At 47.6% G+C, this 144,179-nt stretch overlaps 1 protein-coding gene across 2 annotated transcripts; it reads left to right on the top strand.

The window, feature by feature from the left end:
* Window positions 1–36,682: 36,682 nt before the first annotated feature.
* Window positions 36,683–97,436, top strand: E2F7 (E2F transcription factor 7). 2 transcript variants are annotated; one of them, XM_069629272.1, is made up of 13 exons: window positions 36,683–36,784; window positions 38,420–38,512; window positions 50,712–50,984; window positions 53,401–53,566; window positions 54,363–54,647; window positions 57,162–57,320; window positions 58,394–58,531; window positions 70,340–70,534; window positions 73,925–74,009; window positions 81,244–81,754; window positions 83,965–84,175; window positions 89,690–90,096; window positions 92,999–97,436. In XM_069629272.1, the coding sequence occupies exons 2-13, from the start codon at window positions 38,420–38,422 to the stop codon at window positions 93,170–93,172; spliced, it is 2,697 nt and encodes an 898-aa protein (XP_069485373.1). In that variant the 5' UTR covers window positions 36,683–36,784; the 3' UTR covers window positions 93,173–97,436. The 2 variants fall into 2 exon arrangements, with proteins under 2 accessions (XP_069485373.1, XP_069485374.1); XM_069629273.1 differs by having other exon boundaries at window positions 36,693–36,863.
* Window positions 97,437–144,179: the final 46,743 nt, after the last annotated feature.

The following is a 144,179-nucleotide window of genomic DNA, read 5'->3' as shown; positions in this document are numbered from 1 at the left end:
GCACCCCCACCCCCCTGCATCCAGGGGCACCCTCCACCAGGCCCCCACTCCTGTCCCCCTGCACCCCCACCCCCCTGCATCCAGGGGCACCCTCCACAAGGCCCCCACTCCTGTCCCCCTGCACCCCCACCGCCCTGCATCCAGGGGCACCCTCCACCAAGCCCCCACTCATGTCTCCCAGCAGCCCCACCCCCCTGCACTGTAGGGCACCCTCCACCAGGCCCCCACTCCTGTCCCCCTGCACCTCCACCCCCCTGCATCCATGGGCACCCTCCACCAGGCCCCCACTCATGTCTCCCAGCGCCCCCACCCCCACCAGTCAGGGGCACCCTCCACCAGGCCCCCACTCATGTCTCCCAGCACCCCCACCCCCCAGCAATGTAGGGCACCCTCCACCAGGCCCCCACTCATGTCCCCCTGCACCCCCACCCCCCAGCACTGTGGGGCACCCTCCACCAGGCCCCCACTCATGTCCAACTCATGTCTCCCAGCACCCCCACCCCCCAGCACTGTGGGGCACCCTCCACCAGGCCCCCACTCATGTCTCCCAGCACCCCCACCCCCCACCAGTCAGGGGCACCCTCCACCAGGCCCCCACTCATGTCCCCCTGCACCCCCACCCCCCAGCACTGTGGGGCACCCTCCACCAGGCCCCCACTCATGTCCAACTCATGTGTCCGAGCACCCCCACCCCCCAGCACTGTGGGCCACCCTCCACCAGGCCCCCATTCATGTCTCCCAGCACCCCCAGCCCCCTGCATCCAGGGGCACCCTCCACCAGGCCCCCACTCCTGTCCCGCTGCACCCCCACCCCCCTGCATCCAGGGGCACCCTCCACCAGGCCCCCACTCCTGTCCCCCTGCCCCCCCACCCCCCTGCATCCAGGGGCACCCTCCACAAGGCCCCTACTCATGTCTCCCAGCACCCCCACCCCCCACCAGTCAGGGGCACCCTCCACCAGGCCCCCACTCATGTCCAACTCATGTCTCCCAGCCCCCCCACCCCCCAGCACTGTGGGGCACCCTCCACCAGGCCCCCACTCATGTCTCCCAGCACCCCCACCCCCTGCATCCAGGGACACCGTCCACCAGGCCCCCACTCATGTCCAACTCATGTCTCCCAGCATCCCCATCCCCATCACTGTGGGTCACCCTCCACCAGGCCCCCACTCATGTCTCCCAGCACCCCCACCGCCCTGCATCCAGGAGCACCCTCCACCAGGCCCCCACTCCTGTCCCCCTGCACCCCCACCCCCCTGCATCCAGGGGCACCCTCCACCAGGCCCCCACTCCTGTCCCCCTGCACCCCCACCCCCCTGCATCCAGGGGCACCCTCCACCAGGCCCCCACTCATGTCTCCCAGCACCCCCACCCCCCACCAGTCAGGGGCACTCTCCACCAGGCCCCCACTCATGTCCCCCTGCACCCCCACCCCCCAGCACTGTGGGGCACCCTCCACCAGGCCCCCACTCATGTCCAACTCATGTGTCCGAGCACCCCCACCCCCCAGCACTGTGGGCCACCCTCCACCAGGCCCCCATTCATGTCTCCCAGCACCCCCAGCCCCCTGCATCCAGGGGCACCCTCCACCAGGCCCCCACTCCTGTCCCGCAGCACCCCCACCCCCCTGCATCCAGGGGCACCCTCCACCAGGCCCCCACTCCTGTCCCCCTGCCCCCCACCCCCCTGCATCCAGGGGCACCCTCCACAAGGCCCCCACTCATGTCTCCCAGCACCCCCACCCCCCACCAGTCAGGGGCACCCTCCACCAGGCCCCCACTCATGTCCAACTCATGTCTCCCAGCCCCCCCACCCCCCAGCACTGTGGGGCACCCTCCACCAGGCCCCCATTCATGTCCCCCTGCACCCCCACCGCCCTGCATCCAGGGGCACCCTCCACCAAGCCCCCATTCATGTCTCCCAGCACCCCCACCCCCCAGCACTGTAGGGCACCCTCCACCAGGCCCCCACTCCTGTCCCCCTGCACCCCCACCCTCCTGCATCCAGGGGCACCCTCCACCAGGCCCCCACTCCTGTCCCCCTGCACCCCCACCCCCCTGCATCCAGGGGCACCCTCCACAAGGCCCCCACTCCTGTCCCCCTGCACCCCCACCGCCCTGCATCCAGGGGCACCCTCCACCAAGCCCCCACTCATGTCTCCCAGCAGCCCCACCCCCCTGCACTGTAGGGCACCCTCCACCAGGCCCCCACTCCTGTCCCCCTGCACCCCCACCCCCCTGCATCCATGGGCACCCTCCACCAGGCCCCCACTCATGTCTCCCAGCGCCCCCACCCCCACCAGTCAGGGGCACCCTCCACCAGGCCCCCACTCATGTCTCCCAGCACCCCCACCCCCCAGCAATGTAGGGCACCCTCCACCAGGCCCCCACTCATGTCCCCCTGCACCCCCACCCCCCAGCACTGTGGGGCACCCTCCACCAGGCCCCCACTCATGTCCAACTCATGTCTCCCAGCACCCCCACCCCCCAGCACTGTGGGGCACCCTCCACCAGGCCCCCACTCATGTCTCCCAGCACCCCCACCCCCCACCAGTCAGGGGCACCCTCCACCAGGCCCCCACTCATGTCCCCCTGCACCCCCACCCCCCAGCACTGTGGGGCACCCTCCACCAGGCCCCCACTCATGTCCAACTCATGTGTCCGAGCACCCCCACCCCCAGCACTGTGGGCCACCCTCCACCAGGCCCCCATTCATGTCTCCCAGCACCCCCAGCCCCCTGCATCCAGGGGCACCCTCCACCAGGCCCCCACTCCTGTCCCGCTGCACCCCCACCCCCCTGCATCCAGGGGCACCCTCCACCAGGCCCCCACTCCTGTCCCCCTGCCCCCCCACCCCCCTGCATCCAGGGGCACCCTCCACAAGGCCCCCACTCATGTCTCCCAGCACCCCCACCCCCCACCAGTCAGGGGCACCCTCCACCAGGCCCCCACTCATGTCCAACTCATGTCTCCCAGCCCCCCCACCCCCCCGCACTGTGGGGCACCCTCCACCAGGCCCCCATTCATGTCCCCCTGCACCCCCACCACCCTGCATCCAGGGGCACCCTCCACCAAGCCCCCATTCATGTCTCCCAGCACCCCCACCCCCCAGCACTGTAGGGCACCCTCCACCAGGCCCCCACTCCTGTCCCCCTGCACCCCCACCCCCCTGCATCCAGGGGCACCCTCCACCAGGCCCCCACTCCTGTCCCCCTGCACCCCCACCCCCCTGCATCCAGGGGCACCCTCCACAAGGCCCCCACTCCTGTCCCCCTGCACCCCCACCGCCCTGCATCCAGGGGCACCCTCCACCAAGCCCCCACTCATGTCTCCCAGCAGCCCCACCCCCCTGCACTGTAGGGCACCCTCCACCAGGCCCCCACTCCTGTCCCCCTGCACCCCCACCCCCCTGCATCCAGGGGCACCCTCCACCAGGCCCCCACTCATGTCTCCCAGCACCCCCACCCCCCGCCAGTCAGGGGCACCCTCCACCAGGCCTCCACTCATGTCTCCCAGCACCCCCACCCCCCAGCACTGTGGGCCACCCTCCACCAGGCCCCCACTCATGTCTCCCAGCACATCCACCCCCAGCACTGTAGGGCACCCACCACCAGGCCCCCACTCCTGTCCCCCTGCAAGCCCACCCCCCTGCATCTAGGGGCACCCCACCCCCCTGCATCCAGGGGCACCCTCTACCAGGCCCCCACTCATGTCTCCCAGCACATCCACCCCCAGCACTGTAGGGCACCCACCACCAGGCCCCCACTCCTGTCCCCCTGCAAGCCCACCCCCCTGCATCTAGGGGCACCCTCCACCAGGCCCCCACTCCTGTTCCCCCTGCACCCCCACCCCCTGCATCCAGGGGTACCCTCCACCAGGCCCCCACTCCTGTCCCCCTGCACCCCCACCCCCCTGCATCCAGGGGCACCCTCCACCAGGCCCCCACTCATGTCTCCCAGCACCCCCACCCCCCGCCAGTCAGGGGCACCCTCCACCAGGCCCCCACTCATGTCCCCCTGCACCCCCACCCTCCAGCGCTGTGGGGCACCCTCCACCAGGCCCCCATGCATGTCCAACTCATGTCTCCCAGCACCCCCACCCCCCAGCACTGTGGGCCACCCTCCACCAGGCCCCCACTCATGTCTCCCAGCACCCCCACCCCCTGCACCCAGGGGTACCCTCCACCAGGCCCCCACTCCTGTTCCCTTGCACCCCCACCCCCCTGCATCCAGGGGCACCCTCCACCAGGCCCCCACTCATGTCTCCCAGCACCCCCAACCCCCACCAGTCAGGGGCACCCTCCACCAGGCCCCCACTCATGTCCCCCTGCACCCCCACCCTCCAGCGCTGTGGGGCACCCTCCACCAGGCCCCCATGCATGTCCAACTCATGTCTCCCAGCACCCCCACCCCCCAGCACTGTGGGCCACCCTCCACCAGGCCCCCACTCATGTCTCCCAGCACCCCCACCCCCTGCACCCAGGGGTACCCTCCACCAGGCCCCCACTCCTGTTCCCTTGCACCCCCACCCCCCTGCATCCAGGGGCACCCTCCACCAGGCCCCCACTCATGTCCCCCTGCACCCCCACCCCCCTGCATCCAGGGGCACCCTCCACCAGGCCCCCACTCCTGTCCCCCTGCACCCCCACCCCCCTGCATCCAGGGGCACCCTCCACCAGGCCCCCACTCATGTCTCCCAGCACCCCCACCCCCCACCAGTCAGGGGCACCCTCCACCAGGCCCCCACTCATGTCCCCCTGCACCCCCACCCCCCAGCACTGTGGGGCACCCTCCACCAGGCCCCCACTCATGTCCAACTCATGTGTCCGAGCACCCCCACCCCCCAGCACTGTGGGCCACCCTCCACCAGGCCCCCATTCATGTCTCCCAGCACCCCCAGCCCCCTGCATCCAGGGGCACCCTCCACCAGGCCCCCACTCCTGTCCCGCTGCACCCCCACCCCCCTGCATCCAGGGGCACCCTCCACCAGGCCCCCACTCCTGTCCCCCTGCCCCCCACCCCCCTGCATCCAGGGGCACCCTCCACAAGGCCCCCACTCATGTCTCCCAGCACCCCCACCCCCCACCAGTCAGGGGCACCCTCCACCAGGCCCCCACTCATGTCCAACTCATGTCTCCCAGCCCCCCCACCCCCCAGCACTGTGGGGCACCCTCCACCAGGCCCCCATTCATGTCCCCCTGCACCCCCACCGCCCTGCATCCAGGGGCACCCTCCACCAAGCCCCCATTCATGTCTCCCAGCACCCCCACCCCCCAGCACTGTAGGGCACCCTCCACCAGGCCCCCACTCCTGTCCCCCTGCACCCCCACCCTCCTGCATCCAGGGGCACCCTCCACCAGGCCCCCACTCCTGTCCCCCTGCACCCCCACCCCCCTGCATCCAGGGGCACCCTCCACAAGGCCCCCACTCCTGTCCCCCTGCACCCCCACCGCCCTGCATCCAGGGGCACCCTCCACCAAGCCCCCACTCATGTCTCCCAGCAGCCCCACCCCCCTGCACTGTAGGGCACCCTCCACCAGGCCCCCACTCCTGTCCCCCTGCACCCCCACCCCCCTGCATCCATGGGCACCCTCCACCAGGCCCCCACTCATGTCTCCCAGCGCCCCCACCCCCACCAGTCAGGGGCACCCTCCACCAGGCCCCCACTCATGTCTCCCAGCACCCCCACCCCCCAGCAATGTAGGGCACCCTCCACCAGGCCCCCACTCATGTCCCCCTGCACCCCCACCCCCCAGCACTGTGGGGCACCCTCCACCAGGCCCCCACTCATGTCCAACTCATGTCTCCCAGCACCCCCACCCCCCAGCACTGTGGGGCACCCTCCACCAGGCCCCCACTCATGTCTCCCAGCACCCCCACCCCCCACCAGTCAGGGGCACCCTCCACCAGGCCCCCACTCATGTCCCCCTGCACCCCCACCCCCCAGCACTGTGGGGCACCCTCCACCAGGCCCCCACTCATGTCCAACTCATGTGTCCGAGCACCCCCACCCCCCAGCACTGTGGGCCACCCTCCACCAGGCCCCCATTCATGTCTCCCAGCACCCCCAGCCCCCTGCATCCAGGGGCACCCTCCACCAGGCCCCCACTCCTGTCCCGCTGCACCCCCACCCCCCTGCATCCAGGGGCACCCTCCACCAGGCCCCCACTCCTGTCCCCCTGCCCCCCCACCCCCCTGCATCCAGGGGCACCCTCCACAAGGCCCCCACTCATGTCTCCCAGCACCCCCACCCCCCACCAGTCAGGGGCACCCTCCACCAGGCCCCCACTCATGTCCAACTCATGTCTCCCAGCCCCCCCACCCCCCCGCACTGTGGGGCACCCTCCACCAGGCCCCCATTCATGTCCCCCTGCACCCCCACCACCCTGCATCCAGGGGCACCCTCCACCAAGCCCCCATTCATGTCTCCCAGCACCCCCACCCCCCAGCACTGTAGGGCACCCTCCACCAGGCCCCCACTCCTGTCCCCCTGCACCCCCACCCCCCTGCATCCAGGGGCACCCTCCACCAGGCCCCCACTCCTGTCCCCCTGCACCCCCACCCCCCTGCATCCAGGGGCACCCTCCACAAGGCCCCCACTCCTGTCCCCCTGCACCCCCACCGCCCTGCATCCAGGGGCACCCTCCACCAAGCCCCCACTCATGTCTCCCAGCAGCCCCACCCCCCTGCACTGTAGGGCACCCTCCACCAGGCCCCCACTCCTGTCCCCCTGCACCCCCACCCCCCTGCATCCAGGGGCACCCTCCACCAGGCCCCCACTCATGTCTCCCAGCACCCCCACCCCCCGCCAGTCAGGGGCACCCTCCACCAGGCCTCCACTCATGTCTCCCAGCACCCCCACCCCCCAGCACTGTGGGCCACCCTCCACCAGGCCCCCACTCATGTCTCCCAGCACATCCACCCCCAGCACTGTAGGGCACCCACCACCAGGCCCCCACTCCTGTCCCCCTGCAAGCCCACCCCCCTGCATCTAGGGGCACCCCACCCCCCTGCATCCAGGGGCACCCTCTACCAGGCCCCCACTCATGTCTCCCAGCACATCCACCCCCAGCACTGTAGGGCACCCACCACCAGGCCCCCACTCCTGTCCCCCTGCAAGCCCACCCCCCTGCATCTAGGGGCACCCTCCACCAGGCCCCCACTCCTGTTCCCCCTGCACCCCCACCCCCTGCATCCAGGGGTACCCTCCACCAGGCCCCCACTCCTGTCCCCCTGCACCCCCACCCCCCTGCATCCAGGGGCACCCTCCACCAGGCCCCCACTCATGTCTCCCAGCACCCCCACCCCCCGCCAGTCAGGGGCACCCTCCACCAGGCCCCCACTCATGTCCCCCTGCACCCCCACCCTCCAGCGCTGTGGGGCACCCTCCACCAGGCCCCCATGCATGTCCAACTCATGTCTCCCAGCACCCCCACCCCCCAGCACTGTGGGCCACCCTCCACCAGGCCCCCACTCATGTCTCCCAGCACCCCCACCCCCTGCACCCAGGGGTACCCTCCACCAGGCCCCCACTCCTGTTCCCTTGCACCCCCACCCCCCTGCATCCAGGGGCACCCTCCACCAGGCCCCCACTCATGTCTCCCAGCACCCCCAACCCCCACCAGTCAGGGGCACCCTCCACCAGGCCCCCACTCATGTCCCCCTGCACCCCCACGCCCGGCACTGTGGGGCACCCTCCACCAGGCCCCCACTCATGTCCAACTCATGTCTCCCAGCACCCCGACTCCCCAGCACTGTGGGGCACCCTCCACCAGGCCCCCACTCATGTCCCCCTGCACCCCACCCCCCTGCATCCAGGGGCACCCTCTACCAGGCCCCCACTCATGTCTCCCAGCACATCCACCCCCAGCACTGTAGGGCACCCACCACCAGGCCCCCACTCCTGTCCCCCTGCAAGCCCACCCCCCTGCATCTAGGGGCACCCTCCACCAGGCCCCCACTCCTGTTCCCCTGCACCCCCATCCCCATGCATCCAGGGGCACCCTCCACCAGGCCCCCACTCCTGTCCCCCTGCACCCCCGCCCCCCTGCATTCAGGGGCACCCTCCGCCAGGCGCCCACTCATGTCTCCCAGCACCCCCACCCCCCACCAGTCAGGGGCACCCTCCACCAGGCCCCCACTCCTGTCCCCCTGCACCCCTACCCCCTGCATCCAGGGGCACCCTCCACCAGGCCTCCTCTCATGTCCAACTCATGTCTCCCAGCACCCCCACCCCCCTGCATCCAGGGGCACACTCCACCAGGCCCCCACTCCTGTCCCCCTGCACGCTCACCCCACTGCATCCAGGGGCACCCTCCACCAGTCCCCCACTCATGTCCAACTCATGTCTCCCAGCACCCCCACCCCCCAGCACTGTGGGGCACCCTCCACCAGGCCCCGACTCATGTCTCCCTGCACCCCCAGCCCCCTGCATCCAGGGGCACCCTCCACCAGGCCCCCACTCATGTCCAACTCATGTCTCCCAGTAACCCCACCCCCCAGCACTGTAGGGCACCCTCCACCAGGCCCCCACTCCTGTCCCCCTGCACCCCCACCCCCCTGCATCCAGGGGCACCCTCCACCAGGCCCCCACTCCTGTCTCGCTGCACCCCCACCCCCCTGCATCCAGGGGCACCCTCCACCAGGCCCCCACTCATGTCTCCCAGCACCCCCACCCCCCACCAGTCAGGGGCACCCTCCACCAGGCCCCACTCCTGTCCCCCTGCACCCCCACCCCCCTGCATCCAGGGGCACCCTCCACCAGGCCCCCACTCATGTCCAACTCATGTCTCCCAGCACCCCCACCCCCCTGCATCCAGGGGCACACTCCACCAGGCCCCCACTCCTGTCCCCCTGCACCCTCACCCCACTGCATCCAGGGGCACCCTCCACCAGTCCCCCACTCATGTCCAACTCATGTCTCCCAGCACCCCCACCCCCCAGCACTGTGGGGCACCCTCCACCAGGCCCCGACTCATGTATCCCTGCACCCCCAGCCCCCTGCATCCAGGGGCACCCTCCACCAGGCCCCCACTCATGTCCAACTCATGTCTCCCAGTAACCCCACCCCCCAGCACTGTAGGGCACCCTCCACCAGGCCCCCACTCCTGTCCCCCTGCACCCCCACCCCCCTGCATCCAGGGGCACCCTCCACCAGGCCCCCACTCCTGTCTCGCTGCACCCCCACCCCCCTGCATCCAGGGGCACCCTCCACCAGGCCCCCACTCATGTCTCCCAGCACCCCCACCCCCCACCAGTCAGGGGCACCCTCCACCAGGCCCCACTCCTGTCCCCCTGCACCCCCACCCCCCTGCATCCAGGGGCACCCTCCACCAGGCCCCCACTCATGTCCAACTCATGTCTCCCAGCACCCCCACCCCCCAGCACTGTAGGGCACCCTCCACCAGGCCCCCACTCATGGCCCCCTGCACCCCCACCCCCTGCATTCAGGGACACCCTCCACCAGGCCCCCACTCATGTCCAATTCATGTCTCCCAGCACCCCCACCCCCCCAGCACTGTAGGGCACCCTCCACCAGACCCCCACTCATGTCTCCCAGCACCCCCACACCCCTGCATCCAGGGGCACCCACCACCAGGCCCCCACTCATGTCCAACTCATGTCTCCCAGCACCCCCACCCCCAGCACTGTGGGCCACCCTCCACCAGGCCCCCACTCATGTCCCCCTGCACCCCCACCCCCCTGCATCCAGGGGCACCCTCCACCAGGCCCCCACTCCTGTCCCCCTGCACCCCCACCCCCCTGCATCCAGGGGCACCCTCCACTAGGCCCCCACTCCTGTCCCCCTGCACCCCCACCCCCCTGCATCCAGGGGCACCCTCCACCAGGCCCCCACTCATGTCTCCCAGCATCCCCACCCCCCACCAGTCAGGGGCACCCTCCACCAGGCCCCCACTCATGTCCCCCTGCACCCCCACCCCCCAGCACTGTGGGGCACCCTCCACCAGGCCCCCACTCATGTCCAACTCATGTCTCCCAGCACCCCCACCCCCCAGCACTGTGGGCCACCCTCCACCAGGCCCCCATTCATGTCTCCCAGCACCCCCACCCCCTGCATCAGGGGCACCCTCCACCAGGCCCCCACTCCTGTCCCCCTGCCCCCCCACCGCCATGCATCCAGGGGCACCCTCCACCAGGCCCCCACTCATGTCTCCCAGCACCCCAAACCCCCACCAGTCAGGGGCACCCTCCACCAGGCCCCCACTCATGTCCCCCTGCGCCCCCACCCCCCAGCACTGTGGGGCACCCTCCACCAGGCCCCCACTCATGTCCAACTCATGTCTCCCAGCACCCCCACCCACCAGCACTGTGGGGCACCCTCCAGCAGGCCCCCATTCATGTCCCCCTGCACCCCCACCTCCCTGCATCCAGGGGCACCCTCCACCAAGCCCCCACTCATGTCTCCCAGCACCACCACCCCCCAGCACTGTAGGGCACCCTCCACCAGGCCCGCACTCCTGTCCCCCTGCACACCCGCCCCCCTGCATCCAGGGGCACCCTCCAACAGGCCCCCACTCCTGTCCCCCTGCACCCCACCCCCCTGCATCCAGGGGCACCCTCCACAAGGCCCCCACTCCTGTCCCCCTGGACCCCCACCCCCCTGCATTCAGGGGCACCCTCCACCAGGCCCTCACTCATGTCTCCCAGCACCCCCACCCCCCACCAGTCAGGGGCACCCTCCACCAGGCCCCCACTCCTGTCCCCCTGCACCCCCTGCATCCAGGGGCACCCTCCACCAGGCCCCCACTCATGCCCAACTCATGTCTCCCAGCACCCCCACCCCCCAGCACTGTAGGGCACCCTCCACCAGGCCCCCACTCATGTCCCCCTGCACCCCCACCCCCCGGCATCCAGGGGCACCCTCCACCAGGCCCCCACTCCTGTCCCACTGCACCCCCATCCCCTGCATCCAGGGGCACCCTCCACCAGGCCCCCACTCATGTCTCCCAGCACCCCCACCCCCACCAGTCAGCGGCACCCTCCACCAGGCCCCCACTCCTGTCCCCCTGCGCCCCCACCCCCTGCATCCAGGGGAACCCTCCACCAGGCCCCCACTCATGTCCAACTCATGTCTCCCAGCACCCCCACCCCCCAGCACTGTAGGGCACCCTCCACCAGGCCCCCACTCATGTCCCCCTGCACCCCACCCCCCTGCATCCAGGGGCACCCTCCACCAGGCCCCCACTCATGTCCAACTCATGTCTCCCAGCACCCCCACCCCCCTGCATCCAGGGGCACCCTCCACCAGGCCCCCACTCCTGTCCCCCTGCACCCCCACCCCCCTGCATCCAGGGGCACCCTCCACCAGGCCCCCACTCATGTCCAACTCATGTCTCCCAGCACCCCCACCCCCCGGCACTGTGGGGCACCCTCCACCAGGCCCCCACTCATGTCCCCCTGCACTCCCACCCCCCTGCATCCAGGGGCACCCTCCACCAGGCCCCCACTCATGTCCAACTCATGTCTCCCAGCGCCCCCACCCCCCAGCACTGTGGGCCACCCTCCACCAGGCCCCCACTCATGTCCCCCTGCATCCCCACCCCCCTGCATCCAGGGGCACCCTCCACCAGGCCCCCACTCATGTCCAACTCATGTCTCCCAGCACCCTCACCCCCCAGCACTGTGGGGCACCCTCCACCAGGCCCCCACTCATGTCCCCCTGCACCCGCACCCCACTGCACCCAGGGGCACCCTCCACCAGGGCCTCACTCCTATCCCCCTGCACCCCCACCCTCCTGCATCCAGGGGCACCCTCCACCAGGCCCCCACTCATGTCTCCCAGCACCCCCACCCCCCAGCACTGTAGGGCACCCTCCACCAGGCCCCCACTCATGTCCCCCTGCACCCCCCCTACATCCAGGGGCACCCTCCACCAGGCCCCCACTCATGTCCAACTCATGTCTCCCAGCACTCCCACCCCCCTGCATCCAGGGGCACCCTCCACCAGGCCCCCACTCATGTCCAACTCATGTCTCCCAGCACCCCCACACCCTGGCACTGTGGGGCACCCTCCACCAGGCCCCCACTCATGTCCCCCTGCACTCCCACCCCCCTGCATCCAGGGGCACCCTCCATCAGGCCCCCACCCATGTCCAACTCATGTCTCCCAGCAACCCCACCCCCCAGTACTGTGGGCCACCCTCCACCAGGCCCCCACTCATGTCCCCCTGCATCCCCACCCCCCTGCATCCAGGGGCACCCTCCACCAGGCCCCCACTCATGTCCAACTCATGTCTCCCAGCACCCCACCCCCCAGCACTGTGGGGCACCCTCCACCAGGCCCCCACTCATGTCCCCCTGCACCCCCACCCCACTGCACCCAGGGGCACCCTCCACCAGGCCCCCACTCCTATCCCCCTGCACCCCCAGCCCCCTGCATCCAGGGGCACCCTCCACCAGGCCCCCACTCATGTCTCCCAGAACCCCCACCCCCACCAGTCAGCGGCACCCTCCACCAGGCCCCCACTCCTGTCCCCCTGCACCCCCACCCCCCTGCATCCAGGGGAACCCTCCACCAGGCCCCCACTCATGTCCAACTCATGTCTCCCAGCACCCCCACCCCCAGCACTGTAGGGCACCCTCCACCAGGCCCCCACTCAGGTCCCCCTGCACCCCCACCCCCCTGCATCCATGGGCACCCTCCACCAGGCCCCCACTCATGTCCAACTCATGTCTCCCAGCACCCCCACCCCCCAGCACTGTAGGGCACCCTCCACCAGGCCCCCACTCCTGTCTCCCAGCACCCCTACTCCTCCAGCCGTGCGATTTGTCTGGGTACGTGTATTCCAGGGGTGCGCGGGTAGTCTCACACGCGATTCCATCAGGGTACATGTATCATGGGTCCGCGTGAACTTCTACACGCGATACCAGCAGGGTACGTGTATTACGGGGTTCGCGGGAAGTTCCACACGCGATTGCCCTGGGTACATGTATTTCAGGGTGCGCGGGACGTTTCACACGCAAATTTGCAGGGTACGTGTATTTCGGTGTGAGCGCGTGAAGTTCCACACGCGACTGGGCCTGTAAGAGTGGGGTACGTGTATTCCAGGGGTGGGCAGGAATATGTACTCGCGACTGGGCCTGGGAGAGCATGTTACGTGTATTCCTGGGGTGGGCGGGAAGATTTACATGGTCGCCTACAACGCGCCAAAAAATAAAAGGACCAATCCTGAAACACGTATGCCAGCATGAAGCAGGCGCACGTCCCGCGCAGCATAAAAGAGTGCGCACACAACAAACAAGCTCAGACGCCAGGATGAATATACCGTTCCTAGCAGCAGTGGCCGTGGGATACCGCAGGAGGAGGAGAAGGATAGTCAGGCCCAGAATCTTCACACCCAGAACCAGCCTATTTGGTATGCCTGATAACCAGGTTTATGGGAGGTACAGGTTTCCACCACACATAATACTCGACCTGGTCAGTGAGTGGGAGGATGACCTCACATCACCCACCCTGTGCTCCCAAGCACTCAGCCCCCTGGAGAAGGTCCTCAATGTACTGCACTTCTTGGCTACCGGATCATTTCAACGGACAAGTGCAATAGTGGGGGGGTGTCACAGGCCATGCAGTCACGGTGCCTAAACCAGGTTTTGGCCATCATCACTGCACGCCCATCAGTCCGCAGGCACATATACCTGCCCAGATCACCTGCAGAAAGGCAGGCTGTCAGCCAGGATTTCTACAGGGTGGCACAATTCCCCAAAGTGCTAGGTGCCATTGATTGCACCCATGTGGCTCTACGTCCCCCCCAGGGCATCTGAGCACATCTATAGAAACCGCAAGCACTGGCATTCCATCAACGTCCAGGTAGTATGTGATGCCAAGGGCATCATCACCTCAGTATATGCCAACTATCCAGGGTCCACCCACGACAGCTTCATTTACAGGATGTCAACCCTAAACCGGGACATGGAAGCTGGGCGGCATGGCGATGCATAGCTGCTTGGTGAGTATAAATTCCACAGCACACGCATGCATGACAGATACAGAGTAATGCCAATACCCCACTAATGATCCCCATCACCACCTCCCCAGGGGACAGTGTCTACCGTCTGAGCACACAAATGATGACGCCAATTCGGAACACCATCACGCCTCCCGAGGTAAGATACAACACAGCCCATATTGCAACCCGGGCATAGTGGAGCGCACATTCAGAGTGCTCAAGTCACGCTTTCGCTCCTTTGACCGTTCTGGCGGGCAGCTGTTATATGCTCCCCCAGTATTGTGCAGGATCATAGTGGCAGCATGTGTCCTGCACAATGTTGCAACACGCCGGGGCCTGGCTGTGGACATGGTGGTGCCCCCACATCCCCAACCACATGCACCCCCGCTGCGCATGGAAGGGGAAAGGGCATGGGGTGAGGCAGCCTGTACGCAGCTGGTGGCTAATTACTTCACATAGAAAGCACACCCCTGTGGCGTGCACACAGCCCTGGCACATACCATCTGACAATCAATGATGACTCAATCTGACAATTATGATGAACAAAGGGACAGTCAACTGTCAGAACCATAGCAGCCTGAGATTGTTCATCTGGAAGTGTCACAATGTGTGCATCCCTACCTACACAAACACCACCAATGCAGTGTCATCAAAAGACACACTCCCATGCAGCAAAAATGAATACCCACTTGCAAAATACAACATGAGAACAGTGCCATGTCACCCAACCCCTCCCCGGCACCGCCACACAACACACCATGGCATGTCATGCAATGTGAGAGCAAACAAATTAATACCCACAACATGCCCCAAGTGTCACCAACTACAGTGTCCCTAATGGAAACTGGCCACACATGAAATGCTCACAGTAATGCAGGACCAACAACACACATTACCAAATACTTACCAATAATACCAATCACCTACACAACCTCCAACCTACCATAAACATGACAGTACGGACTTAAGAAATTGGTAGCCTCACTACCTGATAATGGCAGCACTTCGAACACTTCCAAGTATACAGTGTTAGCGCCACGCAAGAGTGTAGGTGCACTGCTTACAACATGGACTCCAGTAGACCGCCTTGTGAAGACATGAGAAATGGACCTGCAAATTAGGAGGACGAGATGGATGCAGAGCCACATATCAATACACCATGTAGTGTACAATACAACAACAATATGCACTAGGAATGTATACACAGTATTGACTACAGACTGCCCACACATCAAATGGGAGTCCAACGTCACCGTGTAAGTCAATGTCACTTGGGCACACCCTTTGCAAGCCCATGGAAACGGGAAGCAGGAGGGGTGTGTGTCACACAAACCCAAGCATCTGACCCAAATTCAGGACAAGCCTGCATGTGCCCAGCCACAATACAGCGTATGCCCACGGGAGCCACACAAGGCAACACACTGTCCAAAAATTCAAAAATCAAAAATTAAAAAAAAAAAATCAAAAATGGCCATTAATGGGACCGGGGGGTGGGGGAGGCCACCCAGGAGGTCCGAGGACAGGGTGCACACCAAAACCCACCTGTGTGGATCTTACGAGAAAAAAAACACCTCCATGGGCTCATGGCCTGCACGGCTACACTATTGTGGGAGAATCGCTGCTGTCGCTCTCCTCACCCTCTGCAGCTGCATCAGGAGGTGGTGGCACTATGGGAGGCAGCCCACTCAAAGCCCTAGTCTGGTTCTCCATGGCAGCAAGCATGCGGGTTTGGAAGCTCTGGTTCTGGAGGATAATTGTGCGGAGGTCCCCATGCAACAACTCACGGGATGCCCAGACCTCCGCCCTAGTTGCCTGCATCTCAGCTGAGAGCGTACATGTGAGCCACTCCAGCTGCTGTTCTGTCCTCGTGTTAGCTGAAGCCTCAAGCTCAACCAGAGTTGCCCTGAGCTGACGGAGTTCCACCCTCAGGGCTTCCCTGTGGCCCTGGGACTCAATGGAAATGGCTTCCCACAGAGTCTCCAGTGCCGCCCGCCTGTCCCTGTTGGACGCCAAAATGTCCTCCCTGTGTGACTGGCTAATGGAGTCTGTTGCCTGCTGTAGTTGTTCAATTAGCCTTTCTTGGGGACAATGGAAGTGGCCACCCTATCCATGGCCTGAGCCATCATCTCAGTTGATGCTGCCTGTTGGTTTGCCATACCGTATATGGATTGCTCCCATGCGGTATTGCCAGGTGGCGTTACGGCCACCGCGTCGGCGGGCACCACACCTGTCTGGGGCAAGGTGAACGGCGCCTTGCTGTGCCGGCACTGCCTGAGGCTGCAGGACTGCATTCCCCCTCTGATCTGATGGCCCAGGAACAGGATCAGATGTAGCTGAGTGTGACCCTGCATCCGTAACCACCAAAGGCAGACCTACCAACACTGACATCCCCATTGAGGTTTCTACCCCTGGTGCAGGTGGGTTGGACAGTACAGAACCCCTCCCAGAAACACTTACCTGCGACGCCACTTAGGTCTCATCATCCGAATCGACACCTGAATAGAGCTCGGGGGAGGTGCACCCAGAGACACCCCTTGAGATGACGGCCTGCAGCAAGTGTGGGTTCTCACCCACCACCACACCACGTCCCTCACTGGTGCCCGGTCGGGCCTGAGACCTCTCCTGGGTCTGCACCATCTCCACAACCCCAGCAGTATCAAGTGCGTCATCCCCTGCAAAGACATGAAAGAAAAGAAATGGGAACAGGCATTAACAACATGGAACACAATTAGGACTGAGAAGCAACAGAAACAGTACTTCATTGGCACATGTACCACATGACGATAACCCTCCCATGCATGCACTGTCACTGCGTATGAAGGGGAGGCAAATGGCACACATTGATGACACCAAGGTGAAAGACCAACAAATTTGCTGCATGCTGCCTAGCAGTGCCATCACACATTGGCCTGTGATTGGCATGTCCAATACACATACATGACACATGCCATCACACAGATGGCATGTACCGTAGCCATGTCACACATGTGACAATAGGACTGAGAAATGCCTAGTGAAAGTGGTGGAATGCAGACAATCAGCCTGAATGAACACAGAATAACATGCAACTATGTTGTGGCAAGATGACAATTCAAGGGCAACTGGCGTGAGGTTGGGCTGAATGTCTACTGTTGCCAGAAGGGATACTGCAACACCCAAATCCTGGTGCGCAGAATGTATTGGATGAAGCACATGGATGACCCAAACCACTCAGGCACACCCCCCCTCACCTGGCACTCAATCAGAAGCACTCACACACACACCATGCACATGGATGACACACACATGCATGGGCACTCACCGGACAATGCCTCGTAATCTGGCAGGTTTCCCACGCCTTGGATTTGTTCCTCCGTGACGTAGGTCCCAGCAACATACTCACGTGGAGTGAGTTCAATGTCCTCTGCCGGAGACCCACCTCCAGTCACTAGAGTTGCGGCATGACTTGAGGCCAGCTTTTTCTTTGCCCTGCGCTTAAGGTAATTCCAGCGCTTGTAGCAATCATTAGCTGTGCGCCTCACGAATCCAAGGGCACTTATGAGTTCTGCAATGGTCTTCCAGTGTGCCTGACGTTGTGCAGGTGTGGTCTTGCACCCTGCAGTAATCACCATTTCACTGTCATGTGCGGACACATACTCCACAAGTGCATCAAGTTCGACCTGATTGAAGCTGGGCTTCCTTGGTGGGCCGGACTGTGTAGCCGTGTCTGGGGCATCAGCCTATACTGGACGGGCACTCTTCCTCTTCCGCTTGGAAGGTGGTGGTGATACTGAGTGTCCTACGCCGCTCTGGATACTAGGGGCAGGAGCCACCTGTGGACTGTGGACTAGGAGTGTGGGAATGAACACTCACCATGGGACTTTGTGCAGGCATTAGCTGAAGTGTGATGTAGTCAGGGGGAACATCAGCAGAATGGACTAGGACCGATACTGTCCTGGCTGGGACACTCAGAGTTGGGGTGGATGGAGCCGCAGCTGCCCCTGCAGCCTCCCCACCCTGCCTACTCGGGGCAGCAGATGACATAGCTGCCCCTGATCGACGTGGGCTGGTGACACCAACGTGCACCGCCACACGTGGCCTAGACCTGCTGACCTGGAAGTCAGCCATGGAGTCACCCAGTGCCAGGTCTGGTGCCACAATGAGCTGGTCCAACAAGGGTTGAGCAGGGATGGTGTCAGCCACGTTGCCCTCAACCAGGGGGGGCATGGGTGTCCCTGACTGGTCACCCACACATAGGGGGCTAGGGGCACCCTGCAAGTCCTGGCCACGTCCCCTACCATATCCACCATGGCCACATCTTGTGGCTCGCCCACCTTTGCCACCCTTACCATGTGCTCGCCTCCCAACCATGGCACTGATGTTGTTGTGCGTATGGGAGTTGCAGTAAACTATTGTCCTGGGCAATTGGGGGTCAAAGGGGTAGGGTACTAGATGAAATTCATACCCTAGTGCTCTAGCAAGGCTGCATGTGACCCCTGGGGTAAGATGACGGGTCACGCAACGCACAGGCACCCCGAAAAAGGGAGATAATGTGCACGCAACCCCTCCTAGACCAGAAAAAAAAACCTGCACTACGCTGTGGCACCCAGAAGCACAAAAATGAACGTATGCGTGTCACACGCAGCCTAGACTGACCTCTGAAGGGGTAGGCTACACACGGGGCAAGCACAGATGTCAAATACGTGCGCAACTCACCGTCTGCCAGGAAATATCACGTGAAATATACGCGCGTGTGCGCGTTGGCAACACCCCCGCCAAAAGAAGAATTGTACGCTGTCTGAGGAGACAGGACAATAGGAGAAGTGAACGCTGTTTGAGGAAACAGGCCCAGGAAAAAGACAAGAAGAGAAAAAACTGTCAGAGGTAACAGGGAGTACGAACTTGGAACGCCGTGAAGTAAATCGCGTGTGAACCGACAAGAAGTACAGATTTCACCCACTCGCTCTCCACGAAAATCACGTACAAGGAAATGGCGTTCTACACGTACCTTTTAAACATGCCCACACGTCCAGCGTCACTTCCGCGTGTACGCGCTAAGGCCCCATCCTCCATTTACACGAGCTGACACTCTGACATGCAGTCATTGGACGTGTAACATGCACCCGTGTACAGAGAAACGCCCGTGCACGCACGTCACAGACGCGCATACGCGCTGTTGGCCTTTGGGCCAATGAATTTGTGTACGTGTGCTGACGCGCTTACGCGCTAAGGCCCTTTCCTCGAATTACACGCAGACGTGCTGGATTTTCACGTGCCAAATCACTCCGTATCAAGCTGGCCACGCGTAAGCCCACGGAAGACCACGCTCCTGCCCAGAAGGCCGAATTACTGCCCCCCAGAGCCCCGAGCACGCTCCCACCTGCCATCTGCTGCTGCCTGATTGCCTGCTGCCCACGTGCCCTGCCATTTGCTGCCTGCACATCAGCCAGGGGTGGTGTTGCTGTGACCACCCCTGCTGGAACCGAAGACTCCCGACTGGGATTCCATCGCTCCACAGCCCAGCCCCAAGACCCAGTTGCCCACCCACTCCTGCCTCTGGGGTTGTCATGTCGGGCACTGCAACATCTGGCACCACTGACAAGCCCCGAACAGAGAGGCAGAGGGGCACCAGCTTCACTGCCACCGAAGTTGGTGTCCTGGTGGAGCAAGTCCTGGGGCAGTATGATGCCCTCTTCGGAAGTTTGCGCGCCGACAAGGAAGGACGGACTCGCATCTGGACGGACATCGTGACTGCCATCAACGCGGAGGGGGTGGCAGTCCGCGACTTCCAACATGTCAAGAAGCGCTGGGAGGACTTCAGGTCCAGGACCCTCAACAAGGCCCGGCGCCTCTTGAAGGCAGCGGATGCTAAGGGGCGCCGGGGCCACTTGTCGAACGATCAGATGAGGGTCCTGGAACGCATATCCCCAGCGCTCCACGTCCAGGTCCTTGAGAGGCAGACCCGTCTGGAGTCGAGGGGTAAGTGTACATGCATCATGATTGTAAGCTGTGCGTGTGGTGATGTGCCAGTAGTGTGCAGGTTGCACATGTGTTTGTATGGGGCCAAGTATGGGTGGGGGTGTTCAGGGCCGTGAGGCTAACACATGCAAGGGCTGCCATGTGTGATACATGGATGGTGCTTGTGTGTGTAGGCTTGCATGCCAAATGCAGTTGTGTGGGCACACATGTTTGGATGAATGTGTATGTAAGTAGGCATGTTCGTGATGTCACACATGGATGTTGTTTTCAGCTGCATGTATCAACACTGTGTACATGTGCATGTGTGTGTATTTGACAAGGGTGCAACAGTGATGCAACATGGATGCATGTGACAGCGGGATGTGAAAGCCTGACTGGCAGATGTGACATGGATGCCGATCTGAACACTGCGACAGTTGGCAGAGGTGTACACATGCATGCAAGTGTGGTGGTGTGTGTGCATGTGTAGTGCACTCCCTGTGTTGCATGTGATGTCTGGCTCACCTTTGCCTGCTCATGCTGTTGTATGTGTATGGATGGTGCTGGCAGTTGCTATATGGCTGTGGTATGGCTCATGTGTGCAAGTTGAAATGACATGTGTGTTGGCGATTGTGATGCCATGTCTGAGGTTTGCCAATGCCACTCATGTACAACTGTCATGTGTGTATGTGTGCATTGTACAGTGCCCTGATGCCTGTGTTTTATTTCTCCCTGTCTGCAGCGTCAACTGATGAAGAGGGCGGAGAAGGTGCTGTGGAGCACAGCGGCGGGGATCGCACCGCCAGCCAAACACGCAAGGCCCGGCTCCCCTCCCAGGTTGTGATCTCGTCGGGGAGCGAGGAGTCCGGTGCCGCGTCCCAGGCCGCAGCTGCCGGGGGGAGGTCCAAGAGGCGGAGGTCGGAGTTGGACTCCTCGACAGCAGAAGGTGCAGCTGGGACCCCACAGGGCCCAACGGGGGAAGATGGCACGGAGTCATCCAGGTTGGTGGGGGGTTTGGTGGAGGAGGAGGCCGTGCAAGCAACAGAGACGGGGTCTGGAGGTGGGGATTCCACTGGTGCTAGTGGTGCAGTGCAGGACCAGGGACAGGAGGCAGCACAGGCCGCCACGGAAGTGCCTGTGTGCAATCCTGTCCCTGATCCTGTCACTTCATCATCTTGCACCAGCAGGGATGCCTACGTCCAGACCCGTTTTCAGGCAGGGGATGAGCTCACAACAACTGGCCTTCCTCTGCCTGCGGACGTGGCTATCCGGGTGGGTTGAGCCTGTCCTGACTGGTGTGGCGTTGCGTCAACGGGCCATGCGAGGTGACCTGCAGTCCTTTCATGAGGAGACTGCACGTCATTTCGAATGGCTCGTTGACCGCGTCGGCCTACTGGGACAGGTCACCCAGGCCGGATTCCTCCGTTTGATGGGGCTTGCTCAGACCCCCTCCTCAACTGAACCCCCTATGCGCCAGGCGTCCACCGTGCCATCTTCCCACCCATAAGTCACCTGGGTGCCCTGTGGAGCTGCCTCTGACGGTGCGGCCAGGCTGGTGGAGGAGGCATCCCTGCCACAGTCAGGAGTCGGACGTCCAGCAGGGGTGGCCACATCAACGACTGCACCCCAGCCGGTGGAGGATGTGCAGGCAGCAGGAGCCAGGGCAGGGGCAGAGGCACAGCAGCAGCAGCAACGAGGTGGGAGCCATGATGGCTCGGGGCCTTCGACATCGGAGGGGCAGGCATCGGCCGGAGGGCAGGAGGACCCAGGACGGGAAGTGTCTTCCGTGTGGCAGCGGTTGGGCCACGCCATAGATGCGGAGCGGCAGCGGGCGGAAGAGGCACACCTCACGATGGTCAGGGCGGAGAACTCCATGCGGAGGGCCCTGAGGCGGGCCGAGTGCCTCGAGGCAATCCACAGGGAGTTGGAGGTGAACATGTCGACGGCCCTGCGGACCCTCGGGGCCATGGAGGAGGACCGCCTCCGGGACATTGAGCAGGAGTTTGATGATGCCCTGGCCCGGAACATCCCGAAGTGAGCCATCGGACTAGCCCGCTGCCCTTGTAAATAGTTCTGTAGTTAGTGTTAGGTTTCCTTTGGTTTTGCATTTTTTTTTACCTTTTGGACAATGGGCCACATTTTGGTATATAGTTTTTTTTATTAGGTAGTGTTATTAGATAGGTTTCATTTCTTCTGTTGGGATCATGGACCCTGGATTGTTTATCTGTATATAGTTGACTGTTGGATTTTCTATTTTTTTTTTACCCATGGAGCAATGGTTTTCAATTTTAATTTTCCATTGGATTTACTTTTGTGAACTGTGACTTTGGACACCTTTCCTTTGGATTATGATTTGTGGTTTTACATTATTTCATAGACATGCTGCTTTTTTTTAATTCCCATTTTCATTTGTTTATTTTTGATTCAATTTATGTTGCTTTTAATACATATTTTTTCTTCAAACTTCAATGTGTAGTATCATCTCATTGGTTTCATGCATATCATGATATGGGTTTTGACATTCACTGACACCCATTGTGTGTATGTGAGGGACATGTGTTCCTTTACAAACTTTCCATTGGGGTTGTATCATGTAATTGCCATTTCTAAGTGGGTGGATGCAATACTCGGGTGGGTGTTTGGCATTTGGAGGCTGCCCATAAGGGCCAGGGATTTAGATTGTGATGACATGTTGGCTGGGGGACATGTGTGGGGGCCTGCTGGCAGGTGCCCCTGACTGGTGGGGGGTGGGGGTGCTGGGAGACATGAGTGGGGGCCTGGTGGAGGGTGCCCCTGACTGGTGGGGGGTGGGGGTGCTGGAAGACATGAGTGGGGGCCTGGGGGAGGGTGCCCCTGACTGGTGGGGGGTGGGGGTGCTGGGAGACATGAGTGGGGGCCTGTTGGAGGGTGCCCCTGGATGCAGGGGGGTGGGGTGCAGGGGGATAGGAGTGGGGGCCTGGTGGAGGGTGCCCCTGGAGGCAGGGGGTGGGGGTGCAGGGGGACATGAGTGGGGGCCTGGTGGAGGGTGGCCCACAGTGCTGGGGGGTGGGGGTGCAGGGAGACATGAGTGGGGGCCTGGTGGAGGGTGGCCCACAGTGCTGGGGGTTGGGGGTGCTGGGAGACATGAGTTGGACATGAGTGGGGGCCTGGTGGAGGGTGCCCCTGGATGCAGGGGGATGGGGGTAATGGGAGACATGAGTGGGGGCCTGGTGGAGGGTGCCCCTGGATGCAGGGGGGTGGGGGTGCAGGGGGACATGAGTGGGGGGCTGGTGGAGGGTGGCCCACAGTGCTGGGGGGTGGGGGTGCTGGGAGACATGAGTTGGACATGAGTGGGGGCCTGGTGGAGGGTGCCCCTGGATGCAGGGGGGTGGGGGTGCTGGGAGACATGAGTGGGGGCCTGGTGCAGGGTGCCCCTGGATGCAGGGGGGTGGGGGTGCAGGGGGATATGAGTGGGGGCCTGGTGGAGGGTGGCCCACAGTGCTGGGGGGAGGGGGTGCTGGGAGACATGAGTTGGACATGAGTGGGGGCCTGGTGGAGGGTGGCCTACAGTGCTGGGGGGTGGGGGTGCTGGGAGACATGAGTGGGGGCCTGGTGGAGGGTGCACCACAGTGCTGAGGGGTGGGGGTGCTGGGAGACATGAGTGGGGGCCTGGGGGAGGGTGCCCCTGACTAGTGGGGGGTGGGGGTGCTGGGAGACATGAGTGGGGGCATGGGGGAGGGTGCCCCTGACTGGTGGGGGTGGGGGTGCTGGGAGACATGAGTGGGGGCCTGGGGGAGGGTGCCCCTGACTTGTGGGGGGTGGGGGTGCTGGGAGACATGAGTGGGGGCCTGGTGGAGGGTGGCCCACAGTGCTGGGGGGTGGGGGTGCTGGGAGACATGAGTGGGGGCCTGGTGGAGGGTGCCCCTGGATGCAGGGGGTGGGGGTGCAGGGGGATATGAGTGGGGGCCTGCTGGAGGGTGGCTCACAGTGCTGGGGGGTGGGGGTGCCGGGAGACATGAGTTGGACATGAGTGGGGGCCTGGTGGAGGGTGCCCCTGGATGCAGGGGGGTGGAGGTGAAGGGGGACATGAGTGGGGGCCTGGTGGAGGGTGCCCCACAGTGATGGGGGGTGGGGTTGTTGGGAGACATGAGTGGGGGCCTGGTGGAGGGTGCACCACAGTGCTGGGGGGTGGGGGTGCAGGGGGACATGCGTTGGTGGGCAGTAGTGCAAGGTGACATGTGGGTTGGCTGGGGGGCATGGGCATGGTGGATGGGCTGCCTGCAGGACATGTGCAGGGTAGTCCCCTGTGGTGTGGGCCGCCTGCAGGGGCCGTAGAGGGTGTCGAGTGAACAGCTGGGAGGGCCCACACGGCCGATTCACATGTTGGACCGCCCGGCACCCCCGGAATCCACGCAGGCTGCTGGATTCGCATGTGGAATTTCACTTGCACCTTGGAATACACGTACCCTGCTGAAATCGCGTGTGGAACTTCCCGTGCACCCCGAAATACATGCACCACGGACAATTGCGTGTGGAACTTCCCGCGCACCTTGGAATACACGTACCCTGCTGAAATTGCGTGTGGAACTTCCCGCGCACCTTGGAATACACGTACCCTGCTGAATTCGCGTGTGGGACTTCCCGCGCATCTTGTAATACAAGTACCCTGATGAATTTGCATGTGGAACTTCCCGCGCACCCCGAAATACACGTGCCCAGGGCAATCGCGTGTGGTACTTCCCGCGCACTTTGGAATACACGTACCCTGCTGAAATCGCATGTGGAACTTCCCGCACACCCCGAAATACACGTACCCAGGGCAATCGCGTGTGGAACTTCCCGCGAACCCCGTAATACACGTACCCTGCTGATATGCGTGTGGAAGTTCACACGGACCCATAATACACATACCCTGATGAATTTGCGTGTCAGACTACACGCGCAACCCTAATGTACACGTACACAGGCGAATCGCCCTGCTGGGGGGTGGGGAGGTGGTTGGAAGGAGTGGGGGCCTGGTGGAGGGTGCCCCTGGATGCTGGGGGGGGGTGCTGGGAGACATGAGTGTGGGACTGGCGGAGGGTGCCCCACAGTGCTGCGGGGTGGGGGTGCAGGGGCACATGAGTTGGACATGTGTGGGGGCCTGCTGGCAGGTGCCCCACAGTGCTGGGGGGTGAGGGCGCTGGGAGACATGCGTTGTTGATCAGTAGTGCAAGGTGACATGTGGCTTGGCTGGGGGGCATGGCCATGGTGGATGGGCTGCCTGCGGGACATGAGCAGGGGTGCAGGGTGGTCCCCTGTGGTGTGGGCTGGCTGCACGAGCCGTGGAGGATGTAGAGGGAACACCTGGGAGGACCCACACGGCCAATTCACGTGTAGTGCTCCCCGCGCACCCCTGAAATACACGTGCCCTGATGGAATTGCATGTGATACTTCCCGCGCACCCCTGTAATACACGTACCCTGATGGAATCGCGTGTGATACTTCCCACGCACCCCTGAAATACACGTACCCTGCTGATTTTGCGTGTGATACTTCCCGCGCACCCCTGGAATACACGGACCCTGATGGAATCGCGTGTGATACTTCCCGTGCACCCCTGAAATACACGTACCCTGCTGATTTTGCGTGTGATACTTCCCGCGCACCCCTGAAATACACGTGCCCTGATGGAATCGCATGTGTTACTTCACGCGCACCCCTGATGTACACGTACCCAGGACAATCGCGTGTGAAACCTCCCGCGAACCACTGAAATACACGTTTCCCGCTTGGCGTTTGCTGTTTGGCAGCCCTGTGAACTGGTCCAGGGTTAGCGCAGCCCTTTGCGATGAATTGGGAATTTTGAAGGCTTTTCCTTGCGCAAGGGCGTTCTTGGGGGCGTAACTGGCACTGCTGCAGGGTCGCTGCGCCACTCTGCGCCACGGCTGGTTTTGGAGGCTGGAATCCATGAATACGCTGTGCGATGAAAAGGATTTTATATCACACGGCTGGCGCAGTGTATCGCACGGGGACACTGTGCGCCAGCCGCGTGCGCCACTTTTGTGCAAAATTCTATGAATTACCCTGTTAGTGAGGTGCTGAGGAGAAAAACACTGCCTTGACACGAGGTAGTGATACATAACAAGAAGACGAAAAGTGTCCACGGGCTGTGGAACACTCGCGTCCCCTGCACACTCAAGATATTGCCAATGGCAATCAGTAATTCACAAAATGTGGATATTGTTATTGGGGATCTACTTCAGTGGTCCATTTGTCACATGAATTGCTTACAGAGCAAAACGAAACATAAAGTTCAAAACATTAAAATGCTAATTTTGTTTAAAGTAGGTGGCTAGTGTGTCACCCAATTAAGTTCAATCTATAATTCATAATCATTTATATATTTTCTTCATCTATTGAGGTGGTAATAATAAGGTCACTTAGTTAATGATTTCAAAAAGAACAGAAGATTTAAGTTCACTCTATAATTCATAATCATGTATATACTTTCTTCATCTATTGAGGTGGTAATAATAAGGTCACTTAGTTAATGATTTCAAAAAGAACAGAAGATTTATTAGTGTCATATAGACAGGCATGCACTAATAAATCTTCTGTTCTTTTTGAAACCTTGCTGTCAGCTGGTTGGATTTTTAGGGACATGACATCAGCTTTATAATGTGGCTTTACAATGTAAAGATCATCCCACAGTTACTTTAGCTAAAATCATTCTTCACATAAATCACACATTTACGCAATTGTGGCATTTTTACAAATTATCTAGGCAGATTACATATTTCATGCAGAGCATGACAGTCCAACTCTACAGTTTGTAAGACTCTGTTTCATCCGCCTAATAATTTTTCATCATTTTGGGTGAGAGAAATTCGACCTAACATCCCATAACTTTATACATGTGTAGAGATTATCATAAGGCATGTAAGTATTGAATTTCACAGTGGCATCATGTACACTTTTCTCAAAATATCCAATTCTATGCCATTTCTGGCCACAATATATCAGTGAAGGCTTCCACATCTTTTCTAAAAGCCACAAAAATTACATTTAAACTGTAAACTTTTTACATTCCTGTGAAGTCCTGTTGCATAGATAAAAGTCTTCAAAATGTATTAATAAAATAGTATTCTGAGACAAATGGTCAGCATTGTCTCCCAAATAAGGGCCTAGCTTACAAGGCTGCTCTTGAGTTGGCTTTGAAGCTCCCAGTAAAGGTTGCGAGGACGTGTGATTTCCTATTTCACACGCATGTGTCCCAGAATCTCTATTGTAAGAGGCCTCTGCCCAGACAAAAGTCTGATGGGCATGGGATGTTTAGTGCTTTTGGTCCATTCAAAGTTTTCAACGGTAGCAATTAGCATGCATGTGTCCTAGAATCTATTGTAGCTCCCTCTTTCTGCGGTTAGGCCACTTCTGTTGTCAGCCAAATGTCCCTTGAGCCATGGCAGAAAACTTGTTTGGGCTAATTTCCCCAGTGTAGCCACTGCCATTATTTCTTTATTTTATTTTATTTTGTTTTGAATCAGAAGCAAGCCTGTTGAAATAAAACATCCCATATATGTTTCCCAGCAAACCCCGCTTTACATTGCTAGGCAAGGAGACGTTTTTATTCAACATTGTACTTTTAAGGCATTTCTTTTTGGTTTACATAAGGCCATTTTGGCACATGGTAAATGCTGCTGGGATTTCTCTTTTTAAAAGTTTTTCTCTTCTGCCTGACTTCCCAATATTGTTCTGCAGCCCCAGCCAGTTTCTTTTATACAGCAGTATGTTCAAGACACAGGTTCACTGAAATTGACATATGCCCATAAAGCTAGGGTTTCTTTGAAGCATTTATTTTTGACAGTTTGTAACCCAAAAGACAAGCATTTTCCTATGCGCCTGAAAGTAAAGCTTCTGTTAATTTCCCATTTCTGGCCTGACACAACCTGTCATGCAGGGATAATGCTCTCTTCTGATGTAGCACAATCTGGATATGAATGGGCATGGCAGGGTCTCACTGATAAAAGCAGTGTGATGTTGAATATATGTAAATAGCGTCACGGCAGCATCCTTTTCAATGTTAAATATTCCCTTTTAAATGGGACCTTTTTGCAAGCAGCAGAGCAGCTTCTTTTGGTGCACACAAGAACACATACTGGCGGCCTTTCTCTGTGTGCTCTCTGTTCCAACTTGCCCTACAGTTGTTTGGCAAGATGGTGCAGCCATCATTTTTCTTAAGCGTAGCTGCAAAATGCAGTTTTGATGCGGGCAATGGTGCTCCAAGGAACACGCGCAGCCATTTTGCTGTTAACTGCAGACGTGCAGCTTGATCATGAATGGGAATTCTGCTGAATGAGTCAATGTACCCCACAGTCTCTGCTTTCTTTCAACTTCTGCTGCAACTGCAACTTGGAGTTACAGCAATTACTCCACATCCTACTACTGCTCTCTATGCCCTTCACCTGATGGGGTCTTTTATACTCCCCATGCTCCATCAGGTATGGGTAATTAGCACTATTAGACCGCAACTTCCAGTCCAGTGTCTCTGCATCCCTCATCTTTGTCCCAGCACATTGAGTATTGTGGGACTTGAAGTCTTCGATGTCCAAATTACCTTTTTTTTGCACAGTCTCAATTTTGCAGTCAGCCATTAAGATGGTAGGGTCTTTGGGAGGTTATTAAAGGGATTTTCCCATTCCTCCTAACCTGCTTTCTCTCCCCATGTGATCATCCCACAGAACACCACCCCCAGGGTCAGGATCATGGAGTGTTTGCCTTTCCCTGGCCACATGAGATGGGTCCCAGGCCAGGTTTTCTGGGGGAATCATCTCAGATGTATCCCACTGTGCACCTAAAACGGGGATAAAATAGTCTGCCTTATAGGTTTTTCTTTGCATGGTTTATATTCTATAGTTATTGAATTTGGAATTGTACAACCTTGAATTAGAATTAAACTAATGGGATTCCTCATTAGAGGTCATCTTGGGCACTTCCTGGTAACATTGGGTGGAATTGGGGCTCAGTGTCTCCAGAAGAGTCAGCATAGGTAGTAATAGAAGGGTTGAAAGAATTGCCTAAGGAACCAGGTTTATCAGACATTGCCAAAAACTAACTTGCTCACAAATGTTTATAGTTTTGTAAGTAACTCTGGCTGTCAGCCTTACATGGATTGCCTTTCATTGCAAAAACCTAGATGAAGCAATTCTGAGTAATTGCTGTTACAGGTGAAGGACTAATCTACCCAGGGAGTGCAGTTGCTGGGCTTATGATAGCAAAACTATCGAAACACTGGGGTGTATGTTATTTTTATTGCCCCTGTTATAACATGTTCAAATGCAAAATTTGAGCTCAGGAGCAATTTCATTGGAATTATAATTTGTGCCGAAACCTACTATTTACATGATGAGACTGGCGTCTAATATGAATAGAGGCTATCATTAAGTATTTCAGAGAAGTAGGAGTAATACAATTACACCTAGAGGTGATTGTCAAGCGAGCTGGAAAAACAGAGCACCCTCAAAATACCATTGCAAATAGTGTTGCTTGTATTCATGGTTGAAATGTTCAATAATGTTTTTCACTAGTTGTCTAATTGTAATATTGATATGTGATCATTGGATTGGATTATTTTGCAGGTAATTCGGTTTTAATGTGCATTCGGTTATTGATTATATGATGTATTTCATTAGATGAATTGTATGAATATGTGTTTTGGATTGGTAGATTTGTTAACTAAAACATTTGAGTTTCAAATATGGATCTACAAAAGGTATTCAATTGCCAAAACACTATTATTCCCCATGACTAAAATCTTGCGTGTGATGCAAACACTTTTTCAAAGATGCAGGTGTGTCATGAAGGCGTGACTTACTTACGTTTACCATGGCCCATGGCTTTACTGTACATGTCAAGGTTTCAAGGCTGTTGTAAATGGCATCTGGCTTCCACTAAATTAACTATGTTAGCCTCCCATTGAAAGCATTAAATGACGTTCTTTTCTCAACAGATGCACCAACTTAAAATGTTTTTGCAGGACATAACTTGAGGAGAAGTTCATCAATAAATGTCTACAATGTTTCATTTGTGTTATGGCACATGTATTATGCTGACTGTCAAGCCCACCTGGAATCAAGAGAGTGGCACGTGTGTCCTGGAAAGCAGCAACCAAAAATAAGTGACAAAATGAGTTCATCCTTAAACATCATACGTTGTTGTTTATTTTTTGTTACACTGCACTTTCGATTTTGCATTCCATCCGATACTTTGAATAATCCGGCTTGCAACCACTGTGTATTTGTTGATTTGCAACGTTTTGGTTCTATGCTTTTTATCAATTATTATCAACACGTTATCTGATAGGGGATAGGGAAATGTCGGTTACAAAAAACGTTCGCTCTCATGTGTGGTCCTGTGCTAATCGACTGTAACAAACACCTGATCAGCCTTCTCCGCCTAGAACGATGGTTAGAAACATGTATTGCACCTTTTGGTCGCCATGAATTCTGAACACATTATTGGTCTCTCTGAATCAGTCAAACTTCCTCGCATTCCATTGTGTTTTCTGAAAACACGTTTCCTGTGTGCAGTGGCAATGAACGCCCATGGGCCCGATTTACAAAACCGTTTTTTCAATGGAAAAATCCCTTTCAAACCCACATTGTAAATCAGGCCCCTTGGGTTTTAATATCCCGGAGTACCTTGGGGACACACCTAAATGAAGAGGCTCAGGTACTCCCGACTTCACTGAATTTTCCCAGCTTGGAACCTGCCGCAATAGGAACTATGGTTTATCCCTCGCTGAAGTAGGAATACATGGACACATAACCAACTGGGTCTTTTCAGCGTTAGCAGTGGGTATGCAGCTAAAACTCAAATTAGCATTTTTTTCCAGTTGTCGCATTCGTCTATTGGAAAGTGGGCAGCCGAGGGAACGCCTCATGCTTGTCTTCACTGTCAAATACCTTACTTGACCTGTTTTCGGTTCTCGCAGCGTTGTCTGGGATTCCGCCTTTCGAGCATTGCATGGAATTACAATTTGAGACGTGGAAAAAAAAAACAAGTGACCAACAGGTAAGTGATGTTGCACAGCTTTTGAATTTGGAGACAGCAAGGAATATGTTGCTGGATTTTTATACCAAGGAGAATCCCGTTTATGATTCAGGCGCGCGCAAACGTTTATTCATCAAGTTAAGAAACGGCAACTGGTAACTTATCCAAAACTATTTTTATGAATAGTGTGCTTTATGGTACTTAATCTGCTGACATGTGTTTTGCTCACAGGGTGCTTCCTCGTTGCTGGATATGTTAGCTGGTTAGCTTGCGCTACTCTAAGGCACATTGCACAACACCTCTGCCATAGGAATGCAGGTATCCCCCAGATAAAATGTGGTTTAGCTGCACACATACTGGTCCCCCTAATCTCACACACTCTACAGACTACCTTTCAGCACCCTTCCACATGCCAGCTTGACATGGGTGTCTGGCAGGGACTTGGCCACCCCTCCTACCTTCGTATTGGCTGAAATGCACACATGTATTCTATACTTCTTTGACCAATTTCCCATACCTTAACTTCTGTCCCCAAGGGCATTCAACCTGCAGTGCGTTGGGACCAGGGATGTTGGTAGGTCTGGAAAAGACCCGGGGATACGCCGATGTCGGAACTGTCGGGACTGGGGGCTAGCTAGCCTTTTGGTCGTAGCGCCTGAGATTCTATCCGGGGCTAGAACCAAAAGACCACGGGCTATAGCCCACTTAGCCCCTCCCCCCTAGCAACGGCTCTGATTGGGACCATACCAGCAGTGAAAGGCGCTATACAAATGACAGATGATGATGTTGCGCTGTTCAGTGCTACTGTCTAAGAAACACTGCAAGCTAATCAGCTAACATCTCTAGCCAATATGCCAGTTCCTACACAAAATCCACATCTTATAAGATGATCCATTAATGCTTTGAGGCATGAGGAAACGCTATGCACACGAAACACAGAAAGCACACTATGAATAAAAATCACTTTGGATAAGCGGCCATGTTTCAAGTCTTATTTGCATGAATAAACGTATAAGTGCACCTGAATAACAAAAGCTGAATTCTTCTTGCTATACCAATTTGAGTGTAATCTGCGGTTTCATCAACACCATATACTTCATTTGCAAGTAGTTTGACTCTAGGGGTGAGGCATACCATGTGGTTGGGGTCCAGCAGAGGGGGAGAATGGGGACATGGGGAGACCCTTATTAAAATATATAAAAGAAAAGATTATACTAACGAAAAGAGTTGAACTAAATACAGACATGTAATCATTATTGAAACCACATAGATCCAATTTTAGATATGGTTATATCGAGGAACACACCATATTCCTCAAATAAGTGCGTTTGGTGGCATTAACGTTTATATTCAAAATCACAAAGTTCCTGGGTTTATGTGGGGTTATAAATGCGAAGTGTCTCTGTGACAATGGCACTAAGCAAAAAACGAATTTGTATTTAGATCAAAAACTGATCACTTTTTTATTTTTGCATTATTAGTGTACACATATTCTTATAAAAGACTTTATATGGATCACATCAACGTCATACAATGTCATAATTCTCAAGAGACCTACATACAACACTATACATCCATATCCTTTCAAACACGTACACAAAATGTCACCATGTAGTACATCAAATTAAAATCATCTCCACTCACAAACTGTTCCCACAAATCATAGTAATCTTATAATACTGTAACATAAACCGATGTTGCAATCCGTCTAAGCTCGTGCACTCAGCAACAAGATGCTTAACGGATTCAATGCGTATGTCACGACACAACCGGCAGTCACAAGCAAGGCATGGGATGCCCGGTCGTGCTCCTACCGTTTATTGAGTATTCACTGTATTACATTTTATAGCCAAGTACATTCTTACTGTAAATCTGTGAGGATATGCTTTGATATATGTGCCGGGGCACCACATTGTTGAAGATAGGATTCTAAAAACATGCCACTATTGAACATATATGTTATGTTAACAATACTTTGCTCTATCTCTCTCGTGCATGTAGAGTCTGCTTGATAACCGATTTGTGTGTGGTACTGTACGCTGCACTATATCCATATTCAATTGCACGCAACCTTGCCTCTTGCATGCTGTACACTTGCCATATCAAATGCAATAGTGCCCCAGGCTCTGCCCCACAGCTTCTTATATAGCAACAAACTTTCGCTTGACCATCGTCCCACAGCTATATAAATGACACTTAAGATGGATACATTCAATGGGTGTAGTTATTTGTAGTTTCAGAAGTCTTTTAAGCACTTTCAGCTCAAGTACATTCAATGGCTTCTGGTATTTCCAGCCCCAGATTTTCACTGTGTATGTAATAACCGATAGACTTGTTGCAGGGTCAAAAGTATCTGCACAGAATGTCCCCTGTACGGCCCTGCAGGTTTTTTTAATGGCTCCTGATAACACTTTAGAGTTTGAAGATTGTTAAACTTTTGTGTTGTTCCCTTTTCTTTTGTTTAATCAAATGTTGTGATTAACCAAATACACAGTGATCTGGTTTGTGTATTAATGTACAATACTTTTTGGGGAAATTAATGTCTTTTAACTGAGACTTGTTGCACTCATTGTCACCCTTTCAGCCTAATACCTCCCACAGAGTTCAATAGGTCACTCACACAGATAACCATTCACGTCCACCCACCCCCAAAAAAAGTGTTTTTATCAACCAACTTCAATAAGGAGACAGTCTCAAGAAATCTGATTAATGTTCCTTAGTGACTGCCTTTTAAGAAAGGAATGGCCTGGTGGTTTGTTTGGGTGAGCCCTTTGAAGTCGATGGAGATTAACAAACTTTCAGATGGTGAATAATATCTTTTCTAAGGGTGATCTTATTGAAGTCTATCAGAGGCATTTGGTTGGGAGTGAAAACAAGCTTCATGGATGGTGGCACGTCCAAATTAAGGGGGAGCTGAAAGTATGCCATTGGAGAAATCGACTAATTCATGATATAAGAAGTAGAAATCAAATATGTCTGGACTGCCACCCTTCTAGGAGCCTCAAATTCTTGGTTTACAGCTGTACAACGCAATGATATCCATGCAATGATATCCATGTGGGAACTTTTCATCCTATCTGTGTTAATCCCTTCATATCCTAATTCTATTCTTTGGATTTTGATAAGGATGATGATTTGTATGTTGTAATGAAATGTTGTGTTTCACTGATGGTCTCTTATTTATTTATTTATTTATTTTATTCACATTTGTTGAGCGCACAGCAGCACAGAAGCATTGTGGCGCTGGTTACAGAGCATATTTCTTAGTGACAGATCATTTTTCTTATTTACAGTACGTTTACTTTACATTTGATTTATTTACAGTTGCGTTGACATATGCATTATTTACCATACAGAGCCAGAGAGGGGAGAGAGATAGGGATTAGGTGAAGAGGGTGGTTTTTAGTTTTTTCCGGAAAGAGGAGAGGAAGTTTTCAGCTCTGATGTCGGCAGATAAAGAGTTCCATAGCTTGGAGGCTATGTGGGGGGGATCCTAACCCTCCAGCTTTAGCTTTGTTTATGTGGGTGGGTGTATTTTGTTGGCGTAGTGAGCCCTGACTGGTCTTGTGGAGGTGGATTTCGTTATAGCCTCGGATAAGTAAGAAGGTGCTGTGTAGGAGAGGCATTTGTGAGTGAGAGTGAGGATTTTGAATATGATGCATTCTTTAACTGGGAGCCAGTGTGCTTCCTGTCTGGCAGGGGTGATGTGGTCTCTTTTTGCGATGCTGAATGCTGCTCTTAGTGCGTTGTTCTGCATGATTTGGAGCCGGTTGATGTTCTTCGCTGACGTGCCTGCTAAAGAAGACCAACAACATACCTCTAAACATGATAATGTCTTCGAGGAGGGAGAAAGTTAGTTGAATCTGTTGAGTGGTCATGACAAATACACCACCTGGGCTCCTACTAGTTTCGTGCTCCATATCAGTCCTTTTGAACTTCTGTTGTCTCTTTACCCTTCAACCTGTGCATACTCTGACCTGGCATATCTGATGACATGTAGCACATTACAGTAATCTAAAATCAGATAAAGTAAATGGAGATGACCATTTAATTTTGGGGGTGATAAAGATTTGCTGTGAGGGTGATGCTGTTGACGTGTCTTGAAGACATAGGGATTGTTAGGTGAGTGAACATTATTGTAAAAACACTGAGCTTCATCTGTTTCTCAGCGCTTATGCTGTGCAGCTTTGCACTAAAGACCAACACCCACGCAATTCCCAGTACAGTAGCTGGTAATCACATAAAAACAATAATAATATCATCCTCTCAACCCACACGGTTTTGGCGGGTGACACCCGTCACTTAGGCAGCTCTCTCACCCGCCAAGCTCTCTACACGCTCATAGGAATCAATGGGCTTTCACCTGCCAAATACTAAATCGGGTGTTTTCACCCGCCCAAGGGCCATGAAAGGTTGAGAGTTATGTAATGTGGGATGGACGCAGTACACTGATATGAAGATTGTTTTTGATATATGTTACAGTTCACTAAGTTCAGTTATTTTCTTTAATGAGAGCACAGTTCATGGGTCCCTATGACCTATATAAATATATATGTATAAATATATTTTGTTTTTACAAACATGCCAATGCTAGGCCATTTCGCATTGGGTACTTCATCAGGGAAAAGGCTTTGATATGTTATAAAGTGATGATATCTGAAAGTACTGGTCCTTAATACGTAGAAAGAGATATTTTATGAGTCCCTAAAAACAACTAAACATGTGTTTCTAGGGCTGTATCATAATAAGGGTCCATACATTCTGTTCTCATTTAAAAAAAAAAAAGACTGGGTGAAAACAACGATGACTCCCAATAAAAGTAAGTTGAGAAGTGTAACAACTGTCAGAGGACCGGGTATATGCATGCCTCGCGAATCATCTCATGCATACACTGGTAATTTTAATGTAAAGACCTCTTCTGAGGCCATTGCTGGACCTTAATCTGTTTATTGTACATAAGGCATTGGACTGGCGAAATATAAACTATGATGCGACAAAGCAATTACAGTACATTGGTTGTAGTGGGCGCTAACATTGCTACACGTTAGTTGTGCTGTGTGCCACGGTATAGCCGTTTATAATGTTGTCACATGGAACGCATTTAATAACGTCATTTACATTATGGGACACCAAGCGGGAAAATGTGCAGCAAAAAGAGGAACACCGTATTTTATATATAACGTGTACTTTGGTGGAGAATATTTTAGGGCGAAGGTACAAACCGACATCTCTTTTTTTCTCCACAAAAAAGCCACTGGGGGAGTGAAGGTGTAATTGACAATAAAGGCAAGCTTTGGCGGGTGCGAGCAAGGCAGGTCCCTGGTTCCACAGCTGGCGCGGAGTATCAAAGGTCGTTAAACCCCTCAGAAACAGCAGGCTACCCCACCCCCCGATATGCTCAGTGGAGAGGTGGGAGCTGTTGTCCTGCCCCCTCCATCTGCTTAACTTCTCAGAGAGGGCTAGTTAGCGAGGTAACAAAGGCCAGCCCCCTGAGGCAAGCGGCGGCGGCAGCGCGCGCGCTGACCGAAGCCCGCTTTCTGTCGCCGCCGCGTCCCCAGCTCCCAACAGCCGCGTCTCCAGGTAGGAGGTGCGGGGGGAGGGGAGACGGGGGGGGGCAAGAGCGCGCGCATCCGGCGGGGAAAAGAGCGCGCCGAGTGCCGACTACACCGCCGCTGTGGGCGGGGCCCGAGTCACACCAGCCCTCATGCTGATTTGTCAGTCGTTTAGTCCCAACCCACTTCTTATTGGCCGGATCTGAAAATCTCTATTAGGGCGCCAGAAAAGAAGCTTTAGCGGGAAGTTTGGGTGTCCCGAAGCTGTCCGGGATCCTCCAGCGACTGTCACAGCCCAGACAGCCGTTCCGAGCGTGGGAGGTGAGGCTTCATCAGCGGTGCGGGCACAGCACAACTCGGCGCAGGGCGACCAGTCGCTTTACCTTCCGTGGGAGGCTAGGTGAGAGCTCTGCCAGAGCAGGGACTGCGCTGCCAGGGCGCAGGATGGGACTGCGCATGGATTAGACCCTGCCTCCCGTGCCATGGTCCGGTTCTACAGGGACTGAGCCCACTGCGGAGTTTATGGTCCCTACCCGAGCAGGTCGTTGGCAGGGTGAGATTACCTCAAGAGGTCAGCCTTTTTAGGCTTCTGGCGTTGTCAGGCTTAGTCCTGTCATGGGGCTGATGGGGAAGCACCAGTGTGGAACTGTGGCTTCGTCTTTCTAAAACTCGCGCAGGGTTCTTCAAAGCACTAGACCGATTTTCGGGCGGTATCGGGCCATTGCTGTGAGGATATGCCAGTACTTGTGCAGTTCTGAGGGGTTAGGTTTGCATAGGTGCCCAAGCAGTGCCAGGCTTAGCCTCTGTTAAGGCTCGTCAGTGCCAAGGCCAGTGTGTACTCTGCTGTGACTCAGGCACATATAGGGGGGTTGGCTTCGCCGCTGCTGCTAGAGCTGTTACTATGGTGGTCTGGTCTTTGGCATGGCTGGTGCTGTGGGTTACATGCCAGTGGAGGGGGTACGGCTGTGTTAGTGCTAGGTCCGGATGGCTATGCCAGTGTTAGGTCTGGGTTGTGGAGAGGAGGGCTAGCCCTGTTTTGGTGTGGGTGTCAGGGTGGCTTATTTTAGGTCTGGTGTAAGGGGTGCGTCAGGCGTACTCTGTGCCAGTCCTAGAGTGGGGGTCTGCGAGCAGTCTGGGCGTGCCAGGGTCCCCTTTCTGCAGCCAGGCTAGGCTTACATCCACGCCGTGTTTGCGATTTTATTTAAAAATCGCCTCTGGCAGCGACCCGACTGATTCCCTGCTCCCCCCAAGTGCAAACAGGACTCCCCCGGTGTCATCTTACAGCGGCGCCTTGAAAAACCGGCGGATCCAGAAACTTTTCTCTTAGCGCCAAAACTAACTGCCCCCGCCCGGAGGTCACAGGACATGGGCAGCGCCTAGACCTCCTCCAACGCCCACCTCTCCGTCTGCCACCTCCCCCACTGCAGGGCTTCCGCAGGCAGCAGGTCACCCGCCCCAGAGAACCTAACTCAGCAGGGTCATTTAAGGTGGAGACAACTTTTTTTTTCCCCTCATTTTGGGCGCCCTCTTTGAAAATCTAAACAGAGGTTTTGTTCCCTCTGACGTACACCGCGCGAACTTCACAGATGATAAAGTCCGTGCCAGGCTACATTTTGAGGAGGTGGGAGCAAGTCTGGTGATCGTCTCTCAAATTGACCACTGATTTAATAGGTGTGTCTGTTCATTCACAGTGCCATCTCGTGTGCATTATGTTTTCATACGCGCAAAAGATCAGTTTTGAGAAATGTCAGTAGAATCTGCCTATACTACTTTTTCGTGCAAATGGCATCGACACTTTCAAAAACGTTTAACAGTTTCTGCAGGCATTTCAGTGGAAGTGTTACTACTTTTTGAACTGTTAAAACAGAAGTTGTATGTAGTGTGTTTTGTTTAGCTTTCGCCGGGGCATAGGATTTCAAATGAAAATAACATGTTTGTCGATTGTTTTCTTGGCAGATGGAGGTGCTGAGTTGTTTAACCCTGAAAGACCTGGCCAGCTCAAGGAAGTTGAAAACAGACGGTGCCTCAGATGTGAAGCGAGCACAAAAGGCAAGCAAATCATATGCAGTACATATTCCTGTATTCTATAGAATACTTTTCTTTCCACCACAGTTATGCGATTCTTCATTCATTTTTTTGCGAGAAGACACATTTTGCAGCCCTATGCATTTCGGCTAGATTAGCAAAGCTATGCATATTTGTTTAATTATATTTGCTTTTCTATCAACAAGTGCCAGAGATCACAACCTTTCAGTGCTGCAACGAGTGCACAATGACACTAAAACGCTAGCATGTAAGTTTCATTGCGATGTAATAATATTATGGGCTCTGCCAGCAGTAGCCAGTCACTGTTTCGGACAGTGGAACGAAGAGAAACGAATAACACATAAACTGAATCCCATTATTATGAAATTACATCAGTTTTTGTGTTAGGTGGTCTTGCCATGATGTAATGCCAGACCTGATTACAATGGCACTTGACTCCATTGGCTTACTGGTGCAGTTGTATACACTGATATACAGATACTGGTCCATGTTCTGGTCCATGTTCTGACAGTGAATCAAGGCATATAGATTTGTTTGCTTTTTGGGACTGCTTTTTAAGTAATTTATTTACTCAATTCTTTCAGCTCAGTTCTCAACCATTACTGTAACGATAATCTTCCGGGCATTGTTCCCAGCTTCTGGCCAAAGTAAGTCTTTGGCGTGGTAGGCTTTACTTTGACATGGGCTCTTTATAAACCGACCGCCTGAAGCCAGAAGGGTTGGTTCTATTGGATGCCTAGCATGTAAAGGACTTTTTACAACCACCTTTACACCTACCCTTAACCCAGACAAACAGCATGAGTAAAATACTGGATTCCATCTCAGTGTAACGTGATTGAACAGACGTGGTTTGCTAATTACACTGTTCTCTAATAATTTGTATGTTTCAGTGCATAATGCTCTGCCTTTGTCAGTGTCATTTTCCAACTTGGGTTTCGATTTCCTAGGCCATCTGGCCCAGAATATCTCAATCCAAGTTACATTATCGTGCCTGTCTGTTATTGGAGAATGGCATGAAAACTACTAGGGCAATGGTAAAGTCCCATTGTAAACATTTTTGCAAATCAGGCCCCTAGTGTCGGTCAATGATCACGTGACTTTGGCAAGAATGGGCCCCAGCCAAATTAGTTGGCTTATGGTGCAGAAAAAATATCCAGATTTATGAAAAAGTTTGAAAAAGAGGCATCAATTCAGGAGTGTGACATTGCAACATTCTTAAAACTCCCTGTTTGCTGTTCTTATCCAGCTTGTTTGCATTTACTTTGCTTTCTTATTGTTCTCTTTCTGCTCCTGTTAAAACTGAATATCATATTTGTGAGCAAGCTCATCAGGCGTTAGTATCCGTTATTACCCACAGGACACTTCCTAGATATGTTTGCAGCTGTCTTGAGTTGCATCTTGCTTGGCCCTGTTGCGCGGCTAGTTGGTTGTTAACAAATTAGTTGTCTCAAATTGATTGAGCCAATAGATTTTAAGTTGTGCTGCTAGAGTCTCAAAGTCCTGTGAGAAACTTTCACCCGACCTCTTTACATGCTGCTCCTGTAACTGGATTAGCACCTTTGCCAGCTATTTAGCATTTGGCTTTCTCCTTCAGTGGAAAGGCTGGACCAAACACAACTGTTTCCGAAATATGAAATCTCCATTCTTGGGTGGCGTGATAATGCCCATCTCCTGCCACAGGATGATCTTTTAATCTCACAGTTTGACTTAACGTCTCGTATGTTGTTTGCAATTTCTTTCCATTTCGGTTAGCAAAATGACTGCACTTGAAGTCTTCAACCCACTTGCTGCACTTTGACATGGAGTTTTGTATAGCTCTTAGTACCTAAGTGATTCTTTATTGCAAGGTGATACTATTCTCTCCTTGAAGCTTCTAATTAGCATGTGTCTAATGTTAATTTCTAAATTTAATATATTATTGGGGTACATTTGTGCAGTATTTTTTCTACAACATTTCATTTACCCTGGTAAAATGAGGCTCTAGCATACAAAGTTGCTCTCGCCACCCCCAATTCTCCACAAAACAGTGTGAAGGATTGTCATTTGGTGACATAGCCCAAGCTTTGTTGATTTTTAATAAATAAAATTATGCAGGTAATCCATCTCAGACCCCTTTTCTTAAAGCTCAATACCAAAAGAATAGTACACACGTGTGCCCTGCTGCATCGGTCTCCTGACAGCCACAGAACCCGCTCGTCAATGGCACGGGCAGGTTCATAGGTCACATAAGCGTTTTTGACATCCACTGCAGAAAGATGCTGCATGTAACTTATACATCTCTGGTCTGAAAAATCATATTTGTGTCCCTATCAGTCTGGTGACAGTTTAAATTATAAGAGTAAGCTATTACTGCTTTTCGTATGGTGACGGATAGTGCACATAATTATTAGTCATATCAAACTTGTATCATACATATGTCAACCAGGTCGGCTATAGAAAGGCAATGTGGATTCATGGCTTTTCTACCCGTCTCTACCATACTTCAACAAGTCATAAATTAATTTTCAAAAATTGATTAGCAGAATTTTGCTAATTAAAATATTTTTGATTAGCAAATAAACCCATTTGATTAGCAATTTTGTACTCCTATTTTAAAAGTCACCAGAAGTTAATTTTACTCCCAAGACATACAATTAGCAAGAATACAGCATTTCTACGTACCTCTGAAGTAATACATTCGTGCAATGAGTGTAAAATGTAAAGGTTCACTGCATGAATTGACTACATAAATAGATCTGATAAAAAAGCTCTGAAAACATTTTTCAGTTCAAGGCTCTGTGCAGCTGGGTCATGCAGCAGTCAGTGGTGCATAGTGCAGTGTCCATCTCAACAGGACATCAATAAAGACGCAATTGTGCGTGTCCTTTTTATTGATGAAGACAGCAGCTACAATGAGTTTATGACAAATTGGGGACATTAGTTATCTTATTCTGCAGAACCAAATGGCTAGATGCCAGTCTCTTGGTCTGCCCAGGTCATTGAGGCCCAGATGCAGCACCTACCAGTTACTAGGGCCATAAAGTTTCATCTGCAAGACAAATAGGGCCAGCAAGTTAACATGTAATCATCCATTTGAGGTCTGGCGTATAAAAAAGACAGCAAAAACTGAGATGATTTAAAGGATCAAAATAAATTATCTAAAGAGGGAGTGCCGTCCCAGACACCTAAAAGCCAACAGAAAAATCATCAGGGTGCCCAAGAGGTCAGAAATCTTTTCTCTAAACCTATGGCGCACAGGCACCAGCATTTGTGACTTCAGGGCATTGTTTGAAGTACTGAGTGGCAAGTTAGCAGCAAATTTTTCAACGTAATGGCCATCAGGCCACCAGCGCTGCCTAAGGATAAATGATGCACATTTCTGTTCTTGCTAGCACACGGGTGTGGCTGGGTTGGGTCAAATGATTTGCCCAGGATCACACAGTTTGGTTAAGCAGCGAAGCCATAATTTGCCAGCAATTTAAGAAACTTGCCACATACCTTCCAAGCTCTAATTAGTACACATATTTGTTTTGTTTCAAGAACTACAAAATGGTTTCTTATTTGCAAAGAACACCAATCACTTGAAGCAACCACCTTTGGGGGAGTATTTGCAATACCCTGACTACAGCGCGGCCACCTGCACCAATAACACATCCTGCTTGCAGAAAGCCTTTGAATAGTCTACAGTTAAAAAGATATTTCTAGAACAAAAAGTTGGGCTAGGCTTTGCTTACCTCTCAAGCACGTTGTTATCAAGTCACACTGGGGTAGTCCTCTCTGCCTAATCTTCCTCTACACTCAGACCAATTCCTACAAAATAGGCAAAAAGCAACTCATTACCCACAACAATTACCCACAACAATCCACAACAATCCACACTCACTGGGGGGGGGGGGTTAAAGAATCTACAGGGCCCTCAGCACCCACTATGGAGTGAAAATAATATTTCTCCCACCCGAACGGGCGGGAGAAATAAATGCTAGCGCAGCCACTTGCTAACACCCAGCCCAGCAGTCAAGGACAGCGTTGGGGCCTTTTGCCTTTACAAACAAAAGAGCACTCGAGCCTCTGGGGGGAGGGAGTCCAGCAACTTTCCCCATGTCTCCAGTCCACAAAGCACAGCAAAAAATGTCACAATTTTCGTTCTGGGGCTTTTAATAGGCGCTTTGCAATGTTCACATTAAAGTTATGGCCAGTGTAAAGCTTCCTACTGGCTCTGGCTGCCTGCCTTGTGATAAATTTGGCAGATAACATCCATGCACCATTGCAGGCTTGGACTGGCCTATAGGGCAATAGGCCAATGGCTTAGCCAAAAACACAAAGTGCTTGTGTGGGCCCATTTTTTAGGTCAAAGTGGGCCACCTTTTTTGCCAAGGTGGGCCAGTTTGATGCGTTACTGGACTATATTGTGACTAATAGTTTTGACCAGTGTTGTTGAATAAATATTCTCTAAAGTGTACAATTTGCATCACATTTTATCAGAAACCTCCCCCTTGGGTTACTCAAACAGCGTTGCAAAAGGAATGAATTCCCATTTGCAACTGTGGAGCACTTTTTCGTTGGTGCCCGAGACAATTATTGTATGCCCCAGTCTGACCCTGTACCAATTTACACCCTCAACAGTGGGGGGTCAGGGGGGCACACATCTTGAGCCGGGCATGTTGCTGCTCACAGAAGCATTTTTCAAAGGCCTTCTGCAAGCAGGCTGCGTTATTACTGCGAGTGCTGGGTGTTAGAGAATGGCTGGCAATAATATTTCTCCCGCCCGAATGGGTGTGAGAAATATTATTCTCAGTCACTTGCTAACACCAGCACCCGCAGTAATAATGCAGCCTTCTCGCAGAAGACCTTTTGAAAGGCCTTCTGCAAGCTGTGTGGGCCCGTTTTTTGGGTTAAATTAGTGGTCCGCCTTTTTTGCCAATGTGGGCCAGTTTGAAGAGATACTCAACTGGACTATTATAGTTTTGACCAGTGTTGCTGTATAAATATTCTCTAAAATGTAAACAGCGTTGCAAAAGGAATGAATTCCCATTTGCAACTGTGGAGCACTTTTTCATTGGTGCCTGAGTCAATTATTGTATGCCCCAGTCTGACCCTGCACAACTTTCCACCCTCAGCAGTGGGGGGCCGGGTGGCACACATCTTCAGCCGGGCCTGTTGCTGGGTGTTAGAGAGTGGCTGGCAATAATATTTCTCCAGCCCGAACGGGCAGGAGAAATATTATTGCCTGCCACTCTCTAACACCCAGCACTCGCAGTAATAACGCGGCCTGCTCGCAAAAGGCTTTTGAAAAGGTCTTCTGCGAGCAGGCTGCGTTATTACTGCGGGTGCTGGTTTTAGCAAGTGGCTGACAATAATATTTCTCCCGCCCATCCGGGCGGGAGAGATATTGTTGTCTGCCACTCTCTAACACCTAGCACTCGCGGCCTGCTCGCAGAAGGCTTTTGAAAAGGTCTTCTGCGAGCAGGCCGCGTTATTACTGCGAGTGCTGGGTGTTAGAGAGTGGCAGTTCGGGCGGGAGAAATATTATTGTCAGCCACTTGCTAAAACCAGCAACCGCAGTAATAACGCAACCTGCTCGTAGAAGGCTTTAAATATATTTTAAAGCCTTCTACGAGCATGCTGTGTTACTGAGGGGCTGGGTAATAGCAAGTATGGCTGGAATTAATATTTCTTCCCAGGATGGCCACTTGCTAAACATCCAGCCTTCCCTCCCTCATGAAACATTAATGTAAAACGGGCCCAGCTCCCCCACACTATTACTGCGAGTGCTGGGTGTCAGAGAGTGGCAGGCAATAATATTTCTCCAACAATGGGCAAAACTATAATAGTCCAGTTGAGTAACTATTCAAACTGGCCCACATTGGCAAAAAAGGCGGACCACTAATTTGACCCAAAAAACGGGCCCACACAGCTTGCAGAAGGCCTTTCAAAAGGTCTTCTGCGAGAAGGCTGCGTTATTACTGCGGGTGCTGGTGTTAGCAAGTGGCTGAGAATAATATTTCTCACGCCCATTCGGGCGGGAGAAATATTGCCAGCCACTCTCTATTGCCACCCCCAGTTCCTGCAGAACAATGCACTTGATTTGATGCAAGAAGGTAAAGGTCCCTTTTAACAGCGACAGGGATTGGACACCAAACACCAGGCTTGCTGTTGTCCAATCCTCTGTCCTTTTAACTTTATAAAGAAAGGATTCCCCACTCGTTGGATTTGTTTTGTACTTCCCACAAGACAAACATAATGTGTTGAACCCAGTTGGGAATGCAGTCCATTCCAAAGCTTCCTGTCGGAATCAAAGACGGTTGCATCCAAGACAGGAGAGCTATGCCCTCTAACCACCCACAAGGCAAATTGGGGGTGGCTGCTGTTTGGAGCAAGGCATGTTACTCTGGCACCAGGCGCCCCTTTGAAAGTAACTGACCCCTGCAGGTGATAGCAGTGGGAGTGAAGTGTAAAAATGACCCTCATTGCTCTCGAGTACATGGAGTAGAACTTAAAGCACTCTCGGAAACCCAATGCAGCTGGACTCCGGTTTTCTGCTTTTCAGCCTTCAATCCACGAACCGCTGTCTGCATCCAACTAACAGGTTCAACATCACACCAGCTGCACTCATTGCCGTTTGGGCTGGAACATAAGATTACCGCTGTGGAAGCCTTGATACAACTTATACAACCATCCAGATCTTCGCATTGAACCTCAACTCGATTCTTCGCATTGAACCTCAACTCGATCAATTGGAAGCGTTGTCACTTGTCAGTGTTTACCCATTGTTTCGAACCAGCTCGACCGTCAAACCGACCCTGGTGGACTCTTCGAATTGCACTTCTCAAGTGTTGCAGCAAAACTCACATAGCTCTGCTTTGGATCGACATGATTTGGCACACTTAAACCCTGTTTGTCTCTCAAGACAGCACCAAGAATCCCAGTTCAAAGACGTCAAATCATCCAAAAGCAGAATATGGTACTATTGAGATGCCCAGAACCCCTGATCCACCTTTCGGACCATAGTGACTGATAAACCACCCCGTTCCACCTTTTTAAGAAAAAGTATCCTTTTTCAAATGACATTGTTGAGATTTCTTCTCTCTTCACTGCTTTCAGTACCCAGAGTGCTGTCACACGTGATCTGCATTATCAGTGTTCTCCAATGGGGTGTGTTTTTGTTAGTGTTTTTCTAGATAGTTACTTGCATATTGGCTTTTTAAATTAATGTATATACATTTTTATTTTGTATAGAACCTTCACCGGACATTCTTTTATTTTGGATTCTTTGTACGATTGCTGTTTGGGTTGCTACTGTCATCACATTTACATCACACCTCTTAAAAGTTTCACCCGCCGTAGGCACACTTTACCACAAAATCTGAAGCAGGCATGTCTCTTAAAAGGCCTCTTTAACTCTTATGATTGAGATTACTGCTGGTTGCAGTAATGGGAGGCTCAGTGGGCGATTTAGCCACTACTCATCTCTGTACTTCTGTAGAGCAGTAATCATTTCGTCCGTACAGCATGCCATTTGTTACCAGCCAACAGTCAATAAACACTAGCCGATTGCTAGTGGCAAGTGCAAATTGTGAAGCCTGCCTTACTAGCTCTCGAAAAGGCCTCAGACTAGCCCGTTAAGATCTTTGAGAATTATTCAGACTGATATTTTCTCATTATTTTGGGCTCTCTCTCTCTCACTGGGGCATCAAGAGACCTTTTGACGGGACATATTCTCTTGTCTTGTTTCCTCATCCCCATTAGAGTCTGAGTTGCTGGATTTTGAGGAAAGTACCATCTAGAAAATATCTTATCAGAAACGGACATAAAAGATATTTGCAGTAATAAACTAAAAGCTCCACTTAAATTCTGCTCACCAGTCTTTCAACACAAGCCCCCGTGAAGGTGCACGGTGCACTTAGACATTAGATTGTAAAAAAAGATATACTTTTTTGCAACTCAATCCTAATTGCTACATTTGTTTTTTCCAAAACAAGCATTTCAACGCATATAACTGCACAAAAATGTGTTTGCCAGGTATAAACTGTTCATTGATTTGTAGATGTACATGCTGAAAGAAGCCCTTTACCAGCCCTCTTGTTAGTTTTGGCCCAATACGGTTGTCTTCAGCGTCACCTATATGTGTGGCAAAGATGTTTAAAGATGATGGTTAGCATATCAGAAGTGCATCTAGATTCTGGGTTTTGTTTGGCTGCACTGCCTTGTGTCTGGGTTAGCAGCAGCTAGGGCCGGGCCTTTGGTATTATACAGGTATTGTACATATTAGCACACATTGTTTAGGGCCTATTAGAGAGGATGCACCCTATCGTGCTCTATTACTGAACATCACTAAACAGGACACTTCCCACGCCATTTTTGTTTGGGTCTTGGGAAAATACTTAAGCGATCAGCACAGTTCAAAACTTTTGGCTTTGACAATTCTTGTGCTTATTTACATGCATGTTCAGGAAAGGAAGTCTGCTCACTGTAGTTGAAACTGCTGTATTGCATATTCTTTTTATAAGCCATTATCATCTTAGATTAAAGTACACATAGACAATGATATGGTGTGCTTTGTCAGAAATTCCTCTCGGGATATACTTGTCCCTTTAGCTCAGTACTCTCTCCACTGTCCATTGATGGCTACATGCACCCTCATTTTAAATTGATGTACATTGCAATGTATCCAGATGAATCACACGATTTCTTTAATAAGGGTGTTAAAGAGACTCACTTCTCGTCGATGTTATCATTGAAGTTGTATGGACCACTGATAGAGGTGGAATAATCTTGACAGTAACTGTCATGGTAAACTGTGCGACAGTGAAAAACGGTCTTCTGCTCTTATGTATTTGCCCCTTTAATTTAGAGATGGTGAAGATACGTTGGAACCTGATAGTGAAATAGATCAAGCAACAAGTTATCACTCAGAGCACATTCAGAACATTCTAAAAAGGGATGGCCCTTTGGTTTGCCAGGATGGCCTGAGTATTGTAGTAGGGGCCCAAATGTCAGCAGATTCAGATCACTGCAATAAGCTCTTGCTGGTCCCGTGTTTTTGATCCAGTAGCTTCAACTTATTCAAAATTCTGCAACCAGATTGCTGTACATGGGCAGAGCCCAGACTGACATTGCTCTGTGTTGATGACAGCTTGCTCTAGTTACTAGTTCGTCACAGGATACAAATGTAGGTGATTTTTTTTTTCTTTTGTTGCTCTAACAACCCCAGTGGCATCACGCCTAAATTTGTCTGTGATCAATCTCCATTGTGCAGCCGCGACAGACCTTCAAAAACATCATCTGAGCATATTGCTCATCCCGAAATCCCTGTTGTCCTTCTGACTAGGTGTATCTGCTTGTATTCAGACAGTGATGTTTTGGAGTGGCTGCAGCAATATTCCAGGCACTTTGATTCTAGTTCTGCCTCACAGCGTGTCCTTTTCCTGTAGTCTGTTCATCAATAAAGTCTGACTGTCGACTTCAAGAACAGGATTCAATCTAGTAAGAGCAAAATCTTAACACTATTTTAAAGAAAAGGCCTGTAAAGTAATTGCTAAAAGCGACTGGGGGGCCGAGGAGGGGAGTAGGGGGATTGCGTTCCTAACCATAACAATGCAGATTGGGGAATGCTGCTGTTATATTGAATCCTCCACCACAAGCCTCCCAATCGGCTAAAACACAAAAAACAGCCTTAGGTTACAAGAATCTTCACTCAGTTGATGAACACATAGTATAATTGAACATTAAAACGGTTCTATTAACAGCCATGGCCCATGTAAGCATAGTTTTCAATATGCACACACTTTTGATCCAGTGAAGAATTTGTAAATGCCTGCAAGTTTTTTAGCAGTTTTACTAGGCCAATGCCTGTAATTGGAATTTAAATAACCCTACTTATATGGATGTGCCACAAACCTTAAAAGAAGTACGATAAATGAGTGAGTAACAAAAGGCCATGAATGCAGATTTTTTGGCACATGCAGTGTATGCCACCAATGCTGTGCTAAATTGCTTATCAAGGTAAAGGTCTGCTGGCACACTGCCATGGTGATATTTTTACAATGACCATACACTTCATGAATTTGTCTCAACCCATGGATGTGGCCACATTGATAGACATGTGCATTGTGAGGATCTTCCTACAAAAAACAAGATATGGTCGTTAAGTCCACCCATTGCCTCTAGAATTCTGTAAATCCTCAACATTTTCCTAGGCAACATACACCAGACATAGCGCTGATACTGTGTAGTACCCCCTGCTGGAAAAGCAAACCTGGATTTATTAGACATTGGTAACTTAAGGCCAATTTTCAATTAGGCTTTCCCTTGCAATTAATGGAGCGGCTGGTCATCAAACTGCTTCAACCTTTCTTTGAGAAAAAGGAATCTTTTCACTCTACCCGTGGCATGGAATCAGTTCTGTTTACCGCCATGGATGATTTAAGTCAGCTATATAAAACTGTTGCGATAATAGTAGATCTTTCTGGCACCTTCGACAGCGTTAACCAGCAATTTCTTTTGCCCTGCTTTTTCCATTTTAGTATATCACCTGTCAGATCAGCTTCCTTAAAGTACCTTTTCACAGAGTGTGGCAGTGGTTATGATACCCACCCTGCCTCCAGCCACTAATTACAAATTGTGAGGTGCGCAGCCAGCATGTATCCAAATTAGTATTCATGGAGCAGGAGCTGGAAATAGCTCCTTGATGTCAGGATTTTCATCTGACCTGCGGTTGCTCATTGCGACCCAAAAGCTATAAAAGCCAGTCTTGTCAATGAGTTCCCAGGATGGTGTATGGTTAGTGGATGACTTAAATGATCAGCACAAGTAGATTAAAAGTACATTAAGAGTCAAGCAGATGGGGAAGAAGACCTTTGTCTAGTGATTCAGCTTTGAGAGGTAAGTGCATGTCAGAAGGGCCACTCTGAAGTGCAAGAAAGATGATGGAGTTTGATTAACTGCGGGATCCGCCCAAAATAGTACTACAACTGTTACTGTAGCGACCTCTGCTCCTTTGTATTGCCACAACATGGTTGTCTCTGCTGTCACCTCCATTTCTGTGATATTGCCTCGCTCTCTTTAACTACCCCCTTTCTCTTCTGCTGCAGAATGTCATATAGGTATATTTGGGTGGCCCCAGCTGGCTTAGAGAGCCACAAGGAAAAATGCCTGGTAGCTGTGGTACCAGGCAGCAAATAGCTCCCATCAATTTCAGATCCTTCACAGTTTAAAACAGCCTGATCCCTTTTCTTATAAAATTATTTGAGGACCCTTGCCAGCCTTCTCCTTTCATTTGGCTTTGCATTTTTAAGTATGCATTTCACAGGGTTCAACTTTTGCACTAGCCAATAGCTAGTGATATTTGGCGTGTAAGAATTGGTGTGCTATGTGTAGGTTTACGATAATTAATACGGATACATTGTGGTTATATAAAAAGAATTGAGGTGGCAAGTGAATTTTATGGTTGGCTACTGGCATGCAACTTGAACTTTTTCCTCAAAATAAAATCTCATTGTCAGAATCTGTATTTTTTGCATTTGACATTTGGTGATGTTCCCTACCTGACAATTCAGATCTTCTGACTGATAGCATCATGACCATGTCAAACAATCTGGGTGTTTGATGGACAGTTGTCTATGACTCAACCCTCAGATCTCACTCACAGTAAAACAGGAATGTATCAAGTGGAAATATAAAAAGAAAACACTCCCCTTCTTGGCATTCACACACGAGTTTCGAATGACAATTACCAGGTGGATCAGATTTAGTCTATGCCAGTTACCTACTTTTAAGTCTCCCAAAATAGGGAACACAGCGCCTACAGAACGCAGCAGCATGCTTGACAAAAAGCACCACTCAGAGAGCACATCTCCCCATTATTGACTGACATTCGCTAGCTGACTGTGGAGAGAAGTTTACACTTTAAGATTACATATTCAGAATGTTTTGATCCAGGCCCACTATTCCTAATGCCCACTATTCCTAATGTAATATAAGCTCCTCAAATGAACTAATCTTGATGCCTGGTTCGGGCTCCCCAACTCTGTAGTTTACTTTGGCATTTTTGCTCCCACATACTTCATAATCAAAACTTAAGACCTATCCCCTGCCCATAGCCCTGGGAAGTCCGAATGTGGCACATCCGCATGGAATACTTAGTATCTGTGAGTTGTCATGAAGTGTTAGAATCAGTTCCCTTATTTCGTTTTTGTTATGCTTTTTTTTTTCTCTTTTGATTCAGGAAAATATATTTATTGATCGATCCAGATTAACTCCATTGAAAAATGAGCCAATTGATTTATCAAAACAGAAGGGCTACACTCCAGAGAGTAACCCAATTACACCAATTAAGCTTGCTGACAAGCAGCAGTCTGAGCCATGGACCCCCACTGCAAACCTGAAGATGCTCATCAGTGCTGCTAGCCCAGATATAAGGGACCGTGAGAAAAAGAAGGAGCTGTTCCGGCCTATTGAGAACAATGAGATGGACAATGACGCATCTGAGTCGATGCAGGTATTTTCTTTTTTTTTTTATTATTGAATGTTGTAGTTTATTGACAAACTTTTTCACTCAAAGAACATATTTCTTACAAAGTTTACACAGTCAAAAGAAAAAAAGGTAAGTCAACCCTGCTTTTCACTTGAGTTTGTTTTTTGTAGCCAGAATCTTCTAGTTTCACCCAGTGTATGCAAATGATCGCTGATAGTTAATTTAGCAGTCTTGCATATGTGTGTGAGTTTTTGTTAGTAGCTAGGTGATACCAGACCAGTGGGTCGATAAAAGGCTGAATTCTATTGTAGATTCTGATGAGTATTTATTTTATTTTTTAAAGCACAGATCCTGCTTGAGAGCATTGGAGCGCTGTACAGAGTGGGAAGCCAGCATTTGGGCTGGCAACTTTTAACAGTAGTTTAGTACTGTCAGTTGAGGTCTGTGCGTCCGTATTTGCGTTCAATTTGTTACATACTATGTGGATAACATGTCGGGTGGTTTTGCAAGTCTGTATTACGCATGCAGGCACTAAAAAGGGAGCAGAGCACACACTGTTGTTGAGCTTTTGCCTTCGCCTAATGTGCCAATGGGGTTGTGCCAGAATGCATTGTCTATTGCTACCACTGATACAGTTGCGCTGCACACGCTGTTAGTAGCCCTTGGCTACCGTTGCGCACGGATTTTGCAAGTCTGGATTGCATGTGACGTGCCTTCAAATGATGTGGTACATGCAGCATTGCTAATGGACCAGTGGTTTTGTGGAAAGCTAGGCTGGATATGCAAGCACTGATAGCGTTTCAGCACAGACTGTTTGAGTTATGGCTTTCGTTCTTTGTCATGCAGAGATGTTGGGTTTGCTGACATGTTCTGGCATGCCTTTGAATGAGTAAATATTGTGCAGTCCTTAAACGCACACCCTCCCTACCAACATCGAAAGCTGACTCTGTACTTAATCGAAGAAGTGTTATCGTGGAAGCAACTACATTGGCGGGACCACCATCTGTTAGTAAGTGATAAAAACATCCAACACGTGTTTTGTTTTGCTATATTTTGGGGAAACGTTGGCCGCGAAGCCCACCTGCATGCAAACAAAAACATTGAGTTGCACTGCTGACTTCACGCGATATTTGCGCTTTGAGGAGCATCAGTTTAAGGCGGACATGTCCGGGCACGGGATGTCGCGCCAGCGAGAGAACGCAGACGTGCGGCATTTCTCATGGCCTCCTTGCTGAGTGACACCCTTTGTGGCGTTGCTTAGTCAGGATACGCATGTAAGGAGTTAATTTGACTTTTTACGCCATTTCCTTCCAGGAAGTTATCTCCCTTTCATGTGTAAATGACGTGTTGTTTGTCAGCGTTTCCTTGTAAAGCCTTCGTCTTTTTTTCTACTTATTATTGTGCAATAGCGTGGTGAGGGGATCACACATCACTATTTGCCACAAAAAGCAGATGCCGCTCTTTTTGAATGCTATTTTCTAGACGACTTCCACTCCAAAATACTTGCTGTTTTATTCGTACAACAGCTAGTGTAGGAAAACTAGCAGCAACTCAAGATCCGATAAGCATTAATCACATGTATTGGGCCTTAGAGATGGTATTCTTAAACCTTACCTTTCAAGGGAGAACCACCATAGTCAGAATGCCAGAGATACAATTAAAGACATATGCCCTTTAGGGTTGGTTGGCTGGTAAATTATTATGTGCTAGCATTGTCATTCATAAAAAAAAAGTAAAACAATGTGTTTAAAAGTCACGTTTTCCAAATAATAGTATTGACCATTAAGGCTGTTCACAAACTGTTGAAATGGACTTTATTACGGCCCAGCTCAATGGCATCCATTTTTTTTTATTTATTTATTGTATTGGTTGAACTTAATCAACCTTTCAACAAATTACAATTGAAAAAAGAATGATTACATAAAATTAAAATAATTCAAAATTACATGATTTAAAACAATTATTATAACATGAGTCACATATAAAACAAATCATATAAATCAAGTAAATTCAATGCACAATTAAAAACAAAAAGAAAAAAGGAAGAAGGGAGAAAAATGTATCCATTTATCCATGTTCGAAAAGACAGATCAGCCAAGTGGCAGCATTGCCAGTATTCAAGCCAGTGTTCTGGAAATTATTTTACCTCTCTACAGCAATCACCCCTAACTACTAATTCACCAAGCCTTCGTGCTTCAACGTGGGCGAAGGGTTCAGGTGGTAGAATAACTTTTGCTATGCCCGTCGAGCACAACGTGAGACGATTAAAAACAAAAGCTGGGACTCAGGTGGCGTGGTGTCCCAGTCCGCAAAGTAGGAAAATACAAAAAGAAGTAAATGTAATTTTAAATGTAGCATTCAGCTGATCAGTTTTCATATTTCTGACATACGAAGACGAAAATTCCCGCAGCTAACAGTATGTCGTTTTGTTTTGTTTTAGTTAAATGCTGTGGATGATGGCGCTGGAGATGACTTTGAAAAACGACCAAGCAGAAAGCAAAAGAGTTTAGGACTGTTGTGCCAAAAGTTCCTCGCCTGCTATCCCAGCTATCCCCTATCCACAGAAAAGACAACGATTTCCTTGGATGAAGTGGCTGCAAGTCTCGGTACATGCACCTACAGATTTGGCAACATTTATTGAAAAATGTCTCCTTGCAGTCTTGATATGTTGTTATGTTAAGGGCTGACCTTCAGTGGTAGGACCCCGGCTTGCTTTGGGCTGCCTGTAGGAGCGTTTTAATACTCTTGATCACAAGTGATTTGATTAATCTAACAGTTGTTTTATCGAAGTGCACATTTTGATTTCGTGAAACAAAAGACGGATGCAGGAGAATGACTGGTGAAATGGTATTTGTTCTTTGCTATTCAAACGAGGCACTAAAAAAGGATCTGTTCACCCAATTCATAATATATTTGTTGTTTATAAGGATATATATTTATATATAACTTATTTTTACTGACAATTGGCAGTCACAGTAAAAGTAGTAGAGGATGCAATCGTTCCTAGTGATTCCATCGACAGCCAAACCATCGACAACATTGACACAAAAAGCATCGAAAAAAAAACATCGAATGCATTAAAAAAATGTTTATGGGGGGATCCATTTTTAACCTTAAAAACCCATTTTTACTAAACTAAACCCTTTACCATTTAAAAAAAAGCATTCAATGATTTTTTTCGATGCATTTTTTTCAGTGGTATGGTCTGTCGATGCTTTGGATTCGATGCAAAGACCGGATACCGGATGCAGTGACATGCATTGCCTCCTCTACTACGCATGCATGACTTACTATCTGTATATGTGAATTACTATGTTATAGATCTAGAACTATGTAATAGATCACTTTCACTTGAGTTTCTTATTGCCATTTTAATATTTATGGGATTTTTTTTATGAACAGGTGTTGAACGAAGGCGCATATATGACATTGTGAACGTGCTGGAGTCATTACATCTTGTCAGCCGTGTGGCTAAAAATCAGTATTGCTGGCATGGCCTTAATGGCTTGAATCAAACTCTGCAACGGCTTCAGTGTTTGGGGGCGCTGCAGAAGTACGAAGAACAGATCGCCCACTTTCAGCACAAAGATGGAGACATGGAGTACAGATCTGGAGACCGCAAAAAAACCTTCAGGGACTACCAGAGTGGACACCTATTTGACTTTGCAGAGGCAGATGGTCATTCTGGTGAGCTTGTCTTTGAATGTCTTTTCAATGTTTTCTAAAAATATTGTTTTCCATCTTTCTTGAACTGGGTTTAGAGTGGCAAACACAAGATTGAAATCAACATTTTAAAAAGTCGAAATCAAAATTCTGCTTACAATTTAGAAAGCTCCATAGCAGTGAAACAGGTATAGAGAAACCTGCAGCAGCATAATAGCATTTGGAATATCCTATTATGCTGCTGCAGATTTCTCTAGAATATATTGGGCCTGATTTACAAGGCAATTTTCAATCGGATTACCATCAACAATAGCTTTTGTAAATCAGGCTCCTTGTTTTAAATGCTGCCACAGAATGGTCAGTGGCACTAGAAAGTAAAAAAGAAAGGAAAGCCCAATCGGGAAACAAAGAACAGTGCACAAAAAGGAAGGTACAGGTCCTATATTGTGTAAGAGGATTCAATTCAACACTACAGCTAAGTCAATGCCTAGTCTGGGATACTGAATGTAAACCCTTATTGATATATCTTTACGTCCAGTTCATGCGTTCTGGATGACTACCCCTATATAACACCCCTCTCTTGGAATCCCCGGGCAGAGAACATTGAGCACACAATTTTCTAGTCACCCCTCAATGCGCACACCAGAAAAATACAACCCACTTGGGGAAAAAAAGACCAGCACACCTCTTGCAAGGAGAACATGGTTTAATCTAAAAAAAATTACAAGTACGCGTCAACCAAGAACTTTGCTGCCATGGAGCGCTCTGTCTAAAACCAACATGAGCAGTAGCTTTTAAGGGTACATAGCGTCATTACTGACGAACATTACAGAGGTTAAAAATCCATGTAGCTGGTTAGTTTGATCCTAAGCACATATAGCCTGCTCCATACGGGATGACAGGCGATTGGTCCCAGCATCTTGTGTCCGTCTTCTTCCATGGGGGGATCTTCTTCTATCGTCATTCAACACAAAGACAGTAATTGGCAATTATTTATACAGACCATAATTTCACAGCTCTACAGTGCACCTGGTACCAAGGACATGCACGATGCGGCTACTTTTGAGGTTGCGATAACTTACCAGAACTACACGCTCCTTTCCCTGATGCGTTGGCACCTCCACATCTTTCCCACCCGCTGCATACATTTGTTACCTTCTCCCCTGGCACCTCGCAGCACAAATCACATGAACTAGCAGTGGGGGCAGACTGCCCCTGTTCTCTGATATTCCTGATCAGTTGGTCATTCTACTGGTCAGTGTATTTAATTGTGTACGGGCTTGGGGGTCGCGGGCCGCTATCATTTGTAAGTTGGGACAGTGACTGCTTAGAATCCCCACCACCCCACCTCACAGGATACCGTCTTCAAAGACCAATTCTGGCCCTTCTTGTGGCCTTGCGGGGCACATTCGTTCTGGGTTGCATGCACTGCTAAAACAACAAAGAACTGTGTGTGTTGTTCAAGAAATTAACCTTCCGCAAAGCTACCAGGTCTTTGAGCAAAAAGCACACGCACATCCTTCTAATTCTCAGCGTAGCCGTGCCACTAGGCCTCAATTACAAAATGCCGTCTAACTTCTAAAATACAGTTTAATTACTTGCATGAATCTAATATCGCAATTCACTACATGTCCACTACAATACAGCTTCTAGGAGTGGGTCCCCTCCATTCTCCTAGCTCCCCCACAGCATATTCTTCTACAACCGCCTCGTCCTAAATCGCTTGGGGACCTGGGACTTTCGCCCCTGCTTCCCAACATTCCCTTAAAATATAGGGTTCTTTCTTTATCCCAATAGCTGAATGAAAATAGAAAACAAGCCCATTTGATGTACATGTTTTAATAAGGAACCTCGTACGCAAACTAAAATCATTAGTAAATACTAGAACATTCATAATCAATGCACCTTAGTTTATCACCACTATTCTAGCCCTCAAACTGAGGATACTGTCCTATGCTAGTTGATATAAACATTTAAGGGAGATTTTTCTATCACTATTGGCCACCATGTGTTGACCCATGAAAAAGAATGTCTGCTTATTTTAAGGACCATAAAAGCCACATTTCATCTTTTAATTCATTCAGTTTGGGGCTTTTTAACCTGTGACTATCAATATTCTGGACCACAGCCCCGATTATCCTTCAACATTGACCTTGCTGGATAGGTCTCTTAGAAGATGTAGTCCAAAACATCCATCAAGCTTAACCATGCAGATCCCTAATTTGGATAATGCATGTTTTAAAACTCACCTTTTTGTGTCCAATGTTCTTTTGTCTCAAAAAATGGAAGTCCTGGATAATTTTAGATAGGTTTCTTGAGAATATAGCTGAGACACAATAAAGATCCGGAGGCAGCTTCCTTGTTTAGAAGCCAACTGGACAATGCTGTTGTTGTTTTTATTCCTATAGCCTTGTGTCCTCTGTAATGTTCATACAATGTTCATGAAGTAGTTTCCTTAAAATTGAATTGATTTCATTCTTGTAATTGGTGTGTTGAGAATCCTTGCTAATAAAACTTTGTGTTGTTTTTGCCTTGCAGCAGCAGCAAATAGTAGAAAGGACAAATCATTGCGCATCATGAGCCAAAAATTCGTCATGCTGTTTCTTGTCTCCACTACCAACATTGTCACCCTTGACATAGCGGCAAAAATATTGATCGACGAAAGCCAGGATGTGTCCGATCAGAGCAAGTTTAAAAGTAAGGCCATGTGAAGTACTCTGAGAATGCCTCTTTGATGCAGTTGATGAAATGCTAAGTAGGCTTTCCCTTTCCTTGCTTTCAGTCTATTGCAAAATGTAGCTTGTAGTCCAAAGTATAAGGTACACACATTCACATCACCAAAGCAAAAATTAACTATTAAAGTTATACCGCTAATCAGCATCAGCAACTAATGAAATAGTGGTTATCTGCAATAGAAAGAAAAATGCCTCCCGCCCATTTTTTCGAGGTGATCCCTTGGATTGGCATCCCTGGCAGCTTGTCATATCCCTATATATATATATATATATATATCAGGAAGGTGCATGCATAGCTTGCTACAATCTGTAACTGTGAACAGTTGTCAAAATGTAGAACCCACCTACAGCAAGCCACTGCTTCGCAGATCATTTAATTTGATTTACTGCCAAACCGGTTACCCAAGAATCCCTCATTCACAAATCAGAAAATTCAATAATCCTGCTCTACTTTAACATTACATTTGCACCATAGTAGATGGGGTTAACCAGCACTTGTTTTCACTTGCAATGAAACCTGGCAGGATGACGCGTCCCCCCCCCCCCATGTCTTCATCCTACACCAACACAAATTCACTTTTGAAAGACCACCTCCCCATCAAGAGCAATGTGGAGGTGCTGATTTGTTCTTTGTAGCCTGATATGATTTCATTACCGCCCCTCATATCGCTAGACTGCAGTTTTGCACAGAGTTGCCGACAGTTTCATGATTATATCTTCATGCACGTTGATGAAGTGTTGTGGGTGTGCAGGCACTGCCACTTAGTTTAATCTTTTAACCAACATTGACCATTGTTATTTCAAACACTTTCTATCTGTATTCTTCACCAAACAAGTTTGTGATTATTTGCAAAATATTATACTTGAAACATTCACTTAAGTGGATTGTAGTGGGCAGAGGTCTAAGGAAACCTTTGTTATTGAAGATCATTTTTTTTAGTTATCACCATTTTCAGGGAATGTGGGAAGAGTGGCTTTGATTCTCTTGATCGTTCACTTGCATCATCCATTCTTCATAATTCTTTATTTTCTTAGCAAAGGTACGCAGGCTGTATGATATTGCCAATGTTTTGACCAGCCTGGGTCTCATAAAGAAAGTCCACGTAACAGAGGAAAGGGGCCGCAAACCAGCATTCAAATGGATTGGGCCAGTTGACTTCAATACTCTTTGTGGTAAGCTATTTCAGTGTGTATATCTCTTAAGAAACCAATCTAATATTGACATTATGTTAATAACGTGTGTATGTTTGTGTTCAAAGAAAAATGGTTTATTAACTTAATTGTAGAGCTGTAAAAAGGCAAACAATGGGCTCAGAATTTACCACAAACCAATTATATTGCACAGTGAATTCTCTCAGAAAAGGTGCAATGCAATATGGGGGAGAACACATCTGCAGATATGGTCGGTTTTATGTAAACACCCTTTAGGAGAAAATGTACATCAACTCTGTCAAATATGTTTAAGTCTGTTGTAATTAACATTAGTGGGCTAAATCATACTGTGTGATGGTGACTTTAATTTTCATTTCAGTGGGGGTTTATTTTTCAATGTGCTGCAGTCAAGGCTTCAGATAAGATTTTGAAGTCAGTTTACTATATGCACTACGTTTTGAAGTTGGGAATAAACGCAATTTTTATGACTAAAATGTATTTCTCATTCACAATGCAGAGGTTATTATAAGTAAGTAAAAATGTCGAACTCTAAAATAGATATCATTTTATAATTCAAACTTCCTTTCACATAGTTAGCAATTCCTGTAAATTGAAAGCTGTACTTTTGCCAATCATATCAATGGAGGTGTCTGTGTGGAAGCAAGGGGCTGTCTTCGATGTGTCTGTTTCCTGTTTTTTAATAGGCATATTACTATGGCTTTTTTTGTTGGAATTATTTGCCTGTTTTTAGCAAGTACAATTGCATTGTACACCTCATCGGTAGGGATGGCTGCAGTCTATAATCTAGTTGACTTCCACTGGATTATTGTATTTGTAAAACCGTGAAGCATTCTTCTACTTTTTTCCGTTTTCTGGGCATCATAAAGCAGGTAATGCGCTTATGTGCCCTTTGAGAAACATTTAACTTTCACTCAGAGAGCAAGAAGTGAAGCAGGCAATGTTTGGGATAATTATAGGACCTCTTAGCCTTTCTTAACTATTGAAATCTGGGAGCACCGAATCAATTTCCACACAGCTGCACAGAATGCATGGTGCTATAACACATCCTCTCTTTAATTCACTTTGTCTCCCAACCACCACCCCCAATTCGAATGCAATGATGAAAAATAATAAACATACTATTCCCTCCGTTTTTCAACGCTATGCTACAGGCATAGAAATAAAGACCGTAGGCTAGATTCCCTTAAGTGTTGTTTCTATTTAATTACTGTGTAAATGCGTATCTTTTTCACTTTCAATGGGCAACTTAGAAACGTGAAATTGAGTAGCGATGAAATACCCTTTCTCCAGCATGGGGTCTGTCATGGATTCACATGCTCATGAATATTCCCCGTCGTCAGGCTGGGAATCCTCGGTAAAGAAAAATCAGTATCAGTTTCGTTTCTGATCTGTCTTTCGTAGTAGTAACCAATCACTGATCTCTGCGTCATACTGACCACAGCCAATGACTGCCATCTCCCTAAACCCCGCCTCTGGCAGCCATCTTCGGATTTTTACCGCACGTTCAAGTGTTGGGATCCTCGTGCTATTATTGCTCTCGAGCTTTAGTGCTTTTTTCGCACTTTTTCTTAGGAAAATTTTCTCTTTTTCGGTCAAAAGAGCCTCAAGCTCCCCCGTTTCTTTGTCCGATCAACGGGGACCCGTATCGGATTCTTCTACGCCCCTCAAAGGTGAAGATTTCATCGAGCCACGCTTTTGGCGGACTCCAGAAGTTTCTCAGGCCCATCTCGATCATGGCCCAGGAGAAGGGAAGCTCGACGCCCGGAAAGCTGTTCAGGGTCTGCCCTGGATGCCAGCTTCAGAATGTCTTTAAGGAGGACGAACACTCCCTCTGCCTCTACTGCCTGCATGAGGACAAGACGCACGTGGAGAAGGACTGTGCGTTTTGCGGCAATATGTCGGAGCGGACCATGAAGGACCACCATCTGCGTCTCGCCTACTGGCTGGAAGGGAAGTGCCCGTCAGGCGAGAAGAAGAAGTCCGAGTGGTCTTCTAAGACCTTGGAGGGCGCCCCGGCGACGGGGTCCAACAGAAGGCCAAGCACCGCGAGTCCGCTGGCACCGGCAGCGCCGAACGGTCGGGCTCTACGGGCGCCAGGCAGGGCGCATCCTCCCCGGCGCCATCAACCACGAGCCAACGCTCTGGCTCGGGTAAGAGGAAGGCCGAGCACCCAGCGAAGCTCCTGGAGAGACCCCGGTCGAGCTCGAAGGCCCCATCGGAGGGGGAGCGAGGCGGTAACCCTCCCCCCAAGGAGAAGGCGTGAGCGCACCTAGGGTGGTGAAAGCCTTAATCCATCCGGCCAAGGCCTCTATCGAGACAGTCGCGGCGGCCCTGGCTCAGCCTGTGGAGGCTACACCAGTGGTGGCGACCTCGGGGCCCAGAGTCTCCCTGCCACCGCGGAGGGAGTCCTCTTTCATGCCCATCGACGGGACCCCCGTGAAACCTCCGACGGAGAAGAAAAAGGGGGGGGCAGGAGGTCGTCGTGGATTCGGCCTCAACCTCTGAGGAGGAGCTGATCGAAGTCTTAAGCCACGGCGTTGGCGTGGAAGAAGACCAGCCCGTCGGGAGGGACCCCGACGTAGGAGACGACGAGAACGTCGAGGGTGCCGACGGGGCTCCTGACCGCCCGTTGGACTCCCCTCTACCAGTGCCGCAAGACAACTCGGCGGCCATTTTGTTGGCTATACAGTCCTTATGCTCGGAGATAAGGACGAGATTGCCGTTACCACCAACGGAGAAACCTCTCCCGATGGGGGACCCGAAGCCAGGCCCTTCTGGGAGCCCTCCTCCTAAGAGAAGAAGGATTCATCCTCCACCTCCTTTTCAACCATCGCGCCCTGCTCAGCCCTCCTCCCCGTCCACGACCCGTGGGGATGATACAGGGACTGACACGGCCGCGACGGGCACAGACGACGAGGTTTACGACGAGGATCTCCCGTCGTCATCTCCTCCCCGGGCTTCCCCGCCCGACGAGATTGGATCGTTTCATGCCATGATCGCCAGGGCATCCGAGCTTTTCCAGCTCTGCCTGGAAGAGAAGAAGAAGGAAGGTTTCCTTTATCAATGGCGCGAGACCAAGAGGAAGACTGTCCTCGCTGTACCTCTACTGGACGATATCTGGGATGAGGGTCTCGCCCTCCTCGAGAACCCATCCACAACGCCTGCGAGAAGGGACCGGTATGAGAAGAAGTACCGGGTCCTGGACACCGCCCCCTTGTGCCTTCGGACACAGCCGACCCCAGACTCGGTCGTCTCTGCGGCGGCCAGGAAGAAAGCGGGGGGTGGCCTCGGCCTCTACGTCAACCTCCCCGCCGGACGGCGAGGGAAAGAAGTTGGACACGATGGGACGCAGAGTCATCTCATCGGCAGCAACGACGATTAAGGCTGCCAGCGCCTTGGCTATCATAGCCTGCTACGACAGGGAGTTGTGGTACAAAATTGCCCCCCTGCTGGACTTCTTACCAGACGACAAGAGGGCAGGAAGGAGAAGTGGCATCGGACCACGCCATTACGATAGCGACGGACATCGCTGACACTGGATTTCGCCAGCTGGGCAACGGCGTGTGCCTTAGACGGCGTGGATGGCTCAAGGCAACTGACTTCCGTCAGGATGTGCAGACCAGAGTCTTGGACATGCCGTTCGACGGGAACAACCTGTTTGGGAAAACAGTGGACGATTCCCTACAAGCCATCAAGACGGACACGGAGACGGCCCGTGCTCTTGGTGTTCTCCAGCAACGACGGCCGCCCTTTCGGAGCGGCGGAGGCAAGCAGGGTGCCTCCAAAAGTTCCGGGGGCGGATTTTCCACCTATCGTCAAGCGGCCCTTTCGTCGTCGCAAGAAGCCTACAGGGGACGAGGCAAGTCGGGCGGACCCCGCCGTCGTCGCCAAGGAGGGCAAGGCGGCAAAGCCTCGTCGAAGCAGGACTGAACCGGCCGTGGGGTCGGGCCCCCACCGAAGCACCCCGGTGGGAGGCCGGCTGGCGAACTTCGTCAGCGTGTGGGAGTCCATCTCCACCGACCGTTGGGTGCTGGACGCCCTGGCCCAGGGTCACGCGCTCGAGTTTCTAAAGAAGTGCCCGCGCGTCCCCCCCGTGGCCAGGAAGGAACATCACGTCCCTCAACTTCTCTTGGAGGTAAAGGCGATGCTCAAGAAAGGCGCCATCGAGCTCGTCCCAAAGAGGCTTCGGGTTTCCGGAGTTTACTCAAGATACTTCCTCGTGAAGAAGAAGACGGGAGGATGGCGTCCCATGCTGGACCTACGACGACTGAACAAATTCATCAAGGCACAGAAGTTCCGGATGGTCACCCTCCAGCACGTCCTGGGACAACTGGAGGAGGGCGATTTCCTGTCGTCGTTGGATTTGGAGGATGCCTACTTCCATATCCCCATCCTAAAGGGACACCGAAAGTTTCTCAGATTCGTGGTCCAAGGGCGTCACTACCAGTTCAGAGCCCTTCCCTTCGGATTGAGGTCGGCACCCAGGGTGTTCACCAAGTGCCTCGCACCGGTGGCGGCGCGGCTGCGCCTGGAGGGGATCCACGTCTACCCCTACCTGGACGACTGGCTCATCCGAGCAAAGACAAAGGAGCTCGCCGCGGAGCACACGGCGAGGACCGTCCAACTACTCACAGACCTGGGATTCTCCATAAACTACGCCAAGTCCCACCTGGTGCCCGCGCAAGACGCACTGTTTCTGGGAGCGAAACTCGACACAGTGGCGCTTCTGGCCTCTCCGTCGGAGGAAAGGACGAGGGCCATCTTGGGCAAGGTGCAGCGGATGCTGGTTGCGGACGCGGCCAGGGTGAGGTCCATCAAATCCCTCCTCGGAATGATGTCTTCTTGCATTTATCTCATCCGCCTGTGCAGGCTTCGGATGCGCCCGTTGCAGGTGTTCCTGGACGCTCGCTGGATCCAGACGACGGGCAGCTTCGAGGACAGGATCACACTCGACGAGAGCTTCCGACGAGCGATCCGGTGGTGGGGCACCCACGCGCATCTGACGGCGGGCATGGACTTCCAGACCCCGGGCCACCAGAAGACAGTGACCACGGATGCCTCCCTGGAAGGGTGGGGAGCGCACACCGAAAATCTGCACGCGAGAGGCCTTTGGCTGCCGACGGAGAAGTCCCTCCATATCAACGTCCTGGAACTCCGGGCAGTGTTTTGGGCCCTCAGGCCCTTTCTTCCGTCCCTCAAGGGCAAGGTGGTGAGGATCTTCACCGACAACACCACCACCATGTTCTACATCAGGAAGCAGGGCGGTACCAGATCCCCAGCCCTGTCCAAGGAGGCTCAGGATCTGTGGCATTGGGCTGTCGCCCAAGGAATGTTTCTGGTGCCGTTTCATCTGGCAGGGATAAAAAACACCATCGCCGACTCGCTCAGCAGAGAGCTGCGTTCGTGCCACGAGTGGGAACTACGACAGGATCTAGTGGACCGCCTCTTCCGACGGTGGGGCACACCCCAGATCGATCTGTTCGCGCCGGCGACGAACTCCAAGTGCCGGAGGTTCGCCAGCAGGGTTCCCCAGCCGAGGAGCATGGGCGATGCTTTCTCGTTCCTCTGGGAGTGCCTGTTCCTATATGCGTTCCCTCCATTGCCGCTGCTGATCCGGCTCATCAACCAGCTCAAGAGGTCACGGTGCAGGATGATCCTTGTCGCACCTGCGTGGCCGAGGCAGATATGGTTCCCGGACCTTCTGGACTTGTCAGCGTCCCCGTCAATCAAGCTGCCAGTGGACGCGGATCTTCTCTCCAGGGAAGGAGGCGCCATCCTCCATCACGACCCGAAGTCGCTGAACTTGCAGGCCTGGCTCCTGCAGCGTTAGAGTTTGGAGGTTACGACATACCGGCCGACTGCAGAGAGGTTCTTGCAAAGGCCAGGGCGTCCTCAACTCTTAAATGCTACGGACACAAATGGAAGAGGTTCTCTGTCTGGTGCCACGCACAGAAGATTAACCCTCTACGGATTACGGCTCCTCAAGTACTGCCGTACCTGCTGACGCTGGCCAAGGCTGGACTGGCGCACGCTTCCATCAAGATTCATCTTGCTGCGATCTCCCGATACACCAGAACCACGGGACGGACGTCTTTGTGGTCTCATCGTCTGGTGAAAGAATTCGTGAAGGGACTGTTCAGATCGTTCCCACCGGTGAAGGCCCCGGCCCCGGCGTGGGAGATCAACGTGGTGCTGACCAAGCTCATGGGACCTCCGTTCGAGCCTTTGCACTCAGCTCCGTTGAAGTTCTTGTCGTGGAAAACTGCGTTTCTTGTGGCCATCACCTCTGCACGACGGGTGGGAGAGATCCAGGCCCTTTCCTGCAAGCCCCCGTACTTGACTTTTCACGACACAAGGGTAGTGCTCAGGACGCACCCCTCCTTCATGCCCAAGGTGCCGTCGGACTTCCACCTCAACGAATCCTTGGTGTTGCCTGTTTTCTTCCCGTCGCCTTCGTCGCTCCCGGCTGAAAGGACTTTGCACTCGCTAGATGTGGCTAGAGCGCTGAAGTTCTACGTGGACCGCACAAAGAGTTTTCGGAAGACTTCACAACTTTCTGTGAACTTTGGACCTGTCAATCAGGGGAAGGCTCTCTCGAAGGCTTCCATTTCCAGATGGCTCTCCGGCTGTATCATGTACTGTCATCGGTTGGCAAACCGACCGCTGCCTGGCTGTCCGAGAGCCCATTCCACCAGAGCGATCGCAACTACCACGGCGTTCCTATCTTGTGTACCCTTGCTGGACATCTGCAGGGCTGCTATGTGGAGGTCGATGCACACCTTCACAAAATTCTTCTGCGTCGATCGGGATTCCAGGGAGGAGTCCAGGGTCGGCCAAGCAGTGCTGCGCAACCTGTTCGCCTAAGGTGAGCCTGGTGAGGAGGTAAGAAATGCTTAATGTTGAGTTTTGGATGTAATGCTTAATGTTGAGCCTTTGCCACCTCCCGTGGTTGTGCATGTGTGTACTGCTATGTATTCTTTTATTCATAAGCATGTGAATCCATGCCAGACCCCATGCTGGAGAAGGAACAAGTTACTTACCTGTAACTGTTGTTCTCCAGCATGGGCCTAGCATGGATTCACATGCGAACCCTCCCGCCTACCCCTCTGCGGCTCTTCACTTGGTCATACTGCCACTTCACGTGCTACCAAATCGGAAGATGGCTGCCAGAGGCGGGCTTAGGGAGATGGCAGTCATTGGCTGTGGTCAGTATGACGCAGAGATCAGTGATTGGTTACTACTACGAAAGACATATCAGAAACGAAACTGATACTGATTTTTCTTTACCGAGGATTCCCAGCCTGACGACGGGGAATATTCATGAGCATGTGAATCCATGCCAGACCCATGCTGGAGAACAACAGTTAAGAGTAAGTAACTTGTTCCTTCCCTGTTATAATGTGAAGCGCTTTGGCGTAAAGCGCTATATAAACCAAATAAATACAAATACAAATATTCTTCTTGATGGTATAGCCAGGAATGACTTCAATTGTATTCTTTTTCTAAGTATGCACACAGTGAGATGTCCATTTAACTCCCTTAATGATTCTACCGTGCTAGACGTCATTTCACAGAGAGAGCCAGGGCAGCTCACTGTATGCACACCATGGACCTAGTCTATAAAAATATATATTTTTCCAGAAGCACATACACTTCTGAAATGTTCACTACCTTCTCGGTGTGCACACTCAATTCATATATTCCCGCCCCTCGGTACTGCTAAAAAAACTGGGCCAGGATTTAATTGAATTCCCTTTATATAGTATCACTCCCGTTAGGCTTATTTCCCCTTTATATTATACTCACATATTACTTTCTTTTGGCTGTCTCACAAACAGGTGGGAACCCTGTTATGGAATGGTTAAATTCTCCCCCTCTAGGAACAAGTGGTCATCAGTCAGCAAGATGAGATCAGCTTTCCTCCACAGCCTGCGTGCTGTCTCACCCTCTGAAGAAGGCCTAGGTGTTAAACTCGTACTAGGTCTCACTTAAAGGGCTCTGGCAATAGTCCAAAATGGGTCTAAAACGAGAGAACGTTCTTCTTCCTCTCCATCAATCAGCAAGTGAGCAGTTCGTCTCCCCCTAGTGAGTGTATGGTGGATGTTTTATAGAACAAAAACCACTTCCTTTTGAGGTGTGTATAATTTCTCCAACTGGTCAATGTATATGATTGAACAGTAGACATGCCCCTCTGTGGTCATTGGGCATATTACTGAAGGGGGGCAGTTTGATGGGAGTAACTTCTAAACCCAGTTTCCCTCCCATTTGATGGGATGTCATCCCAGAGATTGCATTAAACATTGAAACAGTCTGAAATAGTGAATTCCACACAAATTACCACTTTAGTTATTGGTGCACCAGATTTCTCTTTCTCGCATAAATCAAACAGCACAATTTTCATCATGATGGCTTAATTGGTTAATAACCTACGGATTTATTCTATTTAACTCCCTTCTACGTTTACATACAAATTAGTTTCCCCGTCTCAAAGTAACAGACTCATCACTGTGGACGCTAGGACGTATGACTCACTGGCGTGCACCATTTCTTCACATCGAAATACAAATGTGCCTAATTTGCATAGTTAAAAATAACATTAGAAAAATCGTTTTGGTTCTATCTAAAAGACATTTTCAAAGGGAATGTTAAAAAGAAATAGCTTAATACGACATTCCGTTTGGGAGATATCAGCAGAAATATGAATCCAATATAGTATTATTTTATATATATACAAAAGATTACATACCAATTTTTTTTTCCTTTTCTGCCTGGTATATGGTGTTCATGTTGTTAATGTAGAGCAGAAACATATTTATGATGGGGGCCTGGTTATGGTAATTTCTTTGTAGTTGGAAGTTTATGACTTCTGTTTCCAAGGATAAAATATTCTTTCTTTCTTTTTTTTTCCACTGGTCAGTTCCTCTCCTCAGAAAGGCCTGATCAGGAGATTGAAATAGCAGATTGGAGATTGCAGAAAGCAGAGCACCTGGTCAAGCTAAACTCCTATCATTTTTTTAAAAGGTTAAGCCCCCCCCCCCCACATAGAGATGCAGGCCATAAAGAAGACATATAATTAAGTGCAGGTTCGGCCTCCCTATGAATTGATTCAGTGGCAGTCATTATCTCTATGGCTCAGCTCCCACCAGTTCATCTCCCTGAGAAAGCATGGCATCTTGTTTCACATCTCATTGCTGGGGGAGGGGAATTGGAATACCACATGTCAGAGATCAGACCTATAGCTGGCATTTGATTCAAGTTGGTTTCATTCTCAATTGCCCCTTTTAAAGTTTAATGTCTGTGCCCCCAGATTTTACATTTTTGCCGCAACACAGCAGTTATCTACTATACTGACCTATCAAACTCCTACCAAACGCCCACATTTTCAAAATCTGTAGGCTTCTTAACCATGGCCCCTGATGTCAGTAAGAGAAAATAAAAAGAAACATCATCAGAAAATGTAAGGCCAAATACGTTTTTGTTGTCACTTTATGTTTTTTCCCCCTGAGATTGAATAGTTCTCCCTTTTGACCAACGTTGCAGGATATGTGTTTTCAAATGCTGTACATAGGGCACAGCTAACATGCTTGTTTTTAAAATAGCACGTTGATCTGCATCTGTACTTTGAATTAGATTTCCCCACACCACAGAGTTGCAAAGAGATGAAATGAAAGCTGACATAATTAAATATTTTCCTCCAAAAAGATCTAAGCTCCTTCCCCCTGGAAAGCTTCACTTCGGTAGTGGTTCTTTTTTTAGAGACTCTTCTATCCAGGTCCACAGGGCTTAATATACCCCGCTCCAAACCAAATCATGACCAGAGAGCAAATGCAGGCTTTCATGCTCTGCCCAGCTTTTCTCAAGCGATAACTCTGGGGCAACACACTGATCTTGGAAAGAAGTATATGCCCAGCAGCACAGGTTCAATGCTCTGTCCCGTGCTTAGAGGCTGAAGTCAGGCATGAAGTGCAATTTGAGAAACAATAACATTTTTTTCTGTCAATTCTTCGGCTTTGTGTGTTTGCTTCCAGAACTAAACACATGGCTGTCATTCCTGAATCTGTCTATTGTATATCTCTAAACAGAGAGAAACATTGGATTCGTGTTTCTGAGACATCTTTGTAATTGACATTTTTTCAAAGGATCTGTGTAGCTAATGCTGCAAACGAAATCATTTTAGGTAATGTCTATTCTTATGGGGGGGGATTATACCCTGTGAACTGAGAAATACTTTGCAAAAGTTGATGAATAGGAAGCTCAGAAGTTACTTCAAACCAAGTGCAATGTGGTGTGGCATCTCCAAGTAAACTCCCACCAGCATGCTTAACCTGTGCAAATGTGTCTCTCCTGAGCATTTAAACAAACTGTGATTTACATCAAGGCCGGTATCTTGGAGACCTCCACTAAAGAGCTCTTGCAATAAAAGAGAACAAAAACCTATGACAGGTTTTCACACCACACCAATTTTTTAATAATGAGGCTGATGTGTTGTAATTTTCCAGCACTACCAGTGACAATCAATACTTAAGCAATAGGTCATCAAATAACTAATCATGGCAATATATAAAATGAGCCAGCACCTCACCTATGGTGGCTAAACAAAAATTGCCAAGCCCCAAAAGCCTACACATATCTTGCAAGTCCGCTGCACAGATCTAATGTACCACTCTCTTTCAAATAAGGAGTTTAGCATTCAATTCAGTAGGTCCTAGAAGAAAATCATAAAGGGTCCTTTAGATAACTTGACAAAGAAGTTAGAATAGTAACTAGATCAAGGCTAGAACACATCTATTCAGCCCGTGATTTCATTTTCAGCAACAATATCCAACCTACCTATGGTTGACCCAGATCACGAAAAACCTGTCTGTAAAACAATGCTTTGCTATGTTTGAAAAAATATTTCAGATGTAAACCAAGTCTCTTTGAAAAAAATGGTCTCTGATTTATTGATAACGGTCAAATAGAGCAATCAAACTCTATACTGATTTCTTCACTAATCATAAAGGGTCCTTTAGATAACGTCACAAAAAGTTAGAATAGTTCCTGCTTTATTTCGATCAAGGTTAGAACATTCCTATTCGGCCCATGATTTGCTAAGAACTCCAAACCCAGTGTATAATTCTAGCATACACTTTATTGATTACTATTTTATTTTCAATATAATTTTGCAACATATCTATGGTTGTCCCAGAACACGAGAGACCTGTCTGTAAAAGTATGCTCTGTTATGTTTGAAGAAAGATTTCAGATGTAAATCTAGTCTCTTTGAAAATAGTGATCTCTAATCTATTGACACCGGTCAATTAGTGTAATCAACCTATGTACTAATTTCCTCACTAGTCTTATAAAGAATTCCATATCGTACATCCGTATAGGTGGACAGCCAGGCTTAAAAGAGTACTGTCTATATAAGTGGTCAACTGCGGTTCTGAGGATTTAAAGGCAAAGCAGCATCTTATATGGGCCAATGCTAAGCTATAAACCCAGTAGCGTTACATTGCTGGTCCATAGAAACAGTTGTTCTTCGAGTGGCATTTTATTGCATAGATGCTCTACCTTTCTCCCATACCTTGTTGATCTTAGTGTTAGAATAGCCTTCATTTTGCATATCAAAGCAAATCAACCTTTATCCAGATTCTAGTTCCATGTCTTTCAATACGATGCAACAGATTTTGCTAAGCTTATACTTCAGCACTAGTTGAAATCGCACATTCTAATAATTTACTGTCCAATCACTGTTTTCATGTCTCATTTGGGCTGCAAAAAATCTCTTGACTTACATTAATCTTTATCAAAACATTTGACTTTTAGGTGACCAAAGGATTCCCGTCACATCCACCTCAGCCTTTCCTGGAATTATCAGAGACATGGGTCCTCAAAGTCAGACCTCCGTGCATGGAAAGCAGAAATTATCACGCCATGCTTCCTTTAACACTGTTCAGTTGTCCGAAGTTGTCAAACGAAAGGCCAGCTCAGAGCCAAATAGCCCTCACAGAGACAGAAAAGGTAACTACCAAGAAGAAGGCTTGTTGTTTACTCAGAGTTCATTCCAATTGACAGCACTAAATCCAATGACTCGAAACACCACCAAGCACAGACTCGACATGCAAAAACTCTTAGTTCTTGCCCCTCTCTACCAGCTGATTGCATTTCCGTTTCCTATTCCCTTTGCACCCTGTGATCCTCCTCTTTGTTCCCAAAGCCCTATGCATCCCCTGATTCTGCTCCTTCTCGTTACTCTCCTCTTCCACTGGAATGACTCCCCTTTATCAATGCCAGCCCATCACTTGAACTGTTCAAAACTTCACTAAAAACCCACTTACTTGCCACAGAACAGACACCTCACACCCCATATCGACCCCACCAGAACGCTCCATTACTACCGTGGTTATTCCACATGCAGGCATTACACGTGCAAATGTGTTTCAATAACCTGTAATTACACTAGTTCAGCTTTGTCTGTTTATGTTTTTCACTGGTCTATGTTCATCCATGCAACCCCCACTCACCAAATGGTTTAAGCTAATTTACACATTCACCTGCCAATTTTAAGACACCCTACAGAGGGTCTGCCTCTGTCATTGGTATAACCATGTATGCCATTTGTTTGAAATTACATTCCTGTAACTCAAATACAAATTCAAAAATATATTTACAACATGCATATGAACCTTAGTACACCCGGTCCATGTTCCAATTTATCTTGCTCCAAAAACACTTACAAGCTTACCTTGCACATAGAGCCTGGGTTCTTTGGATTTGCACTCATCAATGCAACAGCAAAGCAATGCTACCCCTTTTTCTGCAAGCTCCACAATGACAGGAGTACATGAAAATGGCAGCAGTGCGCTATATAAAACCCAATAAAAAAGCAAATACTGATTTTCCTTTGAAATGCTTGTGAGGGGTTAGAAATGTGAGGCAGACAACTTTGGGAGGGAGTTTCATAAAATGTCATTTTATTAACTTAAATGGGTTTGATAAACACCTCACCATCCTTAACCTAACAAGGATTTAGCTGCCTATCAAAGTAAATAATGGAAACACTCTAACAAAAGGATTCTGTCCCTCACACCTGTACATAAAACAAACTCAATAAGGTAATATATGGCAATTCAAATAGCACATAATTAACAGTTCTGTTCAAAACCTGGTAACAGTTTCTCCTTGTAACCTAGCTGAAATCTCTTTCCCCAGATTCGACAGGATTTCTACTCCACAGTTCAAAATTGGTCTTTTCCCATCTTGTAACAAAGTACAATTAATAAAGTTCCTCTTGTTCCAAGAAAGTTTCAAAATATTAAACCAGTCTTTATCTCTCCACTGGTGGTAGAGAGTTCAATATAACATCTTTCAAATAATAAGGATATTTCCACAGTTCATCTCTATCAGCAAAAGATTCTTTATTAGGATGACTCCACAACAATTCACAACATCTTTTAGTGGTTCTTGTTCTTCACAGAATTCAACCACAGTATAGCACTTCAATGACTTCCACCTGGTCCACTCACCTGCCAGGTCTACCACTGCAAAGTCCCTGCCCTGGTATACTCGCCTGCCAGGACTAATGAAAACCTCTACTACTGCTACAAGTACTTCTGTGATGTGATTGACTTCAACCAATGTCTTTTAACTTTCCACAACATCCGCTTTGACTGCTTCTCCAGGGGAGACATTAAACACATTGATGCTGCTTATTCTACACTTGTGATTGCCACATGCAATGCAGGTTATGCTCCTCTCGTCCTGAATACTAACAGGAAGGCAGCTCTCCTGCCACTTCTGTTTTCCCACTTTTATTTTAACCAACGGCTGATAATGGCTTTTATTCCAACTCTTTCTTCTTTGGCTTGGGCAATGCTTGTTTAGGTAATTTACAACATTTGTTTCTCTGTCATCTTGGCGATATGGCTCATAAACAACTTGGTTCTTATTTGCCCTGTTTTGGCTTTGGCAATGTTGGTTCATATACTCAATCACTCAATATTGCCTTGCTTCTGACAAAGTCTATGGCTTCTACCCGTATAATGATACCCTTCTTTGCATTGTTATTCTGCCACTTGTAAGTTCTTTATATCAGTTTGGTATTCAAAAGTATTAGATTGGGCAAGCGAGATATCACTGAGCTTTCTGGGTTCACACACTTGTAGTGAACTCACCAGGTATGGCACACACGTCTGCTGCCTCCGGTTCCTCTGCATTCTCTGCTGCACGTCACCTGGCAAACTGATTTCCTCTGCTTCCTGCAGCCCATGCTGGTCAGGAATGGAGCACTGCTCGCTCCAGGGATACTCAGTTGCTCTCCTGCTACTGCAGTCCACTTTACACCGGGGAAAGCTTTTATATTTTACCCTTCCCTCTGCGCAACCTCTGCATCTATGTTCTTCAGGGGGTAAGCTTTCACCAACAACGCTTTCCGCTGTGCAACCTCTAAATACAGGGTCATTGAAGGGAGAGAACTTCTCAGAACCGGCCTTCAATCTAGCAGCTTTGGGGCCTCCCACAGTTTCCTTCAACTGCAACGTGGAGTTGAGACTTTCACTCCACCTCCTACTACTGCTCTCTATGGCCTGCACCTGCGTGGATCTTTTATACCTCTCAGTCTCCCGCAGATGTGGGTAATTAGGGCAATTAGACTGCCACTTGCAATCTGCAATCTTGAGCTCCTGCATCTCTCTTCTTCGTCACAGTACTTTGGGCATTTTGACAGCAATCAATTCCGTATTCTGGCAGTATACAAATACAGCGCTTCTCCAAACTGAGTCCTCCAGGTGCCCGGCTCCTCCTCGGTGATCCTCCTGGCTAATAGTACCCCTAGTGACGGGATCAGGTAGCGGCTGCCTCCCCCTGACCACCTAGGAGGAGATTTTAAGTAGGATCTTTGTGAGGACTCCCCAGGATTCATCACATGTTGCACATGAAAATATATTTATTTAATTGTTTTACGTAAGGAATCTTTTTAAAGCAATACATGCATTGAAAAACTATTGCTAGGTGTAGTGTCCACTACATAAAACAGACTCTTGACTTGACACCCCAGCTATTTTGCTTTCATTCATAGGGTTGTGGACACAGGTAGAGAGTATACATTTGAAATCTTACTCTAAAAAGAGGACACTGCCATTCCCAAAAATCCAGCAAAATATGTACAATACTAGATGTCATCTAACAACCACTAATACTCTTGCATGATTACTGGGATCTGGATTCAGTGCTGCATATGAATGATAATTAAACATCAAAGCAAAATGATAAAAGTGCATTTCTCTCCTGTGATCTTATAAATACATTTCCATGAATGGAACATGATGGCTTTGTTAGGGCTCATGAATAGAGTAATGGCAACTCTTGGCAGGCATTGATATGTTTACAAGTATTTTTGTTTGGACCCTTTAGCCTGCAGAGAGAGTTTGGATAATTACTCCACAAACATGGAACATCTAGCAGCTGCCTGCAGACTTAAAATTGAAGAAGACTCAAGGTAAGCTTTCTGTGTCTCTTCTACTGCTTTGCAGGTGCACAATTGGGTATTTGTGTGTATCGTCTAGTAATCTTCTTACATGTAGTCCATGAAAATCTAAGTGTTTTCTGTTATACAGCTCATTAAACCATTATGAAGAAGTCACATGCCACTTGTGAGAACCTAGCCGATATGTTTTGCGGTTCCAGTTGATTTCCTTGTTGGGCTTGTTGACCTTTTTGCAAGCATAGATGCGTTGGTCTACTGTCTCCTTTCTCACAATCTTCCATTGTCTGTTTAATCTGTGTAGATATATAGAACAATATTGCAAATTAAACCTCAGTTAGACTACACTTCTTTTGACGAGACAATTTCCTGGACCAGGCGTTTGATGTTAGAAGAGAAATATATTTTATTAGTGTTGCGACTGTAGAAGATCAATGTAGGATAGCATGCAAGTGGCAACGTGAATCCCAGAGCATAGCACTCCCCACACAAAACCCCTGGCATCCTAAGGAAGAGGTGTGAACTGTGGGCCAAAAGCCAGGAGGACAGATAATGACCCAAGTGTTTCTTACGTTATGCGTGATAAAGACATTAACAGACCACACAGGAGTAGTCAGTATAACAAATATAATTGTTAGTGATTTTCATTGTTCACAACAGGAAGGGTGATGACAGCACCTATAATGGATTGGGTAACCACTCTCTAAAGGTAGAATTATGCTAATGCTAAGGTTGTCAGTCCTTGGAGACAGCTTGAGTTATCCCATCTGTTAGGTAAGATTTTCATGTTAATGATAAATCATCCTGACCTTTGTCAACCCCAGACCTTTTTGCTTTGAATAGGTAACTATTTTATCTTGTACCTGGGTGAAGGGCAATCTTTATCCCTTCTCACCTAGTCTTGTACTGTTTTTATAGGTGACCTTTCTTTGTCTTTCCACAGTGTATGGTTGAAGTTATAGTTTCCTACAACTGTTAGCTTAGGCTGGGTGGACCCTTTGGGCTCCCCTGTTAATTTCTCTTTCAGATACTTGGGTGAGCTACTATTCCCAAGTAGTAAAGAGAAATGTTCATCACCTTTACATTTTGTAGAAGTGCGCCAGCACACCCCACCTTATGTTGGGTGCTGGGGGGCCATTTTGTTACAATTGCAAGTTTCCTTGAATGGCTGGTGGCAGTGTAACTACTTTGCTTACTTTTTAGTCTTTATTACTCGCAGGCAGTTAATTCAGCATCAGTAATGCACAGAAGGGCCACCATTTTTCTAAAATGGTGGGATGCTTTTTTGACATTTCTTGTGTGCTTGCTATTTCTGAGGTCTTCCCCTGCAATTCTAGACGGGAATGACCTCAGTGGAAGTTTTGTCTTTAGCGGGAATCCTTTGAATTCCCCGACCGGGCTCCAGAGCGTGTGAGCAGGCAGGAAGTGACAGAGGAGTCAAACTCTGCATCCCTTTGTCTTTCACCTTGCCTGAAAGGAACCAACTCCCAGCGGGGGCTGGCTGTCCTGATTGGACAGCCAGACCACCCCTTGTTGTAAAATGCAGGGAGAGAATGCAGAAGTTGTGCTGTAGTTCCTGTTAAATACAGAGAAGATGAAGAAACGACGGGCGTAATGATTTCCAGCGACTAGAGAGCCTGCTGTGTAACCCAAGCCTGCTGTTACCCTTCCTTCCAAACGAGCTGGGGGGCCCAAAAACGAGGACCCAGAGCCTGGTGAGACCCACTAGACTCAAGAAGACCTGCATTTGGAGCCATCCCACATCGTGCTGCAACCATGTGGGGCTACAATACCCTGGGAACTCGAGCAATTGTGCAAATTGCGCTGAAACTTTGGTGACATCCTGCTGGAACTCCAGGGACTGGATTTGAGTCCAAAATCCCTCACGAGAGTACTGGACCCAATAAATGACGAGAATCCGACCAGCGAAATTTAGTCTTCTCCCAGCTACTGAAAAGGGTGCCAAAACCACACAGTTGTTCCAGCCGCGAATAAACTCGTGCTTGGAGTCTTCCCCGTTGATTCCTGCTGCAAAATCCCTTTCAGTGCCCTGTCTTGGGTCTTCATGACAAGGAATTCATCGGCCAGGTTTTTGGCTGCAAATCCAGAAGACATCCTGCTGCACACTCTTCTCCTGTGCTTAGGTACTGTGTTGACTGGTGTATTACTTACCTTAAGCCTTGTTTGATTCCAGTGTAGCGTCTGGGGTGTTTCTTGTGATTGGGAGTCCTTTCATCCAGTTCACCCAGTCCCACTGCTGGAATCCTTCTAGAGTGTCTTCTTTGAAGTCCCTGGACCCTAACTAATTCTAAAGTGAACTTCTGGACCTTTTTCTTTAATCCTGAATGAGTGGAGCCTTTTTCCACTCATTTATTTTTAATGGGCTGTCTTTTGAAACTCTGTTCTTTGTGTTTTACTGTCCGATGAAGTCTACTTTCCTCCCTATTTCTTTTTAGTGCATATGTATTTTCTATTGCAGCACACAGCTCCTTATGGGCAGTGTTACTGGGGACCCTTCAGGTCCTCCTTTGAGATTATTTTCTATATCCTTGAGTAACTACAGTTCTTAAGGATAGGGAGATACTTAGTATCTCTGCAAAAACGTTATAGTCTGAGAGATTGGCACACATCACCTTCTGCGGAGTTTCTAAAAGGGGATACTTTCAATCACCCTTCTCTCTGCTCTTGTGACTTTTAGGTCACATAGACAATCTCCTAGTTATGGCTGGTGGCAGTGGACTTGTTCTACCAACTATTGTGTGAATTCTCTACTACAGGCTATGTCCATAGTCCCGGTTATACACAATAGTGTCACCCAAGTACTTTCTTTTTTTCGCTTTGTTCTTTGTCAGCCTTTCTTCTACCGTCCTGGGAAGGGGAGGCCTGAGTGTGTGTTTTGCCTTTGGAGGGAACCCTTGTGTGTCCCTGCCTAGACTGCAGTGTGTCTGGGCAGGCAGGAAGTGGGGTAGTTTTTTACTTCTGTGCCCTTTGTCTGCCTGAATACGTGAATGGAACCAGCTCCCACTGGGGGTCTGGCTGTCCTGATTGGACAGCCACCTGGCCCTTTCTGTACATTGCTGAGAGAGATTGCAGAGGAGCGTGTGCTTGAATTGTATAAAAGGTGAGGCTCCTGGGGTGAAAGGCAAACGGACCACTGGCAAATGAAGTATCTGAAGAAGAAGACAACAAGAGACGCCTGCAGACCCTTTGCAACACTGTGATGCGACCACTGCTGTCCTGACCCTGTTTTCTGTGTGAGAGAGAAACTCCGAAGAGAATGATCCCTTCCCTTTGACTGGTGGGAACAACCAGACCCAAGACAAACTTTGATTTGAGCCATCTCCCGGGGTCCTGTGAGTTCCAGAGCTGCTGAACCCCAATACCAGGAGACCTACTGCCTATTTTTAGTGCATCGTCGTGGAAAGTCCAAATTCGTTCAAGTCTTTGCTGAGCCCTCAAGGACACTCCAGTCACAATCCAACTCGTCCAGACCCCCTCAGCAGAGTGTGGGACTGCAGGAACCAAAGAAGATTGACTTGGCGAATCGCGTCCTTTGTTGGTACTGCATAAAAGGTGCCAAAACCGCAGTGACCAGAGAAGTTGATGAAAGCCATGCCAGAGGTCCTCCCTCAAGACTGCTGCTGAGAGATCCCGTCCATTGTCCTGCTTTATGTCATCAGACCTGTCATCAGACCAAGGAATCCAGCGCTGCCGCGAGGAGAATCCAGCCACTATCTTTTCTTCTAACTTAAGGTACTGTGGGGAGAAAGGTATTGCTTACCTTGATCCGTGAAGACGCTCCAGGGAGTTGGAGTGTGTTAGGTAAGATTTTCATAATAATGATAAATCTTCCTGACGTGTGTCAACACCAGAACGTTTTGCCTTTACTGGTGGATTCTTTTTCCTTATACCTCTGTGAGTGGGAACCTTTTTCAACACTCACAGAATCTTTTACTCTTTTTTTTTGGGGCGTCATTTTTAAGACTCTCCATAGTGTCTTTTAAAAGTTATCCTCTTTGACAACTTTTTGGCAATAAATGCCTATTGTTGCTGGGTTGCCCTAGAGGCTCCCCTTTTAACTTTCTCTCTGGCTAACCCTGTGAGAACTACAGTGCCCAAGGGTAGAAAGGATCTTTGGATCTCTTTTACATTTTATTAGGTGAGACCAGCACCCCCCCACCTTATGTGGAGTGCTGGGTAGATACTGGGTATCCCCTTTCCCATTTTAAATATAACATTTATGTTACAGCGACAATCTTACCTTTAATGGCTGCTGGCAGAGGACCTTCTTATTAATTCAGTGCACCTTTACCTCTGGTTAGTTCCACAGCCCCGGGAAAGGCACCCATGGCCTTGTCATTTCTTGTTCCTTCCCCTAACTTCCATTGCAGGAAATTCCTTTTGTTGTGATTTTCATCTTCAGCTATAGTCCTCTGGACTCCCCGCCCATGCTCCAAAGTATCTGTGAAGGCAGGAAGCGAGGGAGGAGTCCAAAACTCTGCATTCCTTTGTCTTCCAGCCTGAGTATGAGAATCCAGTTCAAACTGGGAGGCTGGCTGTCCTGAAAGGATTGCCAGCCCCCAAGTTTAAATGTTGCAAGGCTGTTCGATTGACTGGGTTCCTGCGTAAAAAGTCTGATCCTGGAAGCTGAAGAGGTAGTCCACCACTGGAACCAAAACTGAAGAGGAAGATGAAGAATTTGCAGCTGAAACCATTTCCAGCGATCAGAAAGCCTGCTGTTTAACCAGAGTCTGCTGTATCCCTTCCTTCCAATCCATCTGGGGACTCCGAAAACAACAACCCAGAGCCTGGTGAGAACCACTAGATGCAAGAAGACCTGCACATCGAGCCTTTCCACGCCGTGCTGCGGCCTTGCAGGGCTGCAATACCCTAGGACCTCGAGCCATTGTGCAGTGTGCGGTCTTCCGAATTCCAAATCGTTGGCATCCTATTGGTTCTCCAGTGTAGCTATTCCACTCCAAAAAGGGCCCTCACCATAGTGCTGGACCTTGTAAATGACGAGAATCCGACCACCGATATTCTGTCTTCTTCTGTGCTCCTGAAAAAGGTGCCAAAACCACAGAGCCGCATCCAGCATCGAAGAAAACCTTGCCTAAAGCCTTCCCTGTGATCCTTACTGCAAAAGTCCTTCCAGTGCCCTGTCTTCTTGATGAAGGAATTCAACAACCAGGTTTTTGGCTGCAGATCCTGAAGTCCTCCTGCTGCAAAATATTCTTCTCTGCTAAGGTACTGTGCTGGCTTGGGTACTTACTTACCTTAAGCCTCTTGTGATTCCTGAGTGGTTTGGGGTGTTTTCTGTGTTTGGGAGTCCTTTCGGCCAGTACACCCAGGCCCCTGCTGGAATCCTCCTAGGGTCTCTTCTCCGAAGGCCCTGGACCCTCAACTAACTCTAAAAGTAAAGGACTTACTTGTTCTGTCTTCCTTAGGAACTCTGACTTTTGCTACTTAAGTACCTATCCTGACCTGCCTGTTCGGCACTACACCCTAGTGACCCCCCTTCTGCCACTGAGAACACTCATGCTCCAAGAACAAGGGAAAGACTAGAAAAGAGAATACGTGTTTAAAAGTTACTTACTTGCAAAAGAAGTTGGTTGGTAACTAACTTTGAGAGTGAACACTTACAAATGTTATTGCTTACCTTAGAAATGTTCTGCCATTCTGAAAAGTATATATAAGGTTATTACTTACCTTAGAAAGGTTTTGCCATTCTGAAAAGTATATGCAAGGTTATTTTACTTACCTTAGTAATGTTCTGCCCTTCTGAAATGTATATGTAACATCTTTCTTTCCTTAAAAACTGTTTCGCCATTCTAATAGAATGTAGAAGTAAGGTTATTCTACTCACCTGTAAATTGGCTGGGCCTCTTTCCGAAAAGTAATGCTGTTGGCTTCACTAACTATTTATTTCAGAGAATAAGTGTATACGTTTTCCGACTGGGTCTTGCTTCCCCTGATTTGCTTTTAGCCTGTCCAGAATATGTCTACATTAGGTTTGACCTACCTAGAATAACCTTGAGTCATTTATAAAGTGTAAACTGGGTTTTGCTTTCCCTGGTCTGTTTGAGGCAAATACAAAAATAATCAGAGGTTTATACCTGCTTTTAAGTTGATGATCGCTCCTTTAAAAAGTGTATAGGTTTTACTTACCTTGAGATAACTATGTCATCCTAAAATAAGTTACACATGTTACTTCTTAGCTCTGTGTTTTACTGATCTCAAAAGCACCTGTAATATTATATTACATTCTTAGGCTTTACTCACCTAGTATAACTGTGGGTTATCACAAAAAGAAGTTATAGGTTTTTTACTGTACCTAGAATCAGTGTTCCACTATTAAAAAAGTACATTATCCAGTTGGTTTAATAAGTGATTTCTTGCTGAGCCTAACGTTACAAGTGCTAGGGTCTACTACCCTTATAAAAAGTAACGATTGGCTTGACTTCCCTAGAACTCCTGTTCTGTATTTATTACTCATAATAGTACTTACCTTTCTAAAGAATTCTCTTTACCTATGTGTATATATAAAATAAACCATTTATTTTTACAATACATCAGTGTAACAATGTATTTTTGGACCATTTGTATACAAAGTTCTTTGTACAAGTTCTTTGTACCTCTCTACAGCCCTCTCTCCCTCCTACGATAAGCCTGACTGATCTGTCATTGCTACCATAACATCAGGTGGTACAGCCTTATACTAAGAGTTGGAGTTTCTGTATTGGCCAATGTGTAGTTTTATAAAGTCACTTTGTGTGAGCTGTAGAAAAACTGTCCTGACAATTCGTTTTTGGACAACAGACTTTTATTGTTTTGTGACTTCCTGACGACGAACCTTAGTTATATATGCTTCGAACAGCCACACAGCAAAAGGTAAAGTTATGCCTTTTCTAATCATTTAAAAAAACGTACAAATAGAAATGTGTGTCCTTCATCTGACCCTCCACACTGTGCAACTACGTTGACAAGCAGATATTCTACTAGAAACTGCAATGAACACTTGTGTTCTCTTACCTAGACCTAAGGATTGATTATCAAACTTACTGTGATCATAAGAGAAAAATGCTTCTTGCATTTGCTGGTACTCTCTCACTGGTTGTGGTTAACTGTTGACAAAAGCATGCCCAACTGATTTTTGTAATTCTTTTTTTAAATTGAATTCACAAGTACATTTGTACAACTCTGTGAAGTCATTTGTATATTAAATCGTTTTTCATTTTACTATTTCTAGGAGCAAGATGCTTCCGTCTGATAGGAGGTTCAATTGTGCGGAGGCTCTGAGCACTGCTACCCCTTACTCTGTGACCCTTCCCATACCGAATGAGTCACATTATAGTCTTGAAACCATACAACAAAAAACTTCAGCTGTTGCCCAGTCAGACACAATGTCCCAGTTACCCATGCAGAATGGGAGGCTTGGAAATGCTGCTACCACGACCATGTGCTCTTCCGCAAAAGCAGAACTCAACAATCCAGCGTTGTTCACAAATCAGTCATTTGTCTGCCTGCCTTCTGCTCCTCTGTTCATGTTGTACGGTAATCTGCGGGACAGTTCCACAGCTGAAAACCATCCTGATACAGGAGGATGCTGCAACATAGGTTTTGATAGGAGGACTCCACCAGAAAGATCTCCAGTGACTTCTTCTTCCTCATCACCAACATCATTTGAAGAAAATGTAGAGCCAGCTGCTAAAATCCAGAAGACTGACATGCACGATGCAATTTCACTAGTTATACCTAAAGTAAGTGCGATTCCATCTATAGTAATTATTGAGCTTTTAGGTGTGAGCATGTCACAATATTTTGTGAAAATTACCCTAGAAGATAGATTGAATTACAACTTGGATTGTGCAGTTGTGGCTATTGTTTGAGTAGTTGCAGTCTCTTCTACACTGCATACATCAAACGACTTACCTACTAGTAGACCAAGTAAAATGTTTTAATCTGCATATACAAGGTAGGTGTTCATTGTTTAAGATGTGCTCCCATATTCTACAAAACTGAATCCTAATTTCAAGATGAAACTGTACCTGAATGATTGAATCAAATGAAAAAATGACTCAGATACTTCAAACAGATCACACAAGAAAGTATGTATACTGTAATAGTTCTGATCAAGGCCTTAATGGTTCCTAGAACCTCTCCAACCCATTAATACATTTCTTGAAGCAAGGCGTCTTCAATTTGGTGCTTTATGTGCCACGAAGCCATTTTGGTGGTAAGTTTGTCAATTTATAGGTGTTGGATACGTTTTATATATTGATGTCTGCCACCATGAAGGCAGGTGTTAGCTACGATGTCACTGTCTCTATTACCCACCAGTGTGAAGCTGGGTCTTAATCAGAGCATTTTGAGATGATAGCTAAACGCGTTAATTGCATTCTAGATTTGGTGCACAAATGAAACATGACCATAAAAAGGGCACCCAAATGGTCTGAGCGAAAATGGTAAGGGGTGAATCAGATGAGGCTTAGGCCGGTTCGGACCAAGTAGCGGACTTTAGCTTGACACTAGTTTCAAGCCACATGCTGACGAGACCCCCCTGATTGCCCTGGGGGAAAACACAGGTGTTAAGGAGGTGGGCTGATATCATGCTCCCCCCAAAGCACAGGGCCTTCCTCTCCTCTTTCCAACTCCTTGTTCACATATCTTTCTCATTGTGATCAGCAGCACATCTAAATGGGAAGCTTTTTATGTGCGTGGTACCAGATGCAGTAGGGAGTGGGGAATAGTCATCGCCGTAAGAAGCAACCCAATGAAGACACAAAAACTTCACAACTCGATTAGTCCATTTGTACTTGAAAAGACTCCCCCTACCCCTTAATTACCCAGTCCACATGACTTCTTTTAAGGTCCGCAAAGTGTTGAAAGTAGTGTTGCAAACCCCAGAGGAGAATCTTTTGTTCAGCATTGCGTAGCATTCTGGTACCTATAGTTTTCAGTTAAGGATGGGAAAACAATGCTAGTCATACTCATTGTTCTTAAAATAAGCATTTATATTTTTGCCAGGTCTCTTTATGATGCGATTTGTATACTTTTTTTTTTACAATTGCTGAAAAATTAAGTATTATTTTATCTCTTTAATGAACACATATTTGTATTGACTGGAGCTGAGAAGTTACGTGGTAAAGTATCTAAGTGCAGGCTGAACGCAAATCCCTCTTTCACCCCTTAACTAAAGTGTGTGATCCTGGGCAAATCATTACACCTCCCTGTGCTGGATCAGCCAGTTATGGGACTCCAAGTATGGGTTTTGTGTTGTGATAGGGCAGAAGGGGCAGGCTCCGAGTATGGATTATTTTTATGTGGCTGATGGGGAGGTACGAGTTTTGTGTTGGGAGGAGGGTGGGTGGCCTTGGCAGGTTGCAGAGCATTTATTAATTGATTTGTAAGGCACCTGCTGCTAGAGGAGTCTCTATGCGGCAGAGGCGAGTGAGATAAGAGAATGGTAAAGTCTGTGCTTTTTGTTGTAGGAGGTAAGGGGCAGGTGACCAAGTGTGGGTATTGTGGTGTGGTTTGAGGACATAGCGTCAGGCAGGCCTCAAAGTTTGCACTTGCTACTAGCCATTGGCAAGTGATAATTGACTCAGGTCAAGTAAGAAATGGTATCTAGCTAGAACTTACCTTCATGCCAGAAAAGTGGCTTTTTATGCATGGCTAGTAGCTTACAACTTGAAATGTTTATCCTTGGCGTCCGGTATGGCTCTTGTGCTGTTGGAGGTTGGGTGGTCTCCATTTATAGGTCTTCCGCTGGCTCGGCTCTACCACGTGAATTCTCTCCTCTCCACTCTAGAATGTATTGAATTCTCATGAAAATTATCAAATGCAACCGTATGTCGGCTATCATTCCTCAGAAATACATTTAGCATTGTTTAAATTAATGCAACACGAGTGTAAGCAATGTCTGATTCAGTCTAAAGCAGGATTGTGTGTTTTCCTCCTTTTTTTTTAGAATCCTTCAAAACAAATGAAATCTCCACAAAGAGACTGTTGTACGCCGACGGAACGTCACTGTGAAACAGGATGTTATAGTCCCCTTTTCGATGAAGAAAAGGATTTAATCAAGCATTTTTCTTTCAAAGATAATGATCTTGCACACCGCACAGAGTTTGCTCGAGAAAGCATGCCATCCGTTCCACAGTACCTGTATGTGCCTTCTGCATGTAAGTTCTTCAGAAACTATTTTTGCTACCTTTTTATTAATTGGAAATGTTTAAGAACTGGATGAGAAATGGGTCTCCTTTTTAAAAAAAAAATCTATGCCATAACTGTTAAGAATTAGAATTTGCAGAGTTCATTCAGCTACTAATTTGAAGTGCCTAAGTGGCACAGATTCGAATCTTCACAGATGAGTAAGCTTCTCATCAGTCCAAGATGAATAATTGAAGTACCATAAAAAGACATTTGAGTATTGCCTGTTAATTACAGTCCTACAAAATGACCAAATGTGCCCTAACACTCCTATTACAAGGCTTTCCAAGTGTACCACCTGTGCAGATGGCAATTTCTCTTGCCTTTGAGTCCGCTTTGGAGCAGATTCCATTCTGTTTCATTGGCATTCTTTCCACTTTGGCTGCATAAGGAGGCCCTTTGATGCTGATCTTTGGGCACACTATTGTTCACGTTATTGCCTTGCAGCCTGAGGGATTCTTTCCCTGCCCCTCACTCCGAGGAGGTGGCCTTATTGTGGCATAAAGCCTTGTGCATGCAACAAAGCATGTCGAATATTCTGGTAACAGTCAAAACATTAACACAACATAAGGGCGCCAAACTTCAATTGCATCGAGAAGGACAGGCATCTGTCCCTCCTCTCCCTACCTACCCTGTTTGTCGCACATCCACCTTCGCCTTTCACACAGTCTAATGAAATCTGCATACTTGAGGAGCTCAGGCATCATTTAGAAAGCCATGTATTACTATACTGTGATAGCCTTATCCCAAATAAGGCACCACCCGGTTTTACAGTGAACTAAAATAAAGTCGAGTATGGCATAACACGGAACACGTCCTAATAATAAAATCTTTTTGACATCAAAGCGACATGCCTTTTACATTGTTCCGTACTCATTTGACACTCTATCCCCATACCGTCTGTTACCAAAAACATTAACCTTTTTACAAAAGTCTATTCTTTTTTCTTTGGCTTGGCAGTTACAGAATTAGCGTTCTGGAGATTGAGCTGGGGTACAACATATAGAAAGGCTTGGACAAGCTCCACAAGCATCCAGCATTATGATGAGTACTTTTTTACAATTCTCAAAATCTGCCTTCAGAAACATAATCCCATTGCCACAACACTTTCGGACATAGCAGCCTAATCGCTTTTGCAGAACGACGGTTATCATAACAGGACTGACACTCATCCAGGCTATCACAAAAAATTGTTCTCTAGCTTCGTCCTTCCTTGTTGTTGTAACATCCTTTCCCACTTTTCTATCCTCTTATCCCTCCTTCACTTATTTTCTCTCCACCAGCAGACCAGCATCTGGATACCCCTGGTGGGTGCACAGTATGCCACTCTACAGTCAAGCCTCGGTGCTCTTAATTACTACAAGTGGTTATTTGGCACAGTTTAAAAGCATATTAACATTACATCACATCAGCTCTCTCCACTGACTCCTCATTCCCCAAAGAATTACCTTAAACAGGCCATCACCCATTTAGCACTCATAGCCTGAAATGCCCTTCCACTCCACATCATGTCACCCCTTCTCTCGCCACATTTTGCACTGTCCTCAAAACCTACCTCTCACTCCCCCACTTAATTCAGCCAAAGCTCCTCCTCTGCTATCATTTTGTCTATCCTGATCTTCTTATCCATCTCTGGAAAATTGTAACTTCCTTTTACCCCCTCCCCTCACACATAGTAAAACTCTAAGTGATCCTCTGGGGAGGGCAGTGTTGTACACACGTTTAAATAAATAAAAAGGACTATACAAATTAATTATTGTGTGTCGGGCCTAACAAAATCCACGTGGCCAATAGAATTGCTGAGTACTTTTTTTTAGAAAGACTGAGTACCGTTTTCTTAGTGCTTAACCCTGTAGTCAAGTGTCCCTTCTGAAATGTGGCGGCCCGCTAGGTGGCAGCAGTTCACCAGGTAAACCCAAATACCTAGAAACCAATCTCTGGATCTACCCTTTTAGCCTGTTGACAAAGGTGGTCTGTGGGGTGGGCTCTGGAGCAGCTTTGACGTGGATATGTACTGAGAACCAATGTGTCTGCCTGGAATGCCTCTATGTACATGCGTTGGCAGGAATCCTCACTGAGACCTGCAAGTATTTAGCACAAAAAAGGTATCCAAATGGCCTGGAACTGGTGTTTAATCAGAAAGAGCTTACATTACCCTACAAATCCCCAAAGTTCAAACAGCAACTTGCAGGATGAAGTTTTTCACTATGACATGCAGGCCTGCAAGTGGTTAATTATATTATGTAAATGTATTGTCCCATAACATTGATAGGCAGAAAAAAAAGAATTGTAGATTATAAGCGTGGTGTTCAGGTTTGGTAGCCCGAGCTCTGGTGCTGAGGTAGAGAATCATTGCGTGGGGTTTGAAAAATGTACATTCTGGGCCTCATTACAACCCAGGCGGTAAGTTCCCTACTTTACCACCATGGTGTAAACTCTGTTTACACCATGGTGGATGGCGGATTTACCGCCCCATTCCAAGGTGAGTGGGGCGGTAAATCCCCATTCCCCATTTACCCTTCCCCATTCCCATTTTTGCCCCATAGGGCATAATGGGAGTGGGGAAGGCGCTAATTACAGCACCGTAAATTACGGTGCCGTAATTAGCACCAAGGCGGGTTAGCGCCTTGCATTTTACCGCCTGCTAAAAGCAGGCGTTAAAATGGTAATCAGGCGTTAAGGGTTGACGGCGCCGTTAAACCCTTAACGCCTGGGTTGTAATGAGGCCCACGGACTTGTTTAATGGCCTTCTAATGGCTGGTTGTTGGGACGATTTATCAGTTTTATGCTTAACCCCCTCTCCTAGTGAGACCCCCAGCACTTTTTGCTGGACATCTGGACCTTTTTCTTGTTCTCCTGAGTGAGAGGAGCCTTTTTCCACTCATTCATTCCTTCTTGCTCTGATCGTGGGAACCCTATTCTTAGTTCTATGTGCAGTGTTGCTGGGAGCCCTATGGGCTCTCCTTTACATATCATTTTATATTCCTTTAAAACTACTATTGTCAAGTTTAGAGGGATACTGTTTATCCTTGTTAGCTTTTCCTTCTGAGAGATCAGCACTCACCACCCTATGTGGAGTGCTGAGGGGTTAGCTAGAATCCCCTTTCTCTCAGCCTCTGTAACATTTATGTTACATTAACAACCCTATAGTTATGTCTGGCGGAAGTGGACGACTTGTTCTGGCTTTTGTGCTATTTTTGCTGAGAGGCTGTATTCACAGCTATGCATAGTAGGGCCACCTTTTTTCCAACATGGTGGCTCCTTTCTTTTCTTGCCATTTCTTGTGTAGTTGTTTTTTTCTTGGTCCTTCTACCATCCTGGGAGGGTGAGGTCCTGATTTGAGTTTTGTCTTCTGCTGGAACTCTTTGTGTAGCCTTCCGAGGCTCCAGTGTGTCGGCGAGGACAGGAAGCATGGGAGGATCCTGAAACTCAGCTTTCCTTTGTCTTCTGGTGTGCCTGAAAGGACCAATTCTCACTGTGGGGCTGGCTGTCCTCATTGGACAGCCACCCGCATCCTTCTGTAAACTGTAGGAACAGTTGGCAGAAGATGAGTGTGAAATCCTGATAAAAGGCGAGGTTCCTGAGGCAGAAGGCAAGTCGACCACTGGAACAGAAGATCTGAAGAAGACAACCAGTGATGCCTGCAGACCCTTCCAGTAACTGCGAAGAGACCACTGCTTACCTGACCCCGGTTTTGAATCGACTGTGGAGCTCCGGAGAGGACTACCCCAACGAGTTGGGCCCAACTAGCCATAAAACGACCCGCAGAATGAGCATTCCCCAACATGCTGTGACCTTCCTGGGCTCAATACTGCCAATACCAGGGGACCTCCAACCCAATTGCAGCGCATGGTCTTTCTGTAAACTAATAGTTCCAGAATTTTGGTGAGCTTCTGTTGGACATCCAGAGGCAAGATCTGCCTCCTCTCACCAGAGTGCAGGACGAAGATTGACCGGGTGGTAAACATTCATCCTTGGAGCCTGTGAAAAGGGTCCAAAGCTGCAGACCGACGTGGCAGTACGACACATCCCTTGCTGAGAGTCCTTTTTCTCGCCTGCTGCTGCGACATCCCTTCCAGAGTCCCTCCTTTTGTCACCACGACCAAGGAACAGGAGACCGGGTCCACCGATTTTGCACCGTGAAATAATCCCGATTCATCTTCTTCAACACTCCTTAGGTACTGTGGGATTCGAGGTAGTACTTACCTCAAGCAATCTTGTCGCTCCTGTGTCATTGGAGTGCCGATTCTGGTGTTTGGGTGTTCACCCATACCATCCACCCAGGCCTAACCCTTTACGGAGCCCTTTCCAAGGTCCCTGATAACTTTTGACCAACAGCATTCTACTAAACTAAAATCAAAGTAACCTTTGGAACATTACCATATCTGCTGCTGTGTCTTACCTGCATTACCTGAACTAACAACTATTTTGGTATGGACTGCTAAAGCCTTCTGGCCTGTGAAAAGTATTTAAAAGCCCATGAAAGTAGCGCATTGCTATTGCTGGTGCTAAATACTCTTTTTATTACTAGAACAGGACATTTTCTGAGTAACCATAATAAGTGATTTTACTTACCATTTGAACTGTGTTCATGAACTGTGTATTTCATTACTATTGGTTTACTCACTTGAAGTATTGTTATTATCTATTGTGTTGAATAGCTTAAATGATATTTACCTACCTGAATATTACTTTGCCTTGTGTATATAAAATAAATATGTCTATTTTACCATAACTACAAGTGTGTGAGAGTTTCTTAGGGCCTATGTTATTTACTGAGTTCATTGTGCTTACCTACAGCTCACATCCTCCTCCGAAGATAAGCCTGGCTGCTCTTCCATTCTACCAAACCTTTGGGTAGTACAGACGTATACTAAGAGTTGGGGCCTATACCAAGGGATAGTTATATAGAGTCTCACCTGTTGGTAGACTTTAGGAAAACTCCCCTAACACGGAGCACAGTGCTCCTTCTGTTTAATAAGTCCAAACACTTTCTCACTCTATCCCTATCTTAGGACTCAGGTGATGGTCCATTGTATATGGAGTAGTTTACCCTTACCCAAATATTAACTTTGAGTCTTTATTGCAGTAACTCAAACCAACAAGATATTTCAAATTCTTAGGTTTGTCGCCCCAAGGTATTATAACACGTCCATTTCCCCTTCCTAATGGTACATCACAGGTGAGATCTTGGCCTATTTGTAGTCTGTAGGAAATGGGGAGAATATTGAAAATGAAAAGGCACATTAACATTGCTGGTAATATTTTGCCTTGAGTCGCCATGTTTTTTTCAATGCAAAAATATCTTGTCAAGTCCATGGGTTGAGTTAAATTCTCTTAACTCATGTTGATTACCTTAGTTACTCGATGTGTAAGTCGAAAGGATTTAAAATACTTTATGAGTCCTGTGTATGCTAACAGAATTAATGTATATCATTGGGATAACTTAAATCTGTAACATTCCCACAACTTTTTTGTTTCCTTAGGTTTAAATGGATTCAGTTTATTATTGTCAGCAAATCAGACAGGAGGTGCTGTTGCTCTTTCTCCCAGTCAACTAGCCTCACTCAATGTTCCGTGTGTGATGGTGCCCTCTTCCTCTCTGACACAGTTCCCTTTGCTGTGCTCACAATCTGTCACCAGTGAGATACCTTCAGCTCTACCTGCCTCCTCTGCAAACTCTGGATCCATGAATTTTAATGCACTTGGCATGTCATCGGCTACTCATCTGCTAATTGGGGCTTCATCAATGGTTGCATCAAAGGCACCTGAGCCAACCTCTTCAGATCAGCATCGAATCCATTCTCCCTTGAATGAAAACTCTGGACTCTCAGCTAGAACAGACTCACCTGTGTGCAGTGGGCAACCAGTTTTAGCAAGAAAGGTACTAGAGGTAAGCAATTAAAACAGTTCTATTTGCAGACAATTAAATTCTAGCCCTTCATTCTAGTTTGCCATTTTGATTTATAGCTGAGCCATCCAAAAAACTTTCAGTGCTCTTTCTTTAGCCACGATAATGGGGAAGACAAAGAATTGTATTACTCTGAAGGAAAATAAAATAATTATCAGCTAAATGTTTTTTTTCCCCGGTGGATGTTTGGATTTTAAGCAAAAAAGCCAGAAGTTCACATAGTGTTCATTATGAAACATCCATGCCTCTTTGTATTGTAACCCTTGAATATTATCTCCAAATGTTCCTTGCTGTAACACAGAGGTATTAACGTTGTTCTATGCTGACACTCCCCACTCACATAGGTAAAACTATTGCTGAGCCCCACCCCATCAGCTCCATAACCGCTTATTTTTTTTGTTAGAAAGCAGTGACTGTACTCCCTTTTTGAGAACATTCCCGTCAACCCCATGCTGGAGAAGTTGGTAACAAATCTCAGGGGAGTGTATCCCAACATTGTAGCAGTTTAACTTGACTCCTACCTAATCTGCAGAGGATCAGCAGCAAGAAAGAGAAAGATCATTTGGATTAGGGCAGTTGGAAGAGAGAACTCGGCAGTTGGAAGAGAGAACTCGGCAGTGACGGGGGGAGAAATCAGCAGGGGGAAGACAGAAATCAGCAGGGAGTGAGAATTCACCCGGTGGTCTTGTGAGTCTGGGGGCCGCTCCTGCAGGAGCGGCCCCCCATTGCACATCAATATCATTGCGGTGAGGCTGCGGGAGTGCAGGGCACCCCCGTGGCCTCACCGTGCTGAAGGGGCGGGGGCTCATTCAAATTAGAGGCCGCCGGGATGGGCAAAGTCCCCCGGCGGCCTCGTGAGTTTGGGTCAATGTCGGGCCACTGGCTTTGCACCGGTGGCCCGACCAACGTCAATACTACTGCGGTGAGGCCGCGAGCACCCCCGCGGCCTCACAGTGCTGAAGGGGCGGGGGGCTAATTAAAATTCAAGGCCGCCTGGGGGGAGCGCCCCCCCCATTGCATAGCAAACCATATCGGGCCACCGGTTTTGCATCGGTGGCCCGACCACCATCAATATTATTGCGGTAAGGCCGTGGGGGTGCAGTGCACCCCCACGGCCTTACCATGCTGAAGGGGGGGGGGTCACTTACCTGTGGGTCAAGGAGGTCTGCTGCTGGCATCTATTGGAGCACTCCGTCCGTTGGCATAGGAAGAGAGGGAAGAACTGTTCCCTTACCTCCTATTTCAATGCGTTCTGAGGCTGTGTTTCCTCTGTGGTCAGGCTGCAGAAGCCAATAAGCAAAGAGCTTATTTGGCTTCTGCAGCCTGAACACTGTCAAACTTTCTATGATTGGCTGTCATCTCCCAAACAGGGAGAAGGCAGCTAATCATAGAATGTGGACTTCGGCTTCAAGTCACTATGCAGAAACTATTCTGCCGAAGCCGGATAACTGTATTTCAGCCGAACTTCGGCAGAATAGTGATTCAAAGCCGAAGTTCGGTACACCCCTAATTCGGATGGTGGATTTGTATGTCCTGGGTGGTCACATGACTGTTAGACAGATATTCATTTTTATGCACTATATCCTCTACATGTGAGTCCCCGAGCTCTTTTTGATGGACTTATGGATTTTTGATTTGTTCCCCTGGGGTGAGCGGGAATCTTTTTCCACACTCGCTCATTCTATTACCCTATCTTTTGGAATACTTACTATTTCTTTTTATAAATGTTTTCTTGGAGTTATACTTTCCTCCACGTTTTTTGGCAACTGCCTTGATTTTTGCATCACACACCACTCTCTGTGCAGTGTTGCTTGGAGCCCTTTGGCCTTCCCTTTTTATTTTTTTGTCATAGGTGGATATTTTTATCCTTCCTATGTTATCCTTTTGTGAGATCAGCACGCCCCGCCACATTATGTGGAGTGCTGAGAGGCTACATTGTATCCTCTTTCTGACTGCTCCTGTAACATTTGTGTTTCAGCGACAAGCTAATCTGAATGGCTGGTGGCAGTGGTTTTATCCTACCTACTTTTGTGCAATGTTTACTCCCAGGCTGTACTTACTACCTCGGTAGTGCACAGAAGGGTCCTATTTTCACTTTTGTCTTCGGCAGGCATCCTTTGTCAAGCCCACCAAGGCCAGTGTGTCTGTAAGGACAGGAAACGGGGGAGGACTCTGAAACTTCACTGTTCTTTGTCTTCTAGAAGCAGATATTATCCTGTCAATACAAAGTTGATAAATATCTAATTGTCAGCAATAGAACATATCCACACGCAGGGCTTAGTGCCAGTTTTTGATCAGGATACCAATGGACAGTGACACTGGCTAAATGGATATTGTGTTTATTCAAGTTTCTATGTGGTACTGAATAATGAAATACAGTAAAAGCCTTGTTATTGGGCAACCCTGGCGAATAAACAGTGCAAGATAATTGAACATTTGTATTCCTTGTGGCGAAGAGACCGGAAAGAGCTAGAATTCTGAATAACAAAGCACTGTGGTGTCTCTATAGTCACTTTGCCATACAGATTCTCTGTTGTCTGGACTTTGAAACATTGTCATCAAGCATTTTGTGATCCGGAATGCTACTATTAATAGGAATGTGCCTGTTAAAAGATCATTCTGGATAAAACATTTAAAAAAGTGCTGGACATCAAAGCTTTTACTACTTTCATAATTGTTGTTCTGTTTGCCTGCTCACTTGGTTACGGCTAGGTTCTAGTGTAAGGACTAATACATCTTAAAAATGTTGTTTATTGCAGCGTTTCCAAGGGGTTTCCAATGAGACGTCCTATTTGATACCTAAAACACATTTTTACATTGTATTCATTTTACATTTGATGTTGATTACCAAAAAGCAACATTCTTTTCCTTTCATTCTCTGCAGTCACCTACTCCTCAGACGCCTAAGAACATCCGTCTCCCACAACATGAAACATTTTTCAAAACTCCTGGAACCCTTGGAGGCCCAGTCACTTGGAGAAGAAGTGAGGGGGCACTAGCCAGGAGCAGCAGCACTGCTCAGAGAAGACTGCAGATATCAGGCAGTGGCAGTGAGTGAATAGGTCTGCAGACCAAGATAGAGGTGTGAATGGAGATGGCAGGTCTACTTCTGTTACAAACAACGAGAACAATACAGTCTCAGAAATGGATCTTGATGCACCTTTAGACCTCGTTCTGTCCATTGCCTGGATATGCAGCAGCCCAGTCCTGTTTCAGTGCATTTATCCTTGTATCTCCCCTACTGGAACAATACTCGTTGGTAATTGTTTCAGTGAAATGGGTTGTTTGTCAAACGCAAACAGATGCAAAAAAATAGGACCGTCTTATTTAACTATATGAATTTTACTCCATTGAGTCTAACTAACTTTCCTACTAGACTACATAGTTTTGGAAACGGAGCACTTAAATAGATGACATTTGTATGTTAAACTCTTGTCTCAACTTGAGTAAGCCTACCTATATCGGTCACGCTGCAAAGTCATATTCCTCATCCAAAGACATCTTTCCAGGCAAGAATTCCATTATATATCCCTTCCCCAACATAGTTTTCATCAAATTCTTTAATACTTGAACCTATTATGGAATGCCTGCTCAGATCATTTGAAGAGTACTGATCACTGCAATGCAGTATTGTTGCACTGCTTAGTGGTTAGGGACAGTTGTGCTCTAAAGAGGACACTTATGTCTGCTGGATGTGGTTTTAATGCAGGAGCCGCCAACTTGGGAATTAACCCTCCTCCTCCTCCCCAGGATATAACCCTACCTGAACGTGGTCTTATGTATGTAACGTTTTTCCTGCACTTACTTCCCAAAGTCTAGGAATCAATGAATGTATGCGAAAAAAATGAAACTGTTAAGACCAAAATAACTGTGAAATATGTGTTTATTGTATTGGATATAAGGTGTATTAGATCATATTCAAGATGGTTTGTATATAACGTAGCCCATCCCAATCCCAAAACAGCACAAAATAATATGTTGGTAGATAACATGTGTATCTCCCTTTTATTTTAAAAATATACTGCTTAGCTACTAAGTAGCTATCAATCATAAGAAAATTGAGTTTCCTATGATTTTTCCCTGTGATGATAATGTCATTGCTAAAGTGTTTGTTTCAAGCTATGTTCCAATGTTACTAAGGCAACTAAGCAACCTCGAAATCTGATAGGCGATGTGTTGAGTTTCAAAATTCCACTGTATTGTGTAAGGAGCTTAGTTGCATGCAATCCAGATGGTTTTCCCCAAATTTGTGCAGATGGTGCAAAATTTGCAGGTGCCTAATTTATGACTAATCCTTTTGCCTTTTGATTACACAAACCTCCAGCCACTCTTCAAATGTCCAGGAGGTGGTCATGCATGCATCTCCTGCATATTCAGCAGCAGGTCTACTGCATTGCAAAAAAGAGGCAACTCGTGCTTGGGAATGCAAATAACGTTTGCAAAAGCACAGCAGTTGATTTCATGATGCTGCTCCTAAAATGGCACAGCCACAAATTGTTTATCTTCATATTTTACCCACAAAGTGGAAAAAATAAAAATGCTAGTTTATGCTGCTCTAAGACCAACATGCACTTGGATCATGGGTGCACATCACATTTGGGTCAGTGCATTTATGACCACTTGAGCTAGTGTAAATGCATTGCAAATTTGTAGGTCCCCAATTACATGATATCCCGTAGTACATTTGTGACGCTCTGCCATGGGGCCAGACAATATCCATATACTGCGCTTTTAGTGTACACATGCATTACATCTAGTTTGGTGCATTTCCCTGTGTGTAGTTATGAATGCTCATGGGGAAACAGTTTATGAATCCCTGCCTTTTACGCACCTGCTTTTGCAACAGTGATTTGTGCACATAGAAAGCTTTCTTAAATCAGCCATACCTCTATGGTGGAGCAATGCACATCTAGAAAAGTTTTTATTTTATGGGGTATATCTGACTGTGAATGGCGCATAAACTTTAGTGTTCTAAATCGGCCATGTTTGGTGGCTGAGTTGTATGGGACACGTGGAATGTTAATAGTGCATGTTCTTAATGTTTGCGAAAAAAGATGTGGTTTTGATTATCTACTTGAAAATCTGTTTTTGCATTCCTAGCAGGAACTTCTTTTTATGTCTCATTCTCATTTAAGTATCAATAACATTTGGGTAAGAAATTGTAGGTTACTATTACTTTTTTTTCAAAGGTCTCCAAATTCAGATATAAACTTACAAGAATAAGAATGGTTGCTAAATGTATGTAAGTTGAAATGTGTGATTTATGTTCAGAAGTTACTTTTATGACAGTTAGAATTTGCATTTATGTAATATAGAAAACTTTCTAGTACATGTGTTATGTGAATATCATGTGGTGACTTGATGGTTCTAGTATGTTTTAAGGTGCTACAACATCTACTGTAGTATTCTGAAGACAACACAGGCTTCTTCATAGGGATTCAAGTGCTACTTTACTAGAACTGTAATCCAGATTGCTGCTAATTTAATTTGACATCAGATTACCATGGAGCATGTTTGTGCTGTCCAGTGTTCATATCTAACACCTAAACACAGCTGTCATGGTACTTACTGTGTTGTTTTCTGAGTAACGCAGTCATAACTGCAGATTATTTTGCTGAAATGGAGACACCAGAACGAGGCAAAATCCACTAACTGTATGTGATCTAAGCCTTGGTAAAAGGAAACTGTGATTCAATGTAATGTTAGAATTTGATATGTTGGTACGGGTATAGGTTAAAAAGGTTCCTGCTATTAACACTAGTTTGAAACATGTCTGTGGTTTCCCCTCTGCATTTAGGTTGAAAGACCTATTGTAGCCACTATCAAGTTTGTCTTCTGGATTGTCCACTTTGAAAGGTGCTAAGAGCTCAGGTGCTTATGTAAGGGATTGTGATTTTGAATGCCAAATATATCAAACATTAAAATTTAGTACGTTTTGATATACATACAACTTTTGCTACTTTGCCTATAAAATATCTCAAACATGATAGTATTGTGACAGCTAGAAAGTTCACAAAAGTGTCTTATCAGGGTGCATGATTATTGTACAAGCTTGAAAGCACATGCAAAGCAAGAAGTAACATACTATAAACCATTTTGAAATTGTCACTAGTACATCCTACATTTTATTTGGTAATGTAGGCATCTGGCTGACAAAAAAAACCCCTGATGTACAACTCAGAGCGAAGGGAAGTAAATAAACAGACCATTTTACAACTAATATAATGAGTTCATAACCCAAGAAGGTCAGTGCCCCCACGTACACGTTGTGAAATAAATTGCCTTGAAAAGATAATATGGGTCTGATTTACTAAGGTAAACAAATAGCTTAAATAAGACTAAATTTACAAAGCTAAAACAAAATAGTATAAGTATAAGTTAAGCTTAGTAAATCAGCCCAATACATATTATATATATATGATTGACTGAGCTAAAAAAAATAGTGTAAGTAAAACTTACACCAAAAATGACTTACCGTCTTGCTTAAGCCACTTATTTAGCTTAGTAAATAGCCCCAATACATATTTATGTCCCTTCATAGAGACATACATTTGCCTGTAATGCCCAAGGTTTTTCACAGTACTAGTAAATAAGTTACCAGTTACCTTAAATATAATATATTTCACAGTAAATACATTTGTTAATTTAATAGGACCTTTTTATTTTTTTTCACCCAATACTTTGTTTTGTTTTCAAATGTGCTCGAGGCAATATAACAGAAAGGCACTGGTCATGCTACTTACAAAACAAATTGCCTAGCTTATCCACTGGGTTGTTTGTTGCCATAGTGGTTACGTTTAATCAGCAAAAGATAGTGCACTGTAAAATAGCAAAGAATATCGCCATTACCCATGTTGCTACTATAGCAATGTACTATTTTTTTATTTTTTTGCACCGAGAAGTGCTCGATTATGTACTCTGTTGTGCAGGGTTTGTAAAACCTTGTATTCTGGTACACGTATTTTCTTTTTTTTTTTTTGGGCGGACGGGGCATAATGTATTACATATAAACTTGAATCTACCTACCACGTTTACATTTCTGATTGTCATCTTTAAAAAGATGGTGCTATGTCGGTATTTAAAAATATGTATTTTTGTAATAAAAAGCTGCTTACTTTTGTATCATTGCACTGCTAGTTTTGTTTAGATTTTAATTTAATTGCTGCTTGTAATTGTATACTGTTTAGGTATGCCTTCATATGTCTTTCTTGGCTATGTTTTTATAGCTACTTATGTGTAAATTAATTACAAGCACACAGTTTGTTATTTCTTTGAAATATTGGAAATTACAAAATAGGAATAAAGACCAACTTGACAAATAAGCCTGAACGTTATTTTCTGGAAAATGGGTGTGGGTATGTGGAGGATTGTGCCATAGTGTAGGCTATAAGTTAAGTTATTTCTATGTGTAAAGGGCTGTGATATCCCAGATGAAAACACTAATGCTTTAGTATTTAGTAAACGCAGCATTCTGTGATGTTCAGCATCGTTAACAATACGAGTAACCTAATTTATGGTTTTACCAATGATAGTAACGTTATTTATGGTTTCTTTGTCTGTTAAACAATTTATGAATTTAACAAAACTAATGAAAACAGTATCAGAGATTTACATTTTATTCGTTTTCAAATTTGTGTGCTGAGTCAGTTGCAATTTAAGGACATCCCAAACACAAAGGCTTCTGGCCTTGGTAAACATGTGTTTTACTCCCAAATGGTGCTTCATAAGAACCTAATATGAAGTTGAAGTGAGAATATTATTTTTAAAATTAGCGCAGTATGAACAGTTATAGATGAGTTGAACTTGCTGCAGTTGATCACAAGTCTGCGGGCTAAACTTAAATCAGTGGCTCGTGCAGGATATTAAGAAAAATAAAGTGAATTTACTGCTAGGGAATTAGGTCAGCCAAAGGCAAAAGATGGGACATTCGTAGAGATTTGGCTATGTTTTTATAGCTACCCAAGTATAAAAAAGTTTCAAGCACACAATTTGAAAATTCATTAAGATACTGGAAATTACAAAGTAGGAGTAAAGTCCAAATTGACAAATAAGTCTCTAAATATATATATGCCAGCTATCTATAGCATGAGTGGGTGAACACATTTTTTCAAATATATATATTCCTGAGGCTTGTGGCGGTACACCCCTTTTCGGCACGGCCAGTTCGGCAAGGGCTGATTTGGCGCGACCAGTCTGGCGCAGGGATATTTTGGCATGAGCATGTTACGGTGTGGCAGTACATTCCTGTCCTGCCGAGCCGAAACAGGATAGGAATGTAATGTTGTACCACAAAGTTCCAGTAATCAGGACTGCACCTACACAACCTCGACCACAATTGAGTTTATTAAGGGCAACTCCAGTCCACATAGAAACCCAGCTTCAGTGCGCTCAAATGCACGTCACAAAATGTGGCCAGTATTAAATAGAAATAAAAAGTGAAAACACAGTACAAAAGTAAGGCGTAGCCGAAAACCTTATTCAGTTTATGGGCATGTGGGGAGTTAGTCCATATTTCCATATGCAATGCGAGGTAAACGCCATTCAAGGTGAGCCTTTCCCAGCTTACCACAAGCCCATTGGACCCACGAAAGAAAACGATGTTCTGCCTTTAAGAGAAGCGTTGACATCTTTTTCTTTGGAGAATATGTTGCTATACTCGCGGCTGAATATTCCGCCTTCTCTCCTTTTATCACAGGTCTGCTGAGCACCTCTGGGGATGCAGCCGTACCCCTGATGAATTTGAAATTGCGCCCAACCGGCTCCTGCGCCCAACTGCCCGCGACAAACCGGCTCCTGCTCCGGCTTGTGGATCTGGTTAGATCACGTGCTATGTATAGGCCGACATCTAGTGGTAGTCGCAGAGTATTACATGATTTGTTTTTGAAACTCGAAAAGGGACGTCGACTAGTATCCCTAGTGTGATGTCCACTGTACCCATGGTCCTTCATGCGTCTAGGACCCCCAGATTGTTTTTTCTGCCATCGTAGTCGTACGCTAGTTTTCAGAGTTCTTCAGGCTGATGACTTTGATTAGAAAAAGTTTATCATAGACATTCTTACTATTCTTTCACTAATCGCCTGCTGCAAAATCTTCTGCAGCGGAGTTCGACGGACAGAACCATCTTCGACAAAGGCCGAACAATCCCCTCGACGGACACTGACGCGGCCTACACAGGCCTCACCGGGCTATACTTTCTTCTCCTTTTAGAGAATGCCTAATCTCTTCCCCTCATTTACTTCTCTTCGCAGTGCTGCCTCTTCCACTTATCATGGAAAATGCACAGTTTTGAGTTTTGCCAATCCTGCAGTAGGAATTACCCATGGGTAGACACACACAGGGTGTGTAACCACTCTCTACCACGGGATCACCCCGAAAAGAACTGCAAATCTTGCAAGCTCTTTTGACCTAAAACATTAAAGGACCACAGAACTAAACTCTGGGCTGCCCACGCCATGCAGGCTGAGGCCTCCATTGACGTGGAGGGAGCTTCCAGTGGTGGCGGTGTCAGTGTCCTAAGTGACAGAGGGCGAACAGGATTCGACAGACTCCCACGTGCGAGCCCCCGACTCCAATAAGCAGGCCGGCGGTCCTGTAGACAGAGACTACACCCGGCGACCAGAGCACGCACACTTCACGCCACACCAAGCACATAATCCCACGGCCGACTGTTGAAAGCCGCGCAGTGTCAAAGGAAAGGTCCTCAAACATCGCTGTCCTCTGGGCCATCTCACTCGCGTTACCCGCATAAAGGCTTCCGAAACAAATGACACCGCTTATAAAGCAGACACCATTTCGCACATCAAAAGGCTAAAAAAACACGTCCCGGGCCCTCTTAAAATCCACAACATCAAAATCCACTAAACATTTGACGCCTCCACCGTCTAACGCGTCTACTCCCCAACATAGTGGCCCCTATAAATCTAAGGACGCCCCTACACCCTCTCTTTCAGGGACCATGCACCACAATGAGCCTACACCCTTACAGGGCACTCCTATTTCAGTATTTCAAAGGTCATCTGAGTGGACCCCAGAGAGTTCTGATAGGGTCATAAGGAAGATGTTCTCTTTTGTAGACTTTATGGACCGGCACCCTGCAGAATTGTTTAACCTTCAGCGCCCATCTCACACAGTGGTAGCTAGGGATGAACCAGCAGCCAAAAAGCACGCCTGGACACTTTTAAGCCCAGCCCCTCCACCCAGAGCCAGGCTCCCCCTCGCCTCTCTGGATTTTTGTAGACGCCTCAGGTTCACTTGACCCTTGCTCTCAAGGAGATCAAGTGAACCAGTATGATCAGGACCAAGGGGACCAAGACCAGTATTACAACAATGACGACGTCTACGTCATCCAGTCACCGGACCATCAAGATCAACCAGTGGCTGACTCGCCAGTCGACCACCAGCTCCAATACAATCATCTGCTCCTCAAGGCTGCAGAACATTTCAGCATAGACACCCAGGAGGCACAAGCTGATAAAGACTTTGTTGAGGACATTCTTGGAGACAAGAAGTCCGCAACACAATTCATTCACCTCCTGCAGTCTATTCAGAGATGCATTCAACCCTCTCTCCTAATGCCTAACCTTACTCGAGCAGTAAATCCCTGCATCTATTCAGACGCATTCAACCCTCTCTCCTAATGCCTAACCTTACTCGAGCAGCCAATTCCTGCATCGAGAAGTTGTTCAGACAGGCCCCCCCCCCCCCGACCCTCTCCATCAAGGGTCAGCTAAAACCTGACTCCCTGGTGGTTACCACAACTAGGAAAAGGGCAGGTACACCTCTAGCCTCTGCTGAAGTTCCACCAGATTAAGAAATAAAAAGATGTACACTTTTGGCAGGAAAGTGGCCTACCAAACTAGAATATCCAACAATACTACCCTTTTGGGTAGCTACATTTGCCATAAGTGGAATGAACTGCAACTAAAAATTGAGAGCGTGCCAGAGCCCCTAAAATCTCAACTCCTAAAGACTGTCAAACGCAAACAGGTTGGCCACTGCATCCTAAAGAACAACCTGGATGCAGCGACAACGCAGGCCATATCCTAGCTTGAGGCACACTCATTAAGTGGCATGCCTGGCTTAGACAATCAGGTTTTAAACTTGAAACACAGGCCACGTTACTCAACATGCCTATTGAACCCAATGCTCTATTCGGTAAAGCGGTTGAGGATGCTCTCAAAAGCGTCAAAGGAGAGTATGCCACCCTAAAATCTCTTGAACAGCTGCCCAACAAGCCGTTTGTGCAGAGGGGGTCTTCCAACACAAGACAGTTTCATGGGCAAGGCCCTCAATGCTCCTCCGGTTACAGCCAGGATAACCAATCATCATCCTGGGGCTCCTCACAGGGACAATCATCCTCAAATTCTCAAAGAGACTATAAAAGATCCAGGAGCAGTAGTAGAGCCTCCTCAACCAGAGGCTGCACCTCACCCAAATAATGACGCTCTGCTCCAGGTCCCCTCCCATGCCACACCAGTAGGAAGTCACATTTCACAGTTTACCCACGCATGGGAGGAGATCACGTCAGACAAGTGGGTGTTCATAGTACAAAAGCCACCAACCAAAGCTCAAGAACATGACACCGGGAGAAAGGCGGATATTATTGGAGGAAGTGAAAGCCCTGCTGGAGAAAGACACCATAGAGTTCGGCCCAGCAAACCAGGTAAACAAGGGTATTTATTCAACATACTTCCTTGTGCCAAAGGAAGACCTAACAATGCGCCCAGTACTAGAACTGCACCCAGGAAAACACGTATGTCAAGCCACAAAAACTTTACATGACAACACTTCAGGAAGTGATTCGCCTTCTAAAGCAGGGGGGACTAAATGGCAACATTGAATATGAAAGATGCATACTTTCATATTTCAATGTTCCCAGCACACAGAAAATACCTGCACTGCCAGATAGCGGGACAATACTACCAATTTAAGGGGATCCCCTTCGGCATAGCCTCGGCTCCAAGGGTGTTCATAAAAGTGCTAGCAGTAGTGGCGGCACATCTATGCTGAGAGTACATCCGAGTGTACCCTGTAAGAGGATTCAATTCAACACTACAGCTAAGTCAATGCCGAGTCTGGGATACTGAATGGAAACCCTTATTGATATATCTGTCATGATCTCTGCTTCCAAAAGGTCAGGGTTTTCCCAACTCCCTTGGAAGCAGATCCATAACCCAGGTTCCGAGTGCCAACCAGTCCCAATTGGGACCTTTTGGACCCAGTCCTGGCACCAGTGGCACCAGGCTCATAAATATGCCCAGTCCCAGCGCTGGAAGCGCCGGGCTCATAATGCTTGGGTGGACTTACCTGCAGCAGACCATGCTGCTTACTTGCCTGCCAGTTGAGCCTCTGATCCTCTTCTGTTTGGAACTACTTTTCCTGTTGGGTGGGGCAGGAGCCACTCTCTAGATTCAGAACACTGGAACTCTTCTGGAAAGCAGGAACTCTTTTCTTACCTAGGCGTGGCCATTTACTTCTCTTCGCAGTGCTGCCTCTTCCACTTATCATGGAAAATGCAGTTTTGAGTTTTGCCAATCCTGCAGTAGGAATTACCCATGGGTAGACACACACAGGGTGTGTAACCACTCTACCACGGGATCACCCCGAAAAGAACTGCAAATCTTGCAAGCTCTTTTGACCTAAAACATTAAAGGACCACAGAACTAAACTCTGGGCTGCCCACGCCATGCAGGCTGAGGCCTCCATTGACGTGGAGGGAGCTTCCAGTGGTGGCGGTGTCAGTGTCCTAAGTGACAGAGGGCGAACAGGATTCGACAGACTCCCACGTGCGAGCCCCCGACTCCAATAAGCAGGCCGGCGGTCCTGTAGACAGAGACTACACCCGGCGACCAGAGCACGCACACTTCACGCCACACCAAGCACATAATCCCACGGCCGACTGTTGAAAGCCGCGCAGTGTCAAAGGAAAGGTCCTCAAACATCGCTGTCCTCTGGGCCATCTCACTCGCGTTACCCGCATAAAGGCTTCCGAAACAAATGACACCGCTTATAAAGCAGACACCATTTCGCACATCAAAAGGCTAAAAAAACACGTCCCGGGCCCTCTTAAAATCCACAACATCAAAATCCACTAATCATTTGACGCCTCCACCGTCTAACGCGTCTACTCCCCAACATAGTGGCCCCTATAAATCTAAGGACGCCCCTACACCCTCTCTTTCAGGGACCATGCACCACAATGAGCCTACACCCTTACAGGGCACTCCTATTTCAGTATTTCAAAGGTCATCTGAGTGGACCCCAGAGAGTTCTGATAGGGTCATAAGGAAGATGTTCTCTTTTGTAGACTTTATGGACCGGCACCCTGCAGAATTGTTTAACCTTCAGCGCCCATCTCACACAGTGGTAGCTAGGGATGAACCAGCAGCCAAAAAGCACGCCTGGACACTTTTAAGCCCAGCCCCTCCACCCAGAGCCAGGCTCCCCCTCGCCTCTCTGGATTTTTGTAGACGCCTCAGGTTCACTTGACCCTTGCTCTCAAGGAGATCAAGGGAACCAGTATGATCAGGACCAAGGGGACCAAGACCAGTATTACAACAATGACGACGTCTACGTCATCCAGTCACCGGACCATCAAGATCAACCAGTGGCTGACTCGCCAGTCGACCACCAGCTCCAATACAATCATCTGCTCCTCAAGGCTGCAGAACATTTCAGCATAGACACCCAGGAGGCACAAGCTGATAAAGACTTTTTTGAGGACATTCTTGGAGACAAGAAGTCCGCAACACAATTCATTCACCTCCTGCAGTCTATTCAGAGATGCATTCAACCCTCTCTCCTAATGCCTAACCTTACTCGAGCAGTAAATCCCTGCATCTATTCAGACGCATTCAACCCTCTCTCCTAATGCCTAACCTTACTCGAGCAGCCAATTCCTGCATCGAGAAGTTGTTCAGACAGGCCCCCCCCCCCCCGACCCTCTCCATCAAGGGTCAGCTAAAACCTGACTCCCTGGTGGTTACCACAACTAGGAAAAGGGCAGGTACACCTCTAGCCTCTGCTGAAGTTCCACCAGATTAAGAAATAAAAAGATGTACACTTTTGGCAGGAAAGTGGCCTACCAAACTAGAATATCCAACAATACTACCCTTTTGGGTAGCTACATTTGCCATAAGTGGAATGAACTGCAACTAAAAATTGAGAGCGTGCCAGAGCCCCTAAAATCTCAACTCCTAAAGACTGTCAAACGCAAACAGGTTGGCCACTGCATCCTAAAGAACAACCTGGATGCAGCGACAACGCAGGCCATATCCTAGCTTGAGGCACACTCATTAAGTGGCATGCCTGGCTTAGACAATCAGGTTTTAAACTTGAAACACAGGCCATGTTACTCAACATGCCTATTGAACCCAATGCTCTATTCGGTAAAGCGGTTGAGGATGCTCTCAAAAGCGTCAAAGAAGAGTATGCCACCCTAAAATCTCTTGAACAGCTGCCCAACAAGCCGTTTGTGCAGAGGGGGTCTTCCAACACAAGACAGTTTCATGGGCAAGGCCCTCAATGCTCCTCCGGTTACAGCCAGGATAACCAATCATCATCCTGGGGCTCCTCACAGGGACAATCATCCTCGAATTCTCAAAGAGACTATAAAAGATCCAGGAGCAGTAGTAGAGCCTCCTCAACCAGAGGCTGCACCTCACCCAAATAATGACGCTCTGCTCCAGGTCCCCTCCCATGCCACACCAGTAGGAAGTCACATTTCACAGTTTACCCACGCATGGGAGGAGATCACGTCAGACAAGTGGGTGTTCATAGTACAAAAGCCACCAACCAAAGCTCAAGAACATGACACCGGGAGAAAGGCGGATATTATTGGAGGAAGTGAAAGCCCTGCTGGAGAAAGACACCATAGAGTTCGGCCCAGCAAACCAGGTAAACAAGGGTATTTATTCAACATACTTCCTTGTGCCAAAGGAAGACCTAACAATGCGCCCAGTACTAGAACTGCACCCAGGAAAACACGTATGTCAAGCCACAAAAACTTTACATGACAACACTTCAGGAAGTGATTCGCCTTCTAAAGCAGGGGGGACTAAATGGCAACATTGAATATGAAAGATGCATACTTTCATATTTCAATGTTCCCAGCACACAGAAAATACCTGCACTGCCAGATAGCGGGACAATACTACCAATTTAAGGGGATCCCCTTCGGCATAGCCTCGGCTCCAAGGGTGTTCATAAAAGTGCTAGCAGTAGTGGCGGCACATCTATGCTGAGAGTACATCCGAGTGTACCCTGTAAGAGGATTCAATTCAACACTACAGCTAAGTCAATGCTGAGTCTGGGATACTGAATGGAAACCCTTATTGATATATCTGTCATGATCTCTGCTTCCAAAAGGTCAGGGTTTTCCCAACTCCCTTGGAAGCAGATCCATAACCCAGGTTCCGAGTGCCAACCAGTCCCAATTGGGACCTTTTGGACCCAGTCCTGGCACCAGTGGCACCAGGCTCATAAATATGCCCAGTCCCAGCGCTGGAAGCGCCGGGCTCATAATGCTTGGGTGGACTTACCTGCAGCAGACCATGCTGCTTACTTGCCTGCCAGTTGAGCCTCTGATCCTCTTCTGTTTGGAACTACTTTTCCTGTTGGGTGGGGCAGGAGCCACTCCCTAGATTCAGAACACTGGAACTCTTCTGGAAAGCAGGAACTCTTTTCTTACCTAGGCGTGGCTGTGGAAGGAGACACCTAAGCACTACAGGAGGCTATTTAAACCACACCCGATGGATGAATCTTGCTTTGCGTTATTCTGCATCCTCTGCAGCAGAACGCTCATCGTGTCTTCTGCATCTGATCCTGGGCCTAAGGAAAAAGGCTTACCAACCTGAATCCAGTCTTCAGCAACACCTATAAAGACAAGAAAGAACAGGTTAGCATTACGGTCTTCAGTGACAGCTCTTCACTTACCTGGTCCATCGGCTGTCACCAACGCCTCGCGCTGCATTCCGGCATCTGAAAGACAAAGGCTTACCTACTCTTCGTGCGCTCCGGAGGTCTTCACACTGCATTCCGGCATCTGAAAGACAAAAGCTTACCAACTCTTTGCACGCTCCGGAGGCCTTCGGCGCTGCATCCCGCATCTGAAAGACAAAACAAGGTGCGTTTAAAGACATTGGGGAACTTTAATACTCACGTGCCATTACTCCTTTCCACATCTAACCCAGTGGGTATTCCGGCACCCTGCAGCCGCTCCGAACTTGTACCTGCAAAATAAAAAGACAGTTAGAGCGCATCGTAAAGCAGGCAACAAGCGCTTACTTACGTGCTTCCAGGCGCTTCTATTCATCACACGGGCTCCATCTTCAACTCACTTCAGCCCGTCATCCGCCATCGACGGAACCCTGCAAAACAAGAAACATCATTACTAAAGACTTTAAAGACATTAGAATTACTCGAAACTTACCGTTCGTGCAGTAAACGACGGACAGCAGTCCTCTGAAGTCAAGAGGCCTGCTCCCCTTATCCAGTGAAGAAACTGGTTACAGCACCCTGCCCCGAGGCAGATGGAGAGCACGGCGTTCACTTACCTAAGGTGAGAGCGTTAACCTTTGGGGTTCTACAGGAGAAGAGAAAGGGAAGAAGAGGGAGACATTCAATAACCCAGTTCCTTAATCCCATATTTTATATCTGCAGACATCTTACCCTTCGAGTCAGACATACAGTGCACAGAGGTCCAGCTCAAAGAGCCAGCCGTGTGTTACACATCACCTTTGAAGATACGGTATACGCCCAGTCAAGACCGGCGCCTCTACGGGAATCAGGTGAGCGTTACAGAACGCAAAGCCTACCACAAAACTCCCGTCCAGGCGCTATGGAAACCTCGGATACCGACCAGCTAGCCCAGTTACTTGGGGAACTAAGGGCAGAAGTGCATGCAGCCCGTCAGGAAACGAACGCTCTAAGAAGGGAACTGATTATTTCCAAGGAGCGAACAGATGATCTCGCTAGACAATTGCTACAGTCACAAGCCGGACAGACCCCGTTACCCGCATCTGGGGGAAATCTTCCTTCTACATCCTCTATGAATCCAGTGCAGATCAACCTACCTGGGAATGTACCTCTGGCTCCGCCCGAACGATTTTCTGGTGACCCAAAGAGGTTTGCAGTATTTATCAATCACTGCCGGTTGCATTTCTTATGCCGGCCAGCAGCCTTTCCAACTGATCAAGCTAAAGTAGCTTTTGTGCTTTCGTACCTTAGTGGCAATGCGGCAGACTGGTCGATCCCTCTAGTAAATCAAGATGATCCGGTCCTCCATGATTTTCAAGCTTTTCAGCTCAGTATGGAAAAACTGTTCGCAAGACATTCACAGGGGCAGGCCTTGGACAATGAGCTTCTTTCGTTGCGACAAGGTAATCAAGACCTTTTGGCTTATATTGCGTCTTTCAACAGACTGATAGTGGAAACTCAATGGCCTGAGGACAAAAGGATTACGCTGTTTTATAGAGGTCTACGTGGAGAGCTCAAAGATGTGTTAGCCCAAGTAGTGAATCCCCCACAAGATTGTTCGGACTATATAGACTTAGTCGTTCAAATAGATCACAGACTGCAGAACGGGAAGGCCGATCGTTCCAAGTTTGATGCTCGAGTATTTTCCAAACCGCCAACTCCTTCCAAAGGAGTAGACTCCGGGAAACCCATGCAAATAGGGGGTCTGAAAGGTCCTCTAACACAAAAGGAGCGGGAAAGGACAAAACAGTTGCAATTATGCCTCTATTGCGGAAACTCAGGGCACTTTCTTCGAGACTGTCCGGTGAAACCTGCCAAGAAGGCAGTAGGAGCTGCAGTTACCAAAGTTACAAACTCTGAGCAGGGAAACGACCTCGCCCGACAAGAATAGAGGTCCTCTTGCCGAGCGTGAAAACCAGTTCCGTGACCTCGCATTTCGTGATACCTATGGTCCTCATTAGCCCTGATAATCCGGATCGATTACATGCAATTGAAGCTTACGTCGACAGCGGTGCCATCGGCAATTATGTGGATCATGAAATGGTTTTGAGGATGAATCTAACTCTTTGTCCCAAGGCTGTAAAGGACGTCATTACTACGGTGGATGGTACGGAGATAGCCTCCGGGCCAGTAACGCATACCACTCAAGAGGTGACGCTAGTAAGTCAAGATGGACACCATGAGAAGATCGTGTTCGATGTGATCAAGGCCCCTCAGTTTCAGATTATTCTAGGAATACCTTGGTTAGAGAAACACAATCCTCTGATCGATTGGCGAGCAAGAATGGTCCAGTTTCCAGAATGTGTCTCTACTTGTCACCCTCCACCTGGTGTTGCACTGGCAGCAATTTCTTCAGAGACTCCCCAGTTACCTCCCGAATACCTAGAATACCAAGATGTTTTCCGGAAGGATCAGGCTAACTCTCTACCTCCTCATAGGTCTTATGATTGCCAGATAGACCTGATACCTGGATCTACTCCTCCTTGTAGTAGAATGTATGCCCTCACCGAGCCTGAGAACCTTCATCTTCGACAATACCTGGATCAATACCTGGCAAATGGGTTTATTCGTCCTTCCAAGTCCCCTGCTTCTTCAGCTTTGTTCTTCGTTCCAAAAAAGGAAGGAGACCTTAGAACTTGTATAGATTATCGCTCCCTGAACCAGATCACCGTTAAGAATAGATATCCGTTACCTTTGATCCCTGAACTCCTGGACCAAGTCAGAAAAGCATGCATATACACAAAGCTGGATCTTAGAGGAGCTTACCACTTGGTACGAGTAAAAGAGGGCGATGAATGGAAGACAGCCTTCCGCACCAAGTATGGGCTATTTGAATATCAGGTCATGCCCTTCGGACTTTGCAATGCCCCGGCCGCCTTTCAATATTTTATGAACGATGTCCTCAGAGAGCTCATAGATGTGTGTGTTGTTGTTTACATTGTCAACATCCTCGTTTATTCTTCATCGGAATCTGAACATCGGAAACACGTGAAAATGGTCCTCGAAAGATTGCGTCAACACAAACCTTTCGCTAAGTTGGAAAAATGTGTTTTCAACGTGACTGAAGTTGAATTCTTGGGATTCATATTATCACCTGGCGGAGTGCGTATGGATTCAAAGAAGGTCGATGCAGTTCTCAAATGGCCATCACCATCCTCCGTAAAAGGTGTGCGAAGCATGTTAGGCTTCGCTAACTTTTACCGCAGGTTTATCCCCGAATTCTCTCGAATAGTCCAGCCCATCACTGCCTTGTTAAAGAAAAACAAACGTTTTGAATGGTCTACCGAGGCGGAACAAGCTTTCCAGGATTTGAAGACTAAATTTATCTCTGCACCAATCTTAAAACACCCTCGCCCCGAACTCCCCTACATCGTGGAAACTGATGCTTCAAACCTTGCCATGGGGGCAGTTCTATCACAAAAGGACCCGGTAACCAATCAGTTGCATCCCGTGGCATTTTGGTCCCGCAAATTCTCGCCTCCTGAAATCAATTACACGATTACTGACAAGGAACTTCTGGCTATCAAGTCTGCCTTTAAGGCTTGGCGGCATTATCTGCTGGGGGCCCGACACACCGTTACTGTGATTACGGATCACCGAAACCTGCAATATTTGAAAACCGCAAAAGCCCAATCCTCTAGACAACTCCGTTGGGCATTATTCTTTGCCGAGTTTGACTTCATAATTACCTATCGACCTGGTACAAAGAACGGTAAAGCTGATGCCCTTTCTCGGATGGGAGTGGAAGAACACTTGATCAACCCTAAATCTGTACCAATCATTCCCGAACAAAGAATTCTGGGTGTAATCGCCACAGAATCCATAGAGGAAGTTAAGGATAAAGCCAGGCAACTTGTAACTCCAGCAGACATACAGAATTGGCATCTGCAGGGAAAGGACTTTGCAGTAAAGGACAACTTATTGTATTTCCGAGAACAATTATACCTACCCAGCACAGATTTACAGAAAAAAGTAATCTCTTGTTATGGAGTATGCGCCCAAAACAAGAGTCAAAAGGAAAGACCAGCAGGCCTCTTACGCCCTATTGACATCCCACCTCGCCCTTGGCATACGCTTTCTATGGACTTCATCACGGATCTACCTCCATGCTCCGGATACAATACGATTCTAGTAATTGTGGACTTATTCTCCAAGATGGCGCATTTCATTCCGCTCAAAGGCTTGCCAACAGCAGCAACTCTGGCCCGAGAATTTCTCGAAAACATCGTCCGACTGCACGGTTTTCCTTCGGTTCTAATTTCGGATCGAGGTAGTCAATTTATTTCTCATTTTTGGCGAAGTTGCTGTCGGTCGGCTCAAATTGATGTGAGACTATCGACCAGTCACCACCCTCAGACCGACGGACAAACCGAGAGGACCAATCAAACTCTGGAACAGTATTTACGCTGCATGCTGCAACAAACTGAAAAAACTTGGAAAGACATCCTTTGGATAGCGGAATATGCCTACAATAACTCTGTCCATTCGGGAACTGGGAAAACCCCGTTTTTTCTTTTGTACGGCAGTCACCCTCGAACCTCGGAGTTGGATCCCCTCCAAGATCTTGAAACACCAGCAGTAGACTACCTGCATTCTACAATCACCCAAGCCTTTAAGGAAGCTGTTTCTCACCTTCAAAGGGCTAAAGAACAATACAAGAAAGGAGCAGATCAACATCGGAAGGAAGCCCCTCAATATCAAGTAGGGGATCAAGTCTGGTTATCCACCAAATATCTACCTCTAAAAGGGCCACGCACATTCAACCCAAGATACCTTGGTCCCTATTCCATCACTACCATAGTAAACCCAGTAGCGGTCAAGTTGGACTTGCCCCCGCACATGAAGATACATCCGGTCTTCCACGTCTCTCTATTAAAACCCGTGCAACCTCAAACCCGACTAACTAAATCTCCAAAACCTATCCTAGTTGATGGAGAACTCGAGTTTGAAGTCAAAAGCATTCTGGACTCCAAGATCTCCAAATCTAAACTATTTTACCTAATTGACTGGAAAGGCTACGGCCCCCAAGAGAGATCCTGGGAACCTGCTGAATATGTCCACGCTCCTCGCCTAATCAAAAGATTTCACCGAACATTTCCTGACAAGCCAAAACCCCCGGAGGAGCCCGGTTTGGGAGGGGCCTTGAGGGGGGTACTGTCATGATCTCTGCTTCCAAAAGGTCAGGGTTTCCCAACTCCCTTGGAAGCAGATCCATAACCCAGGTTCCGAGTGCCAACCAGTCCCAATTGGGACCTTTTGGACCCAGTCCTGGCGCCAGTGGCACCAGGCTCATAAATATGCCCAGTCCCAGTGCTGGAAGCGCCGGGCTCATAATGCTTGGGTGGACTTACCTGCAGCAGACCATGCTGCTTACTTGCCTGGCAGTTGAGCCTCTGATCCTCTTCTGTTTGGAACTACTTTTCCTGTTGGTTGGGGCAGGAGCCACTCCCTAGATTCAGAACACTGGAACTCTTCTGGAAAGCAGGAACTCTTTTCTTACCTAGGCGTGGCTGTGGAAGGAGACACCTAAGCACTACAGGAGGCTATTTAAACCACACCTGATGGATGAATCTTGCTTTGCGTTATTCTGCATCCTCTGCAGCAGAACGCTCATCGTGTCTTCTGCATCTGATCCTGGGCCTAAGGAAAAAGGCTTACCATCCTGAATCCAGTCTTCAGCAACACCTATAAAGACAAGAAAGAACAGGTTAGCATTACGGTCTTCAGTGACAGCTCTTCACTTACCTGGTCCATCGGCTGTCACCAACGCCTCGCGCTGCATTCCGGCATCTGAAAGACAAAGGCTTACCTACTCTTCGTGCGCTCCGGAGGTCTTCACACTGCATTCCGGCATCTGAAAGACAAAAGCTTACCAACTCTTCGCACGCTCCGGAGGCCTTCGGCGCTGCATCCCACAACTGAAAGACAAAGCAAGGTGCGTTTAAAGACATTGGGGAACTTTAATACTCACGTGCCATTACTCCTTTCCACATCTAACCCAGTGGGTATTCCGGCACCCTGCAGCCGCTCCGAACTTGTACCTGCAAAATAAAAAGACAGTTAGAGCGCATCGTGAAGCAGGCAACAAGCGCTTACTTACGTGCTTCCAGGCACTTCTATTCATCACACGGGCTCCATCTTCAACTCACTTCAGCCCGTCATCCGCCATCGGCGGAACCCTGCAAAACAAGAAACATCATTACTAAAGACTTTAAAGACATTAGAATTACTCGAAACTTACCGTTCGTGCAGTAAACGACGGACAGCAGTCCTCTGAAGTCAAGAGGCCTGCTCCCCTTATCCAGTGAAGAAACTGGTTACAGCACCCTGCCCCGAGGCAGATGGAGAGCACGGCGTTCACTTACCTAAGGTGAGAGCGTTAACCTTTGGGGTTCTACAGGAGAAGAGAAAGGGAAGAAGAGGGAGACATTCAATAACCCAGTTCCTTAATCCCATATTTTATATCTGCAGACATCTTACCCTTCGAGTCAGACATACAGTGCACAGAGGTCCAGCCCAAAGAGCCAGCCGTGTGTTACACATCACCTTTGAAGATACGGTATACGCCCAGTCAAGACCGGCGCCTCTACGGGAATCAGGTGAGCGTTACAATATCTTTATGTCCAGTTCATGCGTTCTGGATGACTACCCCTATATAACACCCCTCTCTTGGAATCCCCCTGACCCCACTGAGCCAAGAAGTAGTTCTGTTTTGCAAGTTAAAAGGTTTATTTGAGAATTTAAACAATATATATATATATCACACTTTATAATAAATTAATAATTGAATATCACACTTAATCTGAGCAGTAATCAATAATGGATAGTCTGTCACTAGCACACTTGTGAATAGGAACAGAAGAATAAGGTGGCAGAGAATACTTTATATAAGTTCAGATGGATGTAATGTTGAATGAAAATGCAATACAGAAAATACTCAATATGATTTCAACAAAACAATGTAATCACTTTTCTCTGGCAATCCCCTCCCCCCTTTATGCAATGCAAGGAAATGGAAGGAAAGCACACAGTTCTCAGAAATGCAATCAAAAGTAATTCAGTTCACCCCAGCAAGCTTAGACTACAGAAGTTTGAAACACAGGCCCAAGATGCTTTTATATGTGATAGCAATATATTGGAAAATGTGCTAAAATGATTTTAATTCCCTCTGGAGGTTCAGGTTGAGGATTAGTTGGTTTAAATTAGTTCAGGCTTACTTTAGCAATGTTCTAGGAATGATTGGCAGGTTAAACAAATTTTTGGCAAATGAAAGCAAAGAAGCTGCTGTTTTCACACGTGGAGAAATTTGCAAATCGTGGTAAAATTCGTGAGTGCGTTTTTCGCGATTGCGGCAAAAGTATAGGGAATAGGAACGCGGTTCTAGGTTCGTTGAAAAGCCAAGATTCCCAGCTTTCAGAGGAAAGTTACTGCAAGTCTCTAAGACAAACGGTCACGGAGATATGAGCGACATGGTAAAGGTCGTTTTTCAGATTTGAAATTTTAAAAGTTCAAAGTGACAAGTTACAGCTAGCAACTAGAAATGACAGGTGACAGCTTTGCAAATGACAGGTGACAGTTAGGAGACAGTTCTGGTTAGATTAAAATAGATTGAATTATATTATTTTAACTAAGAGATTGGTTCTGCACAGTTCTGCTAGGTACTCACAATATATTTAGAAATAGAATGGGCCTCACCACGGATCTGGTCAGGTTTTCTTCACTCGCCACGGACGGTCTCTGCACACAGCGTCTGGGTCAGCTCTCTAGTTCTGCGAACAGCGGTCTGGGTCAGCTCTGCTCTGCCTCTGGTTCTGGATACTGCTCTGCTTTCTCTGGGTACAGCACTGCTTCTGGATCTTTCTGCACAGCTTTCTCTGGACCCAGCGCTGATCTGCACGGCTCCTGGATTCTGCTATCGCTGTTAGGTTTGCTGGATGCTGAGGCCCACTGAGAAGAGGTCTCAGTTTGTGGGTTTAGGCCCTTGCTTTGAGTTCTGAATCAAGTTCTTTGGAGTTTTAAAGTCTAAGTGTTGAATCTAGTATCTTCTGGATGTTGTGTGGTCCGGCAGAGCACGTTGCAGCAAATGGAATTGAATGTCCCTATCTGTCCTGACTGTCTGCTTTTATGTGTTTTGAAAGTGGGTGGAGAGGCTAAGCTTTCTAGGCCCAACCCCTTCAGAGTTCTGATAGGTTGGAGAATTCTTTGCGTTCTCACTGGAGAGCAGGATTTTGTGTCAGAATGATGTCATTTAATGGCTTTCAGAAAGGACACTCCCCTGTCAAATTGCACACAATCTATATTTGATCAAAAAGACATATTTGCACAGGTACACATTTGTTTAAAATTACATGCACCCATCACATATCACATGAGGTATCCCCTGTTCCAACTCTGCTCTTCCTGGGGGCTTGCATTCAGAAATGGCAATATTTTGTGCTTTTTAGTGGTTTTGCAACATCAGATTTTTCTCCAGATTTGTACACATGTACACGGCCTGTCCATACATACTCCAGTAAATTAACATGTCTCTAGTTTAAACACAGAGTCTGTAGTATACATAAATAGCAGGGTTTTGCCCCAGAACATCACACAAATTGGAGTTTGGGCTTGAATTGAAGGTACATTTTTTAAATTAAGGCTCTCAAAGTTATACATTTCTGTCATTTGATTACAAAGAGTTATCAGTGTTTCTGTAAATATATATTTTGCTTTCAATTCAGTTCTCAGAGTGTTGGAGTCCGCCTCCAAGACTTGGGTGGGTCAGTCACATGTGTCTTCTGGCAGGCAGGCCTTTGTTGACAGGAAACAGTCAAAATCAACATATCCTATTCAATTGCAAGAGCCTATTGTGTGGTCTCCAGGTGGCTCCCAGCCAGTCTGCCTTCTATCAATCAAGAGGTCATGTGAGATTCTAACTCCTGGTGTGAATCTCTGGAGGTGAGAGGGTTTCCCAGGCTTCAGGCCTCTGGGAACAGCAGGTGGCTAATTTTTAATTAAAATGCAGCCTTTGAAGTCAGCTGAGTCAAATCCCTTTGTCAGCAACTGCACTCAGTTCTCCTGTCAGAGTTTAGACCGCTAGCGCCGCCTTGAGGATTTTGTTGGTACTGCATGCAATTTTGGGATCTTTCTTGGATTAATGCATTCTAAACAGGAATGGTTCTTACATGGTAGTAAATAATCCTTGCTTAACATTGTTTTGATGGGGCTCCTTACAGTAAGATGGTTATGTGGAACCCCACAAAAGGGTTGAATCTTTAAAGTGGTCCAATGAGCCACGATTTCAGCAACTTTTTGACATCAGTAACAGTGGATTTTGTTAACAAAGATCTTTCTTTACACTGGTGGGCGGCAAGTTAGGTAACCATTTTGGTGTGCGCACAAACTGCGTGGTTCTCCTGGATTCTGGCACACTTGTGGGCTTTTTGGCCATCTTGGATTTTCTAAGCCCACAGCACCAAATGTTGCAGCATGATAGCTCAAACGTGGGTCAGGACACCCAACAACCCTTATCTAGATGACTGACTGATAACAGGGGAGACCCATCAAATTAGCAAATTCAACACCCAGAGAACTATCAACCTTCTGTTCAATTAGATTTCTCCATCAATGAGAAAAAATCAAGTCTTGTACCCAGTCAAACATATGGAAAGGTCTGGTCTTCCCCTCAAACGAAAAAGAGTTCAAAATATTCTGCTACAGATACCTCACTATCTAGCCTGTCGCCTGATGACCGTATGCAGAGCAATTCGACTGCTCAGGATGATGCCTCCTGCACCTACATAGTTCCACAGGCGCGGCTGCGCATGTCCCCAATGCAAGAGTGGTTAGCAAAACAATGCTCTCAGGCAAGCGGACAATGGGACGCTCTAGTGGTTGTTTCGCTAACCCTGGTCCAGGCTCTTCGCTGGTGGTACAAAGACAGTTTATTGAAAGAAAATCCCTTTCAAAATCCACCAGTTCAAGAGATACCAACGACTGACGCCTCACTATCTGAATGGGGTGCCCATTTCCTTCACCACTCAGCTCATGGGCAGTGGACACACACCACAGCCCAAAATCACATCAACCTTCTAGCAGTTCCCAAGGCTCTGCAATCCTTTAAGCAGAATTTACTAGGTTTGGCTGTACACGTCCTCAGAGACAGCACCACTGCCATGTTCCACCTAAACAAACAGGGAGGCACACACTCTCCAAGTCTGTCCAGACTGTCCCAAAGGATTTGGAAGTGGGCACTCGAGCGGAACATGTTCTTAGTCTCTCAACACGATCCAGGGGAACTCATTGCTCTAGCAGATTCTCTGAGCAGAAATCTTCTTCCAGAAGTACACGAGTGGCAGCTCAACAAAGATATTTGAAACAAAATATTTTCCCTGTGGGGTTATCCTCCTTTAGACTTGTTCGACCACAAGCCAAAACTAACAATGCCCAGACTTTGCGTTCAGGTTTTCCCAACCAGAGTCCAATGGGAACGCCCTGTGGATGAGTTGGGCAGGGAAATTGGCTTACGCTTTTCCTACGACACCACTCCTGCGCAGAATAGTGTACAAGATGCACCAGGAACAAGCCACCATTATCTTGATAGCGCCATTGTGGGCAAGACAACCATGGTTTGAACAATTGCTCAAACTGGTGATGTGCAAACCAACCACACTCCTGTGCCCCTACAACATGCTGTCCTAGCATGAGGAGACAACACTCCATCCACATCCTCAGTTTATGAACTTGGCAGCCTAGAATTTGGGCACTTAAAACTTCCTCAAAGGTGTATGGATATCCTAAACGAGGCATGAAAACCCAACACCAGACACTGTTACTTCAATAAATGGAAAAGGATTGTAGTATGGTGCCAGTCACAATCCTTAAATCCAATTGAATGTTCCCTTTCCACATTCTATACTACATGCTTTACCTACTAGACTCTGTCCTAGTATTTGTCTCCATCAAAATACAATTAGCGGCTCTATCCACGTACACCACTTCACAAAACAAGATATCTTGATGGAAAGTTCTATGTTATTAAGGCTTTCATGGAGGGAGTAAAAAGACTATACCCTCCCATTTCTAACCCTCCACCGAGTTAGGACCTTAATGTTATGCTCTCAAAACTGATGGGTCTCCCATTTGAGCCTATGCACAAAGCCAGCCTAAAACACTTAACCTACAAGACTGCCTTTCTTGCAGCCATCACTTCCATTAGACCGGTTAGTGAGCTACAGGCACTGTCTGTACAAGACCCTGTCTTTATAATCCACAAGGTGGTCCTTAGAACACATCCTAGGTTTTCACCTAAATTCATGTCCAAGTTGCATGTCAACCAATCCATTGAACTACCTACTTTTTCCCAAAATCCATCTAACGCAGCTGAAAGGAACCTCCATACACTAAATCTAAGGAGGGCGGTCTTGTACTACGGAAACAAAACAAAGCTTATAAAGAAAACAGAACAACTCTTTGTTTCCATAGCAACCGGCAGGGAGGAGGATCACATTTCAAAAAACGCTATCTCCAGATGGATAGACAAGTGTATACAACCATGCTATTCATTATGAAAGAAGTCCCTGCCTTTCACACAAAGAGCTCACTCTAGCAGAGGTACAGGAGCTACTGTAGCATTTATTGCAAACATCCCCTAGACGCTATTTGCAAAGCAGCTACTTGGAGTTCCGTACACACCTTTACTCAGCACTGCTACATTGACACACATTCCAAAGCAGATTCACAGGTGGGACAAGCGGTGCTAAACATCTATTTACCGCAGCACCTTCTCACAACCCACCTCCAGATACTGCTCGCTAATATATGCATAGCATGTGCTCTAAGCAGAAGCACAAGCCTCAGAAGGGATGCGTTACTCACCTTAATCCTATTTCTGATGCTTGCATCTGCTTAGATTTGCATGTGCCCACCCTTACTCCCCTCCTGTAGTCGAAGGTGCATAGAGGTTTCTTGCTCTATCGCTATGTTCTGCTTTATGACATATGTACTCCCGCTACGTCATGTCAGAAACAATCTGAGGGACCTCGACGTGTGATGGACCATGGGTACAGTGGATATCACACTAGGGATAGCATTACTGACACGACCAGTCGACGTCCCTTTTCGAGTTTCAAAAACAAATCATGTAATACTCTGCGACTACCACTAGACATCGGCCTATGCATAGCATGTGAATCTAAGCAGATACAAGAATCAGAAATACGATTACGGTGAGTAATGTATGCCATATAGAGGGAGAGAGAGAGAGAGAGAGAGAGAGAGACGGAGAGAGGGAACATATAAAGATACAAAAACCCCTTTTTAAAAAGAGTTAAGGTAATCTAACGAAAAAAATAAGTGCGAATAACATCGCTAAGGTACAGTCACTGTATACCACTACAAATTGAACCATGAAACCCCAAGTATAAACACTCATTCCAGGCCACCACAAATCCAACTTGAACGCCACTTAATTGTGGTATTGGTGTAACTTGACTAATATTTAAAGTGAGTGTTTGGGTTAAATTTGTAGTGGTCTGGCGTGTTTATGCTTGGAGTTGCATGGTGGAATTCATAGCGGTTGACAGCGATTGCCTTAACTTTATTATTCTCACTCTATGTAGACTTTACATTTTGTTAAATTAACCTTAACATTAAAAAATAAATCAAGTTTTTTCATATCTAATTCCAATGTTTTTTTTATCATGGCATATAGCGTATGAGTGTATATAGTATAAGCGTTTGCGGTATGCGTGTATCAGTGTTTGAACGTATGGCATATAAGGTATACAGTTTACTTTTTTTTAGCAGCGGGAGTGCCTCTGGTTGTCAAAGTGTATCGGAGGACCCACAGTATAATGGGGGGAAGCAAATTGAGTGGTAGTCCCATGGGATAATACTGCAGAACCCCACATGAATATAAATCTGCCCTAACAGTCACCATCTTGGCTCAAGTGAGTCTACGTGGATTGCATGGCAAGCTCAGCTAAGATGTGATAACCCTTTGCCAGTTTGCTTTTACCAAGCCGCTTACACGCGCTTGCACTGATTCAATGCATTATGCAATGCCCAAAGCCTACTGACGTGGGCAACCAGTCCTCCAATCAGGGCAGTCTCACACGAACTTGAGGATGTGCAGTGGGCTGGTTCTGGTGATTGCAAAGCCTTCCTTTTACAGCAGTATCACTGGGCTGTCCTATTGTCTTGGGGTCCAATTCTCTGGGGCTAAGAAGCAGCGCAGTGCAACAGCGGCATTAGAAGCGCTGGCAAAAAACAAGTATTGGATACATGCCATACGGGTCTAAACACAGATCCAGAGATGGCAAACTGGTTATAAAAACACTATTGAATGTATATGTGCATTATCTTTAGTACCTCTCTGTCTACCGCTGAAAGTATGTATAAGCAACCTGTTGGTCATTTATGCATAGAGTTTACATACACTATACCACATACACTGTAATATAGTAAATGGATAGCTGGATCCTACGTGTTGATGCCATCACACACGCATAGATACAACAAAAATTTTGAGACACAACTAAATTAAAGAAATCATTAGTGTTAGCTTAGGGGTTCCTTGAAAATTAATTCATTTTTTTCAAATCAGTTATGCTACCCCAAAAATTTAAATCCAAGATGGCCGCTGCACGTTTTTTGACGCGGTTGACGTCATCGCGGCACATCACGTGATGACGTCATCACGAGACGTGCTTCGCGATATATAAACGGAAACAGATCGGAGGTAAGATGCATCCGGCAACCACGGATGCACAGAGGCAATCGTACCGAGAGAAAGGATCATCTTTAAATCCATAAGAATCTACACACAAGGTAAACACCATAGCAATTTATATTAACTTTTTCTAGAAATGTAAAGGGCTATCTTATAGAGGGTGCATATATATAATCATGAATTATATACCTATGCAAAAGCAGAATTCATACCAGAAATAATGGACTAATGCTAAAATGCCATTCAAGCTAGGATAGATAAAGCACACTGTCTAGGACAGCAAAGGTTGCTTTGCTGTACAGAAATACAACACATTAATAGCCAGTATTAGAGTGTGAACCAAAGCATGTGAGCTTTGTGCATTTTTCTTATAGAAAAATAGAAGAAAAAAGGGATAAAGAACAAAAGGAAGATAAATAGAGAGCCGATGAGAGAGAATCAGAAATATGAAAAATATGACAAGGGTGAGTGTATGTCCTCTTCTCAGATAGAAGTGGTTATGAAACTAGAGTTTTTGCACTTAAGTCTTTGTTTATTTATATAGAATGTATGAATTTGGGTTCTTTTTTCATTTTAGAATCTCCCCTGAGGAACCGTGGCTAAAGTCATGGGGAAACACGTGTTGGGAGACAATTTGAAAGACAAAGTCTGTTTATTGAAACTTTAAGTGCATTGAGAACGATTTGAGAGACAAAGTCTATTTATTGAAACTTGAAGTGCATTGAGTATTCAGAACCTATACTGAATAAACAAATTGAAATCAACATAATCAAGCGATTGAGTAATTTTTCCCAAGGAGCGCACTAAAGGGTACCAACTTTATTTTTTGGAATAGTACATATATTGCTGCAGCCACAATATTGGCACCCCTGGTGCAGACCCTTGGCCGTCTGAGAAAGGAACCAGAGAGGCACAAAGGCTTCGCTCTAGATAGGAACTCAAGCCGATATTGGCTGCAACATCTACTTTTTCTTAAATACAAATTTTAAGGCTTCCATTCGAGCAGAACCTGTGCCCAATTTCATAATGACAGACATATTCGATAAAAGGGATGCAGAAGCTGAAGAGCTTTTCTTAAGGCATAGACAAACAGGAGTAGTAATGGCATCCCAAACATCAACTTCATTAAGAAATCTTTTCAAAAGATTGGAAGCAGCATCAAAGAAAGAACTGTCCAAATGGTGGGAGATTAAAACAATGAAGATGTACATGGAGGTAGGGAGGATACCTCGTGGATTAAGAGTTTGCATCTTCCCATCATTTGAAGAAGAGGACACAGAAGCATTAAAGGACTGGGAGGACTATTTAACAGAAACCTCCAAAGGTTTGATGATAAGGATTATCAATCATTCTGCCCTGATTCATGAAAAAACATTAAAGGAAATAGAGGAACTTAAAGAAACAATAGAAAAATTGAATTTACCAGAGCTGACATTTAAAAACTACCAAATACTAGATGAATATCTGAACAAATTCACTGAAGAGATCAAGAACAAAAAACAGAGAACCTTCATAAGGGATGAAATAGACTACAAAATTGGCAGAATTTACACCTATCAGAGGAAATATGACACTAAAGGAAACACCAAATTCAAAACAAAAACAAGTACAGACAATATTACCACACCAACAGAATCGTCAGAAACTGAAACAAACAGCGAATCAGAAAAAACAAGTATCTCTAAACCAAGTACATCAAAAGACTTGTTAGGCCCCTTGTCTTTTTTGGAAGAATTTCGGAGACACAAATTAACAAATCGACCATATACTCAACGAACAATGTTCCCGAAATCATCTCTAAATCCAAACGTAGGCGGAAATACTACAATAGGTTCCACAAAACCAAGAGGGGAAAGAGAGGAGGATCGAATAAACACAGACATAGGACAAAGAGGAATGCTAACGAGATCCAGGAACAGAGAAATCAGAGGGAACCAGGAAATTTAGTCCTAAACCTCTCCAATCTAAATATTGATGAATCTCTAAAGACAGCACTTAATAGAGGACTAAATTTCTGTCCAGCTAATAGGGCGGACTACTTCCAAACACAAGTAGACCTTTTTATATTTTGTCGGAAACTGAAACTTAGAAAATTCTTTGCAGAATCATCCATGAAACTCAAAGAACGTAATATCCAAGACATTTCACCCCTCACTGTGGAACTAGCAGAAGGATCAGTAAACATAATGAATCTAACAGAAACAGATTTCACATTGGATACTTTCATGGCGGAACAAAATATAGATCCGTTCCAGACTGAGGAAACACATTTAAGATCTAAATCGAAATTCATACCCAATTTAATGGAAAACAATGCCATAGACCTTTTTCAAAAAGCTGTAAGCAATGATTTACGGAAAAAATACCTTGAAAACAAGCAAACTAACATTAAATACAACTTAACGAAAGCTGAGAAAAAGGCAATAGATACACTTTCCAAAAATGAGGAAATAGTTGTGAAGACAGCTGACAAAGGAGGGAACATTGTGCTTATGAAGAAACAAGATTACGTAACAGAAGGAACAAGACAACTAAAGGACACTAAATGTTACTCGACATTACAAAAAAATCCAATTAGAGACCTACTAGCTCAATGGAATCAAATGGCAAAACATTGGGAAGAAATGGGCCTACTGACGGAAGAAGAAACAAAGTATCTGGTAATAGACAAACCTGTCATGCCAATAATATATTTCCTTCCAAAAATACACAAAAAGTACAAGACGTTTCCACCATGTAGACCCATCATAAATGGGATAGGTTCCTTAACAGAAAGAATCTCAGAATATATAGACTTATATTTACAGCCCCTAACAACAGGGCTAGCCTCTTATTTACGAGACACGAAACACGTGATACAACAAATGGAGTGTATACCGTGGGAAGCAGAATATTTATTTGTGACGTTGGATGTGGTGTCACTTTACACCAGCATCCAACACACAAAGGGAATGGAAACAACGGAATTTTTCTTGAAAACAAGGTCTATTTCATTTCTTAATCAGAACAATATGATTCTAAAGATGCTAAACTTTGTTCTGTCAAACAACATTTTTTTGTTTAATCAAGTCCTATATAAGCAGGAACAAGGTACTGCCATGGGGGCGAAATTTGCCCCATCATATGCGAATTTATTTATGGGCCATTTTGAATTAATCCATGCCTGGCAACATGAGGCATTCATAGAAAATAAAATTGTCTACTGGGGTCGTTACATAGACAATATCCTTGTGATATGGCATGGAAACAAAACAAGCCTTCTGCAATACATAGTCTATCTTAATGAAAATAATCACAATATCAAATTCACAGAAAAAATCAGCTCAGAAGAAATAGAATTTTTGGATCTACTATTGTACACAGATGGTGACAAGATACTAACAGATTTGCATATTAAACCCACAGCAGTCAACAACAAGCTACATGCACAAAGCAATCATCCAAAACACACCATAAAGAACATCCCATATGGAGAAATGCTTAGAATAAAACGCAATTGCAGCTTGGATACCAGGTACCAAAAACATCTAACAGATCTAAAAGAAAACTTTATACAGAGAGGATATAAAGAAGATTCTCTTAACCATGCAATTCGGAAAGCAGAAAAAGTAACAAGAACCAGCCTATTAATTGAAAAACGGAAAGCAAAGAATAAAGAAATTAAAACCCATTTCATTACAACATTCAGTAGTGAAACATACACAATAAAGAAAGTTCTGAATAAACATTGGAACATTTTATTCACAGATGATACGCTCAGCACCGTTATTGAAGAAAAACCATCGATGGTATTTAGAAAAACTCCAACTTTGAAAAAGAAATTAAGTCCGAGTCATCCAAGGAACCCAGCAAAGGTCTCCTTGAGTAGTTTTTTGAAAGTGCCGGCACCAACAGGATCCTACAAATGCAGCAAATGTTTAATTTGTTCACACATGATAAATGAAATCAAACAAATTAAATTACCTACTGGAAAAACGATTGACATCAAACAATTTATAAACTGCAGAAGCCAATATGTAATCTATGCTATACAATGCATTTGCAACAAGAAATATATTGGAAGTACGATAAGAGAAATTAGAATACGGATATTGGAACATCTTAGAGCAATCATGCAATCAAAATGGCCATACACTTTGCAAAAGAACACCAACAATCAGACATTAAGGACATCAAAATTATTGGACTGGAAAAAATTGAGCAACCTGAAAGAGGAGGAGACAGAGAACTTATATTAAGGAGAATGGAGTCAAAATGGATTTGTATAATGGATACATGCCATACGGGTCTAAACACAGATCCAGAGATGGCAAACTGGTTATAAAAACACTATTGAATGTATATGTGCATTATCTTTAGTACCTCTCTGTCTACCGCTGAAAGTATGTATAAGCAACCTGTTGGTCATTTATGCATAGAGTTTACATACACTATACCACATACACTGTAATATAGTAAATGGATAGCTGGATCCTACGTGTTGATGCCATCACACACGCATAGATACAACAAAAATTTTGAGACACAACTAAATTAAAGAAATCATTAGTGTTAGCTTAGGGGTTCCTTGAAAATTAATTCATTTTTTTCAAATCAGTTATGCTACCCAAAAAATTTAAATCCAAGATGGCCGCTGCACGTTTTTCGACGCGGTTGACGTCATCGCGGCACATCACGCGATGACGTCATCACGCGACGTGCTTCGCGATATATAAACGGAAGCAGATCGGAGGTAAGATGCATCCGGCAACCACGGATGCACAGAGGCAATCGTACCGAGAGAAAGGATCATCTTTAAATCCATAAGAATCTACACACAAGGTAAACACCATAGCAATTTATATTAACTTTTTCTAGACATGTAAAGGGCTATCTTATAGAGGGTGCATATATATAATCATGAATTATATACCTATGCAAAAGCAGAATTCATACCAGAAATAATGGACTAATGCTAAAATGCCATTCAAGCTAGGATAGATATAGCACACTGTCTAGGACAGCAAAGGTTGCTTTGCTGTACAGAAATACAACACATTAATAGCCAGTATTAGAGTGTGAACCAAAGCATGTGAGCTTTGTGTATTTTTCTTATAGAAAAACAGAAGAAAAAAGGGATAAAGAACAAAAGGAAGATAAATAGAGAGCCGATGAGAGAGAATCAGAAATATGAAAAATATGACAAGGGTGAGTGTATGTCCTCTTCTCAGATAGAAGTGGTTATGAAACTAGAGTTTTTGCACTTAAGTCTTTGTTTATTTATATAGAATGTATGAATTTGGGTTCTTTTTTCATTTTAGAATCTCCCCTGAGGAACCGTGGCTAAAGTCATGGGGAAACACGTGTTGGGAGACAATTTGAAAGACAAAGTCTGTTTATTGAAACTTGAAGTGCATTGAGTATTCAGAACCTATACTGAATAAACAAATTGAAATCAACATTATCAAGTGATTGAGTAATTTTTCCCAAGGAGCGCACTAAAGGGTACCAACTTTATTTTTTGGAATAGTACATATATTGCTGCAGCCACAATATAGGCACCCCTGGTGCAGACCCTTGGCCGTCTGAGAAAGGAACCAGAGAGGCACAAAGGCTTCGCTCTAGATAGGAACTCAAGCCGATATTGGCTGCAACATCTACTTTTTCTTAAATAAGTATTGAATCATGCTGCTAGATGCTGGTGGGAAGCCCAGATGTGGGAGCGGCTGCTTCAGATGGAGTGATGGATCCCTGATGCAATAGACATAGGACCTCATTATAGCTTTGCCGGTCTGGGAACTACGGTACCGGTAAGCATGCCGGTACCGTAGTTCCCGGACCGGCAAATTACAAGTTGTGCTCGCGGGTGCCTTTCTGCCCGCCAAGTCAGACCTGGCGTTCAGAAAGGCACCCGCGAGCACAGCATGTCAGATGCACAGGATCCAACCTCCCCATTCCCATTTAGGGCCTAATGGCAATGGGGAGCATCTTTTTTTCGGCGCACGCAAATGGGTTATAAACGGGTCCAGCAGGGCCGTAATGACCAGGTAATTGCCCATTTGCGGGCACAGTGAAAAAAATGACACCAGCGGAAGCCGTGCCTGTATTACAGGCACAGCTACTGCCGATGTCATAATGAGGCCCATAGTCTGCACTTTGAAGAGTGAATAGCCTGGAGCTCGGTACTCCACCCAGTCATGTGAGTTCCAGTGGCAATTTCTACATTAAGGGTATTTGCGTCCTGCAGGATGTATAGGGAACCAGATCTAGAGATAGAGCTTTCCTTTCTTCTTTTGGTATGATATGATATGGCATTTGTAACGCGTCTATACACAAGTGTTTCAAGGCAAGACGAGGCGAGGAAGGGGGAACAGAGGGAGAGCAGAGACAACGATCTTACTAGGCCAAATTACATTGAGATTGCGCAAGGGGGAGGGGAAAAGTGCCAGGAGAAATGGGAGTGGGCAATGCGATACATGGGATCAAAACAATAACAAGAAGTGCATCCAGCAGGTGGCAGGTGCAAGGGTAAGTGCAGACAGCAGGTGTCCAAAAGTGCAGGTAGGGGGACTGTAGGTTTACAGATACAGACCCAAGTGCAAGGGTTGCCGGGAGGCAGTGCAGGTGTGCAACTTGGTAGGCAGCGACCTGGACCTGAAATCAGAGTGTAGTCAGGTGACCAGTGTAGTACCAGACAGGAAATCAGCAAGGGAGAGGAAGAGAGAAGACAGAAGCAAAGATGATGGTCTTGAGGTGATGGTTCTCAAGTTTCAGAGATGCATGGAGGCTGTTCCAGATGGAGGCCCCAGCCGAAGAAAGAGATCTACCACCAACTCGTTGCTTGGAGAAGCGACTGTCCCTGAGGGAGTTGCTCGGGTATGTTTATACTATTCACATCTGAAAATTAAATTGGCTTTCAATAGCAAATTGAATTGATATAAAATCAATTGCAATTAGGTTTTCAATCGAGCAGTGAAAAATGCCAATGGAATATTGCTTTGGTGTCAGTTTCTCGGGACTTCCCCAAGCTCCCTTACCGATACCCAGCAGGGACTCAGGAGCAGAGGGCCACCAAGGCAAACCAGGAAGAGAAGCAGCAAGGGAAGAAGCAGGACCCAGCAGGGCACTGTAGCAAAAGGCACCAAGGCAAGTCAGGAGGCGGTCAGATAGCGAAGGTACAGAGACTAACAGGGAATCGTAGGACAGAGCATCACCAGGGATTACCTGGATTCTCAGGAAGCCGTGCGCTGCCACAGATGCCTGTGTCATGCCTTGAGGCAGGCTTCCCTCACTGCAAAACTAGACCACATAGTCAGCTTTGATGTGGAGCTTTCTGAAGCAATGCACCTGGGCTACTGTAATCGCCATTGGTTCCACATGGGCCTGGAGCGAACCTGAATCATGACAATTGGACTGTACAAAAGAACTTCTATCTGTACTCTGTTCTGAACCTTAAAAGAATGCACATGGCTTCAATTTATCTTCGACTATAACTAAGGTGCTTGTCAACAGTCAAAACAAAAAAATAGTCCTCAGTCCGAATATATTTGCACAACTGGCCCTACCACTTAGGAAAATATTAAAGAAAAACTAGACAGAGTGCTCTGCATGCAGAGTGATGTAATCCCGATCTTCCTCGCGCTTCTCAGGAGCCTCTGATGGTTTTGGGTTCAATAAGTGTCCAGAAAACACAATTCTTGGTTCTTTTTAACACGTCTTGGCAGTCGCTCAAAGTTTACTTAAGTTCTGTAAAGGAAGTCTTAAGTCCCTGAAAAAACAAAATGTCTCATTCTTTAAGTGGAGGGATATTTCCCTGATCCCTCTCCACAACTTGTGGTGACCTTTCCCCCACTTGCTTCCTGTCTTGGGAGTCTCTGTGCTCCCCTGGTATTTGTTCTTCACAGTGTTCGTTGGGCCTCTCTATCCCCCTAGGGTTCCTATTTCCCAATTTCTCCCATATCTCTCTAGGGTACTGGTAAGTCTTCTTGTTATGTGGCTCTTTTAGCTCTTGGGAGTTCCTCTAAGCCGTCTTGTGAATTACAATCTTTGTGTTAATTGTGCTTCCTTAACCCCTCTGTTCCTTCTCTCTTTCCAGGTCTCTCTGACCCTCGTAGGGGCATATGGCAAATCCTCCTTCCTCTTTATTTCTCTCTTTTCTATGCCTCCCTCTTCCCCGGATAACCTAGATACCTTCTGTTTCATTTGGTTTGTTCCAGTGAGACTGCGTCTCTAGGATAGCGGTAGCATTCCCCATGCCTTGCAGGTTTTCCAGTCTGGATACAAGCAGGTTTTCTCTTCCGCTCGTTTTCAGCACCTCTTTGCTCTTGGGCTCTTGTATTAAGAGCGGAGGATTCACTTGTCTCTTGATCCCTAGTTTTGGCAGTGGTTTGCAAACAGCGGGCCCACCACGTCGTCCACATGGTTGTGCTTCCAGGTAAAGCTTGCCTTGTGCTGCCTTTGCCTCTCTGACTCTACACTCTCCCGTATCTGCTCTGCGACATCTTGCCTCTATGTCGGCATCTGCCTGCGCCTCAGCCAGCTCCACTGTGCAACCCCTTGGTGACATGGTCACTTCGGAGGCTTGCACTGTGTATTGTGTCTCCTCCATTCAAGGGTGATCATGCCTTTATTCTCACTCTGTGACCAGAAAATAGGCATGTTGTTTATGTTCAGCTGTCAACTCCACAGAAAGACCAGCATTGTCTTGAGCCAAACATCCAAAGGCACTTTCAGTATAATCTTGAGCCACAGAGTTGAATATACCATCTGTTTCTTGAATTCCCATGCATGCCAATAATGCTTTAATTATAGGGCATTCCCCATGGGGATGGGAGTCCTGGTCACCTTGTGGGAAGTTATTCCCAGTGAGGTGCCGCTTTCCAAAACCCTAGGGAGGTTTTTGCTTAGCAGGCTCACCTCCCTACCACAAGTGGCTCACCCAAGGGAAGAAGGGACAAAATCTCCAGATTCTTCACATACCCAGCAATCGGCTGCCCCTTCAGGGATGAGAGGGAAGATGTAGTAATGTGCTGTACTCATTGTACATTAAGTCTTTGGAAGCTGGTGAGATGGAATGTGCTTTGGAATGTTGGTGGCCGCTTGAGTGAGTGAGTGAGTGTTCTGTCAAGGGCAGTTGGTGGAAGCTGGCATGGTGTATGGATGGGCCAGTGTCTGTGTCTCTGTGTGTCAGTGCAACTGCACTTGAGCTACTGGGGGACAACTGGCTGGAATAAACACACACGCTACATACCTGTGTAAGTGATTTCAATCTGTGTCATGGGCGCTACTCCCGAGGGGCCAGGACTGGCCCAGGGCCCTCGGAAGCAGACCCGTCTTCCACTACTCCGGACCCAGCAGACCCCTACAGGGCCCTTTGGACCGTGTCCTGGCGCCTTTGGCGCCAGGCTCATGAAGGGTTTCAGTCCCGGCGCCTATCATATTGATAAACAGTGTAATAATGCTTGGGTGGACTTACCTGAGGCAGACCATGCTGCATATTTACCCAGAACAATCCAGTCTGGTTGAAGTCCCCAGCCATCAGGGCTGGGAGGAACTATTCCCTCCATTCAGGAACTCTTTTCTTACCTGGGTGGAACCGGTGGAAGAACACACACTGGAAGCACTTCTCTGCTATTTAAACCACGCCCGATGGAAAACACGTGCTTCGTGTTCTTCTGCAGCAGCAGCAGGACGCTCACCGAGTCGGCTCCTGCATTCCAGGTCCAGAGTCATCTTCAGCTTCCGCGCAGCAACCTGTGGATGAAGAAAGACACAGAACAATAGTTACCAGATCCTGGAATCCAGTCACCGGAAAAACCTGCAAAGAATAAACATAAGGTTAGAAAAGTGCAACTCGCTCGCAGCCGCGCCCGCTTACCTGATCCATCCGTGATTGCAACTGAGCTAACCGTGGCCTTCTCTTTGGCAGCTTCTCTGCACCTGAAAGGCAAAGGACATAATTAAAAAGGGGTTCGGGTGAAGGCAGTCGCATTCATCTTAACTTACCAGTTTTTGCATGCGCAGAAGCGGCCGCATCAACCGCAGCATCCCGGCACCTGAAAACTAGAAAAAGGACATTATTAGAGGTGCCATTAAAAGCGGCCAACGATCATTATACTTACGTGCATTGGCACGTGCAGTGGCAACGGATATAAAGCCCGCAGCATCCCGGCACCTGAAAACTAGAAAAAGGACATTATTAGAGGTGCCATTAAAAGCGGCCAACGAACATTATACTTACGTGCATCGGCACGTGCAGCGGCAACGGAAAACTACGCCCACAGCATCCTGAGGCCTGAAACAAAGGAAAAGGGACATTATTGAGGTGCCCATCTTTTAAAGCCTAAAGACTACAGTATACTTACAGGCATCCGCTCGTGCAGTAACGGCGGCATCGCTCTTCGGCATCCCAGCACCAGTGCCACAACTAAGACCGCAAAAGACTTGAGCCTCAACACTGAACTCATCCAGTGACGTAACTGGAATCCACGCACCCCTGCACCAGATGCAGGATGGAGAGCTCAGCATTTATACGCCTAAGGTGAGAGCTCGCCGAGACAAGTAGAAAGCTAGGCTGTGGGAGAAACTGGCGATTGGTGGGAGAAGGAATCCCATCGAACGGTGATTAACCCTTTTTCTTCCACCTGCAGAAAATTTACCCTGCAAGTCAGACATTGGATAAGAGGAAGCCCAGTCCTGAGAGTCGTCCGAGCTCTACGCTTCTCAATTGAAGAAACGATAGCAGCCCAGCCGGGATCAGCGCCTCCGTAGGAATCAGGTGAGCGTTACAATCCGGCACTTCACCTAAGTCAATGCCTAGCATGGGATGCACAACTGAAACCCTTAATTATTTATTTGTGTCTATAAGTTCTTTTATTCTGAACGATGTACGACTTATATCACGCCCGTCTCTTTTAACCACCCCCCCGTTCACACTGAACCAGGAATCAGGCTGGTTTGAAAGTTAAAATATTTATTTAGGAATTGCACAATATATATCACACTATTTTTAATGGGTATACAATAAACACCAATGGGGTGATGTCGCACTAAACAATCTCTTTAATCACAAGGAGTAATGATGGAAAAAAACAATGCAGAGAAATAATGTAGAGAAATAATACTTTTGTGTGTGTTCAATCGAATGGCAATGTGATTACTATTTCCCCCTGCACCCCAACAAGAGAGAGAAGGAGAGAGAACAGGTTTCAAGAATGCAGAATTCAATACAATATATCAATCGCAATTTCCCCCAGCAAACACAAGAGAAAAACAGAATTGATTTGTAAACTTGTCAACAATGGTTTTAAAGTTGGCTTTGAATGAAGGGGGTAAAACAGTAAAAATGGTTTAAATCACTGAAATTGTTGAAATTCAAATGGGAGCCGCTTTGTATGGTTTCAGACACACACTGGCAATGATTTGAGAATACTAAGCAAGTTGAAAACTTAATTTTGAGGTCGGGTGCAATGAAAAGCTGTTTTTCACATTATAGATTTTAGCCAAACGAAAAATTTGTGGCAAACTTTTCTGCGTGTGGTAAGCGCGATTGCAGAATAACTATAAGGAGTTGAGATGCGGATTTGGGTTCTTAGGAAAGCATAGGATGTTAGCTTCAAGTAGACACTTAAATTTCGTTTCTAGCATAACGTATGAAGAAGTTATGAACATTTTCGTGGAGGTCAGGTTTTTTTTAGAGGCAAAATGTAAAACAAGGATGCGCTTTTTAAAATACAAACAAGGTTTCTTTACACTAGGGATGGACTATGAAGAAACAAACTACACGACAGCACAACCACCAGAACAGGACATGTCTGATCAGGTTTTTGCCCACCGAGATGCTTGCCTTCTTCAGATGAATATATCAGCGCAAATATGATTTTAACAATATTATTACAGAAGAACTATAGGATAAGAGAGAGTTCAGGCAGGACAAAAAGATTTCTAACAACACAGTTCTGGATATAAGATTTGATTTGAATAGGGATGACTATGGTCAGTACATAGGCTAGTGACAATCCTATGCTATGGATACTCACTACCAGTGTTTTGAATGGAACCGTCAGGGATTCTGGTCAGGGATATTTTCTGGGACAGACTGCTGGGCACACCGGACTGGTCTGGTTCCGCGATCATCAAGGCGCTCTAGACACCACACAGCAGGACTGGATAGCAAGGCGCTCTGGTCTACACTGCACAGCACGACTGGACTGGATCTGCAATGGCTTTCTGGTCTGCACAGCACGGCACCAGATTGGGTTTTAATCTGCCCTTCTGGTTATGAAGATAATTCTTTGGCAGGTAAGCAGTTACAGCACAGCCTGGCTGCTTATTTTGGTTTCCCCTTTAAGTCGAGGGATGGGTTCTGGAAGTTAGTCCCAGCTGAAAGTGGTTTAGCTATGCTCTGAGCCTTTCTGCTTGCAAAGCTTTTGGAGTCTGGAACAAGGAGTATGGATGGATCTCCTTCAAAGTGCTTTGCCAAATTCGGGATGGTGGATGGATCAGTGTCCTTTTTCTAGGTCCTCAGCTGTCTCTATTTATGTGTTTGATAAAGGGATGGGTATGCTGAATTATCCTAGGCGCACCCCCTAGGTAGTCTATTGGCTAAAGTCTGCTCTCTCCCTTGATTGGAGGAGAAAACAGTGTGTCACCATGATGATGGAGTTTATGAGGCAAAACATCCTCCCCTTTGCCTTTTGCACATAAAATCTATTTTTGATATAATAGATCTTTACATGTGTACAATCTTTATACCAATAACAGACATAGATCACATATTTTGTGGAGCAAACCATCTTCCAATCCTCGTTGCGGTGGGATCTTGGGTCTGGATTTGACATATTTCCACACTTTTTGCCCGGGACACAACATCTGATTTGTCCACAATTTTGTACATGTGTGGATGATATCTGGGCCTATTCGTATGAAGTTTCATGCTTCTGACATAAATACAATTGCTACAAAACCAGAATTTTCACTGTGCCTTCCCTGAAAATCGCACAGATTTCTGGCACCTCTTAAAATGTGCACAAAAAAATCCCATTAACACTGCTACTAATTCTATAATTTTTACAATTCGCACAGTCCTTTATCAGTCTTTTCAAAAATATGCTTTCTGTGCTTTGGGAATCAACAAAAATGTCTGTCCACGCCTCCATCTCCATCTTGTAGCTCAGAAGCAATCTCAGCCCTCTTCCTCTGGCAGAGGCCACTGTTGACACTTTACCATCTGAATATCCTTTCAGCCAAGGAAGGTCCATTGTCTCTCCTAGGAGCAGCCCCAGTGCCCCTCCCCTCTTAATCAACAGCTAAATGTGAGTTCCTGGTCCAGAGAGCAGAAGGGAGGTGCCTTGCTCAGTGGGGGAGTTGCTTTGTAGTTTTGGCTTGCATCAGGCTTACTTTAAAAGTCACTTTGTTAAATTTTTCTTTGTTGAAAATAAACTTGCAATTTTAAAACAGGCAACTAGAATTCTAATTCCAGTGTCTAAACCATGGATATTAAATAGTTGCAACCTATATTACTTTTGATAACAGGTCACTTAATTTATAGACATTTGATTTCAATTGCACAAGTTTAAGCTTCTGATGCAACTAATGACAGCTGGTACTGTGCCCATATTTTGACAGATTTTCACAGGCAAGCACACTTTTTACTGTGGATATTTTGATGATAGATTCTGCTTTTCCTGACATTGAGTGTTCAGAATGATTCCTTAAATGAAGTGGCGGGTAACACCCAGCAAAGATATTGGATGTTTTGTGGTGTTTTGGTCGGGTATTTTGTATTTTCATCAACCAAGAAAAAGGGATTTACGAACAATTTCTGGGTTTCCTTCAATAAAACACTGCCTTTCATGCAGTGTTCATTTTTGCTTAGTGGGCAGCCCAGTAACATGTTTCAGCAGTGTGGTCTCCTTTCCACTACTGACAACAGGCAAATTAAATTTGGCAGCCATCTTTCTGTATTTCAAAGCGCAATTTTCATAGGTTTGGCGCGCATACGGCTTTTGCAGCCATTTTTGATGATTCTTTCACCATAAGCAAACAGGGATGTCGCAGGGCAGAGCCTAGTGGGTTAAAACATCCCACAAGCCCCTCCTCGCGATTTGACTTTTGACCGCCCGTCAAGGGGAAGTCGCAAGATTGGGATGTTCAGTTTTTTCTTTCTGGTCCAAATGGCAAAATTCATCTGCTTCTCCCATTAGTGGTGGATCGACAGGTTCCCCTCGCCGGTTCCGGATGAGAGTATGGAGCAATACCCCGGGCCCCTTGGGTTTTTCCTTCCAGTCCCTGAGTGGTCCTCCTCAGTGCTTAGGATGCATGGTTTCAAATTCTAGGATGACAAAACAGAGCATATTTGTAGACATTTCCCCACCGCTATTCATGTAGTGGGTCAGACGCATACATTTTACATATAATGACGATCTTCTCTATTTGCAATTGATTACTCATTTTCAACAGGTAGAATAGTTTTATAGTTGGAATTCTAGGGAGCTGGAGTGACCCCCTCTGGTTTTCCAGATGAATTCTCTAGTTGCTGCAGAGTGTGCCTAGGATGGCAACACTTCAGTTGGTTGATATGGACCCACTTATCTTCCCCCTCTGCCAAACTGCCTTTGGGGATACAGATTTTGCGGGCGACTGGTGAGATTTTGTCTACAATTTCAAAAGGTCGCCACCAGCTAGGAATAAATGTGCGCTGTTTGACCTGGTTCCTTTGGAAACTGTATAAGTAGACCCGGTCTCCTACTTGGTATTCTTTTCTAGTAGTCATAAGGTCATAGTGGGTCTTCATACTGTCTGCAGATCTTCCCAGATTTCTCTGAGCATAGGCAAAAGCATGTTGAAGGTGTTTTCTCAGATTTTCAACATACTCATGAGTTGTGGAGGCATTGATCAAAGTCTGCTCTTGGATTCTGTAGAGCAGATGCTGGGGAAGCACCATCCTTCGTCCAGTCATCAGTTCAAATGGTGACATTTTAGTTGCAGATGAAGGGGTAGATCTGATGGCCATCAGGACAAGAGGTAGCCAGATGTCCCAACTTGCCCAGAATCTGCCACACATTTTTTTAATATGCTCACAATTGTATTGTTGTATCTCTCAACTCTCCCACTAGAGGCTAGCCGGTAGGTAATGTGTAGTTTCCTTTTGACCCCAAGTATCTCCCACATCTTTGTCATCACTTTGCTAGAGAAGTGACTACCTCGGTCTAACTCGATCCTCTGGGGTAGTTCAAAACGCGAGAAGATGCGGTTGATCATCAGGGCAGCTGCTGTTTCTTCCTTGCAATTTGGAGCCGGGAGACATTCCACCCATTTAGTGAACAAGCATGTCACGGTCAACAATGTACTTGTTGCCCCTAGAGGAGCGAATCACGGGCCCGATAAAATTGACTTGTAAATCTGACCAAGACAGTGTCATCCCCCTCTTTTGGAGAGGCGCACGGTGAGTGAGAGATGTTGGCTGAAATTGTGCACACACAAGACACCCCTTCAAGTATTGGTCGAGGTCCTGTCCCATGTGTGGCCAGTATGCAACCTCTCTTAAGATTTCAAGTGTTGTATGAAACCCCCTATGACCGGCTGTGGCCGCATCATGGGCGTGACTTAGCATCAGGCTTCGGAATGAGGTGGGGACCACCCACTGATCATGGCCAGCTAGGGATCTCCTCACCAACAAATCGTCTTGGATTTGGAACATTTTTGGACATTCATCAACACTCTGAGGTCATCTTTCCCTATGTAATCGGTATCCGTCAGGGGAAAGTTCTCAGGGTCCTCAATGTGTTGATAAAACTTAGCAATTATTGGATCCCCTTTTTGAGCCGTAATCAAATCAGCATCTGGGGTCTCCTTATTCCATTGTGCAGTTGAGAGTTCATTGTGAGCATTTGTCTGGGACCTAGTTGTTAGGAAAGATTTCTTAATTGTAGATAATTTTCCTTCCATGTGGCAACCCCTAAACTTTTTGCTGTTGTTTTCACCCTGATCTAGACTTTGCCAGAGAAGCGCAGCCTTCTGCCGCACTCCTCTGGGCTTTCGCTCCATTCTTACGGGGAAACTGACATGCCCTTAAGACAGTCAGTACCGGGAAACGTTGTTTTCCGTAGTTCTTTTCTCATGTTGCAGCTTTCGTGCAACATGACACAAGAGTGCACCGTAACTTACATTACCGCGCTCTTGGGTCTCTAGTCATTCTACAGGCCCTAGAAACTCTCGATGGATTTATAACGAACTGTGCAAGTATGTCACGGACGGGACTGGTGGCAGCGATCGTTTCTTTGTGTTTTGAACTCCCTTTTGCCCTGTTAACCGCGCTTCTCGCATTTGGCCAAAATGGGTGGCCTGGCTTCCAAAATGGCCATGCCACGAGGTTCTTTGTCCTGTCCGCTGACCGTCTTGCCCCTTCACCTTCCCCAGGTCGAGCTGACCCGGGGCCATCCTTATTTGGGCATGTACTTTCCCGCGAAACACATATGCTTTTGCAGGCTTCTGCATGCCTTGTGTGTGCCTCCAGGATGTGGGCTGGGATGTCTGGTCCCAATACACAACCTGGGTGCCAGAGAGTCTAGTGTGTCTTGAATGCCTGGGACCACCGTGGTCCGTGATAGGTCCACGTATGGTGTGAGTGTTTTGTGAGCAGATCTCCCATTGGGTCCCCTCCGTTTTGGCGCGAAGGGAACTCTGGATAAGAGGAGGCTGGAAACACCACTACCATGTCAATCTCCTGAGTTCTCACGAACGATGGATACAGGAGCCAAGTATCCTGTAACTAAGAGGCTGAACCGAGGAATCGCTGGTGACCCGCTGAAGGACTGCTCCTCTGCACTGCTGTCGCCCTCTGAAACCATTCTGCCTCTGATCGAACGAGAAGGCCTGTACTGGTACTTCTACCCTTTGGAATAGTGGGAACAACTATTCTTGGCATCTTCATCATCTCCTGCACGTAAGCCTTCGGAAGCGTCTCTGGGCCATCCAGTGGACTGACCAGCCTACACAGGAGTCTTGCTCTGTTACCGCCATCAGGTTGTGTTGTATTCCGAGTCCCCGCCACTCTCACATGATTCGTACACTTTGCATTCCCAGGTCTGAAGTGAAAAGTGTACATTGGGCTGAAATACACACATACGCTTCGTTGCCCTGCTGTGGTAACAATCTGTGCGGGTTCACTGCGTTTGGGACATCCTCAACTCTAACGTCTGCTGCCCCGGAATCTACACTGAGCTGAGATGTCCCCTGCTCGTATCTGAACCTGCCAGCACTGAAAATGACGTGGAGAAGCCTGGGTCTGCCTGCATCGGGGACCGGTGAGTAGCAACGCTAGGAACCGTTCGCCCTCCTGCAGTAGCCCGTAGCATTTCCTCGCTGTGTTAAACAGCACGCCTTTTTCGCACTCGCGCTCTGCTTCTGCCCGCAAGTGGAGGCCGCGCTTGAGTAGCGGCTCCGCTTGAGTAGCAGAGATCTGTTCGTCCTCGTTTGTTCACTGCTCTGAACTGCCTGACTTCCTTGAAGAGACTCCCCTTGGCCCGTTGACACCAGCGTGTGCAGGTATTTTTGAGCACAAGGATCCACTCTTCGTAGGGCTCGGACTTCCTTCTAGTTAGGTGGCCTCTGAAGGCAAACTGGGTCTAACGATTCCTTGCACTGCCTGTTTTCCTCCCCATCTAGGTGGTCTGCATATTTCGTGCTTCGAACTTTTTAGACCCTTCAGTAATTGTATATATATTGTTTTTGATTGTGATGTGTTGGTTTACTTGAGTTTTACTGTGATTCTTTACTATGGTCAATGTTACAGAGGGCTTGTAATAAATGGGCCTCATTCCGAGTATGGCGGTAAGGGATAGCGGCCACCGGTAACGAGACCGGTGGCGGTGATCCCTTACCGCCATACTCCGAGTTCCCTTTGCGCCCTCGCCTTTAACGCCTGCTTTGAGCAGGTGTTAAAGTCGAGGGCGCAAAGGGGCCTCCAAGCCAATAACGGTGACCGTAATGAACGGTCACCATTATTTGCATCTTCCCCATTCCCATTGAGCCCTATGGGGGCTCATTTGGGAATGGGGAAGAGCCTTGGTGAATGGGGAATTACCACCCCGCCAACCTTGGAATGGGGCGGTAATTTCTCCATCCACCAAGGTGCTGCCGGTCCGGGTACGGCGTCCATCAAGGCGTTAATAGCGCCATTGGTTAGCGCCGTACTCGGAATGAGGCCCAATGTGTCTATATTTTTAATATAACACCTGCTTGGAGTAATTTGTAAGTGTCCTTGCTTTGTGTGCTCATTGCAGGCTTTCAGTCACTCTCACCACTCTTGAGGCCTAGTCTTGACCGCCGCCATCGCTACCCTGATTGGTCTGGCTTGTCCAGAGGATACACTGTTCCAAGAAACCAGGCTGGTCTTCTGAACCTCTGCCCCTCCAGAACAGAGTTCAGAAATCCATCTTAACACTAGTGATAGCAGTAACCTGGATTTCCCCAAACAGGGACTCGATCTCAAGTAGATCCCCTTGGATGGCTCCGGTTTTGGCCAGTTGATCAGCTAGGTCATTTGCAGTTTTGTCTGGTCCCTCTACTTTAGAATGACCCTTGATCTTTTTCCAGTAGATGGTCATCCCATTCGAGGTGACCAGATCATCAATATTTTGTGTTAATTTCCCATGTTTCAATGGTTTGTTATTAGCGCATAGCATGCCTCTGATTTTTCCAGTTAACCAGGTGCTCCACAAACCCGTTGTGTACATAATCCGAATCAGTTTTTATGACCAGTTCGTGGAGTTGATGTTAGACAGCAGTGAGGATGGCTTGATGCACAGCCATCAACTCTGCCACTTGACTACTTCGGGGACCGATTTTGTACCCAATTGAGGGTTCTGGGGCATCATTCACCCATGCATTCCCTACGCCGGCCACAAGTTATTTTTCCCCGTTGTTGTCAACATGGTAGGAGCACCCATCTGCATAGACAGTGGGCATTCCCTCACACTTGTCTTCTTCAAAGACTTTGTGTGGGGAATTAAGATATGCCTCCATGTTGTCCTTGATTTTAAGACTTTCATCCCGAGACAGTTTTCTCTGGCACCAGCATGCAAGTCAGCCAGACCTTGCGTGAGGGGACTCTTCTTGTTTTGGCCATATCTGACCTCCACAAGAAAGCCTTGCATTGACAGAATCCAGGAAGTAATTCAGGAATTACTCACATTTCCGGCCCGGATTCTGTCACTTTGGAGGTATTGCAGAAGCTGGTTTGGAGTCTCCACTATGATGTGTTCCCACTCGATAAACAGGCGGTAATTCTTCAATGCCCACACAGTTGCCAGGAGAGCCTTCTCACAATCGAAACAGAGGATAAAGTTTTACTCGCATAGGAGATTACTTTATTGACCTTGTCATGCTTTTGATAAAATACTGCAGTCAAGCATGTATTTGAAAACTGTCTCCAAGAAGAACTCTTTGTTTCTGACAGGGTAAGCTAGGCAAGGCGCTTGTGAGAGGCTTCGTTTGAGTTGCCTTATCGCCTCGGCTTGTTCTGGATCCCACTCCCACTTGACCCCCCCCCTTCAAAAGATGGATCAGGGGGTCTTGTGATCTCTGCGTAATCCTCAATGAACTTTCTGCTGTAATTAGTTAGTCCAAGGAGGGTCCTTAGTTCCCGCAGAGTTGTGGGGTCTTTTCATTTCTGGAGGGCTTCCACTTTCTTTTCCTGGGGACCCTGAGGAGTTATCTCATGCCCCAAGAAATTGACAGGGTTCTGCACCACTGTGTCTTTTGAAAGGAGAGTTTTGCTCCGGCAGCCCTCAACTGTGTCAGAACATAACGGATCTCCGCTATGTGTTCCTCCACAGTTGAGCTTTTGACTAAAACATCATCTACATAGGCCAGATAACCCCTTTCACCCAGGTCGGGCATGGCCTTGTGCAGAAAAATGTTGAATTAATTGCCGGAGTTGATGTATCCGAAGGGAGTCTGGGTCCATGTGTACTGATGCCCCCCAAAGGTGAAAGCCAGCTTGTATTGGTCCTCCCTACTGACAGGTACGGTCCAGTACCCATTGGTCAGGTCTATTGCAGTGAATACCCTTGACCCCTGGATCTGGGCCAGCCCTTGGTCAATGTAGGGAAGAGGCCATCGGGAAGTATGGACCCATTTGTTGAGCTCCCTTAGGTCGGCACAGAGTCTCCACTGGTCGTTTGGTTTCAAAATCCCCAGCACCGGATTATTGAAGGTGCTGTGGACTGGACGAATTATCCCACGGGACTCAAGGTTCTTAATTATTTCAGTAAGGGACTCCATTTTTGCGAGAGGCAAGCGATATTGCTTCACAAACACTGAAGTCATGCCAGGGTCCGTGGGAATTGTTGTGTGGATGTCGGTGCGACCACAGTCATATGAGTCCACCGCAAAGAGATCTTGAAAATCTAAGAAAACTTGTTTCAATTTTTGCTTTTGCTCCAGAGTCTCACAGGCATCAGCTCGGTTGACTCTCTCTTCAACCATCTGCCTGAAGCCTGGAAAGACTTCCGGTTTTGCTATCTCAGCGGCCTCCTCCAGCTGGCTGGAAAAGTCCCTGGTCAAAGTGCAGATTTGGACTGGTGACTTCAGGTGGGAGAGGCAGTCCTCATGGATCTGGAAAATCACCTCATCCCTCCTGAAGTCACAAGTCACATCTTCCTTACAGTAAGGGCAGGAAGTGTACACCAGGAAATTCCCCCCATGCCGGGTGAAGATCCTGTCTGGTGTTGCGTCATCGCCACTATCACTGTCAAAACTGTCCTTGCACATTGGTCCTAACAGTTCATTACTTAATCTATGGAAAAATGTCAGTCATCAACCGCCATTCCAAATATGGTCCCTGCTGCTATAGTGATACTCTTTAAGTCCCTGTTATCCACCTCTATTGGAATGGTGTTGTGTTCTATGTTGACTAGTGGTGTCGGGTTTACCCCCCCAACCCTTGCTGTTGGAAATGAGCATTAAGATGAATATAGGCGTCAGGGTTTTTCAGTTTCTGTCCTCTTTTAACTTTCACTTCCACAGAGAATTGTCGGGTACTTTCTGGGATGGTGACTTCCTCTCCAATCTGAATTTCAACTGCATAAGGCAGCAGTTGATCTGACCTAAATGCTTTCTCTGGGTCATCAAAGCCCATGGGATTACCTGCTAATCAAGACCAAGCTTTGAAGTTTATTAGGTCCAAACTAATGGCAAAGCGATTGAGAATGTCACTGCCTAAGTAAAATGCGGCAGGGACATCTCGCACAACACAACAATTATGGGCTATGCTGTTGTTGCCTATGGACATTTTGAGCATTCACCTGCTAGGCAGGAGATGTTTGGAATTGGGTGTTTCCAGATCCATTTCCCATTTGTCTATCAGTTTAAATGTGGGAATGGCTGGATCTTTTGGGAGTTTGCAGAACATGGCCTCGCTGATGAAGCTCTTACCGTTGTTCACACACACTCGGGCGAGAACAGAGTCCTTCACTTGACTTAACTGAATAGGGATGAACAACTGCTCTCCAATTTTCTTAATATCAGCCAGGTTTTGAGCTGATTTTTCATCTTTCTGGACTATAGGAGCGGGATTTTCTGATTGTGAATTTGTAAAGAATTTCAGAGTGTTTCCTTCCAGTGTGGAATGCCACCTTAGACTGGAAGGAAGGTTGATTTTCAGAAATAGAGAGGACGCCCCATCACCACTTTGTTGTCCTACTGCTATTACTGTCACGTCTGGGATTTGGTTATTTTGGAAGTGAAATTCTATTTGGTCATGTTTTTGTACAGCCATGTGGCATGTGCCGTTTAACCTAACATGGTTGACACTCAGTTTTAATTTTATCAGTCGATTAGTCTGGGTCCACAGGACCTTGTTTACACAATCTATGAGGGGTGACAATCTACACAGGATGTCATTCCCTAGTAAACAAGGGGTGCCCTCTGGAGTCACAATTATGACTGGATGCTTCACCTTGTGTCGCCCAATTTTAATTTCCAAATCCGCAGTCCCCTCAATGGGAATTTCCTTCCCGTCAAAGTTTGTGAAGTTGTCCAGGAAGAGGGGTGAGAGGAATTTGGTATTTCTCCCCCCTTCCTGAATTCAGTTGGTCAAAGGCCCTTTTTGACAGAAGGGTAGCTTGGGATCCTTTGTCCACCAGTGCCAAAATTGTACATTGCCCCTGTATTTGGACCGGGGCATACAATCTTCCCTCCTTTTCTTCAAGGGGGCACAGATAATGTACATTTTTGGACAACTGGTGGGTTAGGTTCTTGGTTTTGGACACTGACAGGAAGGTGATTTGGGCAGGATTCTGTTTGGAGTCTTGGGAATCTGAAAGAAAAAGGTGGCAGCTGGATATGGGGGAAGTTTTGGGTTCCCCTGGTTCTGGGCTGCCCCCCCCTTTTTGTAGGCAGTCACCAGGATGGGTTTGAAACAGGAGATTTTCATGCTGGTGATTCTGGGTTTGGATGATGGGCGGCGCTAACTCAGTCCCCACATCTACCCAGTCTGGATTTGGATCCTTTGGGACCCATTTTTCTTTGGGAGTAGTTCCCCCATCCCTGAAGGAGAAGATCCTTTTCCCAGGATCCTCTGAGGATCCCTCTCCTTCAAACTGGAAGATTTGTACCTCCTCATCAAAATCGGTCTGCTTCTTGGGTGGCAGACTTTCGGGGGCAGGAGATTTTGATTCCGGGGTTTCCTGGGGCTTTTTACAAGTGAGGAAGGAAGCTTCCTCCAAGGCTTTACACTCCCTTCCCCTTGTGCCTCCTCCCTGGGAACCGGTGGGTTGTCGGGGTTCTTCCTCGTCATTGCTCCGGAGAACCAGGTCCTGGATTTGAGGCATTCTGCGCCGCCATGCTCATCTGAGGGTTCTGTTGAGCCCTTAGCATGCAACCCAGATCCTGTGCCATGTTTTGGACCTGGCGCTCTAGTTGGGGCACCCGCTCGGGCTGGTACAGGGTCCTCATGTCTCCCCTGTGCTGATCCCGGGAAGGGTAGCTATCCCTTCTCCCAAAATACCCTGGGTTAGGAAAGTTTGGGTACCCCTCCACCCTTGGCCTCCCCTCTCCTGGATTGGGCTGTCTGGGCTCAGGAAAGTGGGGAAAGAAGGATGGATTGTTTTGGGGGTTCAAGTTTGGCGGGTACCTTGGGAAGAATTTCTGTCCAGTATTTGGGGGATTACTGCCCTCCTGGAGGAAGTGAGGAGGGAAGTTCCCTGGGTTAGCTGCTGTTTGGTTAGATCCCCCCTTGGGCTAGAGGTGTCCACACATAACCCAGGATGGGTCTATTTCACTTGTAGCGTGGGCCGATGTATTCAAGGTAGTTAGGGGTACAATTTTGGGATTGCCTCCCTGGCTCCCTGTTTGTGATTGGCCCGAGGGCTTTCTGGGTTTGGGGTTGTTTTGATTCTGTGCAGGCAGGTTTTTAGGCCCCCCCATCTCTAAATCTAAAAGGAGGGCAACCTTCACTTCTGTCACTTTAGCAGCAGCAGGGGTGTTGGTTGTTTTGGGGTTTTTGGGATTCTTTTTATTTTCCACTGGCTTTTGCACCTCATAAATGCATGTGGCTTGTTCAATTACCCAGTCTAGTGATCTTTTCTCGTGAAAGTCCCTCACTAGCTGGGTCATGATGTACTTAGGGAGAGCATGGAAGAAAGTATTTACAAACTCTTTGCTGTCAGTGCGCACCCATCTGGTGGTCTGCGCAAAGGCACGCTTTAATTCTTGAACAAATTCTTGTGGGGCCTGATCTTCCCCACATTGCAAGTTGTAGGCTGCCTTGCGAGCCTCCTGAGGATTCCTGTGCACAGAAAAATGTTTCAAGATGGCCGCCCTATAGGTGGACCAACTGAAATGATTCTGATCCTCCAGCCCCGCAAAGAAGCTGGAGTACTCAGGAGAGAAGGTCCACTTTACATATTGAATACAGCTTTGGCTGTCCTTCAAATGGAAAGTCTCCATCACTTGTTCAAAGAGCTCAAGGTGCTCCCAAACCGAATATTTTGCATTCTTATGATAGGGCATGATGACGCTCCTAATGACCTTAATTTGTTTTAGGGGATCATTGAGCAAGGCCATCTTGACCTTGTTTGCTTTCTTAGTTCGGGTCACTCTGGTCGACTCATCCTCTGACTCAGAGGCACTGCTACCAGAGGTGCCTGTCTGGTCTTCTAGGCTCTCCCGGATTCTGCGAGCTTGGGAATTGCTGGAATGCGGGGGCCTAGTTTCTTGAGCCCTGTGGCGCTCAGAGGAGTCTTCTGATTCCTCCTTGCTCTCAGGGTTTGCTGAGTAGCCCCCCCCCACTGTCCTAGCTGGGCAGAGTTTTTCAGGATGCCCTTAGTGGGCCTACTCTCATGGAGTTCCCCACTAAATTGTACCATCTGGTCTCTTGGTAAATTATACTTTTGAG

This window comes from Ambystoma mexicanum, chromosome 12 (assembly GCF_040938575.1).
Source record: "Ambystoma mexicanum isolate Mex_15411 chromosome 12, UKY_AmexF1_1, whole genome shotgun sequence".
Taxonomy (NCBI): Eukaryota; Metazoa; Chordata; class Amphibia; order Caudata; family Ambystomatidae; genus Ambystoma; species Ambystoma mexicanum.
Note: the sequence above shows the minus strand (reverse complement) of the source record. Positions and strands in the feature narration are given on the sequence as shown.

Bases quoted from the DNA above. Each gene is read 5' to 3' on its own strand.
- E2F7 (XM_069629272.1), top strand. From the start codon at position 38,420: ATGGAGGTGCTGAGTTGTTTAACCCTGAAAGACCTGGCCAGCTCAAGG. The intron at 70,535-73,924 runs GTAACTACCAAG...TGGACCCTTTAG, and splicing joins CCCTCACAGAGACAGAAAAG to CCTGCAGAGAGAGTTTGGAT. The intron at 84,176-89,689 runs GTAAGTTCTTCA...TTGTTTCCTTAG, and splicing joins CCTGTATGTGCCTTCTGCAT to GTTTAAATGGATTCAGTTTA.